Consider the following 144179-nt stretch of genomic DNA (forward strand, 5'->3'; position numbering starts at 1 on the left):
GGCAGGGGTAAAACACAGGGAGCGAAAGGCTATTTACAATGTGTACAGAAACCAGATGGCAGTTATAAGAGTCGAGGGGCATGAAAGGGAAGCAGTGGTTGGGAACGGAGTGAGACAGGGTTGTAGCCTCTCCCCGATGTTAGTCAATCTGTATATTGAGCAAGCAGTAAAGGAAAGAAAAGAAAACTTCGGAGTAGATATTAAAATCCATGGAGAAGAAATAAAAACTTTGAGGTTCGCCGATGACATTGTAATTCTGTCAGAGACAGCAAAGGGCTTGGAAATGCAGTTGAACAGAATGGACAGTGTCTTGAAAGGAGGATATAAGATGAACATCAACAAAAGCAAAACGAGGATAATGGAATTTAGTCGAATTAAATCGGGTGATGCTCAGGGAATTAGATTAGGAAATGAGACACTTAAAGTAGTAAAGGAGTTTTGCTATTTGGGGAGCAAAATAACTGATGATGGTCGAAGTAGAGAGGACTGGCAATGGGAAGGGAAGCGTTTCTGCAGAAGAGGAACTTGTTAACATCGAGTATAGATTTAAGTGTCAGGAAGTCGTTTCTGAAAGTATTTGTATGGAGTGTAGCCATGTATGGAAGTGAAACATGGACAATAAATAGTTTGGACAAGAAGAGAATAGAAGCTTTCGACATATGGTGCTACAGAAGAATGCTGAAGATTAGATGGGTAGATCACGTAACTAATGAGGAGGTATTGAATAGGATTGGGGAGAAGAGAAGTTTGTGGCATAACTTGACTAGAAGAAGGGACCGGTTGGTAGGACATGTTCTGAGGCATCAAGGGATCACAAATTTAGCATTGGAGGGCAGCGTGGAGGGTAAAGATCATACAGGGAGACCAAGAGATGACTACACTAAGCATATTCAGAAGGATTTAGGTTGCAGTAGGTACTGGGAGATGTAGGAGCTTGCACAGGATGGATTAGCATGGAGAGCTGCATCAAACCATTCTCAGGACTCAAGACCAGAACAACAACATGTTGTGATTGAAATGTCAGTGGACGCTGTAGGGTGAGAAACTAACTAAACGGGCGTGGGAAAGGTGCAGGCCATTTACCACATATCATTTGTTACTCACAAAGCAACAATCTTTCATTGCACACTTTACAAAAACAATAATAAAATACAAATGATACAGATAATTATTCCAAAATTACTTCAGTTGAACCTGTGGATGATTAATCACATAATTTTAACGAATTAAATGCACAAAAATAGGAAGGACTAACAAACAAATCGTACACTCAAGTATGTCTTAAACATACACGTAGCGCTGGGCTAACAATGACAGCTATGATGCTAAAGATTACAATTCCAAAATTTGGCTGGCCAAAAGGGTGGTTGAAATCAATGAACATAACTTACAAACGTGCAGTAACGGAAATTTACATAAGTCTGGTATCAGCACAAAACCCAGTATTTGACCGATCAGAGAAGGCCGATGAAACGACGGGTAACAAATCACACGCCGAGGCAGCACCTTCGAACGCTGCGAACAGCTCGGAAGGTCGAAAGCGAACAAGCAAACTTATAATTCATGTATACTAATCACAGAACATACGAAAATGCTCAGACCAAGATATGAAGCGTCGTCCGAAGCCCCAAACTTGACGTATAACAACGAGAATTTTACAATAAGAATTACTAGAATGATTAACCGGTTAATCTTACAATAAAACATGACAATGTAATAACCAGGAATCACATGGAACTCAAACACATTAACTTACGTGGCTTAAAAGGTAGTAAGCAAATCTTGGGGGCTAGTATCCAACCCTCTCCCCCCCCCCCCTCCTCCCCATGAACCATGGACCATGCCGTTGGTGGGGAGGCTTGCGTGCCTCAGCGATACAGATGGCCGTACCGTAGGTCCAACCACAACGGAGGGGTATCTGTTGAGGGGCCAGACAAACGTGTGGTTCCTGAAGAGGGGCAGCAGACTTTTCAATAGTTGCAGGGGCAACAGTCTGGATGATAACTGATCTGGCCTTGTAACACTAACCAAAACAGCCTTGCTGTGCTCGTACTGCAAACGGCTGAAAGCAAGGGGAAACTACAGCCGTAATTTGTCCAGAGGACATGTAGCTTTACAGTATGATTAAAGGATGACGGCCTCCTCTTGGGTAAAATATTCCGGAGGTAAAATAGTCCCTCATTCGGATCTCAGGGCGGGGAATACTCAAGAGGACGTTGGTATCAGGAGACAGAAAACTGGCGTCTACGGATCGGAGCGTGGAATATCAGATCCCTTAATCGGGCAGGTAGGCTAGAAAATTTAAAAAGGGAAATGGATAGGTTAAAGTTAGATATAGTGGGAATTAGTGAAATTCGGTGGCAGGAGGAACAAGACATTTGGCCAGGTGAATACAGGGTAACTAATACAAAATCAAATAGGGTTAATACAGCAGTAGGTTTAATAATGAATAAAAAAAAATAGGGGTGCAGGTAAGCTACTAGAAACACATTAGTGAACGAATTATTCAGATAGATTATATAATGGTAGGACAGAGATTTAGGAACCAGGTTTTAAATTGTAAGACATTTCCAGGGGCAGATGTGGACTCTGACTACAATCTATTGGTTATGAACTGTAGATTAAAACTGAAGAAACTGCAAAAAGGTTGGAATTTAAGGAGATGGGACCTGGATAAACAGACTGAACCAGAGGTTGTAGAGAGTTTCAGGGAGAGCATAAGGGAGCAATTGACAGAAATGGGGGAAAGAAGAACAGTAGAAGAAGTATGGTAGCTCTGAGGGATGAACCAGTGAAGGCAGCAGAGGATCAAGTAGGTAAAAAGACGAGGGCTAGTAGAAATCCGTGGGTAACAGAAGAAATATTGATGAAAGGAGAAAATATAAAAATGCAATAAATGAAGCAGGCAAAAAGGAAAACAAACGTCTCAAAAATGAGATCGACAGTGGCTAAGCAGGGATGGCTAGAAGACAAATGTAAGAATGTAGAGACGCATATCACTAGGGGTAAAATAGATACTGCCTACAGGAAAATTAAAGAGACCTTTGGAGAAAAGAGAACCACTTTTATGAATATCAAGAGCTCAGATGGAAACCCAGTTGTAAGCAAAGAAGGGAAAACAGAAAGGTGGAAGGAGTATATAGAGGGTCTATACAAGGTAGATGTACTTGAGGACAATATTATGGAAATGGAAGAGGATGTAGATGAAGATGAAATGGGAGATAAGATCCTGCGTGAAGAGTTTGACACAACACTAAAAGACCTGAGTCGAAACAAGGCCTCCGGAGAAGACAACATTCCATTGGAACTAATGACGGCCTTGGGAGAGCCAGTCCTGACAAAACTCTACCATCTGGTGAGCAAGATGTATGAGACAGGCGAAATTCCCTCAGATTTCGAGAAGAATATAATAATTCCAATCCCAAATAAAACAGGTGTTGACAGATGTGAAAATTACCGAACTATCAGTTTAATAAGTCACAGCTGCAAAATACTAACACGAATACTTTACAGACGAATGGAAAACCTGGTAGAAGCCGATCTCGTGGAAGATCAGTTTGGATTCCGTAGAAATATTGGTACACGTGAGGTAATACTGACCTTACGACTTATCTTAGAAGAAAGATAAACGAAAGGAAAACCTGCGTTTCTAGCATTTGTAGACTTAGAGAAAGCTTTTGACAATGTTGACTGGAATACTCTCTTTCAAATTCTCAAGCTGCCAGAGATAAAATATAGGGAGTGAAAGGCTATTTACAATTTGTACAGAAAGCAGATGGCAGTTATAAGAGTCGAGGGGCATGAAAGGGAAGCCGTTGTTGGGAAGGGAGTGAGACAGGGTTGTAGCCTCTCCCCGATGTTAATCAATCTGTATATTGAGCAAGCAGTAAAGGAAAGAAAAGAAAACTTCGGAGTAGATATTAAAATCCGTGGAGAAGAAATAAAAACTTTGAGGTTCGCCGATGACATTGTAATTCTGTCAGAGACAGCAAAGGGCTTGGAAATGCAGTTGAACGGAATGGACAGTGTCTTGAAAGGAGGATATAAGATGAACATCAACAAAAGCAAAACGAGGATAATGGAATTTAGTCGAATTAAATCGGGTGATGCTCAGGGAATTAGATTAGGAAATGAGACACTTAAAGTAGTAAAGGAGTTTTGCTATTTGGGGAGCAAAATAACTGATGATGGTCGAAGCAGAGAGGATATAAAATGTAGACTGGCAATGGCAAGGGAAGCGTTTCTGCAGAAGAGGAATTTGTTAACATCGATTATAGATTTAAGTTTCAGGAAGTCGTTTCTGAAAGTATTTGTATGGAGTGAAGCCATGTATGGAAGTGAAACATGGACAATAAATAGTTTGGACAAGAAGAGAATAGAAGCTTTCGAAATGTGGTGCTACAGAAGAATGCTGAAGATTAGATGGGTAGATCACGTAATTAATGAGGAGGTATTGAATAGAATTGGGGAGAAGAGGAGTTTGTGGCACAACTTGACAAGAAGAAGAGATCGGTTGGTAGGACATGTTCTGAGGCATCATGGGATCACAAATTTAGCGTTGGAGGGCAGCGTGGAGGGTAAAAATCGTAGAGGGAGACCAAGAGATGAATACACTAAGCATATTCAGAAGGACGTAGGTTGCAGTAAGTACTGGGAGATGAAGAAGCTTGCACAGGATAGGGTAGCATGGAGAGCTGTATCAAACCATTCTCAAGACCACAACAACAACAACAATACCCCAACAACCACAATAGTAATTATATTTAAAACAATAAATATTAATTTCCTTGAAAGGAGCATAATCTCACCAGAATTAAAGATTGTTGGCTTACCACTATATCATTCAGGAAAGCAACAACTTCCTACACAAATGAGACTCAATTCCGACCTCCGTGGTCTTTAACATACGTGGCAGCATAGAAGACATGGCAATTTCAGGCGCAACTGACGAAATAAGCAGACACTGAACAAGTTGTAATTGAAAGAAACTTTAAAACACACCAATATTGCGCGCAGATAATTTCAAACAGAAGGACCAAAGGATGAGTATAACACACGAGACAGAGTGACAGGAGAACCATAGGCAATCCATCGTAGCGGGAGCAACTTCAACGTGGGAGCATATGTTTCAACCAAGTAATAAGTACCTTGCCACAAAGGACAGTACAAAAGGCACCAGAAAATGAACTATGCCTAGTTAATCCAGAGTAAACTGGCTGCGTCGACACTGGGCCTAAGCATTGCCAACCAACACATCTCTATCGACTACCGGCCACTTAAACAATAATGTGCTCCCTAAGTTCCGTCAACAGCTCACCGTACGTCACATGAGCCTCTAATCTGTCTGTCACCCTGAGAGCGACCGACTTACTGCCAATGTGGTCAACAAGCTGCTCCAAGAAATTACAGCCAAAGACTCAACTAACACGTGACCGAAGCGCCACCCGGAGGCTAGACGGTGCCGGATCGCGCCAGCTGGCAAAGATGTAAAAACATAGAACGAGCCGACACGCTCCCTGGTTAAAGATGCTGTTATTCTGGTTGTGGCTGCGATGAATAGCTAATGCTGTTGGTAGAATAATCTTGGTTGTTATTTGTTTCTGATACTGAACTATTTCAGGTCAGCTTTCCTCTTCCCTTTTCCATGCAGACATCGACTGAAGTTCATGTATGTAGCTACATGTTTATAGCAATGTATTCAATTGTCAGGAAACCGAGGAGCCTTTAAAAGGGAAGCTGTTGTTTTTAATTGTCGTAGTATTTACGGTAAAAATTTGATCTTTTAAACTCAATGTGTTTCTGAAGTTCCTTTGCACCAGCTTATTATCTTCTGCTGCCTCTGTTTTTGATTATCATGCTTAACTCTTATAAATGCCATTTAATTTGAGTCTTTTATTAATATTTTGTTGCTGTTGTTAAGATGGTGTTTTGAAGAATAGCGTTCATGAATCCAGTGACTTTATTTGGTTTCTGTGACTAATTCCAATTTTTTAAGGTGCTAATGGTTTATGTTTTTAATTAATGTATAAATATTATAGTTGCAAGTATAACGTTGTTTATTAAAGTTTAATTACCTGGTTGACTAATCCTGAGGTTTATTGTAAACTTTTTTTATTTACCTAAAGTTAATACTTTTGATGAATACAATATCGCTGTTGAACACAGTTGTATCAGAGAACTAACTTTGTTCATAATACTCGTATGTTCCAAGGAAATGTTTGTCTATTGATTATAAATGACTTTATTTTACTTTTCTGGTGATGTACTACCTTTTACGTCCTTTTTTTGCCCAGTTCTTAAACCACCGGTCGCTAACTTCCAATTTTCTGCAGTTTGGGTCTAGCAACACTACTTTTACTACAATACTGTTAAGTCGCGTACTGGAACAGTCATGTCAAGCACTTACTTTGGAACCATTATAAGTTAACGTTCCAAATAAATGTCAAGAAACAATTTTATTGTGCGTTCTGCGAATCTGACAAGAATTGTAATACAGCTTAAGTGCGTATGATCAACACCACAACCTCAAGTCAGACTAAAAAGGGACAAAGAGTATAAACAAAGAAGTACAATATGAACATTCACAAACTTAACCTTTTATTGCGTGACACTTTTGTAGGAGATCAGTTTTAGTGAAAAAAAGTTTCGGGGGTAGGGTGTGACACACGAAGTACTTTTTAACATGCTGAACTTATGAACTTTGATTTAATTTTGATTTATTCAATATTTTAAGTTTTTTGACGTATGGGAAACATTAATTATTAATCGTTTAGTTACAGAGTTATTAAAACATTGCCTGTGCTAGCATTAAGCATCATTTTACGTACGTTAAAGATGTTAAAGATGTAACTACAAGTGGCAGAAACTCTTTGTGCTGCTTTCATGCGTGTTTACGTAGACGTGACCTTCAGCAAAGATCATGTATTTTGAACAGTTTCTGCCAACATAATGAAGCTAAACACGGCCTAACTCAATGCAATCAGATTGTATGTGTTGCCAGATGTCAACATTGTGAATACACAAGTGATTTCCTTAACATTACATGTAAATTTACGGATTTTCCTCAAGTGGCAACACATGCAATACAGCGTTAATTGACTAGCGGCACAGTGCAATGCAAGTACCAAGCAATGTGAATCAGGAGATACTAGATGAAGGAACTCTAAAATTGCAAGTATTCCTATTGAAACATACAAAGAACGAGTTTTCATAGCTAAATTTTACTTTTCAGTTGAAGAAAATCTGTGAAAACAGACTAACAGCAGGTCGCACAGAGGCATAAGGGCTGTGATTCGTCCCTAGCTGGATAGGAATGTTGAAAATGGAAAATATCTCCATATAAGATATAATAATAGTGATCTATAAGGCATACATGTAACAAGTCAAAGAGTGCGCCTTTATCAAGCTAAATTATTGTACTAAAATCTAAAGTGTCAGGCACTGAGAGAATGTTAACCTATTGTAAAAAATTATTTATGTTTGTTCAGGTAATTTGTAATTACTTGGAGAAATATCCTTTGGGGAAAATATGCAAGGAAATTTACTCTTCACTTTGTTAAGAAAACTCAAGTGATGAATAAATATAATGAAACTCAGTAACATAAAATATATTAAAGAGCAAGTTGAGGTGAGGAATTATTAAGCTTAGATGATCAGTCCAGTTGCAGCTTCTTGAAAGATCCATCCATACCAAACAGTTCATACTCATATTTGTAGCTGTTGTCTGGAGGTCTTTTGCTCTCATCTGCTATGTATCTGTCCTCTTCAAGGAACCACTTTCGAAGATCCACCATGGAATTTATGACCGCATCTGAAACATAGTTTTACAGCTAAAGCTTGAACAGGTGTTAGGATCGAAGAACACATGTGATGGTGTCCAGCTGACCACTAGAAAATGACATTCCCTAAAGTTTAGGACGTACACTGATGAGCCAGAACGTTACGACCACTGCAGGTAAAACCTTCCAGGATAGGCCACGCCATATTCAACTTATTCTACACGAGCGACGTTGCTACCTCACAGCTGGGATCTTCTTCAGTATCTTCTGGTGTTCAAGTTAGCTAAACACCAGCTAAGAAAGAACTTCTAAACATCCAAAGATCAATTTCTGTACCATACTTGGTGTAAGGCACAACGGAAACTTAAATACTTCCCACATCTAAATTGTTCTACGATGCTTGTCAAGTGTCACAATGTTAATTCAACGACTAAATTGTCTGTAAAAATACTTCATCAACGCAATGTTTGTGTTAATATTATTTCTTCATCTTGTGCAAAAAAAAAAAAAAAAAAAAAAAAAACTGTGTGAGCGACACATATAATACTTATGTCAAGTGTTACAATGGTATCGCCACATCTAAAAGACATAAAGGATGTTGGCATTTAGGTCTGAGAACAGGTTAGTGGTGATTCATAGAACAAACTGGCATTAGCTGAAGTTTTTACAAGTCTTTCAGTAATGTTTTATGTTAGTCAACACTATTTTAGAGGAGAAAAAGATAATACTTTTTGATTTACACTGAAAGAATATAATACTGCTTTTTACCTGCATTAGAACTAGACCTAATTGAGGTACTGGATCCTCGCTTAGTTGAACTAAGACTATATATCTGTCCTCTTCAAGGAACCACTCTCTAAGGAATTCACGACACAGGCTAAGTTCAGTGCTGACCATGGGATATTATACAAACAAACAAGGTGTGGTAGACGAATATTCACGCCTCCAAGGTTACATAATAAATCTTTGAGTTGGGCTACTCATCCTACGTATCTTGGCAGGACGTGGTGGTGTCGATGAACTACAGAATGCTGCGCTGCAGAAAACTATTGGTAGAGAATGCGCAAGCAGGGTGTGGTGCAGCACGTAAAACTCTGCGTACTGTGCATACAGTCAGCTTCGCTTACTCGCCAACAGATTCCATTACAGAAGTTATCGATCCCAACAGATGATGAGTATGGACGTTCTTGGTTCCTTTGTATAAACACTGGTATTGAATTAACAACTGTTTTTCATGATCTGTATCCGTGATTGGTGTGCTGAATCAGCAAGTGGAAACAGTAGCTCAGGCAATGATTAATCACTGGTTATTAAAGGTGCGGATGCAAGTGAGCATAATAGCAGATCAGGGCCCTGGTTCCATGTCCAAATTAATGAATCTGTTGTGCCTACTTTTACCGATGAGGGTGTTACAGACTAGTCTCCAAGCCAATGGAAGCACAGGGAGAATGCCCAGAACAGTTGTGTAAAAAGTCGCTATACTGACTGTGATGCTCTGCTACCTCACATGATACGAGCCAACAATTGAAAGGTACGTGAGAGTACAGACTTATCATCCCATGAGGCTGTTTATGGGCAAAGCGTGCCATCCCCTTTTGAACTGCTTAATCCATCCTTTGGGCAATACGTAGCCGCTGCTTGCAATTTTGAAAAGAGTTTTGCAAGCAGAAGTTGATGAGCTAAACATCAGAATTGTAACCGTCGGAGAATGGAAACGGTGCGTTTCTGGACACGGGTTCCTTTTCATAATATTATGTACTCATTCCCCACTACAGATCCTAGAAGTAACGGTTTTCCGAACACCCTGCATTTTCATGGCCTCCTTAGACCTAGACTGTCCTTAACGTAACCCAGCATCGACTGCATTCGAGCTGGAGGGCAGGAGGAAAAAGTGGTTCATATGGCTCTGAGCACTATGGGACTTAAAATCTGAGGTCATCAGTCCCCTAGAACTTACAACTACTTAAACCTAACTTACCTAAGGACATCACACACATCCATGCCCGTGGCAGGATTCGAAACTGCGACCGTAGTAGTCGCGCGGTTCCAGACTGAAGCGCCTAGAACCACTCGGTCACACCGGCCGGCGAGAACGGGAGACACACTTTATTTGAAGTTTGTTGAATAGTCTGCCGATCTTAAGGAACACGCCATCAACATAAGTTGGAACTACCATCCTCGGGGAAGCCGCTGTTTCTCCTGACTGCTCACGAAATTTAGTGCGTAGTCGTCAAAATGCATTTTGAATGTACTTATTGGAGTACCCATTCTGGACAAACATAGAGCAGAGATGACTAACATCTGTTAATATGCTCTCTGGATCTAAGATAGCTGTAGCCCTATGAACAAAAGTCCATCATACGCCACCGCTTTGTGATGGGTGATGGCAGTTCATATCGTAGATATAGGTCGGGGTGTGCTGGCCATCTTCTTTTCTCCACTTCTATGGTGAATGAGATGGAAGAAGTTAAGATGTTACAAAACTGATGGAGGCGTTCCTGTCACAAGTAGCAATATCACAAAAGCGTCATCTACATTTCTGCAGGCACTTTCAGGTTTCAAACGCACCGACGGAAGGGCCTTAGCCTCGAAGTCTTTCATAAAAAGTTTAGCTACTATGGCAGACAGAGGGCTACCCACAGCAACACAGTCCGTCTGCTCAAAATATCGTTCGTTAAATAAAAAATATGTCTAGGGAAATTCATGTTCGAAAATATGTGAATTGTCCTCATCCAACTTAGCTCCTACAAGCGAATCCATCGAAGGCAGTCGCGTAAACAAGGAGACCAGATCGAAACTCATTAATACGTCGGCTGGTTCGAGGCCAAGTTTCTTCTGTTGCCGTATAAATGTTCTGAATTTAGAATATTGTGTTTACATTTCCCTACCAACAAAGGGTGCAAAAGAGGAGTCAGACTTTTACTAGGTAGTATGTTGTGGATCCTATAAAGCTCGTAGTGGGATGGAAAGGAACTCATTCTTTATGTACGAGCGTCTTTCGCAGGCCTAAAGTCGTGGTAGAACTGGCACTCAATATTTTAAGCTCTTTGTCAGATCTCTGAATGTTACTGCCACTTGACCGTACAAATCATGTTGTATTACTATCATGATTTCGGCCATTATCAGGTCAACACTGAAAACAATATTTTTACAAATGCACAGAAAGAGAGCGGGGCCAAAATGTAAGATAATTATGTCTTCATCCCCGCCTTCATGCACCTCAACCAAAAGTTTGGTTCCATTTCATTGACGTCTTTTCCACCACTTACGAGGTATCTTTCTCACACATTTCATCCCTGATTCTACGTCATTACTCCCTCCCCCCTGCCCAACACCTTGTGTAAGCTGTACGTTTATCACATTGATAACTCCCCCCCTCCTCCCCCCCCCCCCCACACTTCCACACCACACTCACACGCTTTATACCCGATCCAACCACACCGCTCCCCTTCCACATTTATAAAATCCCATAATTCTATGAACTGTGGATTTAAAATCCTATATTTTGTGTATTATATATCGTCTACAAGATATTGGTTACAACACGTATTATATTAATGTCGAACTTTCGTAATGTAGTGTATCATGTTTATGTATGAGACATAAACCCGCTTCATAATAAAAGTAGACAGATAGATGCGTTCTGTCACGGTTATAATTGTTCTACGCTGCAGTGATGTAGGGGTGTTTCTCATTTAAACCAGTATATAATGTACGATATTCTTTTCGGAACGATGTCATATTTTCGTACTCTAGGAATATTGTTTATATCTTGTATTCACAGATAACACTGTTCTTCCAAACATATATTTACAGATGTATTCACAGATAACACAGTTCATCCAAAGACGTATGAATGTGTTTCAGTTATATGTACCTATGAACTTTACGTAATCATGGAATATGCAATATAGACCTAACACAATCATTGTTCATCTTTAACCACCAGTCAACCAGTAACTTCCATAGCATAATTTCAGACCATGTTCAGTGCACATGTGTTGCGGAATGAGATACTTCTACGAGTGAGAGACTAATTGTTTATTCTTCGGAGGTATGTGTCTGAACTGTTGCTTTTCATTGATATGTAGTTCTGTGATGCTATTTGGTTATTGCGCAATACAAGTTAGGTCACGTGAACATCATATTAAAGTATTGTTGTATCGTTCAGTTTACGACGTTAGGCTGATTTTAGACGACTCACCCATCATTTCTTGAGCAGGGCCAGCTGTGCCACCCATCTCATTAGGCAGGCAAGATTTGGGCACATGCTCGAATAGCGTCTCCGACCCAGGAGGGTGGATATGCACCTGTAAGTAAACAATTTAATAACAGAAAGGAAGAATCAAAGGAACAATAAAAAGTTACTTCAATAATTTTCTCAACAAATCTCAAGATATTAAACACTAGAATATAATACCGTGTGTAACCAAATTACTTTTATAGACTTTGAGGACACGTTCCTTACACTAAAACAAGAAAAAAATGTGTAGATAACACTGACCCTAAAATGCACACATTAAGAGCTATCAGTACTTGTTCAACAGAAGAGATTTGTTTCACAGTAGTGAAGAAGATCAAGTGCTCATAGCTCTTAAAGTATGAGTTTTAAAGCACATGTTTACAGAGATTTTTTTCTTGTTTTGGAGTAAGAAACGAGCCCTCAAAGCCTGTAAAGGGAATTTAGTTACACACTGTATACGCTCATGTCTGTGAGAATAGAATAATCGAGAGGCGAGGTATTTTCATACGTGTTGGAGGATGAACGAGAGAACACATGTTCAGATGGTAAAGTTGAGGATGCGATATTCGTAGATTAGTGCATTATATGCCTCTACATGGAGCCCGTAGCTTCGATAACCAATAGAATTAAAGCGAAAGCATTAAATACAGCTGTTGAAGTTATATACAGTGCCGGAACAAAATTAGTACACTCGGAAAGAAGACGTCGATTTTGATCCGATGACGGCATATGCGACCTGGACGATATCGGTTTCAAGGTCATCCGCCAACGTATACCGTACTCTACCCGTCAACAGGAAATTGCTGCGTACAACGTTCCACTCACCTTGTGGCGAATCTTTTCTCAAACGCATGCATCCTTGAAGTTACTGAAACGCAGTTCTCAGCCGGAAAATAGAAAAAACAACCGTATACTTAACAACCAAAAGTCACTCTGCAAATTTTTTTGTCGGTGGAAGATTAATAGTAGTTAAATGAAAGTATTACTGAGCGTAAAATTTCAGTGTGTTACTGTAGTGTTGGATAAACCAATTTCTATCAAGCCGTACTCTGTACGAAGTCTGAAAAGTCCACAACATTCATAACTGTAGCCAGTTTATGGTAATTATTAATTATCTTTCACCACAAGTTTACAAATGGATTATTTATTTTAGAATAGCTCGCTCAAATATTGCTATAATCGGTGTCACGTAACAAAATGTTCACGTTCGCGAGTAAGCAACACGCTACGCGGAATTTAGTTATATAAAACGTCACTACAAGTTCTGAAGTTCACATAGAACATCAAATTGAACTCTCTTCCACACTTTACGGTACCTCCCAAACATTTGGGTATCGAAATATCATAATATTAATGATTTTCATCGGAGTTCCTATCAACAGGTCTGATCGCTATGAGATCCAAACCCCAACGCTACTCATTTCTTTACACAAAAGAAGGTTGCAGTTTCCAAAATACGGGCGAATATGCTAATTTCTGATTGCCAGAGAAACATCACAGCGAACCGGAAAGAAGCTCCAAACCCGTTCAATATCGCGCATACATAGAGAGCGAATCAAAATTCGTTACTGAATCATAACAATAAATTAACATAAATAAAACCCAGGAATATAAAAGTAACTCCCTCTTAACGTAATGTCAGTACCGTAAACCAACGAAATAGTTTATAGTAGATTCCCCAGTACGAATGACTAACACATACGCCATTCTCGAACATTCCTCATGAGACCAGTTACTTCAATATGTGGTATAAAAACTTCACATAAAACATTATTTCAGATTCACGTCTACATTCACTCTCATAAATAAGCACAATTATAATAGTGATTAATAAACATAGCCGAAGTTGACCATGGGAAGTGATGTGACTGCAGAAATTTTGGACTAGTGTGGTACCTGCCCGAAGCAAAGTTTTCTTACATGTAGTACCTCATGTATCACTGATTCCGACCACCATCGAAGATGTAAAGCGCCAAACGTGCAATCAACCTTTATTTCCCCTTTCTCATCCACGATGATTTCTTGCTTCGTCTTTGTTGTGATTGTACCAGCCCTTCATTCATTCGGTGTCCAGTCTCGATGTTTCTGTCCCAGCATTCAGAAATCAGTTACCAGAACGCAGGCTGCGGGGTGTCTGGAATACAGGCAGATTCCACTGACAAGCTGACCACACGGCAATCGGAGTTTTGATTTTTTTATATTTGTGGTACGTGAAGCTCATAGCTCAAATATCTATGTGCAAAAGCAGTTCGATATAACTTTCGAGAAAATCGACTTTGAAGTTTTCCGACCGTCGTTAATATGCTTCGATCGTCTTTGATATGCTTCGGTGGTCATGTTGTTGAGTGGTAGAAAGCTTCCGTAGCCAAACTGTTTGGTATTTCAGGAGACATCGTATCGATGATTTATATCACGTACAGGCAAAAGCAGAAAAACTTTATTCGATAAGTTACAACGCTAACTAAAGTGTGTATTGAGTGAGTGCGACAGACGGTCACTGAAGAGCATTGGAAGAAAAGTAGTGGGACGGTAGTTACAACACTCACTGTAGAACTGAAGGTCGCACTCCCGAACACTGTGAGAAACAAAGCAACACGAAGGTAGTACCATAAGCAGGGAATTGCTGGTTCATCTGTAATTTTAAAACCATTCTTCAGTGATGCAAATGTTCCTAACAGGAAAGCGTGTGCCGAAGCCGTGAAACCTGGACTTTGGAAGAAATTCATGTGGTTGAATGAATATTAATTCACACCGCTTCCAATTTCTGACCAAGTTCACGTCTCAACAGTGGAACTTGTGGGAGGGGGGAATCTATCCTGATTTGGGTAGCCACGTCGTGGTAGTCCATGGCTCCGAAGATTACTCTGCGAGTTCATGTTACTGCCGAAGGTTATTTGACCATTTTCGCTGAACAGGTCCATACTATGGTACCATGTTTGTCTCCCATTGTTGGATTCCAGGGCGACAGTGCCATCATTCACGCAGCTCGCACAGTCCAAGACTGGTTTTGCGAGCACGAGGATGAATTGTCGCGGCACCCCTGGCCACCACACTCTCCAAATCCCAGCACTTCAAAAATGGCTCTGACCACTATGGGACGTAACTGCTGAGGTCATCAGTCCCCTAGAACTTAGAACTACTTAAACCTAACTAACCTAAGGACATCACACACATCCATGCCCGAGGCAGGATTCGAACCTGCGACCGTAGCGGTCGCGCGGTTCCAGACTGTAGCGCCTAGAGCCGCTCGGCCACTCCGGCCGGCGATCTCAGTACTGTTGAGCCATTGTGGTCTTCATTGTAGACGAGGGTGTGTGATCGCTATCTACCTCCATCATTGTTACGTACTCTTGCCACTGTTTTGAAGGAAGAATGGTATGCGCTCGGTTTAAAAATCGTACAGGACTCTTATTTATCCAATCCAAGACGACTAGAAGCCGTTTGAATGCCAACGGGTTTCCTACGTCGTATTTTGCATGGTAATGTGTTGTGTTTCAATATTTTTGTCCACCTCTTATACATGTCTGTACATACGCGACTGTGCAATACACCGCGATAAAAACTTCGCTCACAAAATATCTTCCGTAAGGTGTGTGCTTCGGGGTGTAATACGGTGAAGAAGGGGTCTCACAGTTTAATATAAACGTTACTGAAAGTACCGAATATTGCTTATACAGGATGTTACAAAAAGGTACGGCCAAACTATCAGGAAACATTCCTCACACACAAAGAAAGAAAATATGTTATGTGGACATGTGACCAGAAACGCTTACTTTCCATGTTAGAGCTCATTTTATTACTTCTCTTCAAATCACATTAATCTTGGAATGGAAACATACAACAACAGAACGTACCAGCGTGACTTCAAACACTTTGTTACAGGAAATGTTCAAAACGTCCTCCGTTAGCGAGGATACATGCATCCACCCTCTGCCACATGGAATCCCTGATGCGCTGATGCAGCCCTGAAGAATGGCGTATTGGATCACAGCCGTCCACAATACGAGCACGAAGAGTCTCTACATTTGGTACCGGGGTTGCGTAGTCAAGAGCTTTGAAATGCCCCCATAACTGAAAGCCAAGAGTGTTGAGGTTAGGAGAGCTTGGAGGCCATTGAATTGGTCCGGTTCTACCAATCCATCGATCACCGAATCTGTTCGTGAGAAGCGTACGAACACTTCGACTGAAATGTGCAGGAGCTCCATCGTGCATGAACCACATGTTGTGTCGTACTTGTTAAGGCACATGTTCTAGCAGCACAGGTAGAGTATCCCGTATGAAATCATGGCGGTGAATCGAGGAAGTACAGTACATACGGACGATACTAAAATGAGCTCTAACATGGAAATTAAGCGTTTCCGGACACAATGTCCACATAACATCTTTTCTTTATTTGTGTGTGAGGAATGTTTCCTGATAAGTTTGGCCGTACCTTTTTGTAACACCCTGTATATGTGTTTCGTTACTTCAGTGAGTAATTACATCGTATTTCTGAAATTTTAAATAACTGTTTTAAGTTTAATGGTTTCGCTAAAACTAAATCCCAGACACTTGTTACGGTTCTTCTTTCACGTATTCAGAGCTTAGGCTAAGAAAATAAGATTCTATTCGTTGGGAAATTACATTTACATCTGGTCTGAGACATCAAGGCGATAACATTTCAATACTGGTGAAACAGCATGATTATCAGTTAGTTTTATTAGCAGGAAGCTGAGCAAACAAAATGGATTTGATTCACTTACCCGCTTTCGCAGTTTCGGAGGAAGCGCTGGATAGACGACTGAGAGCACCATGCCTATAATCTTTGTTGCGTTAGTGAAATGTAAGGCAACAATTCGTTTTGAATACGCTTTCTGCAAAGACCACAAGAAAAATAAAAAGAGATTACTCAGTTATATAGGTTGAAGGAACACGCGAGCACTCGGATTTTATGGTATAATTCCTTGCCTCTCACACCCAAACCTCCAGATGTCAGACACTCAGATCGGTACCAGACGTTGTCTGTCGATAAAGTATGAACCAAACGTCCGATTTAGTTCGTACTATGCGCTGTTGTGTAGCAGAACGGGCATAAACGTAGCAGAACGGGCATAAACTTTAATTAGAAGTAACACCAAACTACGGGGAACATCAAAAGCGTAACTGTGAGTGACTGTTGTATGATGCTTCATCGGGGAAGATGGTAGAGCGTTAGATCCTCATACCCAGGGTCCTATATTCAAACCCCAACGACGATAATTTTTTTACTGTATTATGGGTGAAAGTGTTATGTGGAACAATGTGTTATTTGGCATGTAAAACGGCTGTTTGGAGATTACAGCAGTGCTGTCTGCCTTCGTTGCTTTTCTTTGAAACTTGTACACCTGTGGAGTACATTTGTAGATTCACAGAATACGCAATCATAAAAGAAAACTAAACAACTGCATCACACGTGCGGAAGTGATAGTAATAGTGTAAGTAGACTTTTTAGGTTTTTATATTGGTAACGCCACGTAGCATTCTGTATGAAAATCACTGGCTGTGCTGTGTGCAGTCTGTGGCTGGTTGGCATTGTTGGAATATTCGCTATTGTAGTGTTGGGCAGTTGTATGTGAACAGCGCGAAGCGTTGCGCAGTTGGAGGTGAGCCGTCAGCAGTGGTGGATGTGGGGAGAGAGATGGCGGAGTTTTGAGAGTAGATGATCTGGACGTGTGTCCATCAGAGACAGTAAATTTGTAAGACTCTATGTCATGAACTGATGTATATATTATGACTTTTGAACCCTATTAAGGTAAATACATTGTTTGTTCTCTATCAAAATTTTTCATTTGCTAACTATACCTGTCAGTAGTTAGTGCCTTCAGTAGTTAGAATCTTTTATTCAGCTGGCAGTATTTGCGCACGCTGTATTGCAGTAGTTTGAGTGACGAAGATTTTTATGAGGTAAGTGATTCATGAAAGGTATAGGTTATTGTTAGTCAGGGCCATTCTTTTGTAGGGATGATTGAAAGTCAGATTGCGTTGCGCTAAAAATATTGTGTGTCAGTTTAGTGATGATCAGAATAAGTAAAGAGAGAAATGTCTGAGTACGTTCAGTTTTGCTCAGCTGTTTCAAAATCAAATAACGTAAGGGGTTTACCAGCACAGTAATTGATTAATTTTTCCAAGGGGACGTTTCAATAGTAATAATTAATAATAAACAAAATACATAACTTTCAACAAACGAAGCCAAAGCAAACTGCCGAAAGAACATTACTACAGACTCTGAAAAGTCCTCTTTCATGTCAGGAAAATGTCCTCCCATATAACAGTTTCACGGGTGAACAGTTAAACAAAATTGTCATCAGAGGCGTTTGAACACTCTACCTTCTCACACAAGCGAGATCAACTTTGCAGGCACTCTCAGATACGATTTTCCTGTCCTCCGTAGCTTTGGTGATACTTGTAATTACCGTTTACGCATGTTGTACTGGACGTCAGCACACAACACAAACTAAATCAGTGTTTTGGATCATATTCTCCGACATACAACGTTTGGTACCGATCTGACTGTCTGACATCTGGAGGTTTGCGTGTTGGCAACACACGAACGTTAGACTTGACATGGTCAAGAATATGGGAGAGGGACCTTAATTTTTGATATAATTTTTATTTGTTTAGATCGCGAATTTATAAAACGATATTACATGTTTTGAATGTGATCTGAAGACGACTGCTAACATATTCAGAACCGGTAACACCATTTTATATACTCGCAATCTAAACAAATAAAAGTTATATTAACACCTGTAAAAAAATTTCGCACCGTTCATATTTTCAGCAGAAAACGTGCGTGAAAAAATTGTTATTTGGCAAAGCTGTAATCATACGCCGAAGAGCCAAAGAAACTGGTGCACCTGCCTAATATCGAGTAGGGCCCCCACGAGCTCACAGAAGTGTCGCAATACGACGTGCCATGGACTCAACTGATGTCTAAAGTAGTGTTGGAGGGAACCGACACCATAAATGCTGCAGGGTGACCGTAAATCCGTAAGAGTACAAGGAGGTGGAGATCTCTTCTGAACAGTATGTTGCAAGGCATCACAGATATGCTCAATAACGTTCATGTCTGGGGAGTTTGGTGGGCAGTTGAAGTGTTTAAACTCAGAATGGTGTTCCTGGAGCCACTCTGTTGCAATTCTGGACGTGTGGGATATAGCATTGTCCTGCTGGAATTGTCCAAGTCGGTCGGAACGCACAATGAACATGAATGAGGGTAGGTGAACAGACAGGATGCTGACGTACGTGTCATCTGTCAGAGTGGTATGTAGACGTATTAGGAGTCCCATATCACTACAACTGCACACGGTCCACACCCTTACAGAGCCTCCACCAGCTTGAACAGTCCACTGCTAACATGCAGGGTTCATGGATTTATGAGGTAGTCTACCTATCCGTACACGTCCATCTGCTGTTGATGGGCCCAGGCGAGCCGTAATGCTTTGTGTCGTGCTGCCATCAAGAGTACATGAGTGGGCCTTCGGCTCCGAAAGCCCATATCGATGGTATTTTGATAAATGGTTCGCATGCTGACACTTGCTGATGGCCCAGCATTGGAACCTGCAGCAATTTGCCGTAGGGTTGCACTTCTGTCACGTTGAACGATTCTCTTCACTCGCCATTTGTCCCGTTTATGCAGGATCTTCTTCAGGCCGCAGCGATGTTGCAGATTTGATGTTTTACCGGATTCCTGATATTCACGGTACTCTCGTGAAATGGTACGGGAAAATCCCCACCTCATCGCTACCTCGGAGATGCCGTGTCCCATGGCTCGTGCATTTATTACAACATCAAGTTCAAACTCACTTGAATCTTGATAAGCTGACATTGTAGCAGCAGTAGCAGATATAACAATTGCGTCAGACACTTGTTGTCTTATATAGGCGCTACCGATCTCAGCACCTCTTTCTGCCTGTTTACATATCGCTGTATTTGAATACGCATGTTTACACCAGTGTCTTTGGCGCTTCAGTGTATGTACTACAAGTATGTTCTTTCAGTATAGTGTAACAGTGCTGCGGAGTTATTGCATGGGCAAGGCGGTGAGGGGGTGGAGGGGGGGAGGGGGTGGACGAGAGTTTTGCGACAGAACATTCGAGATGTAGAGTGAGAATATTAATGCGTGGACACTGAAAGCTGAAAAACATAATTGAAGACCTCGGATGTAAGCGATGGTTAGCGACACTCGGTAAACTGAGATATTGCATGCAAAACATAGTGGCATGCTTTAGTCCAGTTAGTTGAAAGCTTCATGGTAATCCAACTGATAGTATCTCTATCTCCGAGTTCAGATTGTAAGTAGTTGCGACTTTGGCAGGCTGTGCCCATGTAAACAGCGATAAGTGCAAGATGCATGTCTGCATGGAGTCGTAACGTTTTGACAAAAAGATGGTTTCCACGAGCGAGCTGTACAAGTCGGAGGATGATGTGGGTACATATGACTTTGATAAGGATCCTGCACACGTTCCGGAACGGAAATGCCTATCAAAACGTGTTACAGATGAGTTAAATATGCATATTTTAAGCAAGTAAACAATGTTGAGTAACGTCGCTTACCATAGTTCACGTGCATTTATGTGACAGTGCGATCGCTGGCATGTTAAACGCCATTCTTAAACTTGTTGACGTGCTGCAGTGAGGCACCACATTCGTTTCTTATAAGGCTTTTTCTACAGCTGTACCCATACCTCGAAAACCATACTAACAAAATTTATATATTTACCAGTTTAGGTACATTAGTACTGCATTTATATAACCTATTAAGTCTTTGATTGCTGTATGTATGAGTGTTTCAAACAAGTACAAATTATTGAGGAGTGTATTTTACTTTTATGCGTGAAATTATTGTGAGATATGTGGACGATGTTAAACTTATGATTCTGAATTTTTGTAGGAAGATGCACCAAGACCTGACACACTGAAGGCAGCTACAGTTTATGAAAATGGTCAGCCGAGCTGACAGAGATGGATGTACGCAGAGATAAATGACGAAAAAGAGAAATGAAGGTAAGTATATACAACATACAGGGACAATAGGGATGTTACTGTACGAAAATCAAGGTCCTCCATTAGATTCTCTAAAAAGTGTTTCGAGCATGTAAGTGAACAAGAAAAGCAACGCATATTCAGAAGTACCTGGCACAAAATGTGCACCTACAACGTTGTTTACTATAAAAAAGTGCCATCCATAAAAGGACCTTTTAAATCTACATTTTGGAGACGTTTCGCAGTACTGTTTCGTTAACTGTCGCTGGAAGTGAACAGTGGTTAGTCAATGGTAACTGATTTTAAGTACTCTCGGTGTGCAAGTAAACAATGTTAATTACCATCGAGGAAATTTTAACAATAGAATTGTGAGTGGAGCTAGCCATTTTCAAAATTTTGTCGTTAAGGTGGAGACATGTGAAAATCTGGATATAAATGAATCACATCGGAAGTGCATGCAATATCTTATTTATGTAAACTTTCTGAAACTCTGATGCGCGGTTTCTCAAACCAGTCAAAACGTCGCTTACAATTTCTACAGCCGAAGTCTTGAATTAGTTGTTGTATTGTGATGATGATGAAAATACAAAAAAAATTGATAATTATCTGTGAAGTGGGTTTCTAGTCCTAATGGTGGCATGTTGTCTTGTAGAAATGTAACTGATGTTAAAGTAGCAAGCTTGATAGTTGGCACTAATACATGGAAACTACGGCAGGAGAGGAATAGGTTCGAATGTAGTAAAAGAAGCAGAGAAAGACCAAGGAGGAGATTGGTAATGTTTTATTTTTTCTTTGATTGGGAGAAGAGGATGTCAGAAACAGGGAGAAGAAATGCTGACAATTGACCGGAAAGCATAGAGGGGCGAAGTGCGAGGTCAGAGAACAGAATGATTGTTTGAAGACAAAATATGCCATTCAAAGTCAAGTGGTAATAGCAACTGTACTCTCGTTTCTGTTTTAATATTAAGTAATTGCACTTGTTTCGTATAAGGTCTGATGTCATAGCTATAAAATGACTAAGAAGCCAGATACCAAACCACGTAGTTTGAAGTTGGCAAACAAAAATATCACATCTAATTCCAGAATCGGATCCTGTGATTACATTGTTGTCAAATTTGCAATATTTGATCTACCGAAAATATGTCCTCGACGAAATTGGTTTCTGCGCTGCCTTCTTAACAACCTCCACAATATAGTTATCCATCTTCCAAAACGACGAATCCAGAGTTCGCCGGGCTAAAACTGGCTGCTTTCTGGTAGAAAAACTCATAAATAATGGCATGTGGTTACCGAATCCCAAACCCACGTCAGTATGATCCTAATTGAAAATCTCTCCGACAGTCTGAAATATCTGACAAACATCAGTGATGGAATGCAAACACTGTGTGCTTTACAAAGCAGAACGCAGCTACTGTTAGCACTAGTGTTCGTTTGTGTGTAATACATTTCACCTTATTTTAATTTAGTGTTTATTCCACTCGACTACGACATGGCGATGCAATCATGGAACATAATATATAATCATAGAAAAAGATTACATGCACAGGATAAAAAATAGTAATAAAAAGAAATGTAACTTTTGGTAAACAAGGTACAGAAAAGATCTTAAAAATAAGATAACGTTTTAATAAAGGAAACACTGCCTTTACATACACATAAAAAAGTGCTCAAGAGAAAATACAAGATAATATTTCAGTTCATCAAAGGAAGGTTTACAAATTAATGTTCTGACTAGGTAACATTCAACAGCCATTAAGTAATTGAAAAAAAAACTCGTTTTAACTATCAGCTGTTTTCATTTGTACGTTAATATATGTCTGAAAAAAGTACAAAATGGAACAAGTACTCGCGAAAAAATATAAAGCACAGAATTCGTAACAGGTATATAAGCATAATCTGTTTATAAGTGTTTAAAAGGCGTGAACAGATGAAATGAATACATAAATCATTTGCTTTTCTGGCTGATAGAAAATCCAAAACATCATAATAAGTATAAGAAAAGAACACAACATGCTCCATCAGTATGTAATGGATATGTGCTCAACATAACAAGAGTTAACGTAATAATGTACCTAAAGATAAGAAACCACAGACGCAAGAGCTGTACAGTGTAGCCGCTGTTATGTAATTCCTATGGTTAATAACTTTATTATACTTTATTTTCTTCTTGTTCCTTATTGGATATAATGCTGAATGTTGGCCCCGTTTCCCTTTCTTAAAATAAGGCAACTTATTAGTAAATATCCAAATATCCACGACTAACTACCCTTACATCTGTTCACCTATGAAATATCTGTGATGACTGATAAGCATCCCAATTTCTACGTTTTGTTTCTCCATACCTTGGTATCTGTACTCTGTGTCTTTATGAAAACATTGTTCTGTAGCGACTGAAATGGTTCAAATGGCTCTGAGCACTATGGGACTCAACTGCTGTGGTCATCAGTCCCATAGAACTTAGAACTACTTAAACCTAACTAACCTAAGGACATCACACACATCCATGCCCGAGGCTGGATTCGAACCTGCGACCGTAGCAGTCGCACGGTTCCGGACTGCGCGCCTAGAACCGCGAGACCACCGCGGCCGGCAGCGACTGAAATAAACTGTTTGGATTTGTATTTCTTCCATTGTTGGAATATTGTGTATTTAACTGTTGTTCTCCGGTTTGTATCGTTATGACAGGTCTCCTGAGATCTACGTTGTCCTGTTGTGCATCGTAATCTTAATATTGACTATATGTATCCATGTAATTTACGATTCACGCTACTGCGTTATGAATAACTATCTGAAATTTTGTCGTTTCAGTTAGGGCTGCGACCTTAGATGAGGATCACTTATGGTATGATACTACATTGTGTACTTGTCACTTTTATCGTTCACTGATGAGGATTAACTATGTAAGAATGAGTAGGTATTTTTCCTTCTTAATTGTTTGTGTGCCTATAGTTTACGATTGTATACTCGAGGTATAAACGTTACCTAGAACAGTTGTTATTTATCATTAATAATATTATAATTTTATTTACACTCTTTTTTGATTGTTGGATGGTGAACAGGTTACTAGTTCATTATTTATACTTTCACTGCTGTAACTCTTTTATTGTAATGACAGTTACCTATTTCTCAATGTAACATCAGTTACACCTTTGTTTACATTTTATGTTGACTAAGATGTCTTCCAAAGATATTCTATCTAGCTCTTATGAGCTGTTACTTCGTTCTAGATGTGAACTTTGATATATACCTATGGAATGTGTTTTGAAATAGTTCTTGACATGCTACAGAGGTTACACTGTAAACTCTTACCTGTTTGGTTTCTTCTCTTTTTGTGCATCATAACGTTAACTATCGTTGTCTTGACCACATCTCTAAAGACTTTTGTAGAACATGTTGTGTACTTTTGTTATTCCTGTTACGACTTTTTGGATTTTCTATCAGACAAAAAAGCAAATGATTTAGGTATTCATTTGGTCTGTTCGTGCTTTGTAAGTATTTGTGGACAGATTACACTTATGTATCTATGACTTCTGTATTTTATATTTTCTGGCGTACATTACTTGTTCCGTTATGCACTTTTGGCAAATACCCTGTCAACACGGTCCATCAACATCTACTTCATGTACATTATACTCCGCAAGCCACCTACAGGTTTATGGCGAAGGTACTTTTGTAGCACTAACTGAGCCCTCCAATCATGTTCCATTAGTCAATGGCGCATTGGAAGAATGATCGTCAGTAAACCTCTGTATTGTCTCTAATTTCTCGAATTTTCTTCTTGGGGTCACTACGCGAAAGGTGGTTGGGGGGGGGGGGGGGAGGGGGGCGGTAAGTGAGTGTTCATCGGAGGTGAGGGTATCATCTGGAGTGCCCCAGGGAAGGGTGATAGGTCCACTGTTGTTTTCTATGTACATAAATGATCTTTTGGATATGGTGGATAGCAATGTGCTGATGTTTGCTGACGATGCTGTGGTGTACGAGAAGGTGTCATCGTTGAGTGACTGTAGGAGGATACAAGATGACTTGTACAGGATTTGTGAGTGGTGTAAAGAATGGCAGCTAACTCTAAAAAAATGTAAATTAATGCAGATGAATAGGAAAAAGAATCCTGTAATATCTGAATACTCCATTAGTAGTCTAGCGCTTGACAGAGTCACGTCGATTAAGTATTTGGACGTAACATTGCAGAGCGATATGAAGTGGGACAAGCATATAATGGCAGTTTTGGGGAAGGCGGATAGTCGTCTTCGGTTCATTGGTAGAATTTTGGGAAGGTGTGGTTTATTTGTAAAGGAGACCGCTTATTAAACACTAATACGACCTATTCTTGAGTACTGCTCGAGCGTTTGGGACCCCTATCAGGTCGAATTGAGGCAGGATATAGAAGCAATTCAGAGGCAGGCTGCTAGATTTGTTACTGGTAGGTTTGATCATCACGCGAGTGTTACGGAAATGCTTCGGGTGGGAGTCCCTGGAGGAAAGGAGGCATTGTTTTCGTGAATCGTTACTGTGGAAATTTAGAGAACCAGCATTTGAGGCTGACTGCAGTATAATTTTACTGCCGCCAACTTATATTTCGCGGAAAGACCACAAAGATAAGATAAGAGAGATTAGGGCTCGTACAGAGGCATATAGGCTATCGTTTTTCCCTCGTTCTGTTTGGGAGTGGAACAGGGAGAGTAGATGCTAGTTGTGGTACGAGGTACCCTCTACCACGCACCGTATGGTGGATTTCGGAGTATGAATGAAAAAAAAAAAAAAAAAAAAAAACGTTGTCCGACTCTTCCCAGATCGTGTTCTCTTCAGAAATTGCAGTAATAAATCTCTCCGTGACGCCCAACGCCTCTCTTCCAACGTCCGCCAAGGAGTTGCTTGAGCATCTCAGTGACACTCTCCCGCCGGCTAAACGATCCCGTGGCGAAACGCGCCGCTCTTCGTTGGTCTTATCTATCTCTTCTATCAATCGCACCTGGCAGGCATCTGCGCTAAAATTGTCCGGTACAGCACAGAATCTACTGCAATGTACTCAATTTTTGGCAGTTTTATTTTGTTTGACCTTCGTGTCAATGTAGTAGTCAGCTGACTGGGGAAAGAGAGGGAGGACGGACAGGGAGGGATGCCATGTGCGATGCCTACCTGAGAGCCATGTAAACTTTGTCCTATGTGCGATCGTATTTTAATTGTTTGCTTATTTTATTTTCTGACGCGGAAATTGGGGACAAACGCAGCATTTGCCTAAATGGGCGTGGGAAACCGCATAAACACCACGCACAAGCTGACCGGTGCACCAGCCACTGTCGGCAGTCGGTTCGACTGTGGTGTGACTCACCTACCTGCCTCGCAGACTAGGATGCTGCGCCTATTGTTTAGCAGCAGCAGGTATGATCAAAAATGTCTGAATAGCTGCATGCAATGAGGAGTTAACCAGTACACGCCACGAGAGGTGCACCCGCCAGTATAAATGGAGACGAGGAGATGTCAACAGTACAGAAGCAGTAACAGCAGAATGGTTCGGTGAGGAAAATTCACTGACTTCGAATGTGGGTTAGTCATTGGGTGTTACTTAAGTAACAAGTATTTCAATCCTTCTTAAGCTGTTCACGTCGACTATTGATAGTGTGATTGTGAGGTGGAAACGGGAAAGAACAACCACAGCTAAACAGAGACAATGCGGATCTCATTGTAAAGGACAGACACTGAGCATCGCGCATTGCTAAGGACAGTTGAAAAAAAAGACAAAAAAAAACCACGAAATTAGTGGAAGAAATCACTCGTGAGTTCCAAAGTGCCACCAGCTGTCCAGGTAGTACAATGACTGTACATAGGGAGTAAAAAAGGATCGGGCACAATGGTTGGGCAGTTCCTCGTAAGCCACACATTTCTGTAGTCAACACGATGTGAAGCTTGAGGTGGTGTAAAGAATGGAAAAAGAGAGATATGCAGCGAACCACTCTTTGTCCAGTGGCAATCCGATGGAAGGATTTGGGTTTGCTGAATGTTCAAAGAAATTTATCTACAATAACGTTAGCGCCAACAGCAAAGTACGGACTAGGTGGTGGTACGGTATGGGGGTGTTTTTCGTGGTTAGGGTGCTTAAGAAAACGTTAAATGTGGAAAGAGATGAACACATTTTACAGCAGTGTGTACTGTAAACAGTAGAGAAACAGCTGGAGACGTTAACTGTCATAAGGCAGCATCTGTGGGTCAATTGTTTGTGAACCATAACATTCCTGAAATAGACTGGTCGGTCCAGAGTCTCGACCTGAACCCAGCGCAAGGTCTTTGGGAAAAGATAGAAGGTTGGTATTCAACATGTCTACCTTCTCTGGTTTCGACGTTCGAGGAAGAATGGGCTGCCATTTCTCCATAGACCTTAAGACATCATTGAAAGTGTCCACAGCAGTTTTGAAGCTGTCATAAATGTGAAGAGTAGACACATCCCATATTAATGTCCACTTATAGATACCTGAATACTTTTGATCAGATAATTTTTATCTCCAAACATATTGTAAATGAAAATAACTTGCCGGCCGCTGTGACCGAGCGGTTCAAGGCGCTTCAGTCCGGCACCGCGCTGCTGCTACAGTGGCACGTTCGAATCCTGCCTCGGGCATGGATGTGTGCGATGTCCTTAGGTTAGTTAGGTTTAAGTAGTTCTAAGTCTAGGGGACTAATGACATCAGATGTTAAGTCCAATAGTACTTAGAGCCATTTGAACCATTTTGAAAATACCTGCTGCGTTTTTCTGTCTGTACTTGAAGGTTAATAACAGGAACTAGTGATGCCTCGTGTACGGAGGGGAAATGCGTACCATCACGTTTCTGACTTTGATAAAGGTCGGATTGTAGCCTATCGCTATTGTGGTTTATCGTGTAGCGACATTGCTGATCGCGTTGGTCGAGATCCAATGACTGTTAGCAGAATATGGATTCGGTGGGTTCAGGAGGGTAATAGGGAACGCCGTGCTGGATCCCAACGGCCTCGTATCACTAGCAGTCGAGATGACAGGCATCTTATCCGCATGGCTGTAACGGATCGTGCAGCCACGTCTGAGTCAACAGATGGGGACATTTGCTAGACAACAACAATCTGCACGAACAGTTCGACGACGTTTGGAGCAGCATGGAATATCAGCTCGGAGACCATGGCTGCGGTTACCCTTGACGCCGCATCACAGACAGGAGCGTCTGCGATGGTGTACTCAACGTCGAACCTGGGTGCACGAATGGCAAAATGTCATTTTTTCGGATGAATCCAGGTTCTGTTTACAGCGTCATGATGGTCGCATCCGTGTTTGGCGACATCGCGGTGAACGCACATTGGAAGCGTGTATTCGTCATCGCCACACTGGCGTATCACCCGTCGTGGTGGTATGGGGTGCCACTGGTTACACGTCTCGGTCATCTCTTGTTCGCGTTGACGGCACTTTGAACAGTGGACGTTACATTTCAGATGTGTTACTACCCGTGGCTCTACCCTTCAGTCGATCCCTGCGAAACCCCACATTTCAGTTGGATAATGCATAACCGCATGTTGCAGTTCCTGTACGGGCATTTCTGCATACAGAATACGTTCGACTGCTGCCCTGGCCAGCACATTCTCCAGATCTCTCACCAATTGTAAACGTCTGGTCAAAGGTGGCCGATCAAGTGGCTCGTCACAATTCGCCAGTCACTACTCTTGATGAACTGTGGTATCGTGTTGAAGCTGCATGGGCAGCTATGGCTGTACACGCCATCCAAGCTCTGTTGGCTCAATGGCCAGGCGTATGAAGGCCGTTATTACGGCCAGAGGTGATTGTTCTGGGTACTGATTTCTCAGGATCTATGCACCCATATTGCGTGAAAATGTAATCACGTGTCAGTTCATGTATAATATATTTCAAAATTGTTAAGGCTTTCGTGGTCACTTGTTGACAAACTGCCTATTGGCTTCTGTCTCGGGTTCTTCGGCCGACGTTCATCTAATGATTTTTCTGACGTTTCGCCAGCACGAGTGGCTGGCATTGTCAAAGCTTCACCCTCCATTGCCGGTGGTGAACTGGAGCCGAGCTCGCCGTGGCAGAGCACGCTTTGAGTGAGGCGCACCACGTAATAAAATTCGCCGACACGGAAGTTCTGGCTGTAGAGAAGCACTATCACACGCGCTTGTTCAGAGAAGCTGTAGAAATACAAAAACACGCCAACGGTTTCAACAAGAAAGAGGAAAGCCTTAAGGTAAACGGATCCTGGCTTCCCGTACTGCAGCGAACGACCGTCGCAGGAGGCAAGAGGAGAACCGCACCGGAAATGATCGCGGAGAAGCCCTCGGATGTTCGCGGGCCAGGTACATATAGCCTGCGGCCGCGAGCTCAGCTCCAGTTCACCACCGGCAATGGAAGGTGAAGCTTTGACAATGCCAACCATTCGTGCTGGCGAAACGTCAGTAAAATCATCAGAAGAACGTCGGCCTAAGAACTTGAGACAGAAGCCAATAGGCAGTTCATAATATACTGGTCCAATGAATACCTGTTTACCATCTGCATTTCTTCTTGGTGTATCAATTTTAATGGCCAGTGGTGTAATATGGGTTTCACTAATAGATTTAGTCACGAGGGTATTTTGTTTATATAATGTATAAATTAGGTGAAATCTAATGAACTAAAGTCCCCCCCCCCCCCGCCTTGTTTTTCTGTCTCATCTCTTCACGTTGGTGGGGTTGCTCTGTTGTGGCTTATGTGACGGGAATCGATGCCTTAGCTAAACAAGGACAGACCAGACTCAAATTTCTACGCCGAACTATGCATTCTAACAGCCGCCAATTTCGAGGGGCCCCTGGCGAGGACATGAGTCAGCAAACCGCTAACACTGGACTCTGTCGCTGCTAGCCATGGTCCTACTGTCTACCCAGAGTCTATCGTTGCTAAATTAGGGCTCTCCAGCTGGTGTGCCTCCTGCGGGCCTACTTCATCTGCGGTCGGCCCCCTACCCTGACGGTCAGCAATTAAGAGTCCATTGCCATGCAGCCACTCAGCCATCAACAACTGTACTTCCAACCAGCTGTTCACTAATGATGTGACTTCATCATAAGTGTTGCAGTGCTTATCTCCAAGATGACCTTCGAGGTGGGGGAACTTTTGAAAATGCGATGGGGCAGTATGTGGTGAGCATGGAAGAGGTAGGGACACTTGATGGTCGAATCTTCGAATCTTCGTCTGGACCACTCGAGCTGCTTGAGGCCGAGCACTATCACGAAGGAAGAGAATTTTTCGAGACAAATTCTAGACCTTTCCCCTTTGATGGTAGTTTTCAGATTCCTAGGGTGTGGAATGATTTCAAAGAGATAGTATCGAAGGAAATTGAGAGATGTGTGCCACATAAATTAGTAAGTGATGGTACAGACCCTCCACGGTACACAAAACGGGTCAGATCGATGTTGCAGAAGCAACGAAAAAATTCACGCCAAATTTAAAAGGGCACAAAATCCCCAAAATTGGCAATGTTTTGCGGAAGTTCGAAATATAGCAACTTCAGCGCTAGATGCTTTTAGTAATTTTCACAACAAAACTCTGTCTCGCAATCTGGCAGAAAACCCAAAGAGATTATGATCATAGATAAAGCACACCAGTGGCAAGACATAATCAATACCTTCAGTGCGCTATAACAGTGGTAAAGTCCTGATAAAAGTGCCACTAAAAAAGAGTTATTAAACAAGGTTTTCCGAAACTCCGTCACCAAAGAAGACGAAGCAAATATTCCTGAATTCCAATCAAGAACAACTGCCTAGATCAGAAACGTAAATGTAGCAGAGCAGCTTAAATCACTTACTAAAGGCAAGGCCTTTGGTCCAGACTGTATAACAGTCAGGTCATTTTCATAGTATGCTGATGTTACAGGTCCATATTTAACAATTATTTTCAACCGCTCCCTCACAGAAATATCCGTACCTAAAGACTGGAAAATTGCTCAAGTCACACCAATACCCAAAAATGGAAGTGGGAGTAATCCGCTAAATTACAGGCCCATATCACAAACGTCGATTTTTTTCCTGTAGGGTTTTGGAACATATACTGTATTCGAACATTATGAATTATCTCGAAGAAAACGGTTTATTGACACATAGACAGCGCGGATTCAGAATATATCGTTCTTGTGAAACATAAACTTTTCATGCTCATGAAGTAATGAGTGCTATCGACAGGGGATGTGAAACTGATTCAATATTTTTAGATTCCCAGAAGGCTTTCGGCACCGTTCCTCACAAGCGTCTCCTGACTAAACTGCGTGCCTACGGAATGTATCGCCTCAGTTATGCGACTGGATTCGTGATTTCCTGCCAGAAAGGTCACAGTTAATAGTAATAGGCGAAAACAGTAAACAGAAGTTAAACAGAAGTAATATCCGGCGTTTCCCATGGAAGTGTTACCTGATCTACATTTACGACTCAAGAAACAATCTGAGTAGCCCTCTTACATTGTTTGCAGATGATGCTGTCATCTACCGTCTTGTCAAGTCATCAGATGACCAAAACGAATTGCAAAATGATTTAGATAAGATATATGTATGGTGCGAAAAGTGGCAATTGACCCTGAATGAAGTCATTCAGGTGAGTAATGAAAGAAATCAGCTAAATTTCGATTTCGCGATAAGTCACACAAATCTGAAAGCTGTAAATTCAACTAGGGGATTACAATTACAAATTACCTAAACTGGAACGATCACATAGATAATGTCGTGAGTAAAGCAAACCTAAGACTGTGATTCATTGGCAGAAGACTTGGAAGGTGCAACAGGTCTACTAAAGAGACTGCTTACAACACGCTTGTCCGCCCTATTCTGGATTATTTCTGTGCGGTGTGGGATCCGCATCAGGTGGGACTGATGAATGACTTCGAAAAAGTTCAAAGGAGGGCAGCTCGTTTTGTATTATCGCGAAATAGACAAGATAGTGCCACAAACATGATACGTGACTTGTAGTGGCAATCATTAAAACAAGGACGTTTTTCGTTGCTACGAGATCTTGTCATGAAATTTCAATCACCAATTTTCTCCTCCAATTGCGAAAACATTCTGTTGGGAACACACCTTCATAGGGAGAAATTATCATCAGGATAAGAGAAATCAGGGCTCGCACAGAAAAAAATAAGTGCTCGTTTTTCCCGTGCGCCGTTCGAGAGTGGAGCGGTAGCGAGACAGCTTGAAGGTGGTTTATTGAACCCCCTGCCAGGCACTGTACTGCAAATAGCAGAGTAATCACCTAGATGGTGTAGACATTGCAGTATCTCTCTGCATTCATTGTGGCGCTGCGAGGTTAGTAGTGAACGGGTAACACCCCGTGACAGGCCCAATGTATGACCTCTGCCTTTTTTTGAAGCTTTGAGTCAGGGGTTGATTGATGGGTCCAGACCTCATCCCTATTTGAACGCTCTTACAGCCTTCCACACGGACGGAGATTAACTCCAATTGGGCAGTGGATAGTAGTTTTTGCTGCGAAAAAAACGAATGACTGAGCGCATATCGCAAGCGAACACGCCTTGTACCGGTAACTCCATGCTAAACGGTAGCATTCTGGCAAGACACTGGTGTATGCATCGCAATCCGGTGTAAGCGTTGTTAACACTTACCAATCGAACTCGCCGTCTCCCACATGTCACGGGAACAGCATATTTTGCAAGGAAATAAAATAGGGAAACTTAGTTATTGGATGACGTTGTATAATTGTTCACATTTGTGTAGCAGCGACAGAAACGCTGAAAGCGACAATTAACTCGTGGCCCGTGAGGTGCTTGCCACTTCGTACATTGTAGTCACCAGTCACCTATCTTATTCTTAGCACTATCTGATTATTTTCCCCGAGTTGTTAGTAGTCTTCCTCCATTCTTACTAAATGCCGCACAATTGGTCGTAGTCGTTGAATAATATTTGTTACACGTTACTTTCTTTCGCTGTGGTTCCTCCATCGACCTTCTATTCAGAAAGGCAGACATGAGGGGGAGCGTGGAGGACTACTGGGAAATATTTTGAAAATCTGTGAAGACAATGAACTCACGATAACTTATACAGGAAACACATATAACGGAAATGAAAAATGGAAAAGCTGCTAGGCCTTGATACATTTCAAACGAATTAGTGAGGAGTGGTCTCATTACAGACTGCTCTTAGAATGTATTTTAGTAGATGTGTGACTGGAAAAGATGACGTTTTAGGAGAATTGACTGACTGAGGCATAAGTTCTGCCTCCGAAAATGTTCTAAACTGACAATAACACGTTTTGGTCCATTGGCTCCCCAGAAAACTAGACATCACACTGTGTAAATCATGTTGGTGCTGCTGACTCCACAAGACATCCACGCACTGGGTGATTGGAATAAAAGCCAGTCACAATATAAGAAAACTGGAAGAGTTTTGAGGGATTGTGGAGTGTTTCCAAACTGCTGTCCAAATTTGATTGATGACCTCTAAATTTAAACTCATCACCCACAGTGACGGGATAGCTGATGACGCTGTGTTCCGTTTGACTGATTTCTCATTTGGTACCAAGCATGCGATCACTGTTTCGGTGTTAGCCATCCCCATAAGGTGCTGCCCCCTCTACCCAGACTCTTTATGCATCTCAAACAAGTGAAGTCAGTCAGACAGTCATTATGTGGGATGGAAATGACACCATCGATGTACTGAAATAATAAGCATCTTACTTTACAGTGGGATCAATTTGAGCAATTTTATCGTGATTTTAACACCGACCAATGACGCGGCAGTATGCTTAGCTAAACAGCCCCTTCACTACTTTGCGAGTAAATAGATGACTGTGCAGTACGTCCATTCATTGTTTATTCGCAAACATCTACATCATCAAAGTATACCAGACAGCAACCTACATATCTCTAGCACTTCGATCATAGTGCGTAATGTACGATTTTTCTCTACATGGATGGGAGTCACAGGGCATTCACGCATTAGGATAAAGTTGGAGACCGAAAGATCTCCTCGCATTGTCTTTCACCAACGCTCTCTGCGGCTGACCAGAAGTAGACTGCTTCATTCCACGTTTCGTGTAGGAACGGTGTGAACCGAGGCTGTAACTGTTCTCCCACACCCATCCAAGAGCCCAACATTCCTCAAATGGTTCAAATGGCTCTAAGCACTATGGGACTTAACATCTGAGGTCATCAGTCCCAGACTTAGAACTACTAAAACCTAACTAACCTAAGGACATCACACACGTCCATGCCCGAGGCAGGATTCGAACCTGCGACCGCAACAGCAGCGCGGTTCCGGACTAAAGCGCCTAGAACATTTCGGCCTCAGCGGCCGGCAAGATTTCTCCAGATGCACGAATGTCGAAGAGGTTAGGACTCCTTATCGGTGTACAGTAGATATGAAACGGTTGTGACGATATAACAGACGGTTAAGAACAAGAAACGGGTGGTTTTTATGCATGATGGAGCTGCAGACTGACGGATTTTGCTGCGTTTTACGTAAATCAACTGTGATATCAATTCTAAAGTATTATTCTAGTGTATGGGGTAATTAGCAAGAACATATTGGTAAGAGAGAACATAAACACATGCACTCCTAAGGCTACAATATTCTGCACTTAAAACAGGCTATAACGTTAGATGGTTTCGGCTTCCAACCTATTAGGCGTATGGAATGCAATGCTGTTACTATCTGAATGTCCGAAATGTATTTCCGGCGCATGACATACATTCTCCTTGCTGGTGTTGAGTGGTACATAAGATAAGTAAATAAATTAGTGAAATCAAAGTGAAGAAGAAATTAGAAAATAAATTAAAAACTTAGTTTAGTTTAGAAGAATTACACACTGGCAAACAGCGGGCAGAGCAGCAGAGCAGAAGAGACAATGACCGTGAAGTCAGCAAGTTCAGAAGCCATCGCCCTCCCCATATAAGCGGACGCTGTCGATTCAGCCGTCAGGGCATCGCCCGACCGGCTCACGTGTTTCTCAGTTGTCACATGTGAGCAAAGGCCTTCGCCCACATTCCTAGAGCCAATGACCGACGTTAAGAAGATTCTTCGAGAAGCTTTTCAACGTGACAGAAGAGGCAATGACAGTGAAGTCGTTCACCTCCAGTAAACTGAAGTGAATAAATACGCGAGACGCAGTGGGCCCGACAGAAGAAGAGAAGAAAAAGAAGAGGGAAGAGTAGTTTTCAGTTCAGTTTCGGAGCTGAAGACCATCATGCAGGAAGAGACTATATCGTACACAGAAGCACCAAGTCCGCCGCTGTAATGGAATAGCAAGCAGCAGCGACCAGAAGACAGAAGTTACAAGGTATTTGAAGACTGATTTTTACGTACGCGGGTGACTCGTGAGGACGGAAGGAGACGGCCTCACATCAGCAGTCACCTGTGAGCTGGGATGAAGATCTGACAGCCGAATACTGAGTCTGGGACACTGGCCTTCCCCCGCCACGCTGCTGGCCGACGCACAACACTGACACACGCGGCCGCTTAGAGAAGAGAAACACTGGGACGCCACATCCAAGGTATCACCATCCGATGCACGACTTCGCTCTCAATAATTAAACGGGCCACGCATGAGGCGCGTCTCCAGTGAACTGAGCGAGACGGCGACACGAGATACACACTGCTACGAGTAATCAGACGCCGCCGCTGCCGCAGCAGAAGGCTTCGCAAACGACACAGCTGCCGCTCTCCCAGCAAGAACAATTCAGTAAGGAAACAGTTGTACAAAACTTTCAATAAAAGTTATCTGATGTAAAAATTCTGTCTCATTCTACCTCATACCCGAGCCAAGGGAGAACCCACCATGCCCACATGTTGTTAAGAGTGAAAAATTAATTTATTTAGTATTTTCACCCTGACATAATGCGTTAACATCAAATGCCCTTTTCAGTAATGCTCATCCTGACAATTGACTAGCATCAAAAGAGAAAACCGAGTTACATTTACTGACAGAACTGTTACATTTGGTGTCAGAGAAAAAAACCCTTGTCTCAATATGAGGTGTGAATGACAGTCACTAAAGGTTCACAGTTAGTATCGTTTAATGTGTGAAAGGATAGGGGTTTGCATAGCGGTCGTAATATTTTCTTTATTTAGAAGTGTATCCTCTCTCATAAATTTAAGAGTTTGTCGAAAATATTTAAACATCTTTTTCATTCAGTGTAGTAAGACTGTGTAACTAATAGTTGGTAAAATGATGACACGAAATCGCACAAAGTCGGAGTCAGCACCACAAGCGGTTTCTACTGAGGAAACTATTCAGAACTTAGTTAATCAGATAGCACAGCTTAAAAACGATAATAATGCATTATTTAAAAAGTTGAGTGAGGTTAGGCAAACCAGTTCAATCCCTCCCACCCTAGATTCCTCAGCAGCAGCCTTGGTAACTCCTTTTTCAGGTAAACCTGGCGAAGACATAACAGCCTTTTTTGATGATTTAGTAGCAGCTGCAAAGTTAGGCTCATGGTCAGATGAACAGCTCTTACAAATGACAAAGTTCAGATTGATAGGAGAGACTAAAGCACACGTATTATACCATGAAGAATTACGGAATGCTCCAACATTTGAGGAATTGAAGAAAGGATTACTTAAAAATCAGTCAAATCTTAATACTATAGAACAATTACAGATTCGAGTAGAACTGAAATGTTCTTGGTAATGGTAGTAATAATAATAGTAATGACACGGGACAGAATAATCACTGACTTTGCCGCAGGCAATACTATGTCATGCCACAGATAGAGGAGCAGACAGGAACAGAGCCATTATGTCGTACGTGGACCACGTCGACGACACTGTCTGCCGAGTAAGGAATAGCCATTCAGCAGAAAAGAGGACAGGAAACCAAACGAAGCGAGATAAGAATTTTTGTTGCCTCGTAAGGCATGTTGCAAGAAATTATATCTATTTTAGAAGAACCCGAAGTGAGGGACCGACACAGCATTTAAGAGCCTATAAAGTAAATGTTGCGGAATAAAGAGGGCACATTCTGTCATAAAGAACCGAGGTTTGCGTCATAGCGTCCCTTTAAATAATAGCCTAGAAACGACGGAGTGGCTCCGTACCCATCGCAGCTGCAGTGGTGCACAACCCCAAGACGACTACCGCAGGCCACTTCATCCCTCCGCCAACACACACCGAAAAACAATGTGCGGTTCGGCCCTCGGTGGACCCTCCCAGGGAACGTCTCACACCAGAGGAGTGTAGCCCCTATGTTTGCGTGGTAGAGTAATTGTGGTGTACGTGCACGTGGAGAACTTGTTTGCGCAGCAACCGTCGACATGGTGTAGCTGAGGCAGATGGAAAACCACCTAAAAACCATCCACAGACTGGCCGGCTCACGGGACCTTGCCCAAGTCAGGGCGTCAGGGAGCTAGGGACCAGGCGCTCCTTCCCAGTCCGGAAAGCCGTGCGTTAGACCGAAGGCTATTCTGGCGGGCTACTAATAGGTAGGTGTCTGTAATTCAGTCGATCGTGCGTGTATTTCAGTTATACTGTGCACCTCTAGCGCCAAAAATTGATACACATATTTTCAGAGTGAGTATTACACTACTACAAAAACTCATTTGTTCAGATTACGTGTTATTTAGTTCATCTTTGGAAACGATTTTTTGTTTATAACATGGGGCCCTGAAATATATGACAAAAACGTCTGAGTTCTATTTATGGAGTTACCTCGATTCATGCATAAACTTGCAGGTCAATGATTTTGTATTGTATTTTCGGATGCTAAACGAGATGTCAATGTATTATGTGTCACCGACACCGTATAGTGTCTGAACACATGGCGAACTATATTGTTGTTAGCTATAGTCCAACAATGTAGTTCAGTATGTATTCAAACACTATGCGGCATTGGAAATATAAACATATTGGTGTTACCTACAGGTGAAAAAAATCAAATGGCTCTGAGCACTATGGAACATCTATGGTCATCAGTCCCCTAGAACTTAGAACTACTTAAACCTAACTAACCTAAGGACATCACACAACACCCAACCATCACGAGGCAGAGAAAATCCCTGACCCCGCCGGGAATCGAACCCGGGACCTACAGGTGAATTCGTACGGAAACTAGATTGCTCTTATAACAGTCGAAGTACGGGAGTTGGACAAAAAAAATGGAAACATCACGAGAAATGTATGTTTGAACTTAAATGAACATGTTAGCCAAGCCTGCAGGTTGCTCTGTTGTATTTGACCACGAACAACACCTGTCCAATGCCCTCAATATGCTCTCAGTGTCAGTCAAGATGACAAAAATGTCCTCTATAGCTGTGAGTGTTGTACGTTGGGGTTAAGTGAATGTGGAAGTGGGCAAATGTTTTATGCTTGTGTGGTTGGGTGCTTCCGTAACCAAGGGAACCGATGTGTTTAGCATTTCAGGAGACACAGTATAGAAAGTTTATGCCGCATACAGGGAAAGCAGAAAAACGACATCGCTACAGGCTGTCATTGAAGATTGTGACGAAAACTATTAGACTTCAAAAATCACCGCAGAACACACGTGAATCCTGTTAGCACCAAAACACGAAGGGTTCTCCGCAACCAGGGAATTCCAGGTCTAGTGGAATTCTGAAACCACTCATGGGTGCTACAGAAGCCGATAACTGGTAAACACAGCGCTGAAGCGATAAAACCTCGACTACAGAGCAACAGACGTAATTTCGACGGATGGTTCTTGTTTTACACTGTTTCCAACTTCTGACCGAGATGACGTCCCTAGAGTGACACATAGTTGGGTGATCACTTGAACAGCCATATCGTGGTATTCCATCGGCGCCATGGTTTCTCTGCAAGGTCACATTACTGCCAAAGGCTATACGACTCCTTTGGTTAATCAGGTTCAACCCAAGGTACAATATTTGTTCCTCAAAGGTAGTGCTGTGTCTCACTGTTCACACAGCCTGCATCGCCTGGGACTGGTTATGCGAGCACAGATATGAACTGTCCCATTACGATACTGCAGTGAATTTATGTCGTAGATGCTTCAGAACACTCTGCGAACTAGCCGAAAATGTAGGCTTTCACTTGATGAACTTCATGCTGCTCGTTGCCTACCATCTACTGATGGAGAAATTTAGACTTCCGACGACGCCACATCGCAGAAAGCTGCCAATACTGGACTTCACGTGCAAGATAGCACAGTGCCTCTTGGAGTCCATGATGCTGTTCAACACTCAGGTGCTTTTGAGTGCTGAAACATACCAGGGGTTGGGAGGAGATCAGCCGACCACACGACTGCCGACACGAGGTACATCGCGGACGATTGTGTACATTTGGCAGCATGCGCGGGAACCACTTCTCGCTGGGCAACTGCCGCGCTGCCAGGGTCGCTTACATCACCTCTTGGGAGTGCATACGCTGAGCCGACTCGACGGACGTCAGCTAGAATCCAACATACAGCTGAAATGGCAGCAGCCAAGGTAGCTCCAGAAGAATGACGACTTGTAAACATTGTGAACAAATAGACACATCAAAAAAAAGTTTTGAATCACCTCGGTTCTGAGAGTTCCGGAACCTGTACAGAAAACTGGAATAGGGATCATCATAAACATCATTTCCGCCCTTTTTATTGCTCATGAAAAACACACATTGCATGGTATACCACCGTACAGCAAGACCTTCGGATGTGGTGGTCCAGATTGCTGTACACACCGGTACCTCTAGTACCCTATAACACGTCCTCTTGCATTGATGCATGCCTGTATTCGTCGTGGCATACTATACTCAAGTTCATTAATGCACTGTTGGTCCAGATTGTCCCACTCCTCAACTGCGATTCGGCTTAGATCCCTCAGAGTGGTTGGTGGGTCACGTCGTCCATAAACAGCCTCTTCAATCTATCCCAGGAATGTTCGATAGGGTTCATGTCTGGAGAACATGCTGGCCACTTAAATCGAGCGATGTCTTTATCCTGAAGGATGTCATTCACAAGATGTGCAAGATGGATGGGACCGCGAATTGTCGTCCATGAAGAATGCCTCGCTAACATTCTGCCGATATGGTTGCTCTATCGATCGGAGGATGGCGTTCACGTATCGTACAACCGTTATGGCGCCTTCCATGACCACCAGCGGCGTATGTCGGTCCTACACAAAGCCACCCCAAAACAGCAGGGAATTTCCACCTTGCTGCTCTCACTGGACAGCGTGCCTAAGGCGTTCAGCCTGACCGGGTTGCTTCAAAACACGTCTCCGAAGATTGTCTGGTTGAAGGAATATGCGACACTCATCGGTGAAGAGAACGGGATGCCAATCCTGAGCAGTCCATTCGGCATGTTGTTGGACCCATCGGTACCGCGCTGTATTGTCTCGTCGTTGCAAAGATGGATCTCGCCGTGGACGTCGCAAATGTAGCTGCGCATCATGCAGCCTCTTGCGCACAGTTTGAGTCGTAACACGACGTCCTGTGGCTGCACGAAAAGCGTTACTCAACATGGTGGCGTTGCTGCCAGGGTTCGTCCGAGCCATAATCCATAGGTAGCGGTCATCCATTGCAGTAGTAGGCCTTGAGCGGCCTGAGCGAGGCATGTCAGCGATACTTCCAATCTCTCTGTATCTCCTCCATATCCGAACAACATAGCTTTGGTTCACTCGGAGACGCCTGGACACTTCCCTCACTCAGAGCCCTTCCTGACACAAAGTAACAATGCGGAGCGATTGGACCGCGGTATTGACCGTCTAGGCATGGTTGAACTACAGACAACACGGGTCGTGTACCTCCTTCCTGGTGGAATGACTGGAACTGATCGGCTGTCGGACCCTCTCCGTCTAATAGGGGCTGCTCACGCTTGGTTGGTTACATCTTTTGGCGGGTTTAGTGATATCTTTGAACAGTCAAAGGGACTGTGTCTGTGACACAATATCCACAGTCAACGTCTATCTTCAGGAGTTCTGTGAACCGGGGTCAAGCAAACTTTTTTTTGATGTGTGCAACTGAAGTCTAATAACGCTCCACTAGCGTCGTTGACGCTTGTGCGAGTAGATGTGCAATACGTAAAAACTTTAATCTTCAAGGCAAGGACAAATTTCATGAATTCCTTTCTCTTATTAAGTTGTAATAACACTAGTCATGTTTGAGTGATCTCTACATGTTTTCTTCCGAGAGAATAGCAGGAGTACGTCAAAAGAAAAGCTTCGAACCGTTCTCTGCTACATTCAGTTGGTGGCTGACCGTCTTGACTTCTCACAGAAGCCTTCTGCAGGAGTATTTGTAGACTGTGTCCTAGGATGTGCAACCCACACGAAAATCGCGGCACTGTCTTGTTTTATTTGAAAGTACGCGGCTATTACTTGAAAAATAAGGTGCGAAAGTAGACATACTAACATGTCATTGTTTAATCCAAAGCTTGTAAACTGTTGTCCAAATTGAGGTTCGTGGGAACAGCACAGAAATACACTCCTGGTCTGGAAACATCCTCTATGCTTGACTTGATTTCTCAAAGTGTAATCCTTCTCACATAAAGGAATGCGTTTTTGTAGCTTCCAGAGTGACTGACACGTCATTTAAACTGTCATCGTACCTGACGATGAATGGATGAGCTGCTTCACGTTCAGAAGATGTACTTACTTATGTACCATAATCGATTATCAAATTATGTGTCTTAGGACGGAATCTTCTGGCCGCGAAATCGATTGCAGTTGATGTGTACCCCGGAGGGTATCCTGTACCACCACCAGTCATTTCCTTTCCCATGTTGTTGTTGCTGTTGTCGTGATCTTTAGTCCTGAGACTGGTTTGATGTCCTTTCCCATTACACTCGCAAACAGAGCGAGGGAAAAACAACTGTCTACATGCCTCCGTATGAGCCCTAATTTCTCGTGTGTTTTCTTCGTGGTCCTTCCACACAAAAAATGTTGGCGGCAGTAGAGTCGTTCGGCGGCCACCTTGAAACTCCGGTTCTCGGAATGTTTTCAATAGTGTTCATCGAAAAGAACGTTGTCTTCCCTCCAGAGATTCCCGTCTGAGTTCCCGGCGTGTTCTTCGAACCAACCGGTAGCAAATATAGCAGCCCGTCTCTAAACGGCTTCGATGTCATCCTTCAATCCGATCTGGTACGGATCCCAAGCACTCGAGCAGTACTTTAGAATAGGTCGTACCAGCGTCCTATATGCGGACTCCTTTACAAGTGTACGACTCTTTCATAAAATTCTCCCAATAAATCGAAGTCAGGCATTTGGCATCCCTACCACGGTTCTCGCATGCTCGTTCCATCACATATCGCTTTACAGTACTATGTCCAGAGATATAAACGACTTTACTGTTTCACCAAGAGACTAGTAACACTGTAACCGAACATTACAGGATTGATCATCCTGCGCATTCGCATTCGCGTTTTTCCCATTTAGGGCTATCTGCATTTAATCACATCAAGTAGTTGTGGTGATTTGGATACAGAAATGAAAAATGAATAAAAATGTAGAGTTTCCGCCATGAAACTGGTAAGAAATGAAAAAATGCCAAGTGATCTAATTTACATGATGCGCAGCTGTTAACGGTGTGCAATAAAAATGGCTCTGAGCACTATGGGACTTAACAACTGAGGTCATCAGTCCCCTAGGACTTATAACTACTTAAACCTAACCAACCTAAGCACATCACACACATCCATGCCCGAGGCAGGATTCGAACCTGCGACCGTAGCGGTCTCGCAGTTCCAGACTGCAGCGCCTAGAACCGCATTGCCACACTGCGTGCAGTATCTTGATAATAAAAAGTCTAAATTCAGTTCATGCACGAATGCTTGAATAAGTGCTGCCCATTTACCACAAATTCCAGAAATTGAACTTTCTCGATTTCAACTACAGTTAGAAGAGCCGAAGGGCTTGAAAGAGAAGCAATAGCTGAGACAGAACTGTAGGTTACTTCCACCTATGGATATGACAGATCATTTGGACGGAGTGGATAGTATCTTGAAAAGAGGTTATAAGAGGAACGTCAACAAAAGTAAAACGAGGATAATGGAACGTAGTCGAATCAAATCGGGAGATTCTTAGAGAATTAGATTAGTAGGTGTGGTTTACGATCTGGGCAGAAAAATAATCGACACTGATCGAATTAGAAAATGCAGACTGAAAATAGTAATAAAAGCATTTCTGAAATGGAGAAATCAGCAAACATCTTATATAAACTGAATTGTTGGCAAACCCTTTTTGAATACGCTTATCTGGAGTGTAACCTTGTACGGAAACGAAACGTGGCCCATATAAAGTTCAGACAAGAGCAGAATACAGCTTTTGAAATGTCTTGTTAGTGAAGAACACTGAAGATTTTGAAAATTAGACGAGTAGATCGGATAACTAATGAAGAGGTTTTGAGACCATTCGTGGAGAAAAAAGTTACGGCACAACCTCTCAAAAAGAAGAGATTGGTTGAGAGGATACATTCTGAGGCAGCAAGGAATAGTCAGTTTGATAGTGGAGGAAACTCCGCTCACTGCAATTTGGACTACAAATTTTTATTCAATGCAAAATTCTCAAGTGGTTCAAATGGCTCTAAGCACTATGGGACGTAACATCTGAGGTCAGCAGTCCCCTAGACTTAAAACTGCTTAAACCTAATTAACCTAAGGACATCACACACACCCATGCCCGAAGCAGGATTCGCGACCTGCGACCGTAGGAACAGCGCGGTTCCAGACCGAAGCGCCTAGAACCGCTCGGCCACAACGGTCGGCGCAGAATTCTCTTACACTTCAGGAAATAGTTTCCTATGATTCCGCTAAACTCCTTATTTAACCAATTGTAGCGTAACACATCACGAACGTGACCTTGTCACTGATGTAAAAAGTAACATTTATAGAGTCTTCCTCCTCCTCTCCTCCCCTCTCTACCCTCACCCCCCAATAAACTTCTGTAGGTGCCCATGGTTATATTGTAGTCGTCATTAGCAGTTGCACATTGTCAGTTATATTTGTATGTTTATCCACTGCGAGACAATACCGGCAAACAGCGCACAAACTGTGTTCTATGTCTGTACTCTGCTCGGTGCAGTCTCTTTGTAAGTAGCCAATTTGTATGTTGGTAGCGCTATTGACTGCGTTAATATTGATGACAGCGCTTAGCGCTCTCGGCAAGAGATTCTGTGGATGGACGGACCAACAGTTAGCGAGTGGATAGGGAAGTGTATGATCATGGTATTCTTAGTGGAGACCCTGTGTTGGAAGAGCATTCATTGTAAAATAAGATGAAATGATGTGTTTATAAGAAAATACGCAAGGAAATGTATGACGATGGATGTTTGTTTGATAATGTTTGGGCAGTGGAATTATTGACAACTGTAGAATTTTTGAATTGGATGTCACATTAACAAGGTAAAATTTTCTAAATACTTCTTTCACTTACCTTATGCCTCCTAGTAGTTAGAGTCTATAGTAGCTAGGATCTTTTTATTTAGCTGGATGTAGCTGCTACTTGCTGTAATTGCTGTAGTTCGTGTTATGAAGATTTTCTGTGAGGTAAGTGACTTATGAAAAAGAATGGAGTTTGCACTGTTGGGATTCGTGAATGAAATAAGTTTAGGCAATTAACAAAGTTGGAGGTAGTTTCATAGTTATTTAATTTCATATTTTTTGGAATTGTATTATTGTTAGGATTTCTTGCAATTCAGGGCCATGCTTCTGTGTTACTTATAGGAAGTCATGTTGTCAATGTGTAACAGCCAGATTGCGTTGAGCTTGTATATTGCAGGTAAGTGTGAGTTGCTTTTTTCAGGGAAAATTCGGTAGATTAGTGTTCAATAAAAATAATTAAAGAGGTAGTTTCACCTGGCGACCCTGCAGAATACCGCTTTGTAATCTTCTGATTTCCTTGTAGTTTGAATAATTAGAGCATGATTAGAAACTAGTTATTATTTACTGCTATCACGTAAATGTATGTAGGGAATTTTCTTTGTAGTTGACGTTTCTTATTTTTATATTGTATTGTCATGGGCAAAGAAGTTGTGGCATGCATGTGGATTTGCACTAATTATCTCGCAGTCGCTTTTGCAACTAATTAAATATTTAATATTTTTATGAAAAAGAATGGGGTTTGCAATATTGAGGTTTGTGATTGAAATGAGTTTAGGCAAGTAACAGAGTCGGAGGTAGTTTCATATTTCTTTAATTTCATACTTTCTTGGATTTGTATTATTGTTGGGATTTCTTGCAATTCAGGGCCATTCTTTTGGGTTAATTATTGGGAGGCATATTTTCAATATATAGCAGTCAGACTGCATTGGGATTGTATACTGTGGGTAATAAATGAATAGGTTAAGTCTGAGTTGTCTTCTAAGTCTGAGTTGTCTTCCTCAGGGAAAATTTGGTGGGTCGGTCTCTAATAAAAATAACTGAAGAGTTAGTTTCATCCTTTACCCTGATTTCTTCGAGAAATTGTCGCATTAATAACACTTATCGTGAAGAACTCTTTGTCCAAAAATGCTATTTTCTCTTTTGCAGTTTATTATCTATCACAAAATAAACTTTAATTGGTGCATTATCATTTTTACTACGTTTGGTAAAAACACTGTGTTGCTTATTCTGCTGAAACATAATTTGGAAATATTTTTGTGTCCTTCTTTCTTATCAAAGTTCTGTACTAATTGTTTTTTCCGTTACCATCCAACTTGAGGCTGTACTGCGATATCTTCATTGCAAATTATGTGCAGTACGCAGCTGCAGTTGGGACGATGCACACTGACGATAGTAAAAAACTCTCTTATATTTTAATCTTAAGGTGGCTTCATTGGGCCGAAACTGGTTACAGTAAAGAAAACCTAATTCAAATTTGTGTTTTGTTCATAAAACTTAGTTAAATAAATTAATCTAGGTTTCCACCTATAAGTACTTATTTTAAAGGGTAATGGAAACTAAATTAAAAGAAACTTAGTGATCACCGAGAGAAACGTACCCTGGAGATAGTTTCCAGGCTCCAGATGTCACGCACACTTGCCTTGGTGACATGTGCAGCGGTCACGTTCTTCAAATCAACTAAAAATATGTAACCAACAGAGTAGTCAAACGAGAGCATGAACTCTACCGCCATCAACATGGCCTTTATTGCCTGCGGCAAGTTCAGGATTGAAGCATCGGGGGTTATGTTCAAGAGGCAGCTAACACGGTTGCAGTCTTCCGTCATGAGTGGAACTGTGACCACAGTCCTGCAAATGAAAAGTGAAACAGTTTGCTGACATGGAAGCCATATGTGTGAAACCATACTTTATATAGTAGTATATAAAGTATTATAACTTAACTACCACTGTTTAATTCGCAAATGATAAATCAAGCTGTCTCGTCTCAGATTTCAAAACAACTGCACTGAGCCACTGTCCTCTGCCAAAAAGTTAGATAAGATAAGCGTTGGGCAGAGTGGTACCTTGTATGCCCACTTTGTTAATTCATTGACCTACTAATCCTACTAATGTTTTTCCTCACAGCCGATCCTTTATTTACTGTTTAAATTTACGACGAACAGAAAATTTTGCCTTAAACACTTTGTTTCAAAATTATAAATTTTTTAATAGGATTGCTTTATAAAACTATCCTTAACATCTATGGAAGTGATGGGGAGTGAAGATATAATGTTTTAAAATTTTATTTTTGTGTGGTATACCCAAAAAATACGAGTAAGTAGAGCGAAACTAGACGTTTCTCACACTCATACCGTCTATAACTTTTCTTTTTCCTATATTTGCACACTACACAACTTCTGGAGGGCGTTTTCTTTATGGAATTCGGGAAGGTGGCGGGGGATAAATCTAACAGAACCTGAAGTAGATTGATTATAACTCGCAAAATGTCGAACCAAATCAAGGGTGTTAAGCCCGCTACACAGATCGATTTCTCAGCTTCCATCTGTCAACCGAGAAGAAGAAACACTAAGAACAGGTTGTAAGTGCTCGGCCTGTCTCACAACCGCCGATGTAATAATGGAATTGAAGCGTGTGACCGGCTGTGGGCTGGTTGTTTAAACCAATAGACTGAATAGCAACCGAGCACATAATAATGGCTCTATAGTTCGGACTGCGCCTTCAGTTTCACTCTGGAACTGAATACGAATCCTTGCCACCTGTTCCCATGATCCAATGTGTGCTTTGGAATCTCAGACAGTTATTACATGAAATGTTTCCGAATCTGTGCAGTGCACATTCTGTGGACACCTTTCAGCTGATGGAATGCTTTTACACACAGTTTCCCATTATGCACTTAAGTCTTTCACTTTATTATCAAAGGAATTCTTGCCTTTCATTAATGACTGGCGAAAGCTACAGCAAAAATGGTTCAAATGGTTCTGAGCACTATGGTACTTATAATCTGTGGTCATCAGTCCCCTAGAACTTAGAACTACTTAAACCTAACTTAACTAAGGACATCACACACATCCATGCCCGAGGCAGGATTCGAACCTGCGACCGTAGCAGTCGCGCGGAAAAAGCTACAGCAAAACTATAACAAATTACTCTCAATATGGCAGCAAGACTGTAATATTTGACACCAATGTGGTGTGTGTCCATTCTTAGTCATTATGAGAGCTTGAACTCTGATGGAGAAACTTTGAATGAGAGTGTCTATAGTCTGTGGAGAAAGAGAAGCCCGTTCTTCCTCAAGGCAAGAAACCAGAGAGGGTAGTAAGGTAGGACACTGGGATCTGGAGCGAAGTCAACGGTCTAATGCACCCCAAAGGAGTTTCACCAGGTTCAGGTCAGGAGTCTGAGCAGGCCAGTCCTTTTCAGGGTTGTTGTTGTTCACAAATCATTGCCTCATCCTCTTCAGTGACCGTCTATCACGATCAATCAACAGGCACTTTCGTCCCCGTTCTCACCTAGCGAATGGTAGTTTTCCACTTTCACGGTATTTGGTACAAATCTCCGATGCGGTGCCTTTTGAAACACGAAACACTTCGGCTACCTTGGTTACTGAAGCACACGCCATGCGAGCACCAACAGCTTGCTCACGTTAGAGTCCACTTACAACTAAACCTCCAGATGTCAGAAACTCAGATCGCTACCAAACGTTGTGTGTCGATACATTATCAACCAAAACACCGATTTAGTTTGTGCTGTGTGCTGTCGTGCAGTAGAACATGCTTAAAGGTAATTGAAAGTAACCCCAGAACTACGGAGTATAGGCAAACCATATCTGTGAGCTCTGAATGCAAAGATCCCTGGTAGGTTAGTTGGTAGGACGTCAGATTGTCGTGCTAGAGGTCCCAATTTCGAAATCAGTCGGCTCTCAGCCGTGATAGCCTGCGGAACTGTCCCACGCGCAGGCCAAGCGCTCCGCTCTCGGTGTTGTTTACTTTCTGCGCCGCGGTACTCGTGTTTAAAGAGTTCACTACTACGGTACTTCATGGCGCACTCTTACGACCTGCAACGATCAAAGTAGACGTTACAGGCCGAACATCCACAACCAAGAACTTTTGAAGTTGATCAGAATACCTTTTTCCAACACAGAAACTGTTGTATACATCAAGATGTCGACGGAGGCGATATGTGCTGAAGTTGTCCAACGATACGCTGCCACAATAAAATTTAAACATTCTAATGGACACGTAGATGCAGTGACAATGGACCACGTGGTGTGTTTGATCTCCCATACGAGGTGCCTCAGTAGGTGGTCATAGTCACTTTCCAGCCATATCGAAACGTCTTGGGTCACCTAGCGGAGAGGTGGCAAAGATTTACGACCTACCCAGTGTTAAATGGCGTCTGGCAGATCAAAACTGAGCTGACGAAACACATTCCTTCGTACCTGATGATTGACCATGTGCGGGCCATTGTCATGTACGTTGGCCAGCTATGAACGTGCTTCACATGTGACCAGGAAGCACATGTCTGGTCGGAATGTTTTTGCCGACGTATAATACGCACACCACTGGGTGCAGTAACCCCGGCATCGATGTTCAGCTACGCGAAGGTAACACAGAGTTCTGCAACGTCACTTCAGAATACACCTGCAGGCTCGTCAACGCCACCCAACGCGCCACAACACGTCGACGAAACCTGCATGGCGTCACCCCCAGTGCTCGCACCAGAAACATTCACTCCCAGGACCGTGGCGGTTGATCCTGCTTGAACCATGGACGTCGAACTAGTTGTTATGCCGTCACCCAGACGAGTATAGCAATATCGTGGCGCCTCAGTGAATCTTTCCAACATCTGAGTCCCTCACAAACTGGCACCATCTACTCTGCAGGAGGTGTTCGTCACTGATTTCCAAGTGCCCCCTGGTATACCACCTACGTTTCTCACACCTCCGACACTAGTAGTGTGTAGCCATCCTCCTAAGATATGGGCTCCCTGCTGAGGATGTTGCATACCTCCCAACTGTACAGGGTATGAGGCTTCACTCTATTTGGCGTGGGTGTCATTAACATCTACGCATCGCCCGGATCTAGCCGCCGTCGTGACCGACATACATTCTTCACCAAGGAGGTCACACCGCTTTTCACAGAGCCACAGGATGATCTGGTGCTCGGTGGAGACTTCAATTCGACACCAGGACCCGCCAGGGAAACCCATATGTTGAGGAACTGATCACAAATAGGAGTGGTCGACATAGTAGAAGGCCTGGCTAAAGTACAGCGATGCCAAGCCACCAGGGAGACGTTAATGATGAGCAAAAGGTATCATGTATCTGTAATGGCAAAGGGTTGTACGGATATTATTGTTGCCTCCTAGGGAACTCTGGTCGCTGAAGGTGATGTAAGGTGCGACCTTCACGAGTCGTGATGCTGGCAACAGTGTAAATATTTTCATATCGCTGTCAGCAACATGATTGGTCGATAACCATGGACTCTCGATTGCCCATGCTGTTTGTGAATGGTTATAATGGTGCCATTGAGGAAGATGTTAGGGACCACTGTCGTTGGGGACATCGGCTCATGCGCGATGGTCGTCCATGTGGAAGCCAACAAAGAATTCAAACTTTTGTAAAAATTGATGGGGATACCATCAGGCCCTGGAGATCTGTTATCAGATCCCGCCTTGATAGCATCGAGTACTTCACCTGTGGTCATGTCTTCTTGGAGTTCATGCGCTACCTCCACCGGGAGAGTGCTTGTAGTAAGTTGTGCGATCTCTGTGATCAGTCCCATGGAATTCGGTACAGCTGAATACAATCCAGCGAAATGATTGTGGAGAGCATGGCCAATGGTTTGTTGGGTCTCATGAAGGTGGCCTTCCACGTCAATGAGGATGTGGATCAGAGCCCTGTGTCTTCCCAGAGGAGATGATACATCGATGGATGTTCTTGGGGTATATGATTAGAGGTCTGAGATCAGACTACAGAGCCTTGTAGGTGAGGTGCATGATCAAGGATATCTGCACCTTTGTTTGGTGTACCACCATCTGCCTGGCTGACGATAAAGGCATCGTCAAACAGTCACAAAGAATTGAATAACAAAATTGCTATGTATTTGTACACCACGTCTTGGCTTCCTTGCCATAGCTCATCAATGTTTTATGGATGGTCGGCTTTGCGGAAGAGAGCCACCAAGATGAGGTAGAGTCATAGGTGTCGTGATGACACCAGCATCATGCCCATGCTTCCTGGACCATATGGCGACAGTCTGGGGAGATCAGGTGATTTCCACAGACCACGACTATGCCACAAATGCTGTCGGACGAGAGTGGCGCCGCAGATGTATACTTCATGGTCTAAAAAGCCCATGGGGCAGACTTCTGCATGTTGGGTGCCTTCGGCAAGAGGATGGGTGAGGTAGATGTGGCCTATGCGCCGAGATGAATGAGCATTGCAAAATGTGTAACCCAGCTGGGTTCTGTGGAGCTTTCTCCAGGTGTCAGTAAGTCGCAGGCGATCGATGACCATCAAGAGGGCCACACAAGGTGAATGCTGTGGGAATTGGTCAGCGGATCCTAGTGTCGAGGTAAAATCTCCACTGAGCACAAGATCGTCTTGTGGCCCTGCGAGCAATATATGTCGGTCATGACGGCGGCTAGAGCCGAGTGGTGTGTAGATGTTAATGATGCTGGGAGGTATGCAACATCCTCTGCAGGGAGCCCATCGCTTTGGAGGATGGTGATACCACTACCAGTGTCGGAGGAGTGATTAACGTAGGTGGTGTACCTGCGGGCCACATTGAAGTCAGCGAAGAACACCTCATGTAGGACTTCAATATGTAAGTAGACTATTTAGGTTGTCCTATTGGTAACTCCACGTAGCGCTCTGTATGAAAATCACTGGCTGTGCCGTGTGCAGTCTGTGGCTGCTATTGTAGTGTTGGGCAGTTGGCTGTTAACAGCGCGTAGCGTTGCGCAGTTGGAGGTGAGCCGCCAGCAGTGGTGGATGTGAGGAGAGAAATGGCGGAGTTTTGAAATTTGTAAGACTGGATGTCATGAACTGCTATATATATACTGACTTTTGATGATATTAAGGTAAATACATTGTTTGTTCTCTATGAAAATCTTTCATTTGCTAACTATCCCTATCAGTAGTTAGTGCCTTCCGTAGTTTGAATCTTTTATTTAGCTGGCAGTAGTGGCGCTCGAGAAAGTTTGAGTCTCGTAACAAATAAATACCCCACTCATACGGTTATAGCTGGTGGGGACTTCAACCTACCCTCGGTATGTTGGCAAAAATACTTGTTCAAAACCGGTGGTAGGCAGAAAACGTCTTCCGAGATTGTCCTAAATGCTTTCTCCGAAAATTATTTCGAGCAGTTAGTCCACGAACCCACGCGAATTGTAAATGGTTGCGAAAACACACTTGACCTCTTAGCCACAAACAATCCAGAGCTGATAGAGAGCATCATGACTGATACAGGGATTAGTGATCACAAGGTCGTTGTAGCTAGGCTCAATACCGTTTCTTCCAAACCCATCAGAAACAAACGCAAAATAATTTTATTTAAAAAAGCGGATAAAGTGTCACTAGAAGCCTTCCTAAAAGACAATTTCCATTCCTTCCGAACTGACTATGCGAATGTAGGCGAGATGTGGCTCAAATTCAAAGATATAGTAGCAACAGCAATTGAGATATTAATACCTCATAAATTGGTAAGAGATGGAACGGATCCCCCGTGGTACACAAAAAAGGTCCGAACGCTGTTACAGAGGCAACGGAAAAAGCATGCGAAGTTCAGAAGAACGCGAAATCCTGAAGATGGGCTAAAATTTACAGACGCTTGAAATTTGGCACGTACTTCGATGCGAGATGCCTTTAATAGTTTCCACAACGAAACATTGTCTCGAAATTTGGTAGAAAATCCGAAGAAATTCTGGTCGTATGTAAAGTACACAAGCGGCAAGACGTAGTCAATACCTTCGCTGCGCAGTGCCGATGGTACTGTTACCGATGACTGTGCCGCTAAAGCGGAGTTATTGAACGCAGTTTTCCGAAATTCCTTCACCAGGGAAGACGAATGGAATATTCCAGAATTTGAAACACGAACATCTGCTAGCATGAGTTTCTTAGAAGTAGATACCTTAGGGGTTGCGAAGCAACTCAAATCGCTTGATACGGGCAAGTCTTCAGGTCCAGATTGTATACCGATTAGGTTCCTTTCAGATTACGCTGATACTATAGCTCCCTACTTAGCACTCATATACAACCGCTCGCTCACCGATAGCTCTGTACCTACAGATTGGAAAATTGCGCAGGTCGCACCAGTGTTCAAGAAGGGTAGTAGGAGTAATCCATTTAACTACAGACCTATATCATTGACGTCGGTTTGCAGTAGGGTTTTGGAGCATATACTGTATTCAAACATTATGAATCACCTCGAAGGGAACGATCTATTGACACGTAATCAGCATGGCTTCAGAAAACATCGCTCTTGTGCAACGCAGCTAGCTCTTTATTCGCACGAAGTAATGGCCGCTATCGACAGGGGATCTCAAGTTGATTCCGTATTTCTAGATTTCCGGAAAGCTTTTGACACCGTTCCTCACAAGCGACTTCTAATCAAGCTGCGGATCTATGGGGTATCGTCTCAGTTGTGCGACTGGATTCGTGATTTCCTGTCAGGAAGGTCGCAGTTCGTAGTAATAGACGGCAAATCATCGAGTAAAACTGAAGTGATATCAGGTGTTCCCCAGGGAAGCGTCCTGGGACCTTTGCTGTCCCTGATCTATATAAATGACCTGGGTGACAATCTGAGCAGTTCTCTTAGATTGTTCGCAGATGATGCTGTAATTTACCGTCTAGTAAGGTCATCCGGAGACCAGTATCAGTTACAAAGCGATTTAGAAAAGATTGCTGTATGGTGTGTCAGGTGGCAGTTGACGCTAAATAACGAAAAGTGCGAGATGATCCACATGAGTTCCAAAAGAAATCCGTTGGAATTCGATTACTCGATAAATAGTACAATTCTCAAGGCTGTCAATTCAACTAAGTACCTGGGTGTTAAAATTACGAACAACTTCAGTTGGAAGGACCACATAGATAATATTGTCGGGAAGGCGAGCCAAAGGTTGCGTTTCATTGGCAGGACACTTAGAAGATGCAACAAGTCCACTAAAGAGACAGCTTACACTACACTCGTTCGTCCTCTGTTAGAATATTGCTGCGCGGTGTGGGATCCTTACCAGGTGGGATTGAGGGAGGACATCGAAAGGGTGCAAAAAAGGGCAGCTCGTTTTGTATTATCACGTTATAGGGGAGAGAGTGTGGCAGATATGATACACGAGTTGGGATGGAAGTCATTACAGCATAGACGTTTTTCGTCGCGGCGAGACCTTTTTACGAAATTTCAGTCACCAACTTTCTCTTACGAATGCGAAAATCTTTTGTTGAGCCCAACCTACATAGGTAGGAATGATCATCAAAATAAAATAAGAGAAATCAGAGCTCGAACAGAAAGGTTTAGGTGTTCGTTTTTCCCGCTCGCTGTTCGGGAGTGGACTAGTAGAGAGATAGTATGATTGTGGTTCGATGAACCCTCTGCCAAGCACTTAAATGTGAATTGCAGAGTAGTCATGTAGATGTAGATTGCAGTAGTTTGAGTAACGAAAATTTTTGTGAGGTAAGTGATTTGTGAAACGTATAGGTTAATTTTAGTCAGGGCCATTCTTTTGTAGGGATTACTGAAAGTCAGACTGCGTTGCGATAAAAAAATATTGTGTGTCAGTTTAAGCACAGTCTTGTATAATTTTTCAAAGGGAACGTTTCAAATATCTGAGACTAGATGGTGCCTCGGAACATGGCCAGTTTGTGAGAGGCTCAGATGTCGGCAAGGTTCATTGTGGCGACACGATATTGCTTCGTATGGTCCCTTGCAGTTGATGCAGAATGCGTGATGGAAGCATCCTGCAGGTGCAGACCCACCAGATCTCCTACATTGGTCACGATTACAGCAGGGCGCCGGCTCAGTCACCTCTGTGGGATGCACATGCTCCGACAAGCTGGTGGTCTGATCCACTCCTTCTTCAACGTCATTGGCCCAGGATGCTGAAGCTGAAGACATATGACAGTCGTTTACGGTCAGAGTGGGGGAAGAAGGAATGGTGACAATAGCTGCAGGGGATCTATTGTTCTCATGTACTTCAATAGCTCCTCATTAGTTATATGATCTACCCATTTAATCTTCAGCATTCTTATGTAGCACCACATTTTGAAAGCTTCTATTCTCTTCTTGTCCAAACTACACTCCTGGAAATGGAAAAAAGAACACATTGACAGCGGTGTGTCAGACCCACCATACTTGCTCCGGACACTGCGAGAGGGCTGTACAAGCAATGATCACACGCACGGCACAGCGGACACACCAGGAATCGCGGTGTTGGCCGTCGAATGGCGCTAGCTGCGCAGCATTTGTGCACCGCCGCCGTCAGTGACAGCCAGTTTGCCGTGGCATACGGAGCTCCATCGCAGTCTTTAACACTGGTAGCATGCCGCGACAGCGTGGACGTGAACCGTATGTGCAGTGGACGGACTTTGAGCGAGGGCGTATAGTGGGCATGCGGGAGGCCGGGTGGACGTACCGCCGAATTGCTCAACACGTGGGGCGTGAGGTCTCCACAGTACATCGATGTTGTCGCCAGTGGTCGGCGGAAGGTGCACGTGCCCGTCGATCTGGGACCGGACCGCAGCGACGCACGGATGCACGCCAAGACCGTAGGATCCTACGCAGTGCCATAGGGGACCGCACCGCCACTTCCCAGCAAATTAGGGACACTGTTGCTCCTGGGGTATCGGCGAGGACCATTCGCAACCGTCTCCATGAAGCTGGGCTACGGTCCCGCACACCGTTAGGCCGTCTTCCGCTCACGCCCCAACATCGTGCAGCCCGCCTCCAGTGGTGTCGCGACAGGCGTGAATGGAGGGACGAATGGAGACGTGTCGTCTTCAGCGATGAGAGTCGCTTCTGCCTTGGTGCCAATGATGGTCGTATGCGTGTTTGGCGCCGTGCAGGTGAGCGCCACAATCAGGACTGCATACGACCGAGGCACACAGGTCCAACACCCGACGTCATGGTGTGGGGAGCGATCTCCTACACTGGCCGTACACCTCTGGTGATCGTCGAGGGGACACTGAATAGTGCACGGTACATCCAAACCGTCATCGAACCCATCGTTCTACCATTCCTAGACCGGCAAGGGAACTTGCTGTTCCAACAGGACAATGCACGTCCGCATGTATCCCGTGCCACCCAACGTGCTCTAGAAGGTGTAAATCAACTACCCTGGCCAGCAAGATCTCCGGATCTCTCCCCCATTGAGCATGTTTGGGACTGGATGAAGCGTCGTCTCACGCGGTCTGCACGTCCAGCACGAACGCTGGTCCAACTGAGGCGCCAGGTGGAAATGGCATGGCAAGCCGTTCCACAGGACTACATCCAGCATCTCTACGATCGTCTCCATGGGAGAATAGCAGCCTGCATTGCTGCGAAAGGTGGATATACACTGTACTAGTGGCGACATTGTGCATGCTCTGTTGCCTGTGTCTATGTGCCTGTGGTTCTGTCAGTGTGATCATGTGATGTATCTGACCCCAGGAATGTGTCAATAAAGTTTCCCCTTCCTGGGACAATGAATTCACGGTGTTCTTATTTCAATTTCCAGGAGTGTAGTTATCGCCCATGTTTCACTTCCATGGAAGGCTACGCTCCATACAATTACTTTTAGAAACGACTTCCTGACACTTAAATCTATACTCGATGTTAACAAATTTCTCTTCTTCAGAAACGCTTTCCTTGCCATTGCCAGTCTACATTTTATATCCTCTCTACTTCGACCATCATAATTTATTTTGCTCCCCAAATAGCAAAACTGCTTTACTACTTTAAGTGTCTCATTTTCTAATGTAATTCCCTCAGCATCACCCGACTTAATTCGACTACATTCCATTATCCTAGTTTTGCTTTTGTTGATGTTCATCTTATATCCTCCTTTCAAGACACTGTCCATTCCGTTCAACTGCTCTTCCAAGTCCTTTGCTGTCTCTGACAGAATTACGATGACATCGGCGAACCTCAAAGTTTTTATTTGTCCTCCATGGATTTTAATACCTACTCCTAACTTTTCTTTTGTTTCCTTTATTGCTTACTCAATATACAGATTGAATAACATCGAGGATAGGCTACAACCCTGTCTCACTCCCGTCCCAACTACTGCTTCCTTTTTATGTCCCACAACTCTTATAATTGCCATCTGGTTTCTGTACAAATTGTAAATACCCTTTCGCTCCCTGTATTTTACCTCTGCCAGCTTCAGAATTTGAAAGAGAATATTCCAGTCAACATTGTCAAAAGCTTTCTCTAAGTCTTCAAATGCTAGAAACGTAGGTTTGCCTTTCCTTAATCTAGCTTCTAAGATAAGTCGTAGGGTCAGTAATGCCTCACGTGTTCCATTATTTCTACGGAATCCAAACTGATCTTCCCCGAGGTCGGCCTCTACCAGTTTTTCCATTCGTCTGTAAAGAATTCGCGTTAGTATTTTGCATCCGTGACTTATTGAACTGATAGTTCGGTAATTTTCACATCAGTCAACTCCTGCTTTCTTTGGGAGTGCAATTATTATAGTCTTCTTGAAGTCTGAGGATATTTCGCCTGTCTCATACATCTTGCTCACCAGATGGTAGAGTTTTACATCTACATCTACATTTATACTCCGCAAGCCACCCAACGGTGTGTGGCGGAGGGCACTTTACATGCCACTGTCATTACCTCCCTTTCCGGTTCCAGTCGCGTATGGTTCGCGGGAAGAACGACTGTCTGAAAGCCGCCGTGCGCGCTCTAATCTATCTAATTTTACACTCGTGATCTCCTCGGGAGGTATAAGTAGGGGGAATCAATATATTCGATACCTCATCCAGAAACGCACCCTCTCGAAACCTGGCGAGCAAGCTACACCGCGATGCAGAGCGCCTCTCTTGCAGAGTCTGCCACTTGAGTTTGTTAAACATCTCCGTAACGCTATCATGGTTTCCAAAGAACCCTGTGACGAAACGCGCCGCTCTTCTTGGGATCTTCTCTATCTCCTCCGTCAACCCGATCTGGTACGGATCCCACACTGATGAGCAATACTCAAGTATAGGTCGAACGAGTGTTTTGTAAGCGACCTCCTTTGTTGATGGAGTACCTTTTCTAAGGACTCTCCCAATGAATCTCAACCTGGTACCCGCCTTACCAACAAATAATTTTATATGTTCATTCCACTTCAAATCGTTCCGCGCGCATACTCCCAGATATTTTACAGAAGTAACTCCTACCAGTGTTTGTTCCGCTATCATATAATCATACAATAAAGGATCCTTCTTTCTATGCATTCGTACTACATTTCATTTGTCTATGTTAAGGGTCAGTTGCCACTCCTTGCACCAAGTGCCTATCCGCTGCAGATCTTCCTGCATTTCGCTACAATTTTCTAATGCTGCAACTTCTCTGTATACTACAGCATCACCCGCGAAAAGCCGCATGGAACTTCCGACACTATCTACTAGATTTTGTCAGGACTGGCTCTCGCAAGGCCGTCAGTAGTTTTAATGGAATGTTGTCTACACCCGGGGCGTTGTTTCGACTCAGATCTTTAAGTGCTGTATCAAACTATTCATGCAGTATCATATCTCTCATTTCATCTTCATCTACATTCTCTTCCATTTCCATAATATTGTCCTCAAGTACATCGTCCTTTTATAAACCCTCTATATACTCCTTCCACCTTTCTGCTTTCCCTTCTTTGCTTAGAACTAGTTTCCCATCTGAGCTCTTGATATTCATACAAGTGGTTCTCTTTTCTCCAAAGGTCTCTTTAATTTTCCTGTTGGCAGTATCTATCTTACCCCTAGTGAGATAAGCCTCTACATTTGTCCTCTAGCCATGCCTGCTAAGCCATTTTGCACTTTCTGTTGATCTCATTTTTGAGACGTTTGTATTCCTTTTTGCCTGCTTCATTTACTGCATTTTTATATTTTCTCCTTTCATCAATTAAATTCAATATTTATCCTGTTACCCAAGGATTTCTACTAGCCCTTCTCTTTTTACCTACTAGATCCTCTGCGGCCTTCACTACTTCATCTCTCAAAGCTACCCATTCTTATTCTACTGTATATCTTTCCCCCATCCCTGTCAATTGTTCCCTTATGCTCTCGCTGAAACCCTGTACAACCTCTCGTTCTTTCAGTTTATCCAGGTCCCATCTCCTTGAATTCCCATCTTTTTGCAGTTTCTTCAGTTTTAATCTACTGCTCATACAGTCCACATCTACCTCTGGACATGTCTTACAATTTAAAACCTGATTCCTAAATCTCTCTCTTACCATTATATAATCTATCTGAAACCTGTCAGTATCCATTAGGGTTTTTAAATTTTAGTGTGGCGGCGTATCGTTGGACAACTTCAGCGCATAGCACCTCCGTCTATGCCTTGATGTATACAATACTTTTTGGAAAGTTGTGGTATGTTCCTAAGGGACAAAACTGTTAAGCTCACCAGTCCCTAGGCTTACACGCTGCTTAATCTAACTGAAACTAACTTACGCTGAGGACAACACACACATCCATACCCGAGTCAGCGCTCAAACCTCCGAGGGGGGTAGCCGCGCGAACCGTGGCAAGGCGCCCTAGACCGCATGGGTACACCGCACGGCAGCACTTTCTGTGATGGAAAAATATATTCCGATCACATCCAGGGGTTCAAACGCAGATCCTCTCGTATGAAGTTGTCAACTTCAAAATGTCTTGGTCGCAGATGCTCGGCTTGAAACGCTACTTTGCTCGCCGCACGGCGGTAAGAATGCGCCAGGCGGTACGGCAGTAGTGGACTCTACAAACAATAGTACCGTGGCGCGGAGGTAAACAACGCCCAGAGCAGAGCGGGTGGCCTGTGCTCTGGGCAGTTCCGCAGTCTACCATGGCCGACTGATTTCGAAATCGGGACTTGTAGCATGACAAATTTTACGCTCTATCAGCTCACTCACCTGAGAGTTTCTCATTCAGAACTTAGAGATATGGTTTGTCTATATTCTGTAGTTCTGCTACTTTTAATTACCGTTTACACATGTTCTACTGAACGTCGGCATAGAGGACAAACTAAATCGGTGTTTTGGTTGATAACGTATCGACACACAACGTTTGGTAGCAATCTGAATGCTTGACATTTGGAGGTTTGGGTGTGACTCGAACGTGAGCAAGCTTTTGGTGCTCGCATGATGGGTGCTTCAATAACAAAGGTAACAAACATGCTTGGCCCTTCAAACAACGCCATATCGAATATTTGTACCACATACTGTGAAAGTGGAAAACTACCATTTGGTAGATCAGAACGGGGATGACAGTGGTTACTGCGTGATCGTGACAGAAGGTCATTGGACAGGATTGTGACAAAAAAGTAAAAGGATGACAGTTGCAAAAGTCACTGCAGAACTGAATGTCGTACTCGCAAACGCTGTAAGTACGAAAACAACGTGGTGGGTGCTGTATAAGCAGTAAATCGTAGTGTGTTGTTGTTGTTGTTGTCTTCAGTCCTGAGACTGGTTTGATGCAGCTCTCCATGCTACTCTATCCTGTGCAAGCTGCTTCATCTCCCAGTACCTACTGCAACCTACATCCTTCTGAATCTGCTTAGTGTACTCATCTCTCGGTCTCCCTCTACGATTTTTACCCTCCACGCTGCCCTCCAATGCTAAATTTGTGATCCCTTGATGCCTCAAAACATGTCCTACCAACCGATCCCTTCTTCTAGTCAAGTTGTGCCACAAACTTCTCTTCTCCCCAATCCTATTCAATACCTCCTCATTAGTTACGTGCTCTATCCACCTTATCTTCAGTATTCTTCTGTAGCACCACATTTCGAAAGCTTCTATTCTCTTCTTGTCCGAACTAGTTATCGTCCATGTTTCACTTCCATACATAGCTACACTCCAAACAAATACTTTCAGAAACGACTTCCTGATACATAAATCTATATTCGATGTTAACAAATTTCTCTTTTTCAGAAACGCTTTCCTTGCCATTGCCAGTCTACATTTTATATCCTCTCTACTTCGACCATCATCAGTTATTTTACTTCCTAAATAGCAAAACTCCTTTACTACTTTAATTGTCTCATTTCCTAATCTAATTCCCTCAGCATCACCCGATTTAATTTGACTACTAAATCGTAGTGCGGGATGTAATTCCAAAGCTACTTATCAGTGACATAAATGCTCGTAACACGAAAGCATGGTGCCAAAGCCGTAAAACTTGGACCCTTGAACAGTGTCAGAAAGTCATTTGGTCGGACGAATGTTGTATCATGCTGTTTCCAAGTTCGGCCCGAAGTGTGAAACATGACAAGTGGGGAGGGGAGGGGTGGTCGGTAATCATTTGGGCACCCGTGTGTTCCATAGTCGCTTTAGTCCCGAGGGTTGTGTGGTCATTTTAGTTGATCAGGTCGATCCCATGTTTGTTCCCAAATGGCGATGCTGTGTTCCAAGACGACAGCTCGCGTCGCCCACGCAGCCCTGGTTTTGTGAGCACGAAAATGTAGTGTTGCGGCCCACTGTTGTTGAGCCAATGCGGTCTACTTTGGAGAGAAAGATGTGTGAGTGCTATCCACCTCCATCACAGTTAACTGGACTTCTCACTATATGGTAGGAAGAATGATATATGACTCCCTTAAAAATCATGCGGGCCCTTTTTTATTTATCAATTTTGAGACGATCGGAAGCTCTTTTGAACGCCAACGGGTGTCCCACAACATAGTAGGCATAGTGGCATGTAGATGTTTTGGTGTTTCCGCATTTTTGTTCAACACCTGTACAACGATGCCTGCTTGTAGTGGCCAATTCTGGGAAGTTTATATCCAGTGAATTAGAATGAATATCATGTCTAACTACATGGTAGTTTCTCCTATGACATCATATCATATAGCAAAATGGTTCAAATGGTTCTGAGCACTATGGGACTCAACATCTGAGGTCATAAGTCCCCTAGAACTTAGAACTACTTAAACCTAACTAACCTAAGGACATCAAACACATCCATGCCCGAGGCAGGATTCGAACCTGCGACCGTAGAGGTTGCGCGGTTCCAGACTGAAGCGCCTAGAATCACTCGGCCACACCGGCTGGCTATCATATAGCAGCCAATCTGAAATTTAATACTGACGGTTTTCGCATTGGTTTCCTCCTCCACCATCCATTGTCTGGGACTTTGAAATTAATTCCGGGACGATATTCTGGAGAACATCACGTATGATGGCATGAATTTCTCTGGGAGTTGCAGGACGGAGATCCAGTAGTGATGAATGTGCATCTTTGAACACTCTGTCCTTTAGATAACTCCATAAGAAATAATCATATGGTTAAGATCGGGACGATAAGGGAGCATTCCAATTTGTTTCCAGTGAACACTAAGACAACCAGGGCGACGATCCAATCTCTGAACGTCACCTGAAGGAAACTGCACTGTTTCATAAACAGTGCAGCGGTTGCTCTGCAATATATCACAAAGCATCATGAGACACACGTAAATCTATTTATGTTGAGATACGTACAATTTCTGGTGCATGAAAAAGTTTTCAAAGGTAGCATTTAGTGGGACTACTGGTCATCACCATTAAATTGCAGTAATTCAGTGTTGTTTGTGGTACAAGGATTGCCCAAAAAGTAATGCAGCGCATTTTTTTCTTAGATGAAAACAATGCTACGGATGTGAAACGTTACGTATGTATTATCTGAAGTATCCTGGGTGGGCGCGCCAAGTTTCCGTCGTTTCCAAAAGATAACGTAGCTGCAGTACAGTTTCAAAATGGTCTGTAGGTGATGTACGTTACAAGCAACTTGCTGTCATTTAATTTCTCACTGCAGATAAAGAAACTGTGGGGAATATTCACAAACGCTTGTGAAAAGTCCATGGAGCATCTGCTGTCGACAGAAGTACAGTTGTTCGGTGGGCTTTGAGGGTGAGGTCGTCAGAAGGCGGTTCGGCGGAGCTCCATGATTTGCAGCGGTCGGGGAGCTCATCCACAGCTGTCACACCTGACATGTTGCAGCGATATGATGTCATTAGCGAGTACAGAAGCGTTACGACTCAGCAATTGGTGCTACCTCAGTCAATCATCAAAGGAAGTACGGATGCAAATAATCCGCACTCTCGGATTTTCAAAAGTGTGTGAAAGATGTGTCCCGCGTTGTCTAACGGTGGGTCACAAACCGCGCAGAAGAAACATTTGTCTTGATTTGTTGCAAAGTTTTGAAGCTGAGGGGGAGGCCTTCTTGTCCCGGATTGTGACAGTAAACAAACGTGGGTTCACCATTTTGAGCCCGAAACAAAACGACAGTCGATGGAATGGGGCCATTCCCACTCCCCACAGAAGAAAAAATTCAAAGCAACTGCTTCCGTCGGTAAGGTCATGATCCCCCTGTTCTGGAACTGTGAAGGTGAGACACTCATTAATGTGGTGCCAAGAAGCGGTAACATTAATACAGAAGCATATGTCAACACATTAACAAAACTCAAGACTCTTTACCGGCGACTAGGCCGCCACAGCAACCCAGGAGATGTTTTGCTGCAACGCGATAACGCTCGGCCCCACACAAGTCTGAGGACTGCTGGACACATCGCAAAACAGGGTTGGACAGTGTTACCCGATCCGCACTACAGCCATGACCTAGCCCACTTGGACTTCCACTCACTTGAGCCGTTAAAGGCTTCCATTCGTGGAAGACATTTTGAAACTGATGAGGAGGTGATTCACACAGTAAAACACTGGCTCCGCCGCCAGAGCAAGGATTGGTACCGACAGGGCATACACGCCCTTGTGTCGCGCTGGTGGAAGGCCATAGAACGGGATGGAGATTACTTGGAAAAATAGGGTGTGTAGATTAAACACCATTATTTCGTGTATGTGATTCTCATTATGACCAGTAAAGAATTGTGTGGTGTGCGTACTGTAAGACCTTCAGTACACACACCATCAGATTATTTGACTTGTCGCTCTAACGAAGTAGGCGAGTGTCAACAATATGTCTCGTGGTCTTATCGTGGCGGGTTCATCTTCAGCCGTTAGGTCAGACGATAGAAATGCCATATGCACGCTTAGAGTAGCGGATTGACGGTGACCAAAATTGACAATCTGAAGTTCCTTTGGTATTGGTACGTTAATCTTATTCTCACATATATCTCTGACTCTTGACAAAAGTGTCTATACGTTTATCTTCATGGCTATGTACCGGAATATGGTAATCTTATTGGGCGCAGACTGAAACTTGACTATAGACTGGTACAGACAAATGTAGAACTCGTACAGACTGGTACGGACTAATGCAGACTGGTACAGACTGGTGCAGACAAATGCAGACTGACTAATCGGAGGTCTGTACACTCGTTATAATACCTCGCGGGTTCATGTATCACCGTGCGAGTTTGATCCGCGGGGAGAAAAGGTTCTACGTTAGCAGCAATCTCATTGGCTGCGTTACATATTAATACGCGGATCGGCGGAAGCAGAATTTGGTCCGTCTCTATGTGCGCGCCAGATCGTAGTATGGAGACGGACGAGCGCTGCACCTGCGCTGGTGTGCTTAGCGGGGCGTGCTCTAGTGGGACAGTTGTACGTTGGCTACGCGGAACTATGTACACAATAAATTGTTGAAGAAAAAAAATGCGATACATAACTTTCTGGGCAACCCTTGCATTTTAGATGTAAAGGAGAATTAGATGCACGTTTGGTTGACTGCGCACAACATAAGCGCGGCAACAGAGCCATGCTTAGCATCAAGAATTATCTGAATTTTACCAAGTTGAGCAACAAACTGAAGCCGTCATTTGTAATTTATGCTGATACGGAGTGAGTGTTGGAATCAGGTGCTATTTGCAGTCTTAGCAGTGACTGGGTAATATTCCGATCTGGTACAACTTCATACACCGTCCAGCACAGTCCACTATATGCACTGTGGGCATGTTGACGGATATTTCGAGTTTAAATTGTACAGAGATAGCGATCGTATGAAGTGTTCACAAAACAGCTGTATGCAGTTGCTGAGAGTGTGAATGAGTTGTTACTGGAAACTAAAACGATGGAAATAAGTCCTGCAGGAAAATTAGTTTTTCGCTCTGCAGAGGTCTGTCTTATTTGCAGGGAACCGTTTGAGGACGGCGATGTTAAACACAGGAACATCGCCATTTCATCAGTGCTCGTTGAGGTTCAGCACATGCCAATAGTTGCAGTACATATACAGTCCCCATCGTATTCCACAACCTAAGCAGTTACGAGGGTCATTTCTTGATGCTAACATAAGTGAACAAAAGTTGGCCAGGAAGAAGTTCCGTTGAATCCAATTCACGTTTCTGTGCTACCACCTTAAATGGAAAAAAATAAATCGTTTACCAAAAGCACTGCAATATTTCTCTAAGAGTGGCACTGCAAAGTAAAGATGCAATTTATCAATTCAAAAGATTTTTTGATATGCTCACTCGTAAAGTGTGCAGCACACCGGAAATCAGATGAACTCAAGATAATGAGGGGATATTTCCCTGATTAGCAGGAAAGAGAATTTTTTCGCATGAGTATGCGAGCAATGAATTATTTTTAACGGACGACCACTTACCTTCACTGAAAAGTTTAAAAGCTGATTAATAGGCGAAACGATAAACGGTGGGTACCAGAGAGATTGCAAAGTATGGAATAAATTCAAGTGTAAAACATTTGGAGACTGTTTCGATTTATATTTGAAAATCTTTCTTCCACTTCTTGCTAATGTATTCGAAAACCTCTCTAGTCTTTGACTTAACGTGAATTTCGCCCTGTACATGAAATTACTTCATCCAGTTTGGTAGAATATGTTTTGTTGAAAATTACGGAAGCAGAATTTCACTTTATTAGTCATACTGATCGACCCTATTTGGTTGAAAGAGGCATTATAGGCGGTGTTTTCCATTGTTCTCGCAGACATGCTGTTGCCAATAACAAATGGTTCAAATGGCTCTCAGCACTATGGAATTTAACTGCTGAGGTCATCAGTCCCCTATAACTTAGAACTACTTAAACCTAACAAACCTAAGGACATCACACATATCCATGCCCGAGACAGGATTCGAACCTGCGACCGTAGGGGTCAAGAGGTTCCAGACTGTAGCGCCTAGAACCGCTCGGCCATCCCGGCCGGCTGCCAATAACAGCTTCGTAGCCAATGATCATGGCAAAATTGACGTATCTTACATATATTTATGTGAATAGCCTTTACAACTGGGCGGTGTTACAGTATCGTCCAGTATCTTATTTTGTATGGCCTTCACCAGAGAGTGTTGAAATTTTTTCTTTAGAAAATATAGTAGCATTTCAGAAATGGATCTCAGATACCCTGCCAGTATTAAAGACTTCCATTCAAGTTTGCCCTTATCTTCAGAAAAAAAAATGTCACTACCATTCGACTCTAAAAAAATCAAAAACATTGTTGTTGTTGTTGTTGTGGTCTTCAGTCCTGAGACTGGTTTGATGCAGCTCTCCATGCTACTCTCTCCTGTGCAAGCTTATTCATCTCCCAGTACCTACTGCAACCTACATCCTTCTGAATCTGCTTAGTGTAGCCATCTCTTGGTCTCCCTCTCCGATTTTTACCCTCCACGCTGCCCTCCAATACTAAATTGGTGATCCCTTGATGCCTCAGAACTTGTCCTACCAACCGATCCCTTCTTCTGGTCAAGTTGTGCCACAAACTTCTCTTCTCCCAAATCCTATTCAATACTTCCTCATTAGTTATGTGATCTACCCATCTAATCTTCAGCATTCTTCTGTAGCACCACATTTTGAAAGCTTCTATTCTATCCATTCCGTTCAACTGCTCTTCCAAGTCCTTTGCTGTCTCTGACAGAATTACGATGTCATCGGCGAACCTCAAAGTTTTTATTTCTTCTCCATGGATTTTAATACCTACTCCTAACTTTTCTTTTGTTTCCTTTATTGCTCGCTCAATATACAGATTGAATAACATCGGGGATAGGCTACAACCCTGTGCCACTCCCTTCCCAACCACTGCTTCCCTTTCATGCCCTCGAATCTTATAACTTCCATCTGCTTTCTGTACAAATTGCAAATAGCCTTTCGCTTTCTGTATTTTACCCCTGCCACCTTCAGATTTTGAAAGAGAGTATTCCAGTCAACATTGTCAAAAGCTTTCTCTAAGTCTACAAATGCTAGAAACGTGGGTTTGTCCTTCCTTAATCTAGCTTCTAAGATACGTCGTAGGGTCAGTAATGCCTCACGTGTTCCAACATTTCTACTGATCTTCCCCGAGGTCGGCTTCTAATAGTTTTTCCATTCGTCTGTTAAGAATTCGCGTTAGTATTTTGCAGCAAACATTAATTTCAGCCTTTTATTACAGAAAAATTATATTATTAATTAGATAAATCTAAAACAATTTCTGCAACGTAAGTTGTTTTTAAAAAATATTCATCGAATTTTACCATTTTGGCAAGCTCCCTTGATGAAATCATACATTGAGATTAATGCACAAAAGGTATGGGTTTGCAAGCAGCAGTTTTTTACAACTGATGACTAATAGTATTTTTGGAAAAACCATGCAGAAATCGGCGAATATTGTTGAACATATGACTAACATCCTGGCGGGAAGGGAGATATGGAGCAGCTGCATTAACTGCCAATCCAAATTTTAAGACAAAATTTAGTTGGCATTGAATAGGCTTACTGTGTCTTTTGCGAAATCCATCACAATAGGATTGGCTATTTTGGTTATTTCGAAAACCCTTCTTACCCACTTTCATTATACAATGCTGGCCATTAAAATTGCTACACTAAGAAGAAATTCAGATGACAAACGGGTATTCATTGACAAATATATTATACAGGAACTGGCACGAAATTATATTTTCACGTAGTTTGGGAGACTAGATCCTGAGAAATCAGTACCCAGAACAACCACCTCTGCCCGTAATAACGGCCTTCATACGCCTGGGCATTGAGTCAAACAGAGCTCGGATGGAGTGTACAGGTACAGATGCCCATGCAGCTTCAACACGATACCACAGTTCATCAAGAGTAGTGACTGGCGTATTGTGACGAGCCACTTACTCGGCCACCATTGACCAGACGTTTTCAGAGAATTCTGGAGAATGTGCTGGCCAGGGCAGCAGTCGAACACTTTATGTATCAAGAAAGGTCCGTACGGCAACTGCAACATGCGGTCGTGCATTATCCTGCTGAAATGTAGGGTTTGGCAGGTGTCGAATGAAGGGTAGAGCCACGGGTCGTACCACATACGAAATGTAACGTCCACTGTTCAAAGTGCCGTTAATGCGAACAAGAGGTGACCTAAACATGTAACCAATGGCACCCCATACCATCACGCCGGGTGATACCCCAGTATGGCGATGACGAATACACGCTTCCAATGTGCGTTCACCGCGATGTCGCCAAACACGGAAGCGACCATCATGATGTTGTAAACAGAACCTGGTTTCATCCGCAAAAATGACGATTTGCCATTCGTGCACCCAGGTTCGTCGTTGAGTACACCATCGCAGGCGCTCCTGCCTGTGATGCAGCGTCAAGGGTAACCGCAGCCATGGTCTCCGAGCTGATAGTCTATGCTGCTGCAAACGTCGTCGAACTGTTCGTTCAGATGGTTGTTGTCTTGCAAACGTCCCCATCTGTTGACTCAGGGATCGAGACGTGGCTGCACGATCCGTTACAGCCATACGGATAAGATGCCTGTCATCTCGACTGCTAGTGATACGAGGCCGTTGGGATCCAGCACGACGTTCCGTATTACCCTCCTGAACCCACAGATTCCATATTCTGCCAACAGTCATTTGATCTCGACCAGCGCGAGCAGCAATGTCGCGATACGATAAACCGCAATCGCGACAGGCTTCAATCCGACCTTTATCAAAGTCCTCCTTACAAGGGGCATCCTAACAACGTTTCACCAGGCAACGCCGGTCAACTGCTGTTTGTGTATGAGAAATCGGTTGTAAACTTTCCTCGTGTCAGGACGTTGTAGGTGTCACCACCGGCGTTAACCTGGTGTGAAAGGTCTGAAAAGCTAATCATTTGCATATGACTGCATCCTCTTCCTGTCGATTGAATTTCGCGTCTGTAGCACGTCATCTTCATGATGTAGCAATTTTAATGGCCGGTAGTGTAGTTACATATTAAAGAAGTTTCCAGCGAATCTTGTAAAATTGTGCCATACAAACACTGATACCGTAATTTATCACATTAAAACTCAAAATATTATCGAATATATCCATACAAAGTTTGCTACCTCATTTTTCCGTGTAAATAACAGATGTAATATTTCACTGGTCAACAAAATGAAAAATGTGGGGGGACAAAAGGTGTAAAATATTCTGTTAATTAGCGTTGAAGATAACAGGCAATGTGTGTTAGGTTCAGGAGGGAAAACAAATGTGCAACGTGTAATTCAGTCAAAGTACCATGTAGTGCCTACTGTTAAACATTGTAAACTAAATTACCTGCACAGAATGATAAATGTTATATACTTCCAGATAAAGTGAACATATTGATGATAATAATTTTGTTATAAATAACGTAAATCTAAATTGAGTATGTGTGAAGAATGTAAATTGTAGATTGTAACTACCACCTTCGTAGCTGAAGTGAATTCCAGTAGTCATACAAAAATACCCTTTCTGATCGATTAGATTACACTCACAACCGCCAGGAAAATACATTCTTATTATTTTGACATCGTCTGACTTCAAGTATGACATTCACTTTTCGATAAATCAGTCACTACGTAATTCATTTTACTTTCAAGAAACGTCCACGGCAATTGCTCAGTTAACAAAAATGTGAATTTTAACTGATCTTAGTGGGTGTGTGACAAATCTGAAAACATTGTACTATTTAAGCTGTGACTAAATCCATCGTAGCAAGACTTTATGTAATAGCCTATGCTGAATGATATGTACAAATGTGAACTGTAAACCAAGTGTGTATCCAGTTTTCTTTGGAAGGCAATTTGTATTATAAGAAAATTTATATCTCCAGTACTTTTGTTTGAGTTTTTTCTTCCTTTCCCTTTGGAGTCTATCGTTTGTACTTCATACAGCGTATAAAAGCGGAGAGAGAGAGAGAGAGAGAGAGAGAGAGAGAGAGAGAGAGAGAGAGAGAGAGGGTGAGTGAGAGAGAGAGAGAGAGAGAGAGAGAGAGAGAGAGAAAGACAGGGATGGAATATAGTCACAGCATTAATGGAGTTAAACATATGTTATCTCTTAGTATCTGGGGACGTAATGGAGTACAACACGCTGACATTACGAGGTATCTCTCTCTCTCACACACACACACTAGCCCCAATGTCTCACTCCTCCACTCTACCTTTCTTTCAACTGCCCAACCAGGAGCTGCACTTAAGTCCATAACATGTGTATCAGGTGTCGTGTGTGTGTGTGTGCGTGTGTGTGTGTGTGTGTGTGTGTGGCCGGTCGGTGTGGCCGTGCGGTTCTAGGCGCTTCAGTCTGGAACAGCGTGACCGCTACGGTCGCAGGTTCGAATCCTGCCTCAGGCATGGATGTGTGTGATGTCCTTAGGTTAGTTGGGTTTAAGTAGTTCTAAGTTCTAGGGGACTGATGACCACAGATGTTAAGTCCCATAGTGCTCAGAGCCATTTGAACCATTTTTGTATCTACAAATAATGTGTCATTGTGAAGCAGAATTGATGAGTTATGTAACAGAGATTTAAATAACTACTTATAGGTAAGTGGAATCCCTCAAATGTGAGAACATCTTTCATCATACTGTTTTTTTTTGCCCGTTTGAATTAAGAACAGTGGTAAACTATTTTCTTACAATTGTTTGTGGAGTTGTGTTATTTCTGGTGATGTAGGATCCCTTTTCATCATGATATCCGGGAATTTCTTCTTGAGAGTGTAGTAGGCGTCCAACGTCTTCTTGGTCTTCTCAATGCTGCACTTGCAGCTAACATACAAGCGCTCCAGACGGCCGTCAGCTGATGGAAGAAGCAAGGTATGAGGGCTGAAGGGAAAAATACATCAGTCTGTTATTATTCAGAAATACATGAAATTTAAAATGGCAGTTGACGTACTGCATCTGTTGTGATTAAAAGCAAACTACTGTGGTCACATTACAATCCTTCCAAGACGCTACAAACACACGCACCTATGAGCTACGAAGACAAGATGGAAAGATCTTGTCTTGCCACAGAGCGACTGCATAATTAAAATAATAAAGATAACACTTCCTTTTAGATATACGAGGGCGTGCTAAAAACTAATGCCTCGGAAGTTTTTATTTTAAAACTTCCCAACAAGACACCAGTTTGCTGATACCGTCACTGTAGAATGTTTATTGCGGGGCCACAACCACACCCCTGCTTTCACCGTTTCATCACTATCAAAGTGATGTCTTGGAAACAGATGAAAATCGGAAGGGGCCAAGTCGGACTGTAAGGAAGATGATCGATAACAGTGAACCAAAGGTATCAGATTGTTGCAGACGTTGAGCGCTCGTGTGTGGTCTGGCATTGTTGTGCTGAAGGAGAAGTTGCTACTAGTGTGGGCGAATGCATGCTTTCAGAAAGTCGACTACAGCATGCTGTTGCCCACACACCGATATAGTTACGTTACACACCGCCATGTTGCACTCTACATTTCGGAGTTAATAACGTTGGTTTTATTTAAAAAGATTTAAGGGTCTACACATAAAAAATTCAGAGGCATTACTTTTCAGCATGTCCTCATAGTTAGCTGTTCCTTTTATCACATGTTGCGCAGAATGTTTCAAGAGTGCAGTGTCCAAAAATGTCTGCAAAATATAACTTCGATATCTCTTAAGTGGACTTGAAACGTTTTCCATCCGTCGTTTACACAATTTGGATGCAAAAGGTATGGAATATGTCATTTTGTTGGCTGCGTACACATTGTTTGTGTGTATGGTTGTATGCTACTCAGTTACAGATCACAAGATAGCGGAGTGCTTTAAACTTAATGAAAATACCAGTATAAATCTCTGACACTGCTCGTGATATTTCTGCAAAAGTAAAAATATAGTAACTATTTTTTCTTATAAATTATATTTCTTACTGGTTTTTAGCGTCGTGTTTACAGATCCGTGTAAATACAGTTTCACTTCACTTCAAGGAGTAGAGTTGTAGTCCTTTCCGTCTTCACAAAAGCTACCTTTCCTTGGTCTTCATGTGTCTCTTTTTTCCCTACAGGTCTACAGTCCACTGTGTCGTACTATTCTTTCCTGCCCCATTCTTTCAATACGCTGCTTTCGTTTTGTGATATCGTTTTCTCATCTTTCATTATATTTAATTCTTTTCTTATTTCAGAATTCTTTATCTGATCTCTCAGAGAACATTTTAAAAATTTCATTTGCACTGGCTTTGGCCTTTCTTAGTTATTGTCCAAGTCTCACTTTCTTATGTGAGGACAGGAGTTGCCATTACTTTGTAGGAATTTGTCCTTTAGCTAAATTTCCACGTATTGTGCCACATGTCATTTGACAAGTATTTAACTTATTGCAGAAGTCGTTTATTTAATATAGATATTGTTTGTTTTACCTTGAGACAACTAAATATCTCGAAAACGCCGCATCGTACAAAAAAAAAAAGACTGTGTGAAAACTCATTATTAGTAAAGGGAACATCCGTTCGTGCTACAACTGGCCCTTCCTAACCATACCTCCAGGTTGGCGTGTTCAGCTTCGTATTTTCAGATGGGAACCAACCTCCCCTCCTTTTATTGATTATCCATATTCTACGTCAAACGTTACGTACAGCTTACTCAAATCATTGCTTTCCATTCGTGGTAGATGGCACTGTAAACGACAAAAGTAAAGTGAGCCTGTTTTTCCTATCAACAAAATATACATTTGATTCTACATTTCATATACGACGTGAATGTAAACAGTTGTGTTCTAACGGTTGATACTGATTTTTAGACGTTACTTGAGTGTTGCAAATGTGATGGTGCTGTACAAATAATACGGCTAGACATTGAATTTCTGGCAAATAGGCTCCTTGTGTGGTAACGTGGCTGTGCTCTAGGGTCAGCGTCTTTGACTACTAATCAAAACGTCCTGGGTTCTTATCACGCCACAGATTAAATCTGGAATAAAAATCATCAGCAATGGCGGACAAAGACTTCCGGAAAAGGAGTCACTCTCCTCCTACCAATAGCCATGTTAAAGAAGGCGGAGGAGCGGACAAAGGTTCAGAGCACTCTCTTGCCCTTAGGGTGGGGAGCTCCTTCCAAAACGCGGTAGATTCAGCTATGAGTACAGTCTTTACTTATGACAGCGAACCGAGTGTTCTGTACGGACAAGTTACTCTGTAACTACAATATATGATCTGAAGATGGGCAGCTAGCCCGAAACCGGTAACTGAAAATAAAGAATAGCGATCGAAGACTGAAACGCCATATTTTATTTAGCGGGAGTTGGATTAATTACGAATAGATAGGTAGGCCAAAGATAGTGATAGAGTTAGAATCGATAGCAAACCAACACCGACAAAGGCAGTTCAGGTATACATGCCGACACCGCAAGCTGAAGATGAAGAGATAGAGAAAGTATATGAGGAAAGTGGAAGACTAATACTGTACATAAAGGGAGATGAAAATCTAATAGTCATTGGCTTGGGACAAGGATTGAGAGAGCGGAAAGAGTAATTGGGTTCTGTAATAAATGTCAATTAGTAATAGCGAATACTCTATTCAAGAACCACAAGAGGAGCCGTTATACTTGGGAAAGACCGAGTGATACGGGAAGATTTCAACTAGATTACATCATGGGCAGACAAAGATTCCGAAATCAGATACTACGTTATAAGACGTACCTAGAAGCATATATAGACTCAGATCACAATACAGTAGTGACGAAGTGTAGGCTGCAGTACAAGAGATTAGTAAAGAAGAATCAATACGCAAAGCATTGGAATGCGGACATACTAAGCGATGACGAGACACGCTTGATGTTCTCTGAGGTTATAGCAACAGCAATAAGTAATAGCTCAGTTGAAGAGGAATGGACATTTCTAAAGAGGGCCATCACAGAAGTTGGAAAGAAAAACATAGGTACAAAAAAGGTAACTGCGAAGGAACCATGGATAACAGAAGAAATACTTCCGTTGATCGATGAAGGGAGGAAACAGAAAAAAATGTTCCGGGAAACTCAGGAATACAGAATTACTTGTCGCTGAGGAATGAAATAAATAGGAAGTGCGGGGAAGCTAAGACGAAATGGCTGCATGAAAAAATGAAGAAATCGAAAAAGAAATGATTGTCGAAAGGACTGACTCAGCATATAGGAAAGTCAAAACAACCTTCGATAACATTAAAAGCAAGGATGGTATCATAAAGAGTGCAATGGGCAGAGGAGAGGGCGGATAGGTGGAAAGAGTACACTGAATGCCTCTTGATGGGGGGAAGATTTGTCTCCTGTGATAGAAGAAGAAACAGAAGTCGATTTAGAAGAGATAGGGGATCGAGTATTAGAATCAGAATTTAAGAGAGCTTCGGAGGACTTACAATCAAATAAGGCAGAAGGGGTAGATAACATTCCATCAGAATTTCTAAAATCATTGGGGGAAGTGGCAACGAACCGACTCTTCACGTTGGTGTGTAGAATGTGTGAGTCTGACTTTCGAAAAAATATTATCCACACAGTACCCAAGATTGCAAGAGCTGGCATGTGAGCGAATTATCGCACAATCATCTTAACAGCTCATGAATTCAAGTTGCTAACAAGGATAATATACAGAAGAATGGAAAAGAAAATTGAGGATGTGCTAAATCACGATTAGTTTGGCTTTAGAAAAAGTAAATGCACCCGAGAGGCAATTATGCCGTTGCGGTTGATAATGGAAGGAAGACTAAAGAAATATCAAGACACATTCATAGGATCTGTCGACCTGGAAAAAGCGTTAGACAACGCAGAATGGTGCAAGAGGTTCGAAATTATGAGAAAAATAGGGGTAGGATATAAGGAGAGATTGGTAATAAGCAATATGTACCAGAGTTAAGAGGGAATAATAGGTGTGGACGATAAAGAAGTAAGAGCTCGGATTAAAAAGGGTGTAAGGAATGTAGTCTTTCGACCCTACTGTTCAAAAAAATGGTTGAAATGGCTCTGTGCACTATGAGACTTAACATCTATGGTCATCAGTCCCCTAGAACTTAGAACTACTTAAACCTAACTAACCTAAGGACATCACACAACACCCAGTCATCACGAGGCACCCCTACTGTCAGTCTAAAAGAAAGGTCCAAGAGTGGAATTAAAATTAAAAGTGAAAGGATATCAATGATACGATTCGCTGATGACATTGCATTCCTGAGTGAAAGTGAAGAAGAATTATACGATTCGCTGAATGGAAAATTTGGAAATTTGTGATAGGTTCCTATGGAAACAAGCTCCTGAAGTTGTCGGTCTCAAGGCTTACACACTACTTAATCTAACTTAAACTAGCTTACGCTAAGGACAACAAACACACCCACGCCCGAGGGAGGACTCGAACCTCCAACGGCGGTGGAGCCGCGCGAGTCATGGCAAGGCGCCCAGACGGCGCGGCTATTCCGAGCGGCCGCTGAATGGAATGAACAGTAATGAGTACAGAATATGGACTGAGAGTAAATCGAAGAAAGACAAAAGTAGTGAGAAGCACCGGAAATGAGAACAACGAGAAACTTGACATCAGGACTGATGGTTACAAAGTAGATGAAGTTGAGCAATTCTGTTACCTAGGCAGCAAAATAACCAATGACAGACGGAGCTAAGAGGACATTAAAAGGAGATTAGCACTGGCAAAAAGGGCATTGCTGGCAAATAGAAGTCTACTAGTGTCAAACATAGACCTTAATTTGAGGAAGAAATTTCTAAGAATCTGCGTCTGGAGTACAGCATTGTATGGTAGTGAAACATGGACTGTGGGAAAACCGGAACAGAATAGAAGCATTTGAGATGTGGTGCTACAGACGAATGTCGAAAATTACGTTGACTGATAAGGTAAGGGATGAGGAGGCTCTGCGCAGAATCGAAGAGGAAAGGAATATGTGGAAAACACTGACAAGGAGAAGGGAAACGATGATAGGACGTCTGTTCAGACGCGAGGGGAATGACTTCCATGTTACTAAAGGGAGCTGTAGAGAGCAAAAACTGTGTAGGAAAACAGAGGTTGGAATACATCCAGCAAATAATTGAGGACGCAGATTGCAAGTGCTACTCTGTGATGAAGAGGTTGACACAGGAAAGAAATTCGTGGTGGGCCGCATCAAACGAGTCAGAAGACTAATGACATAGAAAAAAGGTATAAAAACTGAAAACGAAATGCAGAGGCTCAGTCTAGATATAGTGGGGGTCAGTGAAGTGAAATGGAAAGGAGACAAGGATTTCTGGTGAGTCGAGCAGAGGATAACCTCGAAAACAGCGGAGAGTACTATAATAGGAGTAGAATTCGTCATTAATAGAAAGGCAGGTGAAAACGTGAGTTACTTAGAACTGTTCAGTGATAGGATTATTCTCATCCGAAAACCAACAACAACAACAACAGTGTTCATGTATACATGTCCATATCTAAAGCGAAAGATGAAGAAACAGAGAAAGTATATGAGGATGTTGAACTGGTGGTACAGCACGTAAGAGGGAAAATAAAATCTAATCGTTATGGTGCAATGGAATGCTGTTATAGGGGAAGGAGCAGAAGAAACTTTACAAGAGAATGTGAGCTTGACACTAGGATTGAGAGACGAGGAAGAATAATTGAGTTCTACAATATATTTCAGCTAGTAATAGACAATATTCTGTTCAAAAAGCATAGAGGAGGAGGTATACTCGGACAAATGTGGGAGGTACGGGAAGATTTCAGTCAGATTACATCATGGTCAGGCAGGGATTCCGAAATGACACGTTGGGTTGTGAGGCATACCTAGGAGCAGATACACTCAGACCACAACATGGTAGTGATTAAGAGTAGGCTGAAGTTTAAGAGACTTGTCAGGAAACATCAGTACACAAAGAAGTGAGATACAGAAGTACTAAGGTATGAAGAGATTCGCTTGAAGTTCTCTGAGGCTATATATACTGAGGTAATGAATAGCTCAATAGGCAGTTCAGCTAAAGAGGAAGGGACATCTCTAAAAAGGGCAGTCACTGGAAGTAGGAAAGCAGATACACTCAGATCACAACGTGGTAGTGATTAAGAGTAGGCTGAAGTTTAAGAGACTTGTCAGGAAACATCAGTACACAAAGAAGTGAGGAACAGAAGTACTAAGGTATGAAGAGATTCGCTTGAAGTTCTCTGAGGCTATATATCATGAGGTAATGAATAGCTCAATAGGCAGTTCAGCTAAAGAGGAAGGGACATCTCTAAAAAGGGCAATCACTGGAAGTAGGAAAGAAAAACATAGGTACAAGGAAGGTAGCTGCGAAGAAACTATGAGTAACAGAAGAAATACTTCTGTTGATCGACGAAATGAGGAAGTACAAAGATGTTCAGGAAAATTCAGGAATACAGAAATAATTATCACTTAACAAAATAGGTAAAAAATGCGGGAAAGCTAAGACGAAATGGCTCCATGAAAAATGTGAAGAAACCGAGAAAGAAATGATTGTCAGAAGAACTGACTCAGTATGTAGAAATGTCGAAACAGCCTTAGGTGAAATTAAAAGCAAGGAAGGTAACATTAAGAATGCAGTGGGAATTCACTGTTAAATGCAGAGGGCAGCGTAGATGGGTGGGAAGAGAATATACTGAAGGCCTCTATGAATGGGAGGGCTTGTCTGGTGACGTAATAGAAGAAGAAACAAGAGTCGATATAGAAGAGATAGGGGATCCTGTATTAGAATCAGAATTTAAAAGAACTCTAGAAAAATCAAACAAGGCAGAATGGGTAGACAATATTCCATTAGAATTTCTAAAATCATTTGAGAGAGTGGCAACAAAACAAATATTCACATTGGTGTGTAGAATGTATGAAACTGGCGATATAATATTAGACTTTCGCAGAAATATCATCCACACAGTTCCAAAAATGGCGAGAAATGGCAAGTGTGAGAATTATCGCACAATCTGCTTAACGGCTCATGCATCCAGGTTGGTGACAAGAATACGATTCAGAAGAATGGAAAAGAAGACTGAGTATCAGTTCCGTTTTAGGAAAGAGAGGCACTTCTGATGTTACGGTTGGTGACGGAAGCAAGACTAAAGAAAAAATCAAGACACGGTCACAGGAATCGTCGCCATGGAAAATCGTTCGAGAATGTAAAATGCTGCTAGATGTTCAAATTTCTGAGAAAAAAACAGGTAAGCTATAACGAAAGACGGGTATACACAATGTGTGAAAGAGTTAAGAGGGAAAAATAAGATCAGAAGACCAAGAGCGAAGTACTCGTATTAAAAAAGTGTAAGACGAGCATGTAGCCTTTCGCGCCTGCTATTCGACCTATACTTCGAGGAAGCAATGACAGAGATATAAGAAAAATTCAAGAATGAGATTAAAATTCAAAGTGAAAGGGTATCGAAGAAACTTTTTGCTAAGACACTGCTATCCTCAGTGAAAGTGAAGAAGAGTTATTGGATCTGATGAATGGGATGAAAAGTTTCATGAGTGCGGAATAGGGACTGAGAGTAAATCGAAAGAAGACGAAAGCAATCCGAAGTAGCAGAAATGAGTCAAGTGAGAAACTTAACATTAAACTTGGGAATCACGAAGCAGACAGAGTTAAGGAATTTTCTAGCTAGGTAGCAAAGTAAACTACGAGGGACGGAGCAAAAAGAACGTGAAAAGCCGACTAGCAGTGGCAAAATGGGCATTCCTGGCGAAGAGAGTCTGCTAGTACGAAACAAAGGCCTTAAACTGAGAAAGAAATTTCTGACAATGTATCTTTGGAATACAGCATTGTTTGGTAGTGAAAGGTGGACTGTGGAAAAACCGGAACGAAACTGACATGTGTTATTACAGAAGAGTATTGAAAATTAAGTGGAATGATAAGGTAAGGAATGAAGAGGTTCTCCGCTGAATCGCCAAGGAAAGGGTGAATGAGAAACATTGATAAGGAGAAGGGACAGGACGATAGGACGTATGTTAAGACATCAGGGAATAACTTCCGTGGTACTGGAGGGAGCTTTAGATGGGAAAAACCGTAGAGAAAGACAGAGATTGGAGTATATCGAGCAAATAAGTGAAGACGTTTGTTGCAAGTGCTACTCTGAGACGAAAAGGTTGGCACAGGAGAGGAATTCCTGGCGTACCGCATCAAACCAGTCAGAAGAACGATGACTGAAATTACATAAATAAATAAAATGGTTATGTAGCTTCCGTTTCCCCAAGGGGTTGATTGCGGTGAGGTCCGAAACCATCGGAATGCTCAATTTCGGTAGCTGTCCTCAAACCCCGCCGTCAGGGTGACTGGTTTCGCTGTGTGTTTCCATAGAACCGCCGTAGCTCTCCAGCGGGTCGCTACACGGATACAGGCGGAATACAAAACATAATAAGTTGAAACGTCCATGAAGTGATTGTGACAGGGACACCTGCCATGTATTCTCACCGAAAACAAGCATCCCAGTGGTGAGAGGCAAAGGGGACTCACCGAAATGAAGCATCCCGATGGGAATAGAAAACTACTCGTATTACATCCACGTCGTTGGTTCTGAACAACGCCAAATGTATTTCTAACTGGAGATTTAAACAGCCAATCGTATTGTACTATAAAATAACATAAATACCATCCGTTACAACACAAAGGTTTACATTTACATCATAAATGAAATATAGAATCAGATTCGCCAGAACTTATGGCAAAAACTGGCACGCTTTATATTTCTCGAGTACAGCGCCTTCTGCCACGAGTGAAACACAATGGTTTTAGTAAACAGTTCGTATTTGCTGGTGTATAATTGAAATATGAATAAAAATGGGTGTTCCCATTTGAAAATATAAAGTTGACCGTGACGTCGAGGAAGACGTGGTTAGGAGGTGTCCGTTTGTGGTACAGACAGATGTCCCTTTACGAGTATTATCTTTTCCCTAGAATCATTTTTTCGTACGATGCGTCTTTTCGAGATATTTATTTTTCTCAAAAATACACTGACGTCATCGTTAGTCTATGGAAACACTAAGTTAAACGATAACCATCTCTGAAGAAATCAACAGGGATTCTGAAAGTGACAGTCTTATGAAACCCAGTTGTTCTATTTGTCCACTAGACCCTGATGGCAGCACACAGCGGGCCAGGTCGTTGCCGTGTTCCTTGACTTCCGAAAGACTTGAGAGGCAATTCAGCACTGTCGTGTAACAATCAAAATAAGAAAATATGGAATATCAGCACAACTTTGTGAATAGACTGAAGACATCTCAGCAAATAGAACACTGGTCTCTTAATGGAGAGATATCTTCAGACATAAAAGTAGCTTTACGCATACCCAAGGAAGTGCTGCAGAAGCATTACTATTCACAACATATATAAATGATCTTGTGGATAACCTCGGAGCGAAAGGCTATTTACAATTTGTACAGAAACCAAATGGCAGTTATAAGAGTCGAGGGGCATGAAAGGGAGTGAGACAGGGTTGTAGCCTCTCCCCGGTGGTATTCAATCTGTATATTGAGCAAGCAGTGAAGGAAACAAAATAAAAATTCGCAGTAGATATTAAAATCCATGGAAAAGAAATGAAAACTTTGAGGTTCGACGATGACATTGTAATTCTGTCAGAGACAGCAAAGGACTTGGAAGAGCAGTTGAATGGAATGGACAGTATCTTGAAAGGAGGGTACAAGATGAACATCAACAACAAAAAAAAAAAAAAAAACGGGGATAATGGAATGTAGTCGAATTAAGTCGGCTGATGCTGAGCGAATCAAATTAGGAAATGAGACACTTAAAGTAGTAAAGGAGTTTTGCTATTTGGGGAGCAAAATAACTGATGATGGTCGCAGTAGAGAGGATATAAAATGTAGACTGGCAATGGAAAGGAAAGTGTTTCTGAAGAAGAAAAATTTGTTGACATCGAGTATTGATTTAAATGTCAGGAAGTTGTTTCTGAAAGTATTTGTATGGAGTGTAGCCATGTATGGAAGTGAAACATGGACGATAACTAGTTTGGAAAAGAAGAGAATAGAAGCTTTCTAAATGTGGTGCTACAGAAGAATCCTGAAGATTGCATGGGTAGATCATATAACTAATGAGGAGGTATTGAATAGGATTGGGGAGAAGAAAAGAGAACTTGAGCAGAAGGAGGGATCGGTTGGTAGGACATATTCTGAGGCATCAAGGGATCACCAATTTAGTATTGGAGGGCAGGGTGGAGGGTAAAAATTGTAGAGGGAGACCAAGAGATGGCTACGCTAAGCAGATTCAGAAGGATGTAGGCTGCAGTAGGCACTGGGAGATGAAGAAGCTTGCACAGGATACAGTAGCATGGAGAGCTGCATCAAACCAGTCTCAGGACTGAAGACCACAACAACAATTGTAGTGCATGTTAAAATTACTATTAACTTCGATGTGTTGTTTACTTTCATTATCGCATCTAACGATGGGTATGTAATAGCCGGAACCTGACCTTGTTCTAAGCACTGAAAAACAAAAACACAACTGAAGTGGTATCTTCAATCTCTACAAGAAGAAAATAGTTTATCTACAGCTCGGCGTGCATTGTGTTGAGCGCACTGCTGGCTCGCCTCGGATGCGTGAAAAGCCTTCTGCACCCTTAGGGTGGCCCAAATTTGGGCAATCCTTACTTTGATTGGCCTTCCGATCACTTAGCTTTGCATACTTAAAAGCAAATACCCATCGGTGGTGAACGGCTACCACTTTCTTGTGTATTAAATGATGTGAACAACATAAGGAAATGTGAAAATTTCTAGACCTGGCACAACGTTGATGTCAATGAAATTTAGGTTTTGTTGCACAGTGGTCCCCCAAAACTGCCACCACTTTATTAAAGAAGATGCCGCGGTCACCCGAGATGACGGACATTACACGACGTGCTAGACAAACTAGAGCGGACTATCAGAGGTCCCGCACTGCAGCCATCAAAAGCAGCCCGACTTCGACTATACAGAAATCTTAAGTCCCAAAACAAAGAACTACTTGATCGGCACAAACTGTCAGAGTGATAAAGCTATCTAAGAAACCAGCCAAAGACCGATATGTAGGGTAAACCGTACAAAATACTGGCAGCAAACCAAAACTCCTGTCATTCTTCCCACAATGAAAACAGAACTGAAGATGGGTAGACGACCCGAGGATGGAAACAATATACTATCTGCTTGACCAACTCCTCCGAGACGACGATCAACATACAACCGACTTCGCAGGCAACATAGATATGCGCTACACAATCAGTACCCTAATATGAGGGCGTGATGAAAAGTAATGTCTTAGAAGTCTTTATATGAACACCCTTACATTTTTTTAATGCAACAAATGTTATTACTTTATGAATCTTTATTCTTCAAGTCTACACAATTGTTTCCCAACCCCCTGGCGACGAGCGCATTTCTCCATAAGAGGGACCAGTTTGTTGTCACCGTCACTGCAGATGTTTGACTCTGTTGTCGGAGCTACAACCTTACCTCTTCCTGGATCCTTCATCAGTATCAAAGTGAAGTCCTCGAAGGCATTCTTTAAGATTCGGAAACAAGAAAATCGGATGGGGCCAGTTCAGGACGGTATCAGGATTATCGATGACACTGAACCCAAGGTGTATGGTTATGCAGATATCACAGAGCCCTTGTGTGGTCTGGCATTATCGTGGTGAAGGAGAGGGTGATCCATGTGTGGATGAACTGTTCGAATTTGATTACAGCACGCTGTTTATCAACCACTGCCATAGCGGCAGAGGGCTACAAATTTGTACTTATGGAGAATAAAGATGTAGAACATGACGTTTGTTTTATTTAAAAAACTTCAAAAATTTCTTCTCTTCAAAGTATCTCTTTTGCGCACAAACAAAAGTTATATAATAAGCTGCATAATCATGGAGACAGACCATCTCCCTATCTGACTCCGGATACAATTTGGAACGGACTAGACGTTGTTCCAAGAAATTTAATTTCAGATACTGCATTTAAAAGTGTTTGTTTCCAGAGTTGTTCTGTCTATTGCAAGTACCTTCAGCGTCTGGCGAGTGAGTCTCTGTTGAACACAGTTGTAAAGCCAGAAGTCCTCTGTGGTTCGGAAACACTACTTTTATCTGGATGCAAAACGATATTAGAAGATCTGGGAAAACAGAAATAAGAATACTGCGAAAAAAATTAGGTAAAGCAAAGGTAGAAATAAAAATATGGCATTTAAGTCTTTGATCGCTATTCCTTATTTTCAGAGACCGGTTTCGGGCTAGCTGCCCGTCTTCTGATCATATATTACAGTTACAAAGTAACTTGTCAGTACAGAACAATCGGTTCGCTGTCATTGCTCTGTACTGACAAATTACTTTGTAACTGCAATATATGACCTGAAGATGGGCAGCTAGCCCGAAACCGGTGACTGAAAATAAAGAATAGCGATCAAAGACTGAAATGCCATATTTTTATTTAATGAACGATCGCGGAATTCCCATTAAGACAATCATGTCTAGTTTTGATAAAAGCAAAGGTAGATCAAAGACGGCAACTGGAGTTAGAAACCAAATAGGACACTATACTGGTTCTTTTCTAAAGTGATAGATGACATAAGGAAAAGACCTGCTCACTCTATGGACATCTAGAAAAAATGAAGACAGGTTAACAAAGAAGATCCACACATTGTTCGAAAAAACGAAGACAGATAAAGAAAGTCGGTTGTAAGAGACAAAAAAAAGGACAAGGAAGAAACGTAGGTTCCTTGCTTCTTGTCAAACCGATACATTTTTCAACTGTTTCATATTTTCCTTCTATGTCAGTTGTTCCAAGCTTTCTTTTTTGTACAAATATTTTTTCACACTTACTGTTTCACCATCCGAGCTTCCTTTGCATGTTCAGTTGAGCTGTTCCAAATGCAATGTTCTTAATTGTTTCTGTAAAGTTGTTGGACACAATATGCACTTCCTTTAGGATCTTTTGAAAATTATACTCATTTTACTTCAAAGTTTCGTAATTAAATTTCTTAGCCATGCCTGATTATTTAATGATTTTTTATTTAGGAAAAAAATGTATGATATGCATCTCAACTGGATAGTGAGCTGAATCAACTTCCATTCCTCACGTACCTCTAACGATGTTGATCTGTTGAAAATTGTATCTGGAGATGGCGACATGATCGATTTGAAACTCTTCCTAATTGGAGCTAAATGAAATCCATGGTTTTTTTTGCTTTCTAGGCTGTTTTTAAAGTGTGTTGTCATTGTTTTAAGATGGAATGACTTTTTGGCGACTGAAATCCCCCACCATGATAATTATGTTGTCCTTGTGACTTTCGACAGCCCGTTTTCCATATTTTTCCCAGGCGTTTTCTACTTTGACTCTGCTCTTTCTGTTGATTTTGAACCCTTCAGTATTGCTATTTTTTTACATTACTAGTATTACTACAATAATAATACTATTACTATGCTGGGACACAACTATGTAATCAAAATATTATACGCAGGGCCTATTATATAAACAGAGAGAGTAGATCTATAGAAGGCAATAAAATTAAATAAAAAACAATCTCCTTGACTCAAAGCAACGAAAGTACATCCGCCGAACTGCTAGTGTAGAGCTATTGCGGGAAGAAATACAGAAGGTACTTACTTTCTGGACTAAAATGTAGGATTCAGTCATTGGAGTATTAGAATAAGGTAATGAAATCTGTCGTATAAACTAAGGCATAGTTTATAAAACCATTCAAGATCAGTTAAATACAAGGGCCAAAAACCAAGGGATTCCTCGATCGGAACCAGATATGGTAATACGCTGTCGTCCTTGACTGACCCATGACGTGCGGCAGGTGCGGTTGCGCCTCAAGCCAGAAGCGTAAAATCGACACCCCTTGCCGGATGTCGTCCTCTGTCGTCCCAATTCGCTGTCGGACAACTACTATCTCCTCCTCCGTCGCCACTTTGAACAACACCTTGTCCGCCATGCCTGCAACAGAGAAACTTCGCGTAAGTAAAGGTAAGTTAGTGCCATAAAAAGTGTTGAAGTGTATTGCTTTAGCAAGTGAAAACGTTGGTATCCTATGAGTCAATCTTTGTTGCCCATTATACCTTGAGGTGACAAAAGTCATAGAATACCTCCTAATACCGTGTCGGGCCTCTTTTTGCCGGCGTAGTGCAGCAACTACCCGTGACATGGACTCAATAAGTCGTTGGAAGTCCCCTGCAGAAAAATTGAGCCACGCTACCTGTATAGCCGTCCATAATTGCGGAAGTGTTGCCAACGCAAGATTTTGTGCATGAAATGACCTTCCGATCATGTCCCATAGATGTTCGATGGGTGATCAAATCATTCGCTCGAATTGTCGAGAATGTTCTGCAAACCAATCGCTGGCAAATTGTGACCTAGTAACACGGTGCATTGCTATCCATAAAAATTCCATCGTTGTTTGGGAACATTAAGTCCAAGAATGGCTGCAGATGGTCTCCAAGTAGTCGAACATAACCATTTACAGTTAATAATCGATGCAGTTGGTTCAGAGGACCCAGTCTATTGCATATAAACACAGCCTACACTGTTTTGGAGCCAACACCAGGTGGCGCAGTGCCTTTAACAACTTGGGTCAATGGCCTCGTGAGGTCTGAGTGACACTCGATCCTACCATCCGCTATTAACAAAAGAAATCTGGACACGTCTGAAGAGTCCACGGTTTTCTAGTCGTCTAGGGACCAGCAAAGTGGTCACGAGCCCAGGAGAGGCGGTGCAGGCGTCTTGTTATAACCAAACCCACCCGCTTCTATCATCTGCTGCCATATCCCATCAACGCCAAATTTCGCCGCGCTGCCCTAACCGATACTTTCACCGTACGACTGACGTCGATTTCCGCGGTTATTTCACGCAGTGATGCTTATCTGTTTGTACTGACAATTCAACGCTAACCCTCTCGTTCGTTAAGTGAAGGCCGCCTCGCTACTGAGTTGTCCATGGTGAGAGGTGGCGCTAAAAATTTGTTATTCTCGTAACATTCTTGACACTGGATCTCGGAATACTGAATTCCCTGTGCCATGCTTCTAGCTCCAAGTGCAATTCCGCGTTCAAAGTCTGTTAATTCCCATCGTTAGTTCCCATCGTACGACCATAATCACGTCGGAAAGCTTTTCACATGAATCACCTGAGTGCAAATGACAGCTCAGCCATGTGTAGGGCTATATGTGCATGTCGCTATCCCATGACTTTTGTCATCTCAGTGTATTTCTTATAACTCAGCATGCAGAAGGATGTATATATCAATCCTTCATTTATCACTACACTTCAACAGAATAGGATTAGTAATGACAATAGCAACGGCTAACGAGCGCTCAGAAATATTTTGCAAAATTTCAATATGTTTAGCAGTAGATCTGAGTGTGACACAGTTTAATAGCAGATTCGAGTGGACGTGAAAAGTTTCCGAGATTAAGCGACTGCGATTTTCTGTTTCTGTCTTCTTTGTTCGTTTGCTGTGTTTGTGTGTTATTGAGCGCATAGAATTTTTGCATAGACGATTGTGACTTTTCTGTTAAGAGACCTAAAATGTTAATGACCAGACATGGCTGGTTCGACTACCACTTACGAGGTTGTAGAGTCGTCTGCTCGTAACATCGAAACATCAATGAAGCGAGCCGAAGCGCGCGCAGGTGGCACATACGCGATTGGGTGACAGCAGCTGACACTGATTACGGCAACACATCACCAGGCATCTGTCGTCCCACGGAAAACTAGTTCCCCTGACAAACCAGTCCTTTCCGAGATGTACCTAGCACCGTCGTCGACGACTACTTATTGGCGGTAAGTGATGTAATGTTTGGCACAGATGATTCTCACTGTTGTCGAATTGTAGGTTGTAACATTTGTATTTTAGTTAGACAAATCGAACATTTTAATCTCTTGCTGTAAGAAGGAGGCATGACAATTAAAGGGATCATTGTGCGTCTACAGCGTTCCAAAGGATTTTCTATGTGTTTCCTTTCATACCTAACAGCACAGTTATTAACGAGATGTCGAAATACGGTCTCGCCCATAGTCATATGAGCGCAACTGAGCTGTAGTTACATAAAGCCTTTTAGACGTACAGCCAAATTTAGCGTGAAGATTTTAGTAAAGTTACGTCGAAATTGCAGATCCCATTCGAGGAAAATACTTTCAAAGTCAATCTATATGAATAAAAATGTAAATGTTCGTTTGTTCAAGGTCGTGTATCTCCGACTGCTTTGAAATTTTGACACAACTTTACATTCTAACTCAGACGTGAGTTAAGATACCTATTTCCCTATGACTACAATATCGACAGGTCACAATTGGAATCGGTCAACTCATACGAATACCTGGGTGTAACATTTCGCAGGTATATGAAATTGAAAATTCACATAGGGTCAGTCATAGGTAAAGCAGGGGCCGACTTGGTTCATTGTTAGGATAATAGGGAAATGCAATCAGTGTTCGAAGGAGACTGCACAGAAAACATTCGTGCGAATCATACTTGAATATTGACAAGTGTGGGGACCCATATAAAATAGGACTAACAGGGGATATTCAGCAAAGACGAGAGAGGTGACACTAATGGTCAGAGGTTTGTTTGACCAGTGGGAGATTGAGACGAAGATACTGATGAAACGGAACTGGCAGACGTTTGAAGATGGAGGCAAACTATCCAGAGAAAGCCTAATTATTAAGTTTCAGGAACCAGCTTTAAATTACGAATCCGCTAATATACTGCAATACGCTAAGTATCGGTCCTGTAGCAACCACGATGACAGCTTAGACCGACTACAGCGCAATTATACATTCCCCACTCCACACATGAATGGAACGAGAAGAAGCCTTAACAACTGGTACATTGTGAAACACCCTTTGTCACACACTCCACAGTATTTTGCACACTGTGGATGTACATGTAGAATTGTTGTTATAAAGAAAGCTGTTTTCATGTTTTACGTCACATATAGAGGACGCAAACACTTAGAGCTCGAAATCGGAGACGAGCCAAAGTATAAGTCACGTCACCTATACAAATTGAACCAGAACTCCACTGACAAAATTTCAGAGTTTGTTCGGGGATATTTTCTGAGTATTTTGGTACAAAGACCTGTGGTCTCCGATGGCGCGTTACGAAGAAATAATGTAATTTTGAATTAACAGGCTTTGACACTAGAATGTCCGCCTCTGGTAGCTGAGTGGTCATCGCGACAGAATGTCAATCATCAGGGGCCGGGTTCGATTCCCGGCTGGGTCGGAGATTTTCTCCGCTCAGGGACTGGGTGTTGCGTTGTCCTAATCATCATCATTTCATCCTCATCGACGCGCAAGTCGCCGAAGTGGCGTCAAATTGAAAGACTTGACACGTCGAACGGTCTACCCTACGGGAAGCCCTAGTCACACGACATTTACATTTTTACTAGAATCATTTTTGTTAAAGTGAAAATACTTTCACAAGAGTGAAAAAGGATGAAATATGGAATCACAAGGGCGTAAGAACACTCAAGGATGATGTTATTCGTGGCCGTCTACGTAGAGATGCAAAACTACGGGAACAAGTGTGCATATCGTCGTGTTGTGGTTTGTCCGTTGTGTTCAGTGAACCGAAAGACGAGACGCATATCGGCCGATTCTTCATGGGCGAACCTATCCCTGCCGTTGCGTACCACTGTTAACGTACTAACTCTGCTGGAAAAACCAAGCCGACACTGCACCGACCAGTACTGAGTTCAAGCTTGAGGGTCAAGGCTAAAGTAGGCCTTGCTGTTGTGAACAGTAAGTACTATGAGTGAATAGAATAAGGTTGTCTCCAGACAAGATAATCAGCGCAGTGTCACTGTTGTGCAGATATTTTCAATGCAGTACAGGTACAAGGGGCAAGAAAACAAGCGAAATGTAAATATACTATAACAACCCACTGGAGACCACCATCACACCAAAATAATCGGAAAATATCCCTGGGCAGCCTGCGATATATTGTCGGTGAAGTTCTGGTTCACCTAGTATACATGCAAAACGACATTTTCATTAGACTGACAACGCATCTTATGCACGTTACATGTACCATATGCTAATCCACAGGAATAGATCATATTTATTTTAATGTACGCTTTTCCGAGTAGAAGAGATACGATCTCTAAAATCCATGTTTGTAAATCGGGTTCAACGTTTTCCATTGTATTTTCTAAAGGTCTAGCCGCAGCCGCAAAGGAAAAAAAAGGGGGGGGGGGGGGAACGACGACGACAGAGAAAAAGCTATAATCGCTTATAACTTCCGGCAGTTCAGATTTTGGCATGACAGTTCTTTTCGAACATCTCCAGTCATCTTTAACAGGACACCATATAAGGGTGGGTCGGCCCTTCTACCTGCCAGATGACTGCGATTTCCATTTTTCAATTTACATTTCGTTCTATGGTTCTAACAACTCATACTTGTACTCTTTCACTGGAGTACGGGCGCTGACAACCTCTCTATTGAGCGCCCTCTACATACTACCACATACTACCTGAGGGGTAAGTCGCGGAGTTGGGACGGTGAGGACAAGTGTAACCCTTCCTCGACATTTTCTGTCTGACAATTGCACTGCGTACAAATGTCTCTGGTTGAATTTTACGGGACACCGCCTACGCCGTCGCCCGCGGCTCGCCTTCTGATGTTAGCGGCTGGCTGCCAGCGGACGCTCTGGACACCGTTTTGCGAGGACGAACGCTGTTGTCCAGCACGGCGTGTTTTGAGAGAGAGGACGGAGAACAGTCGCTACGGCCTATGGCATTGTCTGCTGGTGCTTTGTGGAAGCGGACGTCCGTCCGACGGGGGCTGCGCATCTGCCGTGCCTCATGTAGGCTGTGTAATTATCATAGTCCATTGTTGTCCCAAGCTCGAGAGCTACCCGCACAAGCATCTCACCGAGGCTGTGACTGGAGGGTCGATTCTTACTTCAGCTCATGATTACGACCGCTGTTGGCTGGTTTGGGGGAGGGGATCAAACAGTGAGGTCGTCGGTTCCATTGCACTGGGGAAGGATGTGGAAGGAAGTCGGCAGCGCCCTTTCAAAGGAACCATCCCGGCATTTGCCTCAAACGATTTAGGGAAATAACGGAAAACCTAAATCTGGGTGGCCGGTTGACTGCCGTTGAGATTCGAGGGAGGAGCTGTCACTGGTGATTATGGAGACGTAATTTAGTAGTAGGAGATTTGTCGTTTTTGTTTAATAGCCATGACTGGCAAGGAAATTGTTGGTCCGCGGTGGCAGGCCACTAGCGCAACGGAGCACAAGCTCTGGCGCGGCTGTGGCTTCGTGGTAGTCAGTCGTCACTAACTCTCCTGTATTTTGTTGGAGAATAGTCTGCCACAGTCTTACCTGTCCGGTCATCTGGACAAATAAAGTTTCGCTGCGTAATTTGGGTCTCTCTACCTCGGACGCTATCAGACTTATCGCAGTGCAAAATGGTTCAAATGGCTCTGAGCACTATGACACTTAACTTCTGAGGTCATCAGTCCCTTAGTACTTAGAACTACTTAAATCTAAATAACCTAAGGACATCACACACACACCCATGCCCGAGCCAGGATTTGAACCTGCGAGCGTAGTGCTCGCGTGGTTCTAGACTGTAGCGCCTAGAACCGCTCGCCATCCCGGCTGGCATCGCAGCGCACCCGGCCACGAATCGCAGCCGTCGACTACACGCTGAAAGTTGCTGTTCCTGGTAATATCTGCTACTTCGGCTATGAGGGAGTCCATTAATGATTTCTCACCCCAATGAAATACTCTTATCTCGACAGCTGATGCACATTGCACTGCCGGCCTGAGTGGCCGAGCGGTTCTAGGCTCTACAGTCTGGAACCGCGCGACCGCTACGGTCGCAGGTTCGAATCCTGGCTCGGGCATGGATGTGTGTGATATCCTTGCGTTAGTTACGTTTAAGTAGTCCTAGGTTCTAGAGGGACTGATGACCTCAGAAGTTAAGTCCCATAGTGCTCAGAGCCATTTTGAGCCACATTGCTCCATTTTCCTTTTATTGGGAACAGGGTGGTAAAATGTTCGATCACTGACTCGTTAGTTTCGATTGTAATTAATTTACATCTTATAGCGGCCGCAGTTACATGTATGTGACCACATCAGTATCTTCAGATAGGATCCCTGTTAGATTTTTCTAGTGCCTCTGTTTTTGTCCGTAAATTTGTCAATAACTTACGGAAATTATGACTCTCATATTTGGATTTTGAGTCATGCCGATTTCTAAAAGTTGCTGGCGCCGCTGCTCATCCATATCAGGCCACTATAGATCATCGCGGACCGCCGCGAGAATCTTTGACGGCGAATCTGTCGTGCATTTTTTGGGTTTAAAATACCGGACGCAAAAACGCGGTCGCCAGTTAGGTAGTGGGATACTTTTGCTGCAGTGGCTCCGCAGAGCAGAATTGTGCTACGTGTGCCATCTACCAGCGAGAGGACAGAAATAGGTCGCCGATATGTCTTGCACGGTCACAGACGCTGATTGTGCAACTACTACAGTTGGTGGACGGAAGAGCTTCGGGGACTTAGTGCACCTTGGCTGGTCTAAATTGCTGGATGGCGAAAAAGGAAGCTGTAAGCAAATTCTTTTCGTGTGCAAAACTGAAAGTAAATAGCTCTTGGAATTGTTCGATCAGAGTAAGGTTTCACAGGCTTCTGTTTATCAAAAGTGAGCGTGACGTTACGTTACTGCAAGTCAGTTAATTTAACCCTTTTTAACTGCCGCCTTGCTAAAGTGAGTCTTGTGATTCTATTTTGAGTTTTGAGAATCTAAATAGTGATTTGTTTTGCAACTTCAGCGACAGTTGTGGCTGAAGAAAAGTGGAATCTGCTCTGTCCTGGCAGCTATTACGAAATTAATTGAAAATTGTGAGCCTTTTGAAGGAGTGTCCTGTATTAACATTTATCGTAAGAAACCTTTCAGTACGTTTTATGACTTTGGGCGTTACTGAGCTTGATTCAGCGACTATATTATTGAAAACTTTTGCTTTATTCGAGATTGTGATGCAATAATAACTGGACTATTCGTATAAGTATCCAGCGTTGTACGTGAAGTACTGTCTGTTTTTTAAATGGACCGCCGTATTCACATTAAAATTTGGCGGTCGCAAAGACCGCTGTTTCAATATTGGATGGTAAATTCTCAAGTGATTTCGAGTAAAGATAACACCGTATTTTATTTGTCGTGAGCCGTGTGTTGGGCTGTGGGAAGTGGAATATAATACTATTCCAAGACGGATTGTAAAGTACTAAGTGCACTTGAAATTTGTTTTCCTTGGTTGGTTGGTTTTGGGCAGGGGACCAAACAGCGAGGTCATCGGTCTCATCGGATTAAGGATGGCTGGGGAACCAACTCGTCTATGCCCTTTCAAAGGAACCATCCCGGTAGTGGCCCCAAGTCATTTACGGAAATCACGTAAAAACACGTGTTTGAAGCGTCGTCCTCCCGAATTCGAGTCCCGTGTGCTAACCGCTGTGCCACCTCGCTCGGTACGATGATGATGATGATGTTTGGTTTGTGGGGCGCTCAACTCCGCGATCATCAGCGCCATTACGAAGTCCCGATTCTTACAGAGTCCAATTTAACCACTTTCATGAATGACGATAACGATGGAATTATGAGGACAACGCAAATACCCAGGCCCCGGTCGCTCGGTATGTTTTGGTTCGCTAGCTGCTGTCTTCCGACTGCCAACTGTTTGAACTCAGTCATTCCCTGTAGGTACTTACCTTGCACTTATCTAATCTTATAACCTGCTTCTCTGGATAGGCATTTAGCGTGAATTATAACCACTTACGTGCCATAGAATTTCCGATTCTAAGCAACCCCTTTTAAGTAGCTTGGTCTCGAGTACTGGCTTCCGCCTTTATCTCAGTGTCCACTCAAGCTGTTGTGTATTTGTCATTCTTCACTAATATTTTGTTATTTAGGTAACTGTAGTATTCGATTGAAAAATTTTATAATACTTACCTATATCCTTGTGTGACGCCAGTGCCAAACGGGTTCTCATCCAAAAACTTAGTTTGTTCTTGAACGGGTTCCGGGTATCCTGTATGTTCCGGTAGTCTGTGATTGGACGGATGCCTTTGAGGAGTCTGAGCAGGAATGAAATGAGATATAACCCGAGGAAAAATGATGGTGTTTTACCTAATCCATTGAAACTACCATCAAATGTGGTGTCATTCTAAGTGCGTGTCTCTTTCGCAATGGATTTGTAGCCTGGAACTTATTAATCCAGAACTGTGTAATAGTTATATATTAACTAAATTTTTGTGGGAAACTTTAATCAATTGACTGATCTCTGTAGTTTCTCCTTTCATTTATCGTCACTAGATTGCCTGATTAATCCGAACCGTTGAGTTCATCTAAGTTCTTGTTATACTGCTTTCATTTTTAATTAATTGTTTTTGCTATTGTTTAAGTATTGAATTGCTACTATGGTCGTATATGACCGCTCTGATGGGTTTAATTTGTATAACTGGTTAATTTGTATAGCTGTCTCTGACATTATTGACTATGTGGTTTACTAATTTCATATTTTTCTTTAACTGGCCCTGGATTCTGCCCCAGTAAATTTATTGGTATACAAAACAACTTTGTATAACTACCTAGGGTGGCAGTTTTCCTGTATCCCAATAGTGCTCGCCCTGAGTAACTGATTAATTTTTAATTTTCTTTGATTGGGTTTCATTGCTGCCTTGGCATAATTTGAAATTAACTTCAAAGAAAAAGATAAGTATTGTAAGTTAATGAATACCCTTTAATGGTTGCCGTGAACGACCTTTATTTTATACTGTGATGTAATAAAATGCCAACGGCCTTGCCTCAATGGTAATGCCGGTTCCCGTCAGATAACCGAAGTTAGCACTTGGGCGGGTGACAGTCCGGTCTGGCGTGCACTATTGGCATGCGGAATGCACTCGACCCTTGTGAGGCAAATTGAGGAGCCACTTGGTTGAGGAGTAGCAGCGCTGGTCACGAAAACAACCCAGTATGCGACCCCACCCCCCCCCCCCCCCCCACCACCACCACCTGCCGATCGTATCCACATCCAGTGCCGCCTTATGCTGAGGATAGCACGGCGGTCGGTCAGTACTGTTGGCTCTTCCAAGACCTCTTCGGACGGAGAGAGAGTATTATGATAAAGTACTGTGAACGAAGTGTGAGAATATTACTCTTTGCACCTTGGGGTTCGGTCCTCCCACTTAGCAGCCGATTTTGCTGGTGCTAAAGCGGTGCAAGGTTTGAGATTTCATGCTCATGTTTGAGTCAATAAATCTCTGTCAGAATCGCTGTTATAAACTACACAATTCTCCTGCATTCCGAAGTATTACGTTTATGAAGGAAAATTAGTAATCAGTCTCTTAATTACATTCATGTGAAGTTTATCCGGCTCGAGATAGATTGCGCTGGGTCCAAACGAATTCAACGTCTTTCCTTGCGTGAATTTGATGTTCACCCTCACGACTGTGGCAAGCATCAGAGCTTCACTCTGGTCCACCCATCCGCAGGCAAACTTCCAATCTCGACGGGAATAAGTGCCTATTTCTCGAAAGTGTTGCAAAAGTTCTCACCCTAACCTGTGACCAGATGAGACAATTCAGCAGGACAAATGAGTACCTGCAAGTAACATATGGTCTGATCCGTTTCGAATGTATAGGAAAGAACGCAATTTCAATAACTGTGTTCATCACAAATGCCTAGGGTTAAAATTGGGATGTGCCTTGACTTGCTCGGACTTACAAACAACACTGTATAGACACCAGACAGAAGCTATACGCCAGGAACAAAACCGTCCGCAGACTGAGAAACAGCACGCCGGGCCCCGCATCCTCCGCACATCCATTCTTGCTCTGTGTTTCTCCGCTCCAGTCTTCAGCAAGTCTGCAAATGCTACTCGAGTTGCTGTGGCTCTTCATGAGACAGATCCCTTAGTCACCTGGTACCTAAGGCCAACTCCACTCAGATATTTCCACTCATGGGACTAGCACCTCCAAATGTAAGAACACAGGTAACAGAAGATATTGAAAAGAAGACGCAAGAAGCAGATCAAAGGCATCCACTGCTTCCAGGCCATGTTTACCCATCACGAGCGAGATTCATAAAAAGCTTCCTCCTTACAACAGCACCAATTCCAGTTTCATTAGAAGCCTGTCGAAATGCCCTATGCAGAACGAAGACCACAGGAGGATTAGAGCTAAAGAGGAGCTACTGTCAAATTGCCATCTCCATTACGGGAGACCCTCAAAAGATTGAGAACAGCATTGACAAGATGCAAAATTAATCTAGAGAAGTGGGGTATCAGTGATAAAGAATTTTGCGAAAATGGGGCTAGGCAGAAAACTCGTTGGTTTGCATTGACGTGAATGAAGCCTGTGATATGGAATACGACATTGACGTTCTGACTGCTGAACACTGGGCATACAAAGCGTGAAATCCTCTCAATCATTAATATTAAATTGGCGTTTTAGAATCATATTGTGTTTTAAGGCTTTTTAGGCTCTGATAAACAAACAAAAGTATAAGTGAAAACACAACTGTATTATTATGGAAAACAAAAACACTGAAGAAACGCGTCCGGCAACGCAGATAAATCGTATATTACAGTAAGTAATAGTTATGTGAAACAGAAGTTTGAAGTAAGAAAATTGTAAAGAACATAAAATCTGGAATCAGAAAAAGTGATTCCGCATCACCAAAGTAATTCTGCAAGATGTGCGAAACTGATATTTTGTATTACTCTGTTTATAGCACTGACTTTTTCAATCGATCTTTTAATACGTTTCGCTCACGAGTAGTTCAGTTCAAATGAATGATAGAAATATGGAGACTCTCAGACATTTATTCAGTGACAAGCTTTCATAATCTATCGAATATGGCAGGAGGATCGAAGGCACAACACGATGAGTTTAGCGTCTTGGAAATTTGCACGCGCAAAGATACAAGTTGGAGAGGAAGATACCGGGTAGTGTCTGTTTCAGCTCAGCCCCTGGCAAGGACAGGGCCACACCGTGTCTCGAAACAGTGACTCTCCATATACACCAAAAATGAGCGCAAAATATATCAGTTCAAAAAAGCGATAAAATGTGCTTGGCACTTTCAAGAGGGACATTCTCCACTCCTTCCAATCTGACTGTGTAAGCGCAGACCAGATGTGCTTTAAATTCAAAGAATTAGTATCGACGGCAGTTGATAAAGTGAGTAAAACAGAAGTAATGTATGGTGTTTCCCAAAAGAGTAGGCCCTCTGCCGTTCCTGACCTACATAAACGTGTTTCGAAACAATCTTAGCAGCCACGTTAGATTGTTTCCAGACGATGCTGTTATTTACTGTCTTGTAAAGTCATCAGATGATCAAAACGTGTTGCAAAATGATTTAGACAAGATATCTGTATGGAGCGGAAGTGGCACTTGACTCTAAATAATGAAAAATGTGAAGCCATCCACATGAGCACTAAAAGGAATCCGCAAAGTTTCGGGTACACGATAAATCTTTAGGATGTAAATTCAGCATAGTACTTAGGGATTAAAATTACGAATCACTTAAAAGGGAACAATCACACAGAGAATGTTATGGGGAAAACGGTCAACTAAACGCTTGTTTACTTTCTTCTGGAGTAATTCTGAGTGGTATGGGATCCGCATCAGATAGGACTGACAGAGGACATTTAAAAATTTCAAAGAAGGGCAGCTCGTTTTGTATTACCGCGAAACAGCCGACGAAGTGCCACTGACAATATGTGCGAATTGTCGTGGCTATCGCAAAACAAAGATCGTCGCACGAAATTCCAAACACTTTCTTCTCTGAAAGGCCATCTGAATAAGGGGAAATGGCCATGATAATAAAGTAAGAGAAATCACAGCTCGCACGGAAAGATTCAAATGTTTGTTTTCCCGTGCTCTGTTGGAGAGTGGAACGGCGGAGAAATAGCTTGAAGGTGGTTAGATGGGGATGTATTGCTTCGGCTGCGAAAAAGATCTCTTCTGCAATTAGAAGACTTTAACACACTATTAGATTTTCAAACATACTAGAAAGAAAAGAACGAAACATGACAAAGACACAGGGAGGCTATACAAAGGTCAGAGAAAAGACTCACTCTCGTCGCGTCTCTGCCATCTTCGGACGGTACCGTCCGAGGACTCCGGTCTGCAGCCAGGGCGAGCACAGGAAACAGACGTACCCCATCGCAGATGCGGAATTCACTACCAGAGGATGAGAAAGCGCCCTTCTGTAATTTCTTCACAACTGAGAGTAGCTGCTCAGCATTGCTTGTGTAGGGGTGCGCTACGGCCAAGACAACATAGCTTATATGTTTCTATTTCATTATGAAGTTAGGAAACAACAAAGTAAGGAGAGATCTCTCATTTCTTGACAGTCCACGATTCTCTGTGAATGTCTTCGCTAGGATATCGTGCTCGAAAGGACACAGAGACAGCCGACACAGGATGAATTAGACAAATTTGTATTTGGTCTGATGAATGCCAGCTTGCTCTAAATGTGGAAAAATGTAAGTTAATGCGACTGAGTAGGAAAAATAATCCTGTAATTTTCGAATACAGTTTTAGTGGTGTACTGTTTGACAGAGGCACGTCGGTTAACTGTCTAGGCATAACGTTCCAAAGCGAAACGAAATGGAACCAGCACATAAGGCCGATTGTAGTGAAGAGGAATTATAGACTTCGGTTTACTGGGTAAATTCTTGGAAAGCGTAGCTCATGAATAAAAAAAGTACCGTACATAACACTCTTCAACCCATTTATGGTTACTGCTCGAGCGGTTTGAATCCTTACCAGGTCAGATTAAAGGAAGACATCGGAGCACTTTAGAAGCATGCTGCTAGATTTGTTACCGGTAGGTCCAACACGCAAGCATTACGGAAGTGCCTCGTAAACTCAGATGGGAGTCCCCGGAAGGGAGACAACATTCTCTCCGTGAAATACTGTTAAGGAAGTGTAGAGAACCGGCATTAAGTGCTGACTGCAAAACGAATCTACTGCCACAGGATAAGGAAATCAGAGCTCGTGCGTACCCAAACAGCTGGTCGCTTTTCTATCATTCTACATCTACATCTACGTGAATACGGCTATCCACAATAAAGTGCCTGGCACAGGGTCCAATGAACCACCTTCAGGCTGTCTCTCTACCGTTCCACTCTCGAACGGCACGTCGAAAAACAAGCACTTAAATTTTTCTGTGCGAGTCCTGATTTCTCTTATTTTATCGTGATAATCATTTCTCTCTATATAGGTGGATGCCAACAGAATGATTTCGCAATCGGAGGAGAAAACTGGTGATTGAAAGTTCATGATAAGATCCCGTCGCAACAAAAACGCCTTTATTTTAATGATTGCCACTCCAATTCACGTGTCATATCTGTGACACTATCTCCCCTATTTCGCGATAATACAAAACGCCCTGCCCTTCTTTGTACTTTTTCGATGTCATCCGTCAGTCCCACCGGATGCGGATCCCACACAGCACAGCAATACTCCAGAACTGGGCGGACAAGCATGGTGTAAGCAGTCTCTTTAGTAGATCTGTTGCACCTTCTATGTGTTCTGCCAATGAATCGCAGTCTTTGGTTTGCTCTACCCACAATATTATCTATGTTATCTTTCCAATGTAGGTTATTTGTAATTGTAATCCCTAAGTATTTAGTTGAATTTACAGCCTTCAGATGTGTCTGACTTATCGGGTAATCGAAATTTAGCGGATTTCTTTTAGTACTCATTTGAATAACTTTACACTTTTCCTTATTCATGGTCAATCATCACTTTTTGCACCATACAGATATCTTATCTAAATCATTTTGCAAGTCGTTTTGACCATCTGATGACTTTACAAGACGGTAAATGACAGTTTCATCTGCAAACAATCTAAGACGGCTACTCAATTTGTCTCCTGTGTCGTTAATATACATGAAGAACAAACAATAGAGGGAGTATAACACTTATTGTTAACTGATCTCCACCATTGTAGCTAGTGATCGTATTTTAGCTAGTGGAGTATGCATGAGGATAGAGATGTGAAAATACCTTGTAATTACTTGTCTTACTAGAAGAAATAAATAAATGTTCACGAAATGAGCCGTGGCGGCTTTTGTAAGGGCGCTCGCGCAATCCTACTGGCGCCATTTGTGCGCACGTTCCATTGAATTTGGCCCTCATTGTCTCATCTTTGCTTGGCTATGAGTTCCCTTTGAGGCTGTGTGGCGGTGACTGGTATGTGGGACACGAAGCTGGACGGGTGTGCGGAGTACTCGGCTTCCTGGCGATAGCAGCGAGTTGGAACCGTTGACCGTTGGGACGTGGGCGCCCGCGTTTACCGGCGAGTTTAGCGCTCAAGGAGCGGCTCTCGTGATTAGATTAGATTAGATTAGTTTTTCGTTCCATATATATTTGCTGAGGAGATCCTCGTGGATATGAAACATGTCAATATTTTTTTTAGCTGAAATAACAATACTAATAGTATGAATATACACAATACATCATTTGTTTCTAATAAAAAATTCGCCAATGGAGTAGAAGGAATTGGCCACTAGTAAGTCTTTCAGGCTCCTTTTAAACTGATCTTTATTTGTAGCTAAATTTTTTATGTTTGCTGGCAAAATATTGGAGTGTTCCTGAGTAGTGGACCCCTTTTTGAACTAAAGTTAGTGCTTTTAAGTCCTTGTGCAGATCATTTTCGTTCCTAGTATTGTATGTATGAACTGAGCTGTTTGTTGGAAAAAGAGATATATTATTTAGGACAAATTTCATTAAGGAGTAAATATACTGAGAGGCAGAAGTTAATATACCCAGTTCTTTGAAGAGGTTTCTACAGGACGTCCGTGAATTTACTCCACAAATTATACGATTACACGCTTTTGGACTCTGAAAAATTTTCTTTGACTTGAGGAGTTATCCCAAAATATTATACCATATGACACTATGGAATGAAAGTAGGCAAAGTATGCAAGCTTTTTCATTTTTATGTCTCCTATGTCTGCTAACACTCGAATTGCAAATACAGATTTGTTAAGGCGTTTCTGCAGTTCTGTGGTGTGCTCCTCCCAACTGAATTTATTATCAAGTTGTAATCACAGGAATTTAAGACTGTCAACCTCTTCTATCTGCTCTTCTTCATACTTTATGCATATTCTGGTTCTGAACAGCATATAGTGGGTCTTTTCGAAGTTTAATGTCAGTGAGTTGGCTTTAAACCATTTATTAATATTCACGAAAATATCATTAGCAGATCTTTCTAGAACTACACTAGACATAGTATTTATTGCAACACTTGTGTCATCTGCAAACTAAACGAACTCCGCTTCTGGCAGTGTAACTGATTAGAGATCATTAATGTACACAAGAAAAAGCAATGGCCCTAAGACGGATCCTTGTGGACACCACATGTAATTTCTTCCCATTCTGATGATGACTGGTGACTTAATTCACTAGTCCGTTGCACTGACACCCTTTGTTTCCTGTTAGCGAGGCGTGACTTGAACCATTTTGCACCACTGCCCGTGACACCATAGAATTCTAATTTATTTAAAAGGATGTTGTGATTAACACAATCAAATGCCTTTGGCAAATCACAGAAAATAGCTGCTGATTGTAATTTGTTATTTAATGAATTAAGTCGCGTGCAACCTGCCTAGGAAGTGCGTCAGTGACTTGTGATGTGGTAAATACGACGAAATGTGCTGAACAACTTGTTAACAGCTACGAACAGCTTAACTGTAGTCCTGAAGTTGTTGACTTCCTCTGCATTTACTTCAAATTAGGTACGAAGACTGTTCAGTAAGTACAGTACTTAAAGATGGTTAATTCTGCCCGGTGTGATGTGAGCTGGCCATGAATCCAGTTTCTTATGTCTTTCAGTGGCCGCTTTTGGGTTCTGTATGCGTCAAGCTATTAGGTCTACAACTTTGCTTCCGCCGTTTTGCAATAGACGGCAGTAGCGGCAAGTGGGATTCGGTTGGTTGGTCATAGGTGTTATACGATAAACTTGGGCATCTGTAAATATAGTGCCATAAAAATATTAGTTGATTTGTGATTGCATTATAAGGTTATTCTCGATTAAGTACGTCAACTTACGTACCCAATTCTCGCCATTTGCGCTAAGTTTTAATTTTCTGCTTTAACATGAAGAAATCTGCGGCTGTGGATCTTAAAATGCTGGGTAAGACCAATGGTGAGGGAACTAGTAGTGGAAGAACGTACAGAGAATGTTTTGAACACCTTAATAACGGTGATTTTGATGTCAAAGACCAGCTTGGCAGGGGAAGACAGGACGTTTGCGTAGGTACTGAAACAGACGAAGACAGTCACAGAACATCATTATCGAAAACAATTGATGCGTTCGAGATCAGCACTGAAACACAAACGGCCACAATACAGCGATAGGCAGGTATAGGTAATTTTGCAGCAGGTCAGTGCTCGACTCCATGTCGCAAAACCCGTCAAAATATACGTGGAACATTGAAATGAGAAGCCCTAGCCCTCCCGCCGTATTCTCCATACGTTTCTCTTTCTCATTACCACCTTTTTCGGTCAGTAGCATACAGTCTGGCTGACCAGCACTTCCGATCATAGGAACAATTGCAAAATTGAACCGATTCATGGATACCCACAAAAGACGCCTAGTTCTTCCGCCCCGGGATTCGTATGCTATCCGAAAGATGGAGGAGAATGTAGTGGCCAGCGATTGGCAATACTATGAATTTTTTGTACGTTTTTCACAATAAAGCCCCGAACTTCGAGAAAAAACGGCGGAAGCAAAGTTGTAGACCTAGTAGTATTTTTCAACGTTAATTTGGTACTTGAAATCATTGTTTGTTATCATTGAGTGTTTGATACTTCTGACTGTAATTTCAGTTTGTTGCACACCGTGAGGTCCTTCCTGTGGTGAGCTATTGGTTTTGGCCTGTAACTCAAGTTGTGTGAGCTCATCTTAAAGGTACGCACGGGTGAGGTATGTGGGTGTGTATCTATGATTGGTTTTACACACTGTTATTCTGTTTTGAGGAGCCTTTCGGGCTATAGGTGTACATTTTAAACCACAATCGGCCATTTGGTGCATATCCAAATTACAGTGTCTGTTAGTTCATAAGATGCCCCAGTAACGGTATACCTTGACTTATTTAATCTTCTTTAAATTATTATGAAATTCAAAATTTTAAACATTGCTCAAGCAGCAACTGTTGAAAATCTTCACGGTAAATGATAACAACCAACCAGTTGCAGAATAAAGATTTCTTGAAATCCTTGATCACAGTTTCGGTATATCTAAATATAACTCCATCAGAAGCAGAAATACATACACCTGAACAGGGAAACACCTTCATTAGCAAAAAAACTAGCATTATAACTGAGATAGAAGGGGGAAAAGAAAGAAAGAAAGAAAGAAAGAAAGAAAGGTAGTTCACAGGCTAAGTACTGATAGTATGCGGTGTTCGCATCGACCATCTCTTTATAATTATGCTGTACAGTTGGAGGTGATATTTTAATTTTAACTACTGATGGCGCCTTTGGAACTATTGTTTTATGAATCTCCACTGCAGGGTGTGATTTTAGTAAGTGACTAAAAGTTTTTGTGCTTGTAATACTTCGGTACTTTAATAGTTACTGAAGCTATAATTGTTTTTTTTTTTCTTTTACCTTAGTTATGTTGCTATGTTTTTTGCTAATGAATGTGTCTTCCGGTTCAGACTTATTTTTGCTTTTGATGAAAGTATATTTAGATAGAACGAAATCGTGGTCAAGGATTTCAATAAATCTTTATACTGCAACTGGTTGGCTGTTATTATTTACAGTGAAAATATTATGCAATTATTGTTTTAAATGATTTGTACATTGTTTGTTGTTACTGCTAGGAGGCATAACTTGCAATGTTTATGAACGGGCAGCTCCTATACAGAAGTTTTGGTAGTTGGTTTCCGTGAAAATAATCTTTAATTGCCCGTTTAAGTATTGCTATGTACGTTAATTCCAATCAAACTTGTTTGCTGTTTGTTGTTTGGAACTTGTTGATAGCCTTGTGTCGTCAGTGGTTGACGCGCTGCTGTTCTTCTGGTCTGGGGCAGGGACGGGTTTCCCTTCTGTTTCGGCGACTTTCCCGCCATAGTACGAGGCAGGTCTCACGTGCTTCTGCCGATCTCTCTTTCCAGCCTCAAGTTGAGTAGTTCACTGTCATTGTCTGGGTAACGTGCCGCGGCGGGGCTGTCACCGGATTAGGACTCGGCTTAGTGATTTTGGGGAAGTAGTTTATTCAGTCTTTCTCTTATTGTGAGGTCCTTGTGGGCGTGTAATGAAAGACTTTTGGCAAACTGAGCACTGAGTTTCTCGATTTCTTTAAAAGAATGTGGTTTAATTGTCCTTACGATTTTAATAGGGGCTCGGTACTTTATTTAAGTACTTCACTTGATTTCTGTGTGATAACCTTGTGGCCATTCAGTGAAGTATGACAGTTTGTTGAGGTTTTTATACGTGGGAAGCGTTTGGCCAGCTTGTCCGTATCTTGTCTATATGGGAGCAGAATAACATTGTCCTTTGACATCAAAGTGTCGTCGTTTGCTTTGGGCTCCCTAGTGTTACTAGTAAAAGAAAAACTTTAACGTGAGCGTATACCTCCTAGTGGTGAGGGGTCTAATGGAGTTTGTATATCAACCTTGTATGTACTTGTGTCTAATGTATGGATTTTAAAGTCTTTTATTTAACGTTTGTTGAACTTACATTCAAGCCCCGTGTGGGATTAGCCCAGGGTTTCGACGCTCCTCATCGCGGACAGAGTGCAGCCGCAGGTTTATTTAACCAATTAAATGTTTGTAATCAGTCGGCGATTGTATTCCACGGCTGACATGTTCTTCGAGTACCATTTGTAATTTTACGTATAATGCAAATGTTCTTATGCGTTATGATACAATTTTTAAAAACTTGACTATTTGTGTGAACTTGGCAAGAATCTTGGTAACTGTTAGTTGACTTCCGATTCAATTGTTAATAAATAAAAATATTTGTTTGTGAACGGTATATGACCCATCAAGTGGGGCCATCCTTCCACGTGTTTTTCTTAAATTAATGAAGATCTTTTCTCTGGGTCTCACAAAGTACTTCTACAATATTCCTCCCCTGTTCAAACTAACTCCTTTGGCTGGCTTTGAGTTTTAGGAGGCGCAAGCGCCGCTTGGATTTTCCACCGGTGCCCGGTGAATGTAGAAGAGTAAGTTGTAGTACAGGCAATACTGCATTTTTCAGCATCTTACTGACACAACACCTGTCTTACAGTCACCAAAGGCTCACCAGAGATCGGTAAACGGGCGACTATGTCGCAAGCCCTTAATGAGCTCTTTAGAGTCTTAGAAATGTCGGTAAATCAACTTCTCTTTCCTGACGTCGTTGTACTGTTTGCTTCCTGCAGACAAGCTTCAGCTACTAACGAAAGAACTTCAGGGAAGAAGTCTAAAAAAATGTATACTCAACACACCGGAATGAGAAATATAACACTCCTGGAAATGGAAAAAAGAACACATTGACATCGGTGTGTCAGACCCACCAAACTTGCTCCGGACACTGCGAGAGGGCTGTACAAGCAATGATCACACGCACGGCACAGCGGACACACCAGGAACCGCGGTGTTGGCTATCGAATGGCGCTAGCTGCGCAGCATTTCTGCACCGCCGCCGTCAGTGTCAGCCAGTTTGCCGTGGCCTACGGAGCTCCATCGCAGTCTTTTAACATTGGTAGCATGCCGCGACAGCGTGGACGTGAACCGTATGTGCAGTTGACGGACTTTGAGCGAGGGCGTATAGTGGGCATGCGGGAGACCGGGTGGACGTACCGCCGAATTGCTCAACACGTGGGGCGTGATGTCTCCACAGTACATCGATGTTGTCGCCAGTGGTCGGCGGAAGGTGCACGTGCCCGTCGACCTGGGACCGGACCGCAGCGACGCACGGATGCACGCCAAGACTGTAGGATCCTACGCAGTGCCGTAGGGGACCGCACCGCCACTTCCCAGCAAATTAGGGACACTGTTGCTCCTGGGGTATCGGCGAGGACCATTCGCAACCGTCTCCATGAAGCTGGGCTACGGTCCCGCACACCGTTACGCCCTCTTCCGCTCACGCCCCAACATCGTGCAGCCCGCCTCCAGTGGTGTCGCGACAGGCGTGAATGGAGGGACGAATGGAGACGTGTTGTCTTCAGCGATGACAGTCGCTTCTGCCTTGGTGCCAATGATGGTAGTATGCGTGTTTGGCGCCGTGCAGGTGAGCGCCACAATCAGGACTGCATACGACCGAGGCACACAGGGGCAACACCCGGCATCATGGTGTGGGGAGCCATCTCCTACACTGGCCGTACACCTCTGGTGATCGTCGAGGGGACACTGAATAGTGCACGGTACATCGAAACCGTCATCGAACCCATCGTTCTACCATTCCTAGACCGGCAAAGGAACTTGCTGTTCCAACAGGACAATGCACGTCCGCATGTATCCCGTGCCACCCAACGTGCTCTAGAAGGTGTAAGTCAACTGCCCTGGCCAGCAGGATCTCCGGATCTGTCCCCCATTGAGCATGTTTGGGACTGGATGAAGCGTCGTCTCACGCGGTCTGCACGTCCAGCACGAACGCTGGTCCAACTGAGGCGCCAGGTGGAAATGGCATGGCAAGCCGTTCCACAGGACTACATCCAGCATCTCTACGATCGTCTCCATGGGAGAGTAGCAGCCTGCATTGCTGCGAAAGGTGGATATACACTGTACTAGTGCCGACATTGTGCATGCTCTGTTGCCTGTGTCTATGTGCCTGTGGTTCTGTCAGTGTGATCATGTGATGTATCTGACCCCAGGAATGTGTCAATAAAGTTTCCCCTTTCTGGGACAATGAATTCACGGTGTTCTTATTTCAATTTCCAGGAGTGTACAAATGAACACCGAAGACAGAGAAGAAGTTGATAACGTTTGTAGTTGGAACGGATAAATATTACTACTGGACAGATGGAAAAAGCAAATAAACACAAGAGTCAAATTGTCTTAGGTGCTTTTAGTAATGTAAATGAATATTTAAAAATATTGTTTCCGTTGTGATTGGAACGAAAAGTTCTAACTAAGCGTCTATTATGAGTATTGATTTATGAAAGTGAGATATAGATTTTTATTGAATGTTACACTGCGAGAAGTAGAAGACAACATGACGCGAACTGAAAATCAGCTGGTCACGATACAGACAAGACGGGAAGACGTAGTGGTGAGCGTAAAAAATAAAAAAATGAATTGAGTTGGCCATGTCAAGTATAAAGTCAAATGGATGGTAGATGGACTAAGGGAATTCTATGCTAACTTCCAAAGGCCGAGAAAGTGACCTAATTGAGGAACTGGACCTAAATGTTCCGAGCAAGGTTGTGTTTGATTGGAAAGATTCACTGTGATTGAATGGCCCTCTTAAGAAGTTACTACAGTAGCAAAGTGAACGTCTAATTGAAAACGGTTTAATTTCCGGACAGTCGTATATGGACAATTATGTGCGACTAGCGGAAGTAACCGTCGCTTAATAACTGCCACACGTAGTGACTGGCCCTGTGTCTTCTTGATACTCACAGTGAATTCAAGGCACATGGGAAACCGCAATTGCTTTAAATCGAAGGACATACTCGAATCACTGGGTGTCAACGGAATGCGACGAATGAATACGTCTTCGCCTGGATGAAAAGATGGTTAGTTACGCCAGCTGTTGTTACTTTTTACGATAAGTATCTCACTGTGTTCTTGGAGAATTCGTGTTCTATTGTTTCAGCTCAGTTTTCACTGTTTCAAGTAGGGCTGTGTTTGGGAACGACACGAACTGCTCAAACTGTTTACGTCACAGTTCGGCAAATCTCCGGTTCTGTTCGATCTATCGATCGTCCTGCTATTTGATGACTGTTGTTGATACTAAATCCACTACCTGCTTTAGCGTTTGTGTGGCATAGTAGATTTTAATGACAAAAATAACTGTAAAACACGGAGTAAAATATCTTTGAGGGTATATGTCATATGTAATAACAGCAACTCATCAATAAATAATTTTCGAGCCTTCACTCGTCCCCCTATCTAATGGCGTCTGATGTTGAAGGCTACACTTGACTCTGTGAAGAGAATTCCGAAGTGCATTGCTGTCGGAGGTGGAATTTATGAAAATCTGCTTTGGACTTAATCATCAGCCTGTGATTTTTTTGGTTTGGTTTATAATGAAATACACATGGACTCATATGTTAATACAATGTTGTATTTGAATTCGTCTGTACCTCCACCCTCTAAAACTGGCCTGTTCAGGAAGCAGCCAGGCGTACACAAGAGCTCACACTCACTCTCCACCTGAGCAGCGAGCGAGCGTGGTAAAACATGGCTGCAAGACGTCATTACGTCACCATTATTAATTTATAGAACGACTGTGCAAAATGCCTAACTACAGTTAGAACTTACAGACATGCAGTGTGACAAGCAGCTGAGGGATGTGTTTATGAGTTTATTATAAATTATCTCGTAGACTTGTATAAAATTTTTCTTGAACATAGATTTCCACAAGTCTGCAGCTGTGATTAGGTCGATGTTTGGACCTACGTATCAATGTTATCTATCAACTTCCGTACGCAGTGAAGAGAACGAAATGTATCTACTGAAGGTCACTGACAGACTTCGGTTTACAAGCGTATCTTCGAATTAGCAATGCTGAGGAAATGATGCCATAAATCATTGATGTTTTAATCGTAAGCAAAAAGAAAATAGTATGTATCGACTTGCAGTGTCTGTATGTTTTACATGTGAACACGGAAGTCGCGAAATACATGTTGATGTCAATGTCACTTCGTCCGAAAACGACATTCACCACAACGCTGCATCAATCGTAACAAATATCGTGTTTCGTACTTAGCTGCACCACATTCTTTGCTTCATCAATTAAAAGAGATGTAATTTTCATTTCGATGTCATTTCTCACCAAAGCAACAGTTTAAGGAAATAAATTTGTCACAAAAGGCATTAAGCTGTCACCGTGAAACGATACATCTCCGTAGATTAGCGGCTGTAGCATAGATTCGTTGACAACAGTTTCTCGTGCCGAGTTGCCTTGTTCAGAATTCTCCTTCCCTCCCCTACGCTCCCTTTCCACCTCTTCCAATACTCGCCGTGAAACGGTGAGTTCCTCAGTGACGACGCGTGCTTGCGAGGCAGGCACACGAACAAGTAGCTGAATAGGCCTGCTCCAAAATACACTGTGTGATCAAAAGTACCAGTACGTCTGGCTGAAAATGACTTACAAGTTCTTGGCGCCCTACATTGCTAATGCTGGAATTCAATATGGTGTTGGCCCACCCTTAGCCTTGATGACAGCTTCCACTCTCGCAGGCATACGTTCAATCAAGTACTGGAAGATTTCTTGGGGAATGGCAGCCCACTCCTCACGAAGTGCTGCACTGAGGAGAGGTATCGATGTCGGTCGCTGAGGCTTGGCACGAAGTCGGCGTTCCAAAACATCCCAAAGGATTAAGGTCAAAACTCTGTACAGGCCAGTCCATTACAAGGATGTTATTGTCGTGTAACCACTCCTCCACTGACCGTGCATTATGAACTGGTGCTCGATTGTGTTGAAAGATGCAATCGCCGTCCCCGAATTTCTCTTCAACTGTAGGAAGCAAGAAGGTGCTTAAAACATCAATGTAGGACTGTGATGTAATAGTGCCACCCGAAACAACAAGGGGTGCAAGCCCACTCCATGAAAAACACGACCACACCATAACCCCACCGCCTCTGAATTTCACTGTTGGCACTACACATACTGGCAGATGACGTTCACCCAGCATTCGCCATACCAATACGCTGCTATTGGATCGCCACATTGTGTACCGTGATTCGTCTCTCCATACAACTTTTTTACCACTGTTCAATCGTCCAATGTTTAAGCTCCTTACATCAAGCGAGGCATCATTTGGCAATCACCGGAGTGATGTGTGGCTTAAGAGCAGCCGCTCGACTATGAAATCCAAGTTCTCTCACCTCCCGACTAACTGTCAGTGGATCCTGATGTAGTTTGGAATTCCTGTGGGATAGTCTGGACAGATGTCTGCCTATTTCACATTACGACCCCTCTTCAACAGACGGCGGTCTGGCTCTGAGCACTATGGGACTTAACATCTGAGGTCATCAGTCTCCTAGAACTTAGAACTACTTAAACCTAACTAACCTAAGGCCATCACACACATCCATGCCCGAGGCGGGATTCGAACCTGTGACCGTAGTGGTCGCGCAGTTCCAGACTGCAGCGCCTAGAACCGCTTGGTCACTCCGGCCGGCGACGGCGGTTTCTGTCAGTCAACAGACGAGGGCGGCCTGTACGCTTTTGTGCTGTACGTGTCCATTCACGTTTCCATTTCACACAGTGAACCTAGTGGTGTTTAGGAGCATGGAAATCTCACGTACAGACGTATGACACAAGAGACAGCCAATCACCGGACCACGTTCGAAGTCCGTGAGTTCCACGGAGCGCCCCATTCTGCTCTCTCTCGGTGGCTAATGACTACTGATGTTGCTGATACAGGGTACCTGGCAGTATAAGGCAACACAATGCACCTAATATGAGAAACGTATGTTTTTGAGGGTGTCCGTATAGTATTGATCACATAGTGTACTTACTGTTCCTCCCTCCTGAAACACTTTGAAACATCTCTTTCAGGTAACATACACGTTAAGATAAATGGAGAGGTACTGGCAGAGCCTGAACTTCATCAACAAAATTTCGGAGCTCCCTGTCATAAGAAGCCATCGTTTCAAGTCGCTCGTTGCAGAGCAATAATGAAGTTATGGTTTATTCAGTTTGTTATCACTATTATCATTTTTTCAGTGAGCTTCACGTTAGCGAGCAGTATACGAGGGGTGCCCAATAAGTTATGCAACAGTTTTTTTCTGCTGGCAGCTTGGTTTTATAAAGGACTCCAATACACCATATTATTCCTCACTCTTTTGGCTAAATTCCCGTTTAATTTGATAGCCTTACGTCACCTTACTGAGAGGGCCCTTTTGCTTACCTGGTACCACTCTATTGGTCGGTGTCAGAGCTATCGTCTTGCTGCATCAATAACCTCCCCGTCATTCACGTACTTCTTCTTCGGAGCACATCCTTCATTGAGTCAAACAGATGGAAGTCGGAAGGTACGAGATCCGAGCTGTAGGGCACATGAGAAACAACAGCATTTTTGTCTCGACGAACACGCTGACGTTGTTTCTTCAGTTTCCTGAGAGTAATACAATACACCTCAGAGTAGATCGTTGCACCCTGTGAGAGGACATCAAATAGAATATGCCCTTCGGAGTCCCAGAAGACCGCCGCCGTGGTTTTAAGGGCTGAGAATGCAGCTTTGAACACCAGAAGAGGTGACACTGTGCCATTCCATGGATTGCTGTTTTGTTTACGGTTCGAAGTGATGAACTCATATTCTATCATCTGCGACTATGTTCGACAAAAAATTGTCACGATCGGTCTTGTAAGACGCAAGCAATCCCCACAGATGGTTCTTCGTTGCTCTTTATGGTGTCCTGCCCCAGTGGGCACACATCTTTGAGTACCCCAACTGGACGAGTGTGTCAGCACTACTAACGGGAAAATCTAATTGAGCAGCGAGATGTTTGATTGTGATCGGTCGATCACATCGCACGAGAGCGTCCGCACGTTCCAGTTTTGCAGGAGTCAAAGCTGTGTGCGGTACGGCCGGCACGTGGGAGATGGAACACGTTTGTTGCGCGACCTCTTGGCGCTGATGACAGGCGCCTCACCCAACGGCTCACCGTGCTTTTGTTCACTGCCGGGTCTCCGTAGACATTCTGCAAACGCCTATAATATCTACGTTGCTCTAATTTTCCGCCAGAAGATACTAAGTGACAGATCTCTGCTTGGAACGCACCTTCGTTACAGATGCCTTTTTGAAGACTACGTATAGCGTCGCCGTCTATCGAACTTAAGAAACTATAAGATCTGAAGCGGGAATATTCCGCAATGTCCCACAGCATATTCCGCAATTTTTAACCCGAAATTAGCCGAGAAAAAATGTGTTCCGTTGTTTATCGAACGCACTTCGTACAATCACCAAAACGTACAACGTTAAACACAGAATAAAGCGACAACCCTTCTGAGACTGTGATGTGGTTTCCGTCGTCAGGCGTTGGTGTGCAGCTCTTCCATTATATTCAGCGAAACCAGAGACTAAGTATATATTGGTCAACTCTTCATCCGTAAGCCTATCCGCATTGCTGCCTGCCACTGTTGACGTACAACTAACACGATGTAAAGGATGAGCCAGAGAGTAGGCGATTTTACTTTATTATATGAGCTTCCATACGGCCAAGCCACAGCCGCCACTGTTAGCTGCCTGTAAATTCTTTCGTCCCACGGTCTAGTAACAGGAAGTCAGCACCGAGGAAGGGCACCTTGATCACGCGCCTCTCTCATGTGCTTATGAGGTAACGTCGCCCCAGGCGTTGCTTTTAGCAGGCAACGCTCTGGAAAGTTCCATTGCCGTCCCCGCGGGTTTCTCGGTCCCTACCCATCAGGCCAGAGGAAGCCGCGTGGTGCGTCGAATATACCCGGCCGTCCGTTTCCGCGCCCGCTTTCTCTTGTCTTCTTCCGCTCTTGGACGCACGCCCTGTAGCAGTGAACATCTCGCGCTTCTCCTGGTGTTGCACCCGGCAAGCCGCTCGGACTGGCCCGATTGGCTGACACCAACTTTGGTTAGCTTCGAGAACTATGTTTCGCTAAACTCTACGCTCTGGCTCACCGTCACCTCCCTAGGCCCAAGGGACCCCTTTTTAACATGCTTTCGCCAATAAATGGCCTTTGCCTAAATTTTGTCCTATTCATTTCATGATGCCCACCGCCTTCCCAACCGCCCATCCTGTACAACAGTCGGAAAATCAATCCGAGTCGGAATTGAACAGTCCTGAATCCAAGCTTGAGAGCAAAGAGCGAGTATGATGACAGTGTGAACAAGTATCTTTAAAAGACGGCATTTAGGATACATTGTAGACGTTTGCAACGTTGGGTAGGCAATTTCATTGCGATACAAGTGCAGAGATAAATGAGGGTAAAAAATGAAACGAAATGCAGTACCTGTGTAATGAGCCACCCGAGACCATGACATAATCAGATAGTATATATAAATAGCTTTCGAGATTTTGTCAGATTTCCGGTCATGTTCCAGAAAATAATTGCAATCAAAATAATTATTTTCTGATACAATCCGATTTATATATTGATATTACTAGTAAATGACTCTTAAACGAATTAATAATTACTCGATTAAAGAGTTCGCAGCTCGTGGTCTAGTGGTTATGGTTGCTGCCTCTGGAGCACGAGGTGTCGGGTTCGATTCCCGGGCGGGTTGGAGATTTTCTCTGCCTGGGGAATGGGTTTTTGTGTTGTCCTCATCATTTCATCGTTATCATTCGTGACACTGTGTAACAATTGGACTACGTAGAAATTGGACATTGTACAGGCGGTGATGATTGTGCAGTTGAGCGCCCCAAAAGTCAACATCATCACCATTCGATTAAAGTGTCATACTTCATAATTAGAAGTGTGGGGCAGTTTCGGAACGCTATAATCAGATTAACTACGAACATCTCTTTGAGCAATGTTGACCACGGTTAGCGAAATATGAAGTTGCTCTGTCTTCCGAGTTACAGAGTGGAAACGTAACTTATTACTTCGTGCCACAGTAGTGAGGCTAAGTCGAGATGAACAGTTTGATATACGGGGTAGTTATAATTAAAGTGCAGCTACTCACAGAGGTCCAGCGTGGACTGTCATTGTCGCATGCCAGCGAAACTTGCTAGATATGTTAACACGTTAATGAGTGACTGATTTATGCTGAAAAAAAAATAGTTGTAATTTTGGCCACCAGGCGCAAATCTGGCGCTGTACAGCACCTCGTCGACATCTCCGGTGCTGTTGTTGAACATACTGTGTAAGAGTTCGTTAATAATAAAATCATCATCAAGCCTTTCTCACTTCTTTGACCCTTCCGGTCCAGTCCCATTCCTATTCCATTGCATGTGGGAACATTTGCGTGCGTCTTTCTTGCAATTTTCTTTTCGAGCGTAAATCGGTTCCGCATTAACGCACTAGTTTACCTATTTTCCCTGGCCTATTATAATTGCGGCTCACGCTCTACATCTGTGAGTAGCTGCACTTTAGTTATAACAACCAGGTAGAACACTTATCGTCTACCAAGCTGGGAAACGATCTCAAATTTAAATAGAGAGGCTATCTAAGCTACATTGCAACTTAAGTCTGTTAAATTTTCAAACTTTTTATTTTGCTCTCGTTAGTAAAAATGGTTCAAATGGCTCTGAGCACTATGGGACTCAACTTCTGAGGTCATCAGTCCCCTAGAACTTAGAACTACTTAAACCTAACTAACCTAAGGACATCACACACATCCATGCCCGAGGCAGGATTCGAACCTGCGACCATAGTGATCACGCGGTTCCAGATTGTTGCGCGGAACCGCTCGGCCACTCCCACCGGCTTATCGTTACTAATCTTAACTTTCCCGTGAGGGCAATGAAAGAAGAAATATCTTTGTAAATGTCGTGAAAAAACTAATCACGTTCACCATTCCATATAAACGTAACCCTTACAAGCACAACAATCTCGTAGTAGGATAGCCAGAGAGACAAAACTATTTTAATTGTTAATTTTACTCTGTCAAAAATCATAAAATTTTTAGGAGAAATTTACACAAACATCAATTTTACAAAGTATTAGTAAAAGACAAGTTGCGTTCCATAGTCAAGGACGATTTTTACTAGGAAAAGAAATGAGTTTCAGACAGTCAAGAGTGACAAATCCAGCAGTGGAAGAGGGCGAAAGGCTTGATAGACCACAGGTTTCCCATATCAGACAGTTTCCTACAAATGGTGTGTTGTAAACAGTTAACGTTTACATCCTGTACTGTGTCGGAAGACTCACCAGCGCACACCAGCGTCTCCAGCACACACGCGGAACTCCGACCACAAACGCGTGCGGGAGGCAACTACGCAGCTAGGCGTGTTAGAACAGGTTTTTATATCTAAAGCCACGAGCGACTCTGGCTTCCTTCACGACGAAGACGCGAGTGAGTTTTTCGACAGAGATACCGTACCGTCTTCAGCAATCATTTTGAAACTACAAGTGTTATAAATTGATGCACAATCTAGAATCAGTAATACAGTACGTCAAATAAGAGCGTGGTCGGCATTACACACAGATGATAAATCATATTGTTGCTTTTCGATAATAAAAGGCCATGAAGCAGCATTGGATTTCACCTTAAGTCTTCCCTCTCAAACGTCATCCCATTTCATTTGTTACACGTTGGAAGACCCTGCTGACGAACATTTTAAAATCAGGTCATACATTTTACTGTTTTACATGTAATAGTACATTGTTCCACATTACTAGCAAAAATAGTTTTGAGCAATAAAAACAAGAGTAATAACGATGAATTACAAAGAAAATTAAATTAATTGAAGGAAACGGAGGGCTAAAATGAAATTTTTTTGTAATTTGGAAGAAAATAATAGAAAGATAGGAAAGGCACGATCTGTAGATGTTCTTTTATTGTTAAAACCAAAACTAACATAAATTGCAGGTCGTGTTGGTGCTACTCCCTGAGAAAGGTCCTCGGCAGAAACATCGAGCCCGTCTCTCCTGAACAAGCATGTTATGTTATGTTAACCGGGGTCCTAGAAAGAACGGAGAGGCTTTGTCCCCGCCGCAGCTGCAGTGGTCCACAACCCCACGCAGTCCACTTCACCCCTCCGCCGGCCCACACCGAACCCAAGGTTATTGTGCGGTTCGGCCCCCAGTGGACCCCCCCCCCCCCCCCCCCCCCAGGGAACGTCTTACACCAGACGAGTGTAACCCCTATGTTTGCGTGGTAGAATAATGGTGGTGTACGAGTACGTGGGGAACTAGTTTGCCTAGCAATCGCTGAAATAGTGTAGCCGAGGCGGAATAAGGGGAACCAGCCCGCATTTACCGAGGCAGATGGAAAACCGCCTAAAAACCATCCACAGACTGGCCTGCTCACCGGATCTCGACACGTTAGAATGCACGGCCAACGGGACGGGCTGAAGAAGCAGACAAAACTATGTCTTCTTATATTACTAAATGAAATGCATCATGAATGACTGTATTTCTTTCTACTGTCTAAGAACTAATACTACGTATTAAGTGTTTTAAATGCTTATGTAGGGCATAACCATTGCACTGTTTACGATGCCGTATCTAGACTTAGTTCCACATGTTGTACGCGTGGTGTTATGTGTTTGTGTGCATGATGCTTTTTCTCTTAACGAATGCCATGCGCGGGAGGGAGCTATACAGCTATATATAGAAGTCTCTTATCATTTCATGTATCTCATTCTCCCTCAAACAATTTATAACAAGAGTTACGGAATTACAATCAGCAGAATTATAATCTGCGAAACGGGAGTTGATCCTCTCTTCTCCCAGTGGTATAAATGTCTAACGAGTGTGGGGATCACTTCCGAATGGAACTATTCAATGGTCCCGTTGTGGCGGCCATTCGGTTTTGACTATCCCCGCCTTGTTCTCGGTGGCCGATAAAACGTGCCGGCCGAGCAGTGGAGTTACGGCAGTTCCGGCTTTTTACTGTAGGCTGTTTACTGGAAGGCGTAACTTGCAGGACATCCTGACCCGCGTGTGTGTGTGTGTGTGTGTGTGTGTGTTTGTGTGTGTGTGTGTGTGTCATACATCGCTGCCCTAAACTTTTGGTGCAAGATGTTCGTTTTCCCCCCGATATGGTCGGCATTCCTCTCATAGTAAGGAGCAGATTTACTTATGTGTACATACTGTTTTATTCAGTGCTACAGTGACGTGCCTGTTCGTTCCCGTCATACGGTTATTCCTGGTGCTTAGTACGGTGTGTTGTTCATTCAGCGTAGTTGTCCCGTAGCAGTGAACTACGCATGTTCTTCCACCTCTTGCCAGAGGATGTGAGCACGTATAATTGAAACAAACCCTGGGATATTTCTGCTAGAATGCTTGTGTCTCGACCTGCCTTTCTCTTGCAATGTTTATATCTAAAGCCTTGTTTCTTCTGGTTAATGTTGTTGCCATAAATCCGCTCTGTGTATGAAGTCTGACTTACTATGAGAACTAGTGAAAGCATTTGATCACTTTGTTGCATTCTCAAATTGCTCCGATATTGGTTGTGTCTGGTCAAATTATAACTTTCTTATTAGTCATACCGTGCCTGCTATTAGTCACAACAAGCTTTCCTGTAAGAATTCCCACTATTACAGCAAATCTGTATGTGGTGCTCTAGCCTAGGTACAATAGTATATTTATGCATGTTAACTGTTTTTGAATTTTTTATGTTTATTGTAACGTCTTGCTTGTTAATTCTATAGAACACTGGCGTTTTAAAAACGATTCCATTTTTGAAGTTGTGACAATTCATCTTAAATTTTTTTGGTATTTCAGTTAAATGACAATTCTGAGCACCGTGGATCACTCACAGCTGAAACGAATCCTAAACACCCCTTATACGGCAGAGTTGTGTTGAGGAAAACATCAGCTACGACATTCTTTCTAGAGCTACGCTGACGGTTTGGCAGAAACCTCTGCTAGATCAGAGCAGGTGCAACGACCTTTCAGAAACTGTACAAGGGACGTTCGTAAGATGTAAGGTAAGCAGAGAGGGTAACGTGTCGGAAGGTGAGGTGTATAGGCAGGTAGTCAGTTTGAGGCAGGCTGACTACAGTTTGACTTGCTCAGTTGATAATGGCGTTGGCTTCGAAATACAAAGTACGTCTTTCAAGTCCCTATCAATCGGAATCAGACATTAAATAAATTAAAAAGTTGCGGACAAAGCTTATTTTTAATTCCACAAGTTGTTAAACATTGTGTCGCTGTATTCTTTAGTGTGATAACATTCCAATTTTCGATTTTGTTTTAGTATAACGTACTCTCTGTCGCAAAAAATACTCATCATAACTTACTGACCAGAAAAGATGGTCACAATGTATCGGTATGAGAACATTTATCTACTTTGTCTTCTCTTTGCTTTAGAAAACAATACCTGGCTCTTCGATTCTCTACATATCTCTGAATTACAACAATCAGTTTCATGTTTCTTTATTTTTACTACTTCAGATACAAATAGAGACACTATCGTTTTTGTACGGGTGTTCTACTAGGGATTTTTAAAACTCCTTTAACATATCGTACACCATACTGGAATTATACGAGGTTAATTCCTGAAGGAGACAATGTTAGTTTTACAGCTGACAATAATCCCATGAATCTTTTACATATCTAAACATATAAAAGGGCTGTGTGTTTGTGTGTGTGTGTGTTTCCTCCTAAACCACTGTGATCGATTTCAAGCAAACTTGGTACAAATATACCTTTCTGTGAGGCAACAATCGCTGTAGGGACAGAACCACCTACCTATCATAGTTCAGGAAATATGACGTCATAAACAATGAGATGTGTGAAAAACTGATTCACCATGCATGAGGTTTAAATTTATGACTTATTTGCTCCTAACTATTCGCAACACATTCTGCAGGCAGTATTCACATATATCATTGTGTGACCCACAGTTCAAGAGATATGACGTCATAAACACTGAGATGCGTGAAAAAATGCTGCAACACACACTTAAGTTTTAACAGAATCATTCTTCTCTACTAATACACTGCTACAGTCGAGTGATCTTAAGAAAATCCCTGACACTTTGTAGCGCTATAGACAGCTTTCAACTGCGAAGCGCAAACGGCTGCAGACAAAAAGAAATCGCCGTCTATAGAGTGATGAAGAGGCGTTGCCATAGAGGTGTGTAACAAATTGAGTTGTACACGCGCGACGCAGATGCGCCCAGTCTAGAGAAACTGTTCTGGACATTAAATTATAAATGCACAGCTCAGCTTTTGTTTTCGTTTCTAATAGAAAGTTGGCAACTGTCAATGCTGGGTTTGTTAGTTAACGGACGGTGTATTAGAGACTTAACGTTTTACTACAGTTTTATTCTACAGTCGATTTTGTGTAACGGTTTCTTGACCAACGACAAGAATCGAAAATAAGGCAACGGATCAAGAAACATCAGATCTTTGCAACGCCTCAGAGAAAGATATCCAGGTTCATTTTCAAGGACATCACAACAGCGTGTGATGTAAAGCGGTGGTTAGGAGCGCGTCCGAGACTAGCGGAGCCACGCCACAGTTTCAAGTCAAGGAGAGTGAGAGTCGACTCGTTCTGGGCCAAGGCCGGTCTACGAAGTGCCTGTGTTGGAAACTACCGCGCGTGTCCACACTCTTTCTCATGGCGGCGTGGTTACCAAGAGATCCTTACTTACCTCAGTGTCAGTATACTGCGTAGCGGATAACGAAAGGAGAACAGAGCAGAATCACGCTGATACTGCCCAGGCATGATAGCCAGTTTCTGATAGCCAGTTTCTAACGCAATTTTTTTCGAACAACAAACGCGTACCTCATATTATCAATGTTTGCCCGTGGGGATAGTCAGCCGCCAAATTATTATTAAAATTCAGGGTGAAATCTTCAGCTGCCCTTTGTTTTGCACAATTCGCTACTAGTTTCGGTCAGTGACGTTTATCAAACTTAGGCTAAAACGAATAAGCCAAATCATGAGAGATTACACAGTTTACAGTGAAATATTTCGTTACATAATAATTTTAAGAAAAATAATTTGCTTTTTTGAGCCCGCCGAACCAAGTAAAAATTTTTCTCCATAATAACTGTACTCGATAGTTTTCGTCAAGAAGCAAGTCCGCAGTGACAGCTAGTGATGCACTGACAGATGTAATTACGCCAAATAGTCAAGGATACAGTAAAATATAGAACAATGCCAGAGATAAAAAAACTATTGTACGTGCTAGAAATAACAATTCAATTTACTGAAAGGTATATGGAACCCTCCCCCCCCCCCCCCCCCCCAATGAACCATGGACCTTGCCGTTGGTGGGGAGCCTTGCGTGCCTCAGCGATACAGATAGCCGTACCGTAGGTACAACCACACGGAGGGGTACCTGTTGAGAGGCCGGACAAACGTGTGGTTCCTGAAGAGAGGCAGCAGCCTTTTCAGTAGTTGCAAGGGCAACAGTCTGGATGATTGACTGATCTGGCCTTGTAACAATAACCAAAGCGGCCTTGCTCTGCTGGTACTGCGAACGGCCGAAAGCAAGGGGAAACTACGGCCGTAATTTTTCCCGGGGGCATGCAGCTTTACTGTATGATTAAATGACGATGGCGTCCTCTTGGGTAAAATATTCCGGAGGTAAAATAGTCCCCCATTCGGATCTCCGGGCGGGGACTACTCAAGAAGATGTCGTTATTAGGAGAAAGAAAACTGGCGTTCTACGGATCGGAGCGTGGAATGTCAGATCCCTTAATCGGGCAGGTAGGTTAGAAAATTTAAAAAGGGAAATGGATAGGTTAAAGTTAGATATAGGGGGAATTAGTGAAGTTCGGTGGCAGGAGGAACAAGACTTCTGGTCAGGTGACTACAGGGTTATAAACACAAAATCAAATAGGGGTAATGCAGGAGTAGGTTTAATAATGAATAGAAAAATAGGAATGCGGGTAAGCTACTACAAACAGCAAAGTGAACGCATTATTGTGGCGAAGATAGATACGAAGCCCACACCTACTACAGTAGTACAAGATTATATGCCAGCTGGCTCTGCAGATGACGAAGAAATTGAAGAAATGTATGATGAAATAAAAGAAATTATTCAGATAGTGAAGGGAGACGAAAATTTAATAGTCATGGTGACTGGAATTTGAGTGTAGGAAAAGGGAGAGAAGGAAACATAGTAGGTAAATATGGACTGGGACTAAGAAATGAAAGAGGAAGCCGCCTGATAGAATTTTGCACAGAGGACAACTTAATCATAGCTAACACTTGGTTTAAGAATCATGAAAGAAGGTTGTATACATGGAAGAACCCTGGAGATACTAAAAGGTACCAGATTATATAATGGTAAGACAGAGATTTAGGAACCAGGTTTTAAACTGTAAGTCATTCCCAGGGACAGATGTGGACTCTGACCACAATCTATTGGTTATGACCTGTAGATTAAAACTGAAGAAACTGCAAAAAGGTGGGAAATTAAGGAGATGGGACCTGGATAAACTGAAAGAACCAGAGGTTGTACAGAGTTTCAGGGAGAGAATAAGGGAACAATTCACAGGAATGGGGGAAAGAAATACAGTAGAAGAAGAATGGGTAGCTTTGAGGGATGAAGTAGTGAAGGCAGCAGAGTATCAAGTAGGTAGAAAGACGAGGGCTAGTAGAAATCCTTGGGTAACAGAAGAAATATTGAATTTAATTGATGAAAGGAGAAAATATAAAAATGCAGTAAATGAAGCAGGCAAAAAGGAATACAAACGTCTCAAAAATGAGATCGACAGGAAGTGCAAAATGGCTAAGCAGGGATGGCTAGAAGACAAATGTAAGGATGTAGAGGCTTATCTCACTAGGGATAAGATAGATACTCTCTACAGGAAAATTAAGAGAGACCTTTGGAGAAAAGAGAGCCACTTTTATGAACATCAAGAGCTCAGATGGAAACCCAGTTCTCAGCAAAGAAGGGATAGCAGAAAGGTGGAAGGAGCATATAGAGCGTTTATACAAGGGCGATGTACTTGAGGGCAATATTATGGAAATGGAGGAGGTTGTGGATGAGGATGAGATGGGAGATGCGATACTGCGTGAAGAATTTGACAGAGCACTGAAAGATCTGAGTCGAAACAAGGCCCCGGGAGTAGACAACATTCCACTGGAACTACTGACGGCCTTGGGAGAGCCAGTCCTGACAAAACTCTACCATCTGGTGAGCAAGATGTATGAAACAGGCGAAATACCCTCAGACTTCAAAAAGAATATGATAATTCCAATCCCAAAGAAAGCAGGTGTTGACAGATGTGAAAATTACCGAACAATCAGTTTAATAAGTCACAGCTGCAAAATATTAACACGAATTCTTTACAAACGAATGGAAAAACTAGTAGAAGCCGACCTCGGGGAAGATCAGTTTGGATTCCGTAGAAACACTGGAACACGTGAGGCAATACTGACCTTACGACTTATCTTAGAAGAAAGATCAAGGAATGGCAAACCTACGTTTCTAGCATTTGTAGACTTAGAGAAAGCTTTTGACAATGTTGACTGGAATACTCTCTTTCAAATTCTAAAGGTGGCAGGGGTAAAATACAGGGAGCGAAAGGCTATTTACAATTTGTACAGAAACCAGATGGCAGTTATAAGAGTCGAGGGACATGAAAGGGAGGCAGTGGTTGGGAAGGGAGTGAGACAGGGTTGTAACCTCTCCCCGATGTTATTCAATCTGTATATTGAGCAAGCAGTAAAGGAAACAAAAGAAAATTTCGGAGTAGGTATCAAAGTCCATGGAGAAGAAATAAAAACTTTGAGGTTCGCCAATGACATTGTAATTCTGTCAGAGACAGCAAATGACTTGGAAGAGCAGTTGAATGGAATGGACAGTGTCCTGAAAGGAGGATATAAGATGAACATTAACAAAAGCAAAACGAGGATAATGGAATGTAGTCGAATTAAGTCGGGTGATGCTGAGGGAATTAGATTAGGAAATGAGACACTTAAAGTAGTAAAGGAGTTTTGCTATTTGGGGAGCAAAATAACTGATGATGGTCGAAGTAGAGAGGATATAAAATGTAGACTGGCAATGGCAAGGAAAGCGTTTCTGAAGAAGAGAAATTTGTTAACATCGAGTGTAGATTTAAGTGTCAGGAAGTCATTTGTGAAAGTATTTGTTTGGAGTGTAGCCATGTATGGAAGTGAAACATGGACGATAAATAGTTTGGACAAGAAGAGAATAGAAGCTTTCGAAATGTGGTGCTACAGAAGAATGCTGAAGATTAGATGGGTAGATCACATAAATAATGAGGAGGTATTGAATAGGATTGGGGAGAAGAGGAGCTTGTGGCACAACTTGACCAGAAGAAGGGATCGGTTGGTAGGACATGTTCTGAGGCATCCTCCAAGGGCATTGGAGGGCAGTGTGGAGGGTAAAAATCGTTGAGGGAGACCAAGAGATGAATACACTAAGCAGATTCAGAAGGGTGTAGGTTGCAGTAGGTACTGGGAGATGGAGAAGCTTGCACAGGATAGAGTAGCATGGAGAGCTGCATCAAACCAGTCTCAGGACTGAAGACCACAACAACAACAACATATGGGACCAAAGATTATCTTTCAATAAATTGATACTGCTATTGCTAGCTCGTACTATAGCCTTTATCTCTGATGTGGTGTTGTCTTTGACTGTATCCTTGACTGTTTGGCCTAATTACATCTGACAGTGTGTTACTACCTGTCGATGTGGACTTGCTTACTGATGAAAAATATTTTACACATTTATATTTTTTGCGTGCTGTGGTGGGCTGAAACAGCATAATACCTTTATTCAAATTTTCATGTAACTCCCTGCCAGTAAGTGATGTACTATTTAATCTGATATTTCACTGTAAACTGTGTAATCTCCAACGATCTGATTTATTCGTTTTAGGCTAAGCTTGATAATGGTCGTTAACCGAAACAATGAGCGAACTGTGCTCTGTAAATGACAGCTGAAGGTTTCACCAGCAATTTTAACTTCATGTTACTCAGTGCATCAACTCTGCGATACTTAATGTTTTTTACAGCGCACTTAATAGCCAAATTATGAGGGCAACTGAAAATTAATTTAGCTACTTCAAACGGCTACAATTATTTAATGCCTCGCGATACATCGATACGAATTACAGGGAATGTAAAAGAAAGTTCAAGCTCTTGTCGCTATGCAAGTGCAATGAGTCGAAAGCCGGCGCATGCACGGTGATGCGTAAGTGACAAATTCCGTGGCGCGAGTGAAAATTGCCTATTTCGTACAGGAGGCATTCTGCATGACAGAAGTTAATAATAGTCGTTATGCTATGACAGCGCATAGAAGATTTCGTCAGTGATGCAAACAAGTGCCTCAAAGTGTCAAACAGTTTCGCAGAGGGCATCGGGAATTTGAAGAAAGAAGATACTTTTGCAAAGGAAGGATTACCAGCCGGCCACGTGCGTCAGCAGAAACATTGCAAGAAGCCACCTTTCGTTTGAAAATAATTCACTTTCAGCTACCGTCTACTGTTTCTGCCATTTTCACTTCCATAGAGCTATGTGATCAAATACCGACACACAGTCACAGATATCCATCACATAACAATATTGCAAAGTTAAAATCTTCTGCTACACATGGAACAAACCATAATTTTAAAGTGAGTCTTATAAAAGACTTGTTAGTGAGCAAGATACTGTCATCTTACATTCCTTTTACACTCCAATAAAAACAGCGAGTCGACAGTGGGTAGCAGCAATATTCATGTTTGCCTTCATGCGGTCATCCTGGTTTAGGTTTTATTTGATTTCCCTTATATTGCTTCAGGACAATGCCAGGATGGTTCGTCCTATAAGGACACGGTTTTGTCAAACTAGGCCCCAAAGTACGTGATACGTTGAATACGTAATTCAACGCATTCTTTCCTTAAAGCAGATTGGTTTTATTCAGGATTTCAAAACACCATGTTATTCTCCACCCTTTTGGCAATAAAACCCTATTTTTCGAGATAATTTCCGTTGATTGTGACTGCCTTAAGGCACTTTACTGTAAGGTCTGTATGCCTGCATTTTAACAATCTACTGGTGTACATCGGAGCCAGCATATTTCTGCGTGACTAACCTCCACGTATTGCTTCCCGCATAGTGTAGCCTTCTTTGGGCCAAACAGATTGAAGTCAGAAGGTGTGAGACCCGGGCTGTTGGGTGGATGAGCAAGAACCGTCTAGTGAGGTTTTGTGAGCTCCTCTTGGGTGCGCAGGGGTGTAAGGCTTTTCATTATCATGCAGAGAAAGTTCTTTTGCATTTTTGTGACGACGAACACGCTGAAGTCGTTTCTTCAATTTCGCCGGCCGGAGTGGCCGAGCGGTTTTGGGCTCTACAGTCTGGAACCGCGCCACTGCTAACGTCGCAGGCTCGAATCCTGCCTCGGGCATGGATGTGTGTGATGTCCTTAGGTTAGTTAGGTTTAAGTAGTTCTAAGTTCTACGGGACTGATGACCTCAGAAGTTAAGTACCATAGTGCTCAGAGCCATTTGAACCATTTTTTCAATTTCCTGAGAGCAGCGTAATACTTCAGAATTGATTATTGTACCACGAAGGGGTATAACAAACAGAATAACCCCTTCAGAGTCACAGCAGACAGTCGCCGTGACCTTACCGGCTGAGGGCGCGGCTTTTTCCTTTTTTTCGGTGGAAAGGTAGTGTGCCGCCAATCCAAGGACTGCTGTTCTATTTCCCGTTCTGAGTGACTAGCCCATATTTAATTGGATGTGACGATTTTCGACAAAAATGGTCACGATCAGTCTCGTAATACGTAATTTCATACAGATGGTCCTTCGTTGCTGTTTATGGACTTCTGTTAGGGGACTAGGAACCAACCGGACGCACATCTTTGAATACTCGAACTGGTGGGCGAGTGCTTCAACACTACCATCAGAGACGTCCAGCTGTGCAACGAGGTGTCTGATTATGATCCGCCAATTACCTCGGATGAGAGAGTCCGCACGTTGCAACATTGCAGGCGTTAGAGATGGGTGCGGTTGGCTGGCACGCGGTGCATCGGACAGGTTTGCGTGGCCCTGTTGCGATGATGACAGATGCCGCTCCCAAAGACTCGTCGTGGTTTTGTCTCCGTAGACATTGTGAAAGAGCCTATGAATGTCTGCGATGCTCTACTTTTCTGCCAAAAGTAACTCAATGAGAGCTCTCTGCTTGGAATGCACCTCTGTTACAGAAGCCATTTTCAAGGTTACATATCGTCGCCACCTATCGGAATTGCATGGAACTATAGGGCCTGAAGCGAGAGTATTCCAGGATGAGCCACTATAAATTTCGCATTTTTTTCAACCGTATTTGGCAGAGAGAAAAATGTGTTGCCTCACCTATTGAACGCCCCTCGTATGTAAACGGCTATATTTAAGAATTAAGTTATTTCTACTGTCCATAAATTTTAATGCTGAGATATGTCCAATATCATTATAAAACATTACTGCGATTACTACTGCTGTTACTGCGCACACAATGTGGCCGCAGCAGCTATAGCTGAGCGTTTCCTTTCTTGATACATTCACTCGCTACCTATTAACGACCAGTACTGCGTTTGCTTTGCAGGATGGTTCTAATATTACCACATTTCTGTAAACTTTCTCTTATTGTTTGGAACAGTTATCACTAAACTTTTTTCACAGTGCATCAGAGAACTGACGGAAAGCTAAATGCTGGCCACATCATCGTGCTGTATAATCTTTGCAAGACAGACCGAAAGACCTGAGAGAAAAGACGAAACACCAAGTTAACCATTTCGTGTTAGCTATGAGTGAGTAGCATGCAATGCGCAGAAAACAAAGACAACCAACAGATTTATTTCCTGAAAAGTAATCAAAGAACGTGACGTAAGCAAAAAAGATAGTTACATGAGACCTAATCTGCAATCTCACAAACTAAGCATCAAAGAAGATTAGTGAGATTTGTAAACTGACGTTTAGCTTTAAGGATATCATTAATGCTTGGTTTGATACAGCTGCATCCAACCAAGAGGATTGCTTTCAAATAATCATCAGTTTCGTTCTATGTGCTGACTTCACAGACTTCATTTTTCAAAATGTTTGCTGACAGACATGAGTTGTTTCGAACACTGATGCCACACCACCGGCAAGGAAAGACAACACCAAGGAAGCTGCTGTAAAATTCATGAACTTTTCTTCCTCTGTGCTTCTCTTTCAACAATTCATTTGCTTGCAAATAAGTGACCTCCAAGTGCAATTCAACTGACAAATCATTAAGGTTACAATCAAACTGATTCAAGAACAAAAGAAAACAGATTGAACATCAGAACAATGTCACTATCCATTTTGTCAATATCTGAAAATATCTACAAAAGCGCTTTTTCTGGTCACGAATACGTTTTTTCAGAAAATCAAAGTTGACACCTTTGGGGGTTACAGCAGAAAACTCTTTGAAACAATGAAAACAAGAAGCTTTTTCCTTTCAGTTATGCTCCAAACAACGACAGATTTCTCTGAAATCGCTTGATGTTTCTGTTGAAGTTTCAAGTACAGTATATTCATGTAGGATCTGATGGCCAAAAATAACATTGGCTGTCAGGTAGGATCAGACAGCTGTGGATCACCTCTACCTTTTTCAGTAGAAAAACAGCTATTTTGTTTCGGAGCTTGTAAGCCTAGGCAGAGCTTTACCGCAGCTGAGCCACCTCACTCTAGTGTGATAACGGCAAGTCACAGAAATAAGAATCAATTTCTTCAAGAAAACTGACGGTAACTGAGTTAATGCTGACGAATGAAGTTCACCGTAGAAACGACTGTTATCAATACACGAGACATATTTATGTCCCCCAGAACACTTGTTGGTGTATGATACAGTATATGAATACAGTGCCCATGTTCTTGCAAATCCTCCAAAAGAAGACTCCAACCATGTATTTCCTCCATTAATTGTAACACCTATAAGCTGATATGAAACTTCCTGGCAGATTAAAACTGCGTGCCGGATCGAGAATCGAACTCGGGAAGGGCAAAGGTCCCGAGTTAGAGTCTCGGTCCGGCATACACTTTTAATCTGCCAGGGAATATCACAACAGCGCTCACTCAACTGCTGAGAGAAAATTACGTTCTGGAAACCTCTAAGTTAGTTCCAATGAAGATTATAATTTGCAAAATTTGTTTGCCCTTACATAAAAATGTCATTTCTAGGTGTTGTTCTAAGCATGTCGTAAAGTATATCCAACTTATCCGATATCTGAAAGTCTAAATTGACGCAATGAACGAACATCCGATGTCATGACATACCCGAGAGGTCAGAGTTAGATGTTGTTGTTGTTGTGGTCTTCAGTCCTGAGACTGGTTTGATGCAGCTCTCCATGCTACTCTATCCTGTGCAAGCTTCTTCGTCTCCCAGTACTTACTGCAACCACATCCTTCTGAATCTGCATAGTGTATTCATCTCTTGGTCTCCCTCTACGATTTTTACCCTCCACGCTGCCCTCCAATGCTAAATCTGTGATCCCCTGATGCCTCAGAATAAGTCCTACCAACCGGTCCCTTCTTCTTGTCAAGTTATGCCACGAACTCTTCTTCTCCCTAATTCTGTTCAATACCTTCTTATTAGTTTTGTGATCTACCCATCTAATCTTCAGCATTCTTCTGTAGCGCCACATTTCGAAAGCTTCTATTCTCTTTTTGTCCAAACTATTTATCATAGTACGACACAAACATCCTCGCTTCCTCACCTACCCTTCTCTCCAATATCTTCTGTAGGACATAAGTCATTTGCAGCTTCCGTTGTACATCTCTGATGCAGCTGCCTTCCGTAAAGCAGTCTTCTTCGTTCTGTCATTTTGTGCATTATTTTCTAACTTGGACGAGTGACATATTAATTTCTAGAAAACTGTGTCTTGAAGAGAGTTCTTTGGATTTCCAAATTACGTTTCATGAACTCATGTTTCTCAAGTTTTACTTTCTAGAAATCTTTGAATATGTTGATAGATATTATGTTTCATAGCGCGGCCGAACATTGTACTCTTCCAAAGCTGCAACATTTTCCCTTCATACTGCGCGAGTATTTTTCTGATCCTTTATTTCCACGAAAAAGTACCTTACTCCCCATTCTTCATTGAAAGCGAAAACTCAGAGTCTTCTTTCCGTTTGTTAGTAGACCTAATAATGTGAAGATGAAACAGACATTGAATTATTAACGTAATTAAAATCTTGGGCTGAAGCGAAATATGCAGCTATTGCAATAAACAAGAAAATCTAGATACAATAATTTGAAATTGAACTTAGTAAGTTTAAAGCACATAGCAGGACACCGCATTTAAATATAATTTGTTTCAAAACGTCTACTGTGCCATAAGCTTTATCAAATAAATTCAATAACCATCGGCGTGCTAGAGGAAGTGATACTGTAGACCGGACCCGGCCTGCGGGCCGTAGTTTGGTGACAGCTTGCTTAGGACATTCTGAGCCGTAAAATAATGACGGCGCACAGAGAAACAACAACAACAACAACAACAACAAAACAACGAAAGGGAATCGCAACTGTTACGTTACGTACAGCACGTGTCGTCTGCTTAGACCATAAATGTTACAGACAGCGCATGACGTCATTATTCGGCAACCAAGGACGTTAGAATAAAGGGAGATGATGTTACCTTTGCTGAGAAAAGGTAGGGAGTGAAGCCAGGAGGAGTGACAGTGAACTATTCTTTGGAGACCATAACACGGGTATCATCATTAAAACCCTGCTAGAAGCGTGCCGTCTGTGCTTAAAGCCACTAAACTGACAGTCATATCTGAGTACTTACCTAGATCAGACAGTTGGCAACTTATTTTGTTGATGCGAAATTTTATTCGTTAAGCAGGGCCAAAGCAGACGATCGTTTTAGTTTAAGTCGAACTATTAGCTGTAATATTTCACAGTACAAACGGAACAAGGTCATTCCAATAATTTCACTACCAAGTGTAAGATTTTGAGAATGCAAGCACTGAAATCAAGCCTTTTGGTTAGAGAAATACAATACTGTATGAAAATTGTTGAGCTGTTATTAATTATTACCACTAAAATAAAAAAGCATACATTTAAAGTCAGTTGAAGCCTATCTTCATCGCTTTCACACATTTTTTTCTCTATGTCACGCTAGACACTACCAATATCATTTGACCATTTTATGCACTATTAGCCGGCCGGTGTGACCGTGCGGTTCTAGGCGCTTCAGTCTAGAACCGCGTGACCGCTACGGTCGCAGGTTCGAATCCTGCCTCGGGCATGGATGTGTGTGATGTTATGCAATCCGAGCTTGTGCTTCATCTCTAATGAGCTCTATGTCGATGGAATGTTAAATCCAATTTCCTTCCTTCCTTTTCAAATACTGGTGGTTATAATTAAGTGCAGCTACTCACAGAGATCCATTGTGGGCTATAATTATTGTATGGCAGTGAAATTTGGTAGACATCGTAATGAGTTAATGGGGAACCAATTTACGGCAGAAAAAAATTACTTCCCATTTAACCACCAGGTGCAAATTTGGAGCTGTGAATGCAAGAAAGAGTGTAGAAATATTTCCTTATGTCATGGATTAGGAATGATACGTGGGCAGAAAAGATCAAACAAATGAGATTCTATTATTAACTGCCGCTTACACTGTTTATACAATATGAGACGTCGACAAGATGCTGAACAGCGCCGGATATGCACCTAATGGCCAAAATTGGAGCAAATTTTTTCCAGTGTACATCGATTCCTCGTAGTCGCATTTTTTATGTACCAAGTTTCGCTGCCATACAATAAGAGCAGCCCACAATGGACCTCCACGAGTAGCTATACTTTAATTAAAACTACCTACTAGCCTACTGGTAGAACATGCACCGACGTCTAAAAAATTGTATCAGCTGGGAAACGAACCCAAAACTCCTACGTGTCAGGTCAAGTGTCTAACACAAGAAAAATGGCGACCTTGCTTTTGGGGTATTAAAACCAATCAGAAAAATTCAAAGTCGATTTTATAGGGAATTTTTGCATGGAACTGCTTTGGTTGACTGATGTTCGAGGTATGAACTTTACGTAGGCTACTATAAATATAAAAAACTACAAAAATCCGATTTCCGTGTGATCTGCTTGTCAGTGGACATCGTTACAGTAAAGCAGTGGACGGAATTGTCTTCCACTTTTAGTGTGGCTCCTTTTTCAGGTAAAAATTCTATGAAAATGTATTTTATAGCACTGAAGGATATAAAATTATTCGAGGTGCTGTACGTTACGTAATATCGATTCCATCTTCGCTATCTAAACCACTCTCAACCTGTTCAGGTTTTTTGCAGGCAAGAGATATTATCTGCAGAAGCTAAACTACGATCTACGGTCTTTGTTAAGTTCACAGCGATGCCAGCACTAAGTTACTCAAAAAAATGTGGACTGATTTCTCATAGTTTTACGTAATGGCACGTTGCAGGATGCTAAACACCGCCGTTCTCAGATCATGACCTCTTGAGGTTGAAAGATATATCCGATGAGAACTAGCTTTGAAATTATGATTTAAATATTAAAGTTCAAAATCGCGACTGATGCAGAAACTTTATTATTTAAATGATTGGACAGTGCCTTGAAGGAAGGATATAAGACGAACATCATCAAAAGCAGGAGGAGGATAATGGAATGTAATAGAAGTAAATAGGGGGATGCTGAGGGAATTAGATTAGGAAATGAGACACTTAAAGTAGTAAATGAGTTTTACTATTTGTGGAGCAAGCAAAATAACTGATGATGGTCGAAGTAGAGAGGATATAAAATGTAGACTGGCAGTTGCAAGGAAAGCGTTTCTGAAGAAGAGAAATTTGTTAACATCGAGTATAGATTCAAATGTCAGGAAGTCGTTTTTGAAAGTATTTGTGTGGAGTGTAGCCATGTATGGAAGTGCAACACGGACGATAAATAGATTAGACAAGCAGAGAATAGAAGCTTTCGAAATATGATGCTACAGAAGAATGCTGACGATTAGATGGATAGAGCACATAACTAATGAGGAGGTATTGAATAGAAGTGGGGAGAAGTGAAATTTGTGGCACAACTTGACTAGAAGAAGGGATCGGTTGCTAGAACATGTTCTGAGGCATTGAGGGATCACCAATTTAGTATTGGAGGGCAGTGTGGAGGGTAAAAATCGTAGAGGGAGAACAAGAGATGAATACACTAAGCAGATTCAGAAGGATGTAGGCTGCAGTAGGTACTAGGAGATAAAGAAGCTTGTACAGGATACAGTAGCATGGAGAGCTGCTTCAAACCAGTCTCTGGACTGAAGACCACAACATCAACAACATTGTAACTTATTTACATGATTATTGTAACTGTCACATTTGAAGCCTTTCTGAAAGCATCATTTATACGCATGAAATTAAGTGTTCTCATGTTATGATACGACAGTTTCTTTCGCATCTCGTTGTTTATGACGTCATATCTCCTGAACTATGTGTCACACAATGATATAATTATACGTTCAGTGGTATATGTATAGTCATGGACAAAACGAGCGAGACCCCTCGCCTTTTCGTTATGCTGATCCGCACAGCTTTAAAGTCTGCTACACAGCATACGAGACAAGGCGACGAAGTGCTACCAACATACTATGAACAGGCGCGAAATTCAAAAACTATCCGAACTCTGTCAGACTGTTTTGAATCACGTGTAAGGCTATATTAATGCTGATTAGTGTGTTAAACAACACGTAAATGTAAGATGCAAATGAAAGAAAAAACGCTGATTAGCATGACCTGTACTAATAAAAATGAATTTTTTACACCACCAAGGGACCGTATACCGCAGGAAGTGCGATACATTTCCTCTTATTAGGTCTACCTGTACTGGAGGTAAACGGGTTTTAAGCGTTGGGTAGACAGATAGACGGTCAAGAAAGTGAGACTAGTAGGGTTCAATTTTTACCGATTTAGGTGACGAAATCCTAACAACGAAAATAGCTACAGCACTTACTGAAGATGAGGGCGGCGTAAATAATTCCCCTACTCTTTATTCGAAATGTTCTAGTTGCAGTCGATACATCAGTATATTATTCGTAGCTAAGCTTTCGATCCAAATCACGTTTACAGGAATGCAAATAAAATCCATTTGCCCATGCACGTGGTAATTCAGATCCCAGTATTAATGCCACCGCGTTTTAGAAGTGCGAACATTCCCATTGCTAGCTAGCTTAAGAAACACTTCGGCTAATGAACGTTTTCTGTCTGTAACGAGTCTAATGGAGAAGTCGAAACATTTTAGGATAGGTTTGGCAGCTACGCAGAAAATTCTTGTTTTTGAATCCAGAAAGCTCTATGCAATAGAAACTGCGGATGATTTTTCCATTTTCATTTCGAAATTGCCGGCTTATTCATGTGTGGGGTAATAATAGAGGGCTGTTTGCCTGGGTTGTCTGCGAGCGTAGTGAAAGGTGTTTGCTACTGCAAGGGAGGTCTGGTTTGTTTTCCGTTCTAATCTCGTTGGAGGCAAATAGACTATCAGTAAAGCAATTGTAAGAAATTCTCGCGCCCCCAATACGTTTTATGCTACCTTTATTGTGTGACGGAGCCCTGTGGATGTAAATATGAAACTCTTGTAGAATTTCATACTTGTTACTACCTACTTTTTCCACTTATGCCAATAAATGAACTGACTTAAGCGTGGCACTGAACGATTTTTAACTGAATTTCGTTATGAATCTTCACGCATCGCTAAATTTGCACACTTACATGGTAGGTCAGCAACGGTAACCCAGTATGACTGGCCAGAACGTTGACACAGACCGTTTTCCGGCCGATGCGCATAATATTTTGCTAATTCGTAACCATCTGGGGTACTTTTACTAAAACAGTTATGTTATCTCGATAAGCTGAAACTCATTTTTATTATTACAGTTCATACTAATTAGTGTTTCTTCTTTCATTTATATCTTACATTTACGTGTTCTGTTTAACACACCAATCAGCATTAATATAGTCTTACACATGATCGCCAACAGTCTGACAAAGGTCGGATAGTTTTTCAATTTCACGCGTGTGCATAGTATGTTGGTAGCACTTCGTCGCCTTGCCTGCTATGCTGTCTTGCAGACTTTAAAGCTGTGCGGATCGGCATAAAAAAAAGGCGAGAGCTCTCGCTCGTTTGCTCCCCGAATGTACATACTATCTGTAAAAATGTGTCGCGAATACAATTAGTAGTAAAAAAGTGATAAATTATAACATCATAACTCTAGCGTTATTTTACTGCATAAACATTAGAAAACTAGTAAGCGATAAACATTTTTCCTTTCAACATTTTGTGGAGGTTGTCAGGATGCAAAAATTTCGTAAAGATTTGAAATGATGTGCAAAGATTGTAGCAAGTCATTAGGTGCTGTCATTCTCAAATACTGGATGAATAAAGTGTGAGATCTCACTCGTCGCTAGCTACCCTTTTGGTTAATTCGTGGTAAGTTCCTATGGGAGCGAACTGCTATCCCTAGGCTTACACACTACTTAATCTAACTTAAACTTACGATGAGGACGACACACACACTCAAGCCCGAGGGAGGACTCGAACCTCCGATGGGGGCAGCCGCGCGAACCGTGGCGAGACGTCAAAGACGACACGGCTGGTAACCCTTTATTTTCACACCAACCCCACCTCTTTGATAGATAGTTGGTTCTTACCTTCAAGGGTATTGTCGTCTGACGGTAAGGTGTACGTGTACCAAGTTTGGTTGAAGTCGGTCCAATGGTTTAGGAGGACATGTGGTACACACACACACACACACACACACACACACACACACACACACACACATATATATATATATATATATATATATATATATATATATATATATATATATATATATATAATCAGAAAACTCTTCCTTTGGTGCATTGTTCAATTCGTGCGTCACATTGGCTTGAACGTCAGTTATGTAGTCAACGCGTTCTTCCTTCATATTAAGTAGTGCATTTTGTCGTTCGATGATGGGTTCGTATTATTGGCACCATGTACACCATGCCTCATTATCCGTGATGATCGTTTTCAGAAAAGAACTGCTCACATCTTGCATTTCGATCAAGCCGTGACAGGCGTCCTCAGTATCCACATATGATACCCTCGTACCACTGAAGGTGATGTTTTTTTCTGACAGTGCGCATGTTGATGTGAAATGGAACAAATGGACGTATCTATACAACATAAATTTAAATTGCGAAGTTACTGAAGGGAGAAAAAGTTTGAGTGTAAAATGGAATATATTTGGAATTGTTGTTACTGATCTGAAATAACTGATCCGTTTTCAACATTCTTCACTGTCATCTAACTTTACATCTAGTCTACGGCATAATGTTTGGCTCCGACGTAAATAGCCAATGATGCGTCAAACACAGTGATTGCCACTAGAGAAGAATAACAGTTTCCTAATTTGAGATGTATCTTCCGCAACAATTAAGTGTTAGATGTTCTGTGGTCCATAGAAGTCTGCTAAATTGGTTATGAATCATCTCCAATATATACTAACTACGAGGGTCATTCAATAATTTAAGAGAGAAATTGGTGTGGAGAAAAAAGCGTTTACTTTCACAAAGCAATACTTTTTCTACTTTCCAACGTAGTCCCCTTGAACATTTATGCACTTGTTTCAACGGGCTACAAGCTTTTCTATTCCGGCTGCAAAGAACTCTTTATCTTGATGTTTTAACCAATTTCCTACAAACGTCTTCACGTCGTCGTTGCGCTGGAACCTCTTACCACTTAATGCTTCCTTCAGTGCACCAAACAAATGGAAATCAGTAGGTGCTAAATCAGGACTGTAAGGGGGATAAGGCAGAACTTCCAGCCCATTTTGTCGATGGTTTCACGGGTTAGTTGAGTGCTTTGTCTTGCTGGAGAGTCACACCTCTCCTCTGAGATCCACGACGCCTCTTTCTCATGGCTGGCTTCACCTTTTTGAAAAGCAAATCTGAGTGATATTGGCTATTGGTTGTACGCTGCTCTTTAAGATAATCACAAAATCTGGACTTTCAGCAGTGCAAAACACCAACATGACTTTTCCTGCTGATGTTTGGGTTCTGAATTTTTTCTTGACAGGTGAGCTGATGTGCTTCTATTCCATATTTTGTGTTTTTTGATTCTGGCTCATAACAGTGAACCCATGTTTCATCAAGAGTTAAAATTTTTTGAGGAAGTGTTCACCTTCGCTTTCATAACGTTCCTTTAGCTTCGTGTTCATTCGAAACCTTTTCTTGTGTAGCCGCGTCAAATTCTTTGGGACCCATCTTGCACATGTTTTGCGGTACTTCAGCTTGTTACAGATACTGTACCAGTACTAACTTGAATCTTATCAACTATCATTACCACAGTCACATGGCAGTCGGCACGAATAATGTTAACAATACGACTTTGAGGGAGTTGAAACTGTAACTGCTCGGCCAGAACGGTGTCCGTCAGTCATTGAGTCAAGACCATTTTTGAACTGCTCTACTCACTTGTAAAAATTTGCACTACTCATATAACCTTCACCATGAACTTTAGACATTCTTCAGTATATATTTACTCGTTTCTCGCCTTCAGCAAGTAAAAAACGAATAACAGAACGTTGTTCAACTAATGTGGACATTTCAAGCGCACTCACCATCTTTGGGGCTATAAACACATCAATGTTAATACATCAGCTGATCATGTCTCATCCCAGTGATGTCAACTTAAATCCATGAAAGTATCAAACTTGACCTCCTAACAGTTTTTTCCCCAGACCAATTTGTCTCTTTGACCCTCGTAATTTTTTAAAAATGGTATGAGTTTCCACGTCGCCGTGGTGCGTCCTCTTTTTGTCTAAACCTCACTAATAAAACTTTTTAAAACTCTTTAAAAGTTATAAGCAGAACAATTAATGCCCACGTATCGATGAATTTGAGTAACATGGTGTCTGTTTATTTTTACTATCAACTTGAACATGTGTTTTATTCCTCACAGTAAATAACTTGAAAATAGTTACTCCGTTCACCCTCCACCACTCAAACTTGGAAATCAACGAATAGTCACATTTTACAAACACTGTGTGCTCTTTTGCTGTAGTTCACAGTCTGTCCTTTTCTCCTAGTCAAAATAACGCCTCATCTGTTCATCTATTCTGTGTACAGTCTCATTTACGCGTTGTTATGGCGACTCTTCCCTTTTTGCACATGTCTTAGTTATTCATCTTGATATTCTTTTGTCTTCTGCGTCTTCTACTGAATTTGCAGTTCTTAAATATTGTCTATTGACCTTCTTTCTCTCCAGTCTTCTCTGCTTCGCTAGTAATTTAAATGAAATTGTGGTCTCCTCTACAAGTCTGGTATTTTACTGGTACAGCGCTGCCATAATAAACTGCTGTATACTTCGCCCGTCTCTGCACATTCTAATTTCTTCCACTTATAATATTACTGATGTTTAAAAATAGTATTATTATAAAACTTTTTTATGATGAACTCTGCTGGTGGCAAGGCTCCCGAAACGGTAGAATGGTACACAGAAAATACAGAAAATGTTTACTTGCTTAATAATGAATTGGCATTCCGCCATCCAGCATCAGATTCCCATGAGACCGACGGCATTGTCTATAGGCCAGTGATTGATCTCAAAATTACGCAGTTTGCGTAATTACAATGCCCGGATACTGATAGAGAAAATTGGTAAAAGAGATCTCAGGGACGCTGAAATAAAAGTTAAATGAAGTAAATTCCAGTGGAACACTAGCAGCGTTCAATTGTGGCCACCAAACAATTCGTCTGCAACTTTCCCTCGCTGCAGTTTGAAAAAGTTCTAAAATACAACATAATAAATTGAGATGTGACATTAATGGAAGAGGAAATTGAGTTTCTTGATTCTAAGACGACTTTTATAATAAAATTAACGTAATTATTTAACCCAAAGTTACAGATACGAGAGCGACACTTACATTTTATGAAACAGCCATCGGAAACAAACGAGACAGAGAGAGAGAGAGAGGGAGGGCTTACAGCTCCTGCTTTTATATAGTCCGAAACAAATTATGGCAACTGCTTTCAACTTTTTTACACAGCGTAAAGTTTCGATATACAAACATTTCTCTGGAACATTCTTTATCGGAACAGCGTCAAAATACATTCCCTACATTAAATCACGACCTTTTATAGATTTATTTACACAGAGAAAATTTATTCTTAATATACTTTAGCCTTAATTAAACGTTTAGGGCATATTTTACTAATTATTCAGAAAACAACATTTCACAGTGTCTCCGTACTCTAATTCTTTCCTCCACGTTAAACCATCCGACTGTTACTAAATTGCCCCTTTTCCACACAATTAACAGTATTTTCCGTTCTGCCCCTCTTTACACTGCCACTTCCGCTCTTCAGCTGTCCTTATTTATCCCCACAGATTATATTTCTGCTATCGAACTAAAACCTTGTGTTAAATATAAATTACCTACAGTCAATGTTACATGCAACCTTATACATTGTATTCGTTTACATTGATATAAAAAATTAATGATATACAACATTATATTAAATGATCTTTACAAATATCGTCTACCATCGATAATGCACTGTGTTAGTTTGTGACTCAGAAAACCTACGTCACAATACTACTAATATAAATACTGATATTTGCATATTTCATTCAATGATAAGATAATTACATTTAATACAGCAGATAACAATATGCTAATCTGACTCTTTGTCCACTGTCAGGAGATGGTTCACACAGACTAAAACTAGCAGCAGATCTGAATAGATATAATGTGTCACCCGACGGTGTGTATAAACTTGTCTTTCATTAAACATGTAACAGATGGAGCACCACCTTGCAAAATATTTGGAAGACATATATTTTTTCCGGCCTGTCATCGTCTTGAACGTACAAAACGTGTTTCAGTCAGGGCAAGAAATTTCTCAAAATGACATTTGGAAGCAGCTTCTTTCCGTGCTGCAGCCAGTACAAGAGTGTGGTTGTTTCATTCGGAGTCACACCTCATACTGAGGCTGACAATGGACATCAGTTCGGAATGTAATGAAACTTTAATAACTTAACGCCCCTTATATGATGAACACCTCCAAAAAAGTTAATAAATATTAGGCTGTTTTTTCTAGATGTAACTCTTTTCTCTGTCAGCGTATGTATGGAATATTTACTGGAAAAGAGCCTCTGGAATTTGGTCAGTCTGCGTGTTTCTGTCGGTAAGAGGGCGTCACGTTGTCGTATGGTCACGTTGATGTGGATAGACTTCACGACTTGTTTGGCAGTCTAGACATCAAAACACAAAATCCTTTACGGAACTTGAGATGGAGGATGAGCTACTTTCCTTCATATGTCAGGAAAGAAGCGGTCTGGTTCTTTCATGAAACAACTTTTATCCCGATGCCTCTAGCCGTCAACAGTTTCACAAGGAAATGCTGTGTTGAGACTCTGGTTCATATAGAACGCACGCTGACAAAGATAGCCTCGCCAAATAATAAAGGCTTCTGACCAGAATCAGCAACGCCCATGGAGGAGATAGAGACCAGGATATGATTCGTAATGTTGACTAAGATATGGATGTATACCGCTGGAGGTGGTCAGCAGTGCGTGTCAACAGCCGAGTATCTCGGAGTTTCACAGCCGTTCTCTCTTTCCTCCGGTCGACACCGTTACTGCCACGGAAGACAACCGCCCCGTAGGTGGTTGACCGGGGCAAACAGAGGAGGCACCCCTTTGATCAGAACTGATGGGAGTAAAAAGTGATTGCACTAATTTGATGAAAAAAAACCCTGTATGTAGTGGGATATACAGCGTGGCAATTACCTTGAGAAAACGATTGCTTTTGTGACTACATCTACATCTTCATCTACATCTACATAGACACTCTGCAGATCATATGTAAGTGCCTGGCAGAGGGTTCATCGAACCTCCTTCACAATTCTCTGTTATTCTAATCTCGTATAGCGCGCGGAAAAAACGAACACCTATATCTACCCATGCGAGCTATGATATCCCTTATTTCATTATGGTGATATTACGAAATATGCAGGCTATTTGACTATTATAGATAAAAACGGAAGAGGTGAGCGTGGAATAATGAAATAAGCAAATAATCCTATTAACGTAGGTCCGGAAACCGACGCTTTCTCGGATACGACGTATGCACAAGTGCAGTCATGTCAGTATTATAACTTTTTGATGTCTAAGGTTATGTTTATTTTGAAACACCCGAAGGGGAGACTGCCCTCGGTTTTAATATCATTTCGTATACCTAAATACTGGCAAATAGCGTTTCGACAAGAGTATGGTTGTGGCTCTCCGATGCCAATGACCTTCTAGGTCCCTTGACTTGAACCCGTTAGGTATTTTTGTTTGGGGACATTTGAAAGCTTTTGTGTCCTCCACCAATGTTCATAGTAACAATGAACGCCGTGAACACTTTATATATGGTTGTGAATGCATGCGGATCATACCTGGGATTTTTTAACATGTACAGGTCTCGATGAGGATACTTCCTGAAGCCTCTCTTCTAATGAACGGTGGCCACGTGGAACACTTGTTGGAATGAGTTTGTCCTCATGTGCATATATGCGACTGTGATCCTCGGGGACTCGGTTATAAAGTGTTCATATCAGGGAATGTATGGTTTCCAAACTTATAGTTATTAGGATTGTTTTCTTGTTTCCTTGTCGTCTACGCGTCAATTTCGCCTGTACTTATAAATGGCGATAAAAAAGTTTCTTTCGAGGGCAGTATAGTCCATATTCGGAATGCCCATCAGTCAAAATCGCCATGAGCATTGAGGCAATAATTGCACCGACGCACCAGGCTGAACATGCAGTTGAAACACCGTGTCCTGCTGCGTGAAGAAATCCGTAATTCATCTTGCACATGCTCGTCTGACACGAATCTTCGACACTTCATGGTCTTTTTTAGAAACCGAAGGCGTGAGATCAGGTGGTCGAGTGCCTCCCGCTTGAGTTGGCGTACCTTGTGTGTTACGACATTTGAAATAAACGGACGTTCGTTATCCGTGAAGAAGTAGCACACCTTGACGCACCGCCAGACATGCTGCCCCATACACATTCTTCGTTGTCCGATAGATGTCTACAGTGTTTGTCCTTCGGCAGCCAAGAAAATAATATCACGTTGGTCTGTTTGGATCATTTGGTAATAACGTCACCACAGTTCACGATGTCGTATTTACCGCACGCACTTCGGACAGGCACGTTGCCACACTGATCCCTTGCCTACATGTTGATATTTAAACACCCTCGACGCACTACGCTGCATATATGCTGCAGCCAATCCATCAAATGGAAACTTTTTGATCGCTTGTTACACTGAAGAACGAAAGAAACTGGTAAACCTGCCTAATATCGAGTAGGCCCCCACGAGCACGCAGAAGTGCCGCAGCACGACTGGCATGGACTTGACTAATGTCTGAGGTAGTGCTGGAGGGAAGTGACACCATCATTGCTGCTGGGCTGTCCATAAATCCGTAAGAGTACTAGGGGTTGGAGATCGCAGCACATCGCAAAGCATCCCAGATATGCTCAATAATGTTCGTTTCTGAGGAGTTTGATGGCCATCGGAAGTGTTTAAACTCAGAACAGCGTTCCTGGAGCCACTCTGTAGCAATTCTGGACGTGTCGCGTGTCGCATTGTCCTGCTGGAATTGCCCAAGTCTGTCAGAGTGCACAATGGGCATGAATGGATGCAAGTGGACAGTCAGGTAACCTGTCAGAGACGTCTGTAGACGTATCAGGGGTCCCACATCACTCCAGCTGCATACGCCACACACCATTATGGAGCCTCCACCATCTTGAACAGTCCCCTGCTGACATGCAGGGTCCATGGATTCATGAAGTTGTCTCCATATCCGCAAGCGTTCATCTGTTCGATACAATTTGACATGGGACTCGTCGCACCAGGCAACATGTTTCCAGTCATCAACAATCCAATGTCGGTGTTGACGGGCCCAGGCGAGGTGTAAAGCTTTGTGTCGCGCAGTCATCAAGGGTGCACGAGTGGACCTTCGGCTCCGAAAGCCCATATCGATGACGTTTCGTTGAATGGTTGGCACTATAGCGCTTGTTGATGGTCCAGCACTGAATTCCGCAGCAATTTGCGGAAGAGTTACGCTTCTGTCATGTAGAACGATTCTCTTTACTCGTCGTTCGTCCCGTTCTTGCACGATCTTTTTCTGGCCGCAGCGATGTCGGAGATTTAATGTTTTACCGGACTCCTGATATTCGCGGTACGCTCGTGAAAATGTCGTAATGGAAAATCACCAATTCATCGCAGCGTTGGAGATACTGCGTCCCATCGCTTGTGCGCCGACTATAACACCCCGTTCAAACTTACCTAAATCTTTATAGCCTGCCATTGGAGCAGCAGTAAACTATCCAACAACTGCGCCAGACACTTATTGCCTTATATAGGCGTTGCCGACACCAGCGCCGTATTCTGCTTATATACAAATCTCTGTATTTGAACACGCTTGCCTGTACCAGTTTCTTTAGCGCTTCAGTGTACACAATAGACAAAAACCATGTGTTGCAAAATTATTGAGGCTTTCCTGACCACTTGTTCACATTTTGCCTGTCGGCTACTGTCTTGGGATCTTCGGATGACGTTTGTTAAAACATTTTTATCATGTTTCATTAGCACCAGTGGTGTGGACTGGAGATTACAATATGTCATGCACCGACAGTTGAGGGTTTACTTTGGTCATTAGCCGGCGAAGTGACATGTCGCAAGAAGAAATGTCGGATGCGGCATTTCTGACATATATCCTGAAGATGACAGATATGGTGATGCTGTTTGGTTTGCGGGGCACTCAACTGCCAGGTCATTTGCGCCCGTGCAAAGTCACAATTTTTTCACAGTCCAATTTTTTACACAGTCCAATCTAGCCACTGTCACGAATGATGATAATGCCTCCGCACCGAGCCTCCACACCTCAACCAGGGAAACCAAAGATAAGTCACAAGGGAGGCCAGAGATAGTTAGGCCAGTAAATCCAGCCGCCACGGCTCAACATTCGTGGCTTCAGATCACACAGGGAAGACTTACAGCTGCTATTGCGATCAAGACCAGTTTTACCTTTTACAGTTCGCTCCATTATACACTCCTGGAAATGGAAAAAAGAACACATTGACGACACCGGTGTGTCAGACCCACCATACTTGCTCCGGACACTGCGAGAGGGCTGTACAAGCAATGATCACACGCACGGCACAGCGGACACACCAGGAACCGCGGTGTTGGCCGTCGAATGGCGCTAGCTGCGCAGCATTTGTGCACCGCCGCCGTCAGTGTCAGCCAGTTTGCCGTGGCATACGGAGGTCCATCGTTGTCTTTAACACTGGTAGCATGCCACGACAGCGTGGACGTGAACCGTACGTGCAGTTGACGGACTTTGAGCGAGGGCGTATAGTGGGCATGCGGGAGGCCGGGTGGACGTACCGCCGAATTGCTCAACACGTGGGGCGTGAGGTCTCCACAGTACATCGATGTTGTCGCCAGTGGTCGGCGGAAGGGCACCGCCACTTCCCAGCAAATTAGGGACACTGTTGCTCCTGGGGTATCGGCGAGGACCATTCGCAACCGTCTCCATGCAGCTGGGCTACGGTCCCGCACACCGTTAGGCCGTCTTCCGCTCACGCCCCAACATCGTGCAGCCCGCCTCCAGTGGTGTCGCGACAGGCGTGAATGGAGGGACGAATGGAGACGTGTCGTCTTCAGCGATGAGAGTCGCTTCTGCCTTGGTGCCAATGATGGTCGTATGCGTGTTTGGCGCCGTGCAGGTGAGCGCCACAATCAGGACTGCATACGACCGAAGCACACAGGGCCAACACCCGGCATCATGGTGTGGGGAGCGATCTCCTACACTGGCCGTACACCTCTGGTGATCGTCGAGGGGACACTGAATAGTGCACGGTACATCCAAACCGTCATCGAACCCATCGTTCTACCATTCCTAGACCGTCAAGGGAACTTGCTGTTCCAACAGGACAATGCACGCCCGCATGTATCCCGTGCCACCCAACGTGCTCTAGAAGGTGTAAGTCAACAACCCTGGCCAGCAAGATCTCCGGATCTGTCCCCCATTGAGCATGTCTCACGCGGTCTGCACGTCCAGCACGAACGCTGATCCAACAGAGGCGCCAGGTGGAAATGGCATGGCAAGCCGTTCCACAGGACTACATCCAGCATGTCTACGATCGTCTCCATGGGAGAATAGCAGTCTGCATTGCTGCGAAAGGTGGATATACACTGTACTAGTGCCGACATTGTGCATGCTCTGTTGCCTGTGTCTATGTGCCTGTGGTTCTGTCAGTGTGATCATATGATGTATCTGACCCCAGGAATGTGTCAATAAAGTTTCCCCTTCCTGGGACAATGAATTCACGGTGTTCTTATTTCAATTTCCAGGAGTGTATTTCAATCTTCCTTCTGAGAAAGGGAATTCAGTTCATGGGGGTGTCATGACGCTCATTCGGTATGGCATCCATAGCAAACAATTTCATTGAACATCCAGTTACAAACTATTGCTACCCGTCTTTCTCTCCCCAGTTATAACTCTTCTCTTTATATCTACATACTCCCATCCTCATATTTCACTAGGGCAGACTTACTGCAGCTTCCACTCATCTTCCTCAACCCTTTCCTCTACTCAGTGATATTAACTTCCACCATCCCATTTGGGGCTCTTGGAATCTGCCTTAAATATTCTCAAGAAGCTTAGTCTCATTTCTCTCCACACTGGCGAACCCACATTTCTTCCAGATTCCACATACTTTTTTTGCACCTAGATCTCTGGTTCTGTACTGTACAGCCTGCCCCCTGTCCGTCCTCTGAGACACATCCAGATACCACCAAATTTCCCTCCCCAACAGTGTCTGAAAGGTGATGGAAAGCATGATCAATGGTCGGCTGGTATGGTGGCTTGAGTTTCGACATTTGCTAATAAATATACAATGTGGATTTTGTAAGCATCATTGTTGATCATTTCGTCACTCTGTCAACCCTAATTATGAAAAATTTTATGGGGAAATGCTGGACGGTTGCTGTATTTTTTGGTTTGGAAAAGGCTTACTATACTTGGTGTATGGCTTCCGAGGCCGCCTGCCCCATTTGATTCTGGAGCTTTTAAAAGACCGGGTTTTCAAGGTATGTATGGGCTTCGGCTTTGTCGAACACTTATTCAGAAGAACGGGGTACCTTAGGGCTCTGTGCTGAGTGTAGACCTATTTTCCATAGCAATTAACCCTGTCATGGACTGTCTCCAGCCAGGAATCTCGGCCTCTCTTTTCGTCGATGACTTTGCCATTTACTGCAGTGCTCAGAAGATCTGTTTACTTGAGCGACGACTTCAGCGATGTCTCGACAGTCTTTACTACGGCTTCAACTTTTCCACTGACAAAACTATCTGTCTGAACTTCTGTCGGCGTAAGGAGTTTCTTCCACTGTCCTTACATCTCTGTCCTGTTGCCCTTCCCTCTGTCGAAACCAGCCAGAGCCTCTGTGTACTGAGCACGTACCATACATTAGTACAATGAATCTACGAATGACTCCACTCGGTGGTTGATGGAACGAACATGATGTTCACGTGAGTCCCTGGTCACATGGGAGTGTCGGTGATGGAAGCTGCCGATCCCGGTGCCAAGGCTGCAGCCCGACTACCTATGCCATTTAGCTATTCTGTCCTTGTGGTATGATACTCGTCTTCTCTGTATGGGAACAAACTCCGGGAAAGTAATCAGCTTGGACGACTTCCTCTCGCCACTCTTGTCGCGAAGAAATACTTTTAGCTCGGCGCGTATTGGGCACTTTCGCTTCAGGTACCGTCTTTTGTTAAGTGGAATGGAGTGTAAATGTGTGACTAGGGCCTCCCGTCGGGTAGACCGTTCACCGGGTGCAAGCCTTTCGATTTGACGCCACTTCGTTGACTTGCGCGTCGATTGGGATGAAATGATGATGATTAGGGTAACACAACACCCAGTCTCTGAGGGGAGAAAATCTCCGACCTAGCCGGGAATCGAACAGGGGCCCTTAGGATTGTCATTCTGT

General features: G+C 42.6%; 1 protein-coding gene across 1 annotated transcript; it reads right to left on the reverse strand.

Moving 5' to 3' along the window:
* Window positions 1-6436: 6436 nt before the first annotated feature.
* On the reverse strand, window positions 6437-113485 carry LOC126267305 (retinol-binding protein pinta-like). Its single transcript, XM_049972391.1, has 7 exons — window positions 113424-113485; window positions 84244-84396; window positions 70184-70343; window positions 45884-46133; window positions 16764-16874; window positions 11983-12088; window positions 6437-7810 (listed from the first exon to the last, which is right to left on the reverse strand). Exons 2-7 carry the CDS (start codon window positions 84392-84394, stop codon window positions 7653-7655), a joined length of 936 nt encoding a protein of 311 aa, XP_049828348.1. The 5' UTR covers window positions 84395-84396; window positions 113424-113485; the 3' UTR covers window positions 6437-7652.
* Between the last annotated feature and the right edge of the window lie 30694 nt (window positions 113486-144179).

This window comes from Schistocerca gregaria, chromosome 4 (assembly GCF_023897955.1).
Source record: "Schistocerca gregaria isolate iqSchGreg1 chromosome 4, iqSchGreg1.2, whole genome shotgun sequence".
Lineage (NCBI taxonomy): Eukaryota > Metazoa > Arthropoda > Insecta > Orthoptera > Acrididae > Schistocerca > Schistocerca gregaria.

Bases quoted from the DNA above. Each gene is read 5' to 3' on its own strand.
- LOC126267305 (XM_049972391.1), bottom strand. From the start codon at position 84,394: ATGGCGGACAAGGTGTTGTTCAAAGTGGCGACGGAGGAGGAGATAGTA. The intron at 46,134-70,183 runs GTAAGAAAATAG...TTTCATTTGCAG, and splicing joins ACACAACTCCACAAACAATT to GACTGTGGTCACAGTTCCAC. The intron at 7,811-11,982 runs GTGAGTCGTCTA...ACTATGTTTCAG, and splicing joins CCCTGCTCAAGAAATGATGG to ATGCGGTCATAAATTCCATG.